The sequence below is a fragment of the Salmo salar genome, chromosome 09, assembly GCF_965601325.2.
Source record: "Salmo salar chromosome 09, fSalSal1, whole genome shotgun sequence".
NCBI lineage: Eukaryota > Metazoa > Chordata > Actinopteri > Salmoniformes > Salmonidae > Salmo > Salmo salar.
Genome location: NC_138299.1, coordinates 22,163,434 through 22,287,522, shown reverse-complemented (window position 1 = coordinate 22,287,522; position 124,089 = coordinate 22,163,434). Strand labels below are relative to the sequence as shown.

At 43.3% G+C, this 124,089-nt stretch overlaps 5 protein-coding genes across 8 annotated transcripts in view; 3 read left to right on the top strand and 2 right to left on the bottom strand.

Annotated features, from left to right (window-relative positions):
* Nucleotides 1-6,184: 6,184 nt before the first annotated feature.
* angel1 (angel homolog 1 (Drosophila)) lies at nt 6,185-13,939 on the top strand. Of its 2 annotated transcripts, none has more exons than XM_014210905.3 (10): nt 6,185-6,272; nt 8,110-9,054; nt 9,177-9,412; nt 9,525-9,594; nt 9,737-10,179; nt 10,313-10,463; nt 10,620-10,730; nt 10,868-10,898; nt 12,898-13,064; nt 13,183-13,939. In XM_014210905.3, the coding sequence occupies exons 2-10, from the start codon at nt 8,331-8,333 to the stop codon at nt 13,341-13,343; spliced, it is 2,094 nt and encodes a 697-aa protein (XP_014066380.1). In that variant the 5' UTR covers nt 6,185-6,272; nt 8,110-8,330; the 3' UTR covers nt 13,344-13,939. The 2 variants fall into 2 exon arrangements, with proteins under 2 accessions (XP_014066380.1, XP_014066378.1); XM_014210903.3 differs by lacking the exon at nt 6,185-6,272 and adding an exon at nt 6,297-7,615.
* Nucleotides 13,940-14,697: 758 nt separating this feature from the next.
* On the bottom strand, nt 14,698-26,307 carry LOC106611058 (tubulinyl-Tyr carboxypeptidase 1). The gene is made up of 7 exons (XM_014210908.3): nt 25,188-26,307; nt 22,615-22,703; nt 21,825-21,881; nt 21,110-21,184; nt 20,314-20,695; nt 18,614-18,723; nt 14,698-18,356 (listed from the first exon to the last, which is right to left on the bottom strand). Exons 1-7 carry the CDS (start codon nt 25,413-25,415, stop codon nt 18,284-18,286), a joined length of 1,014 nt encoding a protein of 337 aa, XP_014066383.1. The 5' UTR covers nt 25,416-26,307; the 3' UTR covers nt 14,698-18,283.
* A 380-nt stretch (nt 26,308-26,687) lies between these two features.
* On the bottom strand, nt 26,688-33,061 carry LOC106611060 (rRNA-processing protein FCF1 homolog). The gene is made up of 8 exons (XM_014210911.3): nt 32,940-33,061; nt 32,600-32,664; nt 32,220-32,291; nt 31,937-32,085; nt 31,777-31,849; nt 31,378-31,465; nt 27,618-27,712; nt 26,688-26,991 (listed from the first exon to the last, which is right to left on the bottom strand). The coding sequence occupies exons 1-8, from the start codon at nt 32,940-32,942 to the stop codon at nt 26,943-26,945; spliced, it is 594 nt and encodes a 197-aa protein (XP_014066386.1). The 5' UTR covers nt 32,943-33,061; the 3' UTR covers nt 26,688-26,942.
* On the top strand, nt 33,011-64,849 carry LOC106611059 (apoptosis-resistant E3 ubiquitin protein ligase 1). 2 transcript variants are annotated; one of them, XM_014210909.3, is made up of 22 exons: nt 33,012-33,085; nt 34,231-34,500; nt 35,036-35,204; nt 36,749-36,969; nt 50,769-50,840; nt 51,205-51,431; nt 51,771-52,008; nt 52,676-52,845; nt 52,965-53,145; nt 53,333-53,586; nt 53,703-53,780; nt 53,897-54,038; nt 57,091-57,212; nt 57,340-57,415; nt 57,521-57,630; nt 57,738-57,917; nt 59,232-59,357; nt 59,574-59,703; nt 59,810-59,868; nt 59,978-60,067; nt 60,202-60,377; nt 62,106-64,849. In XM_014210909.3, the coding sequence occupies exons 2-22, from the start codon at nt 34,353-34,355 to the stop codon at nt 62,206-62,208; spliced, it is 3,072 nt and encodes a 1,023-aa protein (XP_014066384.2). In that variant the 5' UTR covers nt 33,012-33,085; nt 34,231-34,352; the 3' UTR covers nt 62,209-64,849. The 2 variants fall into 2 exon arrangements, with proteins under 2 accessions (XP_014066385.2, XP_014066384.2); XM_014210910.3 differs by lacking the exon at nt 59,232-59,357 and having other exon boundaries at nt 33,011-33,085.
* Nucleotides 64,850-105,222: 40,373 nt separating this feature from the next.
* LOC106611061 (latent-transforming growth factor beta-binding protein 2) overlaps nt 105,223-124,089 on the top strand; it is a 158,404-nt gene continuing 139,537 nt past the window's right edge. Inside the window, exons 1-2 of one of the 2 annotated variants that reach the window (XM_082955662.1) lie at nt 105,223-106,236; nt 113,273-113,346. In XM_082955662.1, coding sequence (XP_082811788.1) covers nt 105,773-106,236; nt 113,273-113,346 — 538 coding nt within the window. In that variant the 5' untranslated portion in view covers nt 105,223-105,772. The remainder of the gene's footprint in view (nt 106,237-113,272; nt 113,347-124,089) is intronic. The other variant, XM_014210912.3, reaches the window with a different exon arrangement.

Below are 124,089 nucleotides of genomic sequence, written 5' to 3'. Positions count from 1 at the left end.
TCTGCTTCTCCTTCTTCTGACGGGACTCCATCTTATGCAGCTGGCATCCTCTGCTTCCTGGTGTCGGCAGACCCCTGAGGAGAGACTCCGAAGAACGTATTTAATATGATGTTTCACTAAAAGGACTTTCTTAGCGTTTGAAAAGGAAAAACATTGGCATGACACTACAAGCAATAATAAATAGATGTGTTTGCCCTACTTCAACACTTTGACCATAAACGTCTGCTCATTCGTTTTTTTTAGGGCAAACAGATGTGTGGACAGTTTATGACAAGTTTCTGTTCAGTTCTCAGGTTATTGCTGATGTATGGTGTTTTCTTTACACACTCATAGCGGTCTTCAAATATTGTTACTAGTTCACCCCACCCTGACACTGTGTACTGTATGAGAAAAGCCCACCTGTAATCAACCATCCCTGTCCTTTCACGATCCAGTCTCTGGAACTTTCCATGACAGATATACCAGGTGAATCCAGGTGAAAGCTATGATACCTTATTGATGTTACCTGTTAAATCCACTTCAATCAGTGTAGATGAAGGGGAGGAGACAGGTTAAAGAATGATTTTTAAACCTTGAGACAATTGAGACATGTTTTGTGTATGTGTGCAATTCAGAGGGTGAATGGGTAAGACAAAAGATTTAAGTACATTTGAACGGGGTATGGTAGTAGGTGACAGATGCACCAGTTTGAGTTTGTCAAGAACTGCAACACTGCTGTGTTTTTCACACTCAACTGTTTCCCATGTGCATTAAGAATGGTCCACCACCCAAAGGACATCCAGCCATCTTGACACAACTGTGGGAAGCATTGGAGTCAACATGGGCCAGCATCCCTGTGGAACGCTTTCGACACCTTGTAGAGTCCATGCCCCGACGAATTGAGGCTGTTCTGAATGCAAAAGGGGGTGCAACTCAATATTAGGAAGGTGTTCCTAATGTTCTGTACACTCAGTGTATGAGAATAACATTACAGAAACCACTCATATGAGTACATGCAAGTGAGGGTATTCCGGGGTATCTTGGAGCATTGGAAATGCATTAGCTCAACAGACCCTGCAAATGTCAGAGACTATGGGATGAGCAATTAGTTTGAGAGCTGCACAGCCTTCCTGAAGTCTGCCACAGGCACTTGCATTGTCCCATCTTTATCAGTGTTCCAAAAGCAGTCCCAAAGGTGCAGCTTTCGTTGATGCAGATAATCCTCCAAAGAAAAGAGTAGAGCGGAGATGTTTTTTCCTTGACATAATCCTCCCTATTTCACATCTTGCACTGGTTTGAAAAACATTGATAACTAGGTACCAGTGAGTCGAATTTGAAGTTTATTTTAAAAAAATGTTTAAATACTCTGTATTCAGTTATGATTTACAATCACTTGTAACTACTGCATGTGAATACACATATGACAAAAATTATTTGACCAGTCAGTGTACCTGGGTCAAGGCGTTTGGATGGTTTCTTAGCAATAAAGCCTCCGACACCTCCATACAGCACCTCTAGACTGGATTCTACTCACAAACACAAAGGACTCAGTTATAACTTTACCATGGTTTGGAGTGTTAACAGAGGGACCAAACTACTTCTAGTTTACATAAAGTAGAGAACAACAATGCTCACAGATATGTTGAACTCCTCCAGAGCAGTTCTGGGTGTGTTCTTGACCACAGTGACAAGAGTGAAATGGTCCTACCTAACATCTGGCCCAGATGCTCCCCACTTCTCCCACAGAACTGATTGTGGCTCAAGTCCAGCTGCTTTACTCTATCGTTGTTCTAAAGGGAGAGATATTGCAAGTAGCTAGCTACAGTGGGGGAAAAAAGTATTTGATCCCCTGCTGATTTTGTATGTTTTCCCACTGACAAAGAAAGGATCAGTCTATAATTTGAATGGTAGGTTTATTTGAACAGTGAGAGACAGAATAACAACAAAAATATCCAGAAAAACGATTGACAGAAATGTTTTAAATTGATTTGCATTTTAATGAGGGAAATAAGTATTTGACCCCCTCTCAATCAGAAAGATTTCTGGCTCCCAGGTGTCTTTTATACAGGTAACGAGCTGAGATTAGGAGCACACTCTTAAAGGGAGTGCTCCTAACCGCAGCTTGTCACCTATAAAAAAGACACCTGTCCACAGAAGCAATCAATCAATCAGATTCCAAACTCTCCACCATGGCCAAGACCAAAGAGCTCTCCAAGAATGTCAGGGGCAAGATTGTAGACCTACACAAGGCTGGAATGGGCTACAAGACCATCGCCAAGCAGCTTGGTGAGAAGGTGACAACAGTTGGTGCGATTATTCGCAAATGGAAGAAACACAAAAGAACTGTCAATATCCCTCAGCCTGGGACTCCATGCAAGATCTCACCTCGTGGAGTTGCAATGATCATGAGAACGTTGAAGAATCAGCCCAGAACTACACAGGAGGATCTTGTAAATGATCTCAAGGCAGCTGGGACCATAGTCACCAAGAAAACAATTGGTAACATACTACGCCATGAAGGACTGAAATCCTGCAGCGCCCGCAAGGTCCCCCTGCTCAAGAATACATATACATGCCCGTCTGAAGTTTGCCAATGAACATCTGAATGACTCAGAGGACAACTGGTGAAAGTGTTGTGGTCAGATGAGACCAAAATGGAGCTCTTTGACATCAACTCAACTCGCCGTGTTTGGAGGAGGAGGAATGCTGCCTATGACCCCAAGAACACCATCTCCACCGTCAAACATGGAGGTGGAAACATTATGCGTTGGGGTGTTTTTCTGCTAAAGGGACAGGACAACTTCACCGCATCAAAGGGACGATGGACGGGGCCATGTACCGTCAAATCTTGGGTGAGAACCCCCTTCCCTCAGCCAGGGCATTGAAAATGGGTTGTGGATGGGTATTCCAGCATGACAATGACCCAAAACACACGGCCAAGGCAACAAAGGAGTGGCTCAAGAAGAAGCACATTAAGGTCCTGGAGTGGCCTAGCCAGTCTCCAGACCTTAATCCCATAGAAAATCTGTGGAGGGAGCTGAAGGTTCGAGTTGCCAAACATCAGCCTTGAAACCTTAATGACTTGGAGAAGATCTGCAAAGAGGAGTGGGACAAAATCCCTCCTGAGATGTGTGCAAACCTGGTGGCCAACTACAAGAAACGTCTGACCTCTGTGATTGCCAACAAGGGTTTTGCCACCAAGTTCTAAGTCATGTTTTGCAGAGGGGTCAAATACTTATTTCCCTCATTAAAATGCTAATCATTTTATAACATTTTTGACATGCGTTTTTCTGTTGTTTTTTTGTTGTTATTCTGTTTCTCACTGTTCAAATAAACCTACTATTAAAATTATAGACTGATCATTTCTTTGTAAGTGGGCAAATGTACAAAATCAGCAGGGGATCAAATACTTTTTCCCCCCACTGTATAGACTCCAATGACAGTAATATCATCAATATGCATGCATTTTTTTATGTAATTTCTATTCACTTACTGCCAGGGCATCTGCAAAACTTTTAGCATCGTTCTCTACGAATCCATTCCCTGTTGTTGACATTTTTGAAAAAAGATTCACAAATAAAGTAGAGAAATATAATATATACTTAACAAAAATATAAACGCATCATAAGGGAAAGGGGGATACCTAGTCAGTTGTACAATTGAATGCATTCAACTGAAATGTGTCTTCCGCATTTAATACAACCCCTCTGAATCAGAGAGGTGCGGGGGGCTGCCTTAATCGACATCCCCACCCACTGGGGAACCAGGCCCAGCAAATCAGAATACGTTTTTTGCCACAAAAGGGCTTTATTACAGACATAAATACTCCTCAGTTTCATCAGCTGTTCGGGTGGTTGGTCTCAGATGATCCCACAGGTGATGAAGCCAGAAGTGGAGGTCCTGGGCTGGCGTGGTTACACATGGTCTGCGGTTGTGTGGCCGGTTGGACGTACTGACAAATTCTCTAAAACGACGTTGGTAAGGAAATTAACATTAAATTATCTGACAACAGCTCTAGTGGACATTCCTGCAGTCAGCATGCCAATTGCACGCTCCCTCAAAACTTGAAACATCTGTGGCATTGTGTTGTGTGACAAACCTGCACATTTTAGTGTGGCCTTTTGTTTCTTTCAGTGTATCTAATAAACAGAGTTTTTTGTTTTCATTTTCAAATCTGTGTGTAATACCTGAAAGTTTGATGGATTTGATGGAAATGTTGTCAAGCAACATTTTTGCTATGCACTTCAGCCTGTAAGCGATTGTTGGACAAATTCTACTAGACAAACAATGGGCATTTTAATACAGCACTTAATGTCAATTACTGCCTGGCCTACACGACTCAGATGCCCTCTTGTGGCAGATTGTGGGACATATAGCACATCATACTTATCCCACCTCTGAATTAACATGTTTAAGAGATGTTGATGCTACCAGATATATTCTTACAAAGAGCTCATACAAACTTACCAAATGGCGAATGGTGAAATTTGCCTTCAACATCGCAACAGGGCATTTGGCTCCCTCAGCCAGCAGGTAGTTGCCTGCCAGCTCCAGGTTGGTGATGTGAATGGTCCCTGTTCCCCCACAGAGGAGTCTGAGAACAGTAACCCAGCACTGGAGCTAACAACAGAGACATCTGAAGTACAGAATCCATCAGTCAAGGACAACAGACGATAGAGCGATAGTCTATGTCCTGTTGAAGTTGATAATGTGTCAATAGACATCCAGCAGACTTATCACCAGGGCAATGACCAGCGCCTCCCCCCAGGGGTCTCACGCCGTGGTGGTTGAGGCTCATGGTGGAGGTGCCCAGATTCCAGAGGAAGTAAGAGACAGGAACAACCCGGACCAGGTTGCAGGCCTGCAGGTACATCTCAGCAGTGGTCTTTTTCACCTCTAACGATGATAAGTGGTGTCACTATCAGACAACCATCAGGGTGAGATATGCATAAAACAAATCAACTTACAATACAAACAATAATACATTGTAATACCTACAGTGATCTGATGTTTTTTTATCCATACAATGTCAATAAAACAGCATACTCATCAACCTCCAGGTCTGTATCCCACTCATCATGCAGGTCTAGGTCTTCTGCAAGGGATGGACTGACATTATCTGCTTGGCAGACTCGAGAGATAGGATAGACATCTCCTGTGTTCAACTCTCACAAGATCCAGGTCCACCACATATACATGTTGAAATCATATTTGTTGAAATCATATTTTGCATTCCAGTATGTCTTTCATTGATACAGTACTTCCCACCATATGGTACTCTACATGAACAAAAGTATGTGGACACCTGCTTGTCGAACATCTAATTCCAACATCGTGGGCTCTAGCAGGGTAGAAATTTGATGAACTGACTTGTTGGATAGGTGGCATCCTATGACGGTGCCACGTTGAAAGTCACTGAGCTCTTCAGTTAGGCCATTCTAATGCCAATGCTTGTCTTTGGAGAGGAAGGCCCTAAAAATTGTCAAAGACTCCAGCCACCCTAGTCATAGACTATTCTCACTGCTACCGCACGGCAAGCGGTACCGGAGCGCCATGTCTAGGTCCAAGAGGCTTCTAAACAGCTTCTACCACCAAGCCATACGACTCCTGAACAGCTAATAAAATGGCTACCCAGACTATTTGCACCCCCCACTCTCTGTTATTATCTATGCATAGCCACTTTAATAACCCTACCTGCATGTACATAATTACCTCAACACTGGTGACCCCAGCACATTGACACATTGACTCTGTACTAGTACCCCCTGTATATAGCCCCGCTATTGTTATTTACTGCTGCTCTTTAATTATTTGTTTTTCTTATCTATTACTTTTTTTTGTTGGTATTTTCTTAAAACTGCATTGTTGGTTAAGGGCTTGTAAGTAAGCATTTCACTGTAAGGTCTACCTGTTGTATTCCGCGCATGTGACTAATAACATTTGATTTGATATGAGATTGCATGGCTGTGTTCTCGATTTTATACACCTGTCAGCAACGGGTGTGGTTGCAATAGCCGAATCCACTAACTTGAAGGCGTGTCCACATACTGTTGTATATATATAGTGTATTTCATGAAAAAAAATCACCAACAGGGGAAAAAAATTATAAAATATTCCTGGGTAGTACACCATTGAGTATTATAGATTTGGGTTGATTTTCACTGTCAATCCATAAAATTTCTGCATTCACAGTTCCAGACCATAATGTTTTACAAATGGACTCTTTTCCGGTGCACGACACACTGACGTCACGTACAGATGCGCGCGACTCTTGGCTGCTACGCCCTTTAAATGTACGTTTTTATCACTTCGACACCAAATAACTTTTTGGGGTTGTCATGCGCTTACAATAATGTTTCGATTCTTGCTTGAACAGTCGCTAAAATTATAGTTGGTTGTGATCTTTGCAAAATAACTATTTTGGGTGCAGCAGGTAGCTAGAATGCTAACGCTCATTGACATAGGGTGTAGCAAAAGCTAGCCAATGGGCCATTTTACTGGTTGAAGTTTAAGTGTTTTTGTAAGCATGATTGATTTGCGATGATGACACACATTCTATTAAGCAGGTCATTCATACGAGCCTTAAAGTCCAATTATAATCCAAAAGTAGTGTGAAATGCACTAATTAGCTGGCATTCCATAAGAACTCGCGTGTTTTGCCACCACCTCGTGCAGCACTGTTTACAAACGCATAAAAGGAGTCTATATTCCAACGTGCAGTTTTCTTGTTATCACTATAATGAAGTCTGCCACTGAGATGGTTGTAGTGTATGATTATTATTTTTTTTAAACAATTATACATACTTCATGTGAGCATAGCAGTGAGGGAATTCGATTAATCTGGCCCGGGTGAAAGTTGATTGCATTTGTTTTGAAATTGGGCTGCCTCTCGGGCATGAGGAACTGCGAACTCGGAGAAAAAACGATGTAAAAGTCGGAGTTCTACAAAGATTTTCCGACTTGGAATTCCGATTTGGATGACTATTCAAAACGATGTTCCCAGTCGGAACTTTTTTCGCCAAGTTCCCAGTTGTTAAAGGTTAAATACAAAATGAACGCATTTAAATCAGAAGTCGGAGATTTCCGAGTTCCTAGTTGTTTTGAATGGGGAAAATGCCCACGCTAAATCGTCTCAAAACAAAAGTGACATGTAATGAGTAGGATTCTTAGTTTTTTCAAAAGTGATTGCTTTTGATAAATCGCGTAATCTGCCTTCCAAATGAAAACGAGTTAGACAATTAAAACATATTTTATGGAAATAGACGTTTTGTTGAGAACATGACCGCGTGGCGCAGATTATTGTTCGATTTGAGAAGTGTGTTATGCGTTAACATTTAGACTACGTTACCCAGCAGGCTATGCGGGTGGGTGAAGAAAGCCTTGCAGGGCAAAACATGGAGTTTTCTAGTTGAAGTATATGTTCATTAAAAGTAGTTAAACCTACGCCCCGGTTTGTCATTATATAAGGAACATACATAACAAGAAGGGCACTCATCTCGTTCATATCACGGGCCATAGACCGGTGCCCCGCGGCTCGGCATGATCGGGTCCGCCCAATCATTGGAGCGGAGCATGATTGGGAGCCTGATATTTTACGGGCTTTACCCGTTAACACGGCTTATAAACTGCGTCACAGGTAAACCACATACAAACAAAAAACATTTGACACAGATTTTTTTTATTGCCTGTACATTTTCGCCGAACGTGATGGCTCGTTTTGGTGCCTAAAGTCGAATGGCCGAATTGCTAGCTCTAGCTAGCTAACTAACTACACACATCTCGTAGCACATATTTTGTTGGAGTCCAATTTTTAATCGATGGTTCACCTAAAGGCTAATCTGGTCTGCTTTAGCTACCGCATGCTATTTGAGTTTGAACATAATCTAAATAGCAAACACATGGCATTGACATTTTAGCTAGGCGCAATGGATTCTAAACGTACTGCGTGACGTCATATGAGTACCACGTGCATATGTTGTGTGTGTGCAGTGACTGACAGCTTTTTGTTTGATTTTATGAGGAGTAATGATATAATTGCTTAAAATATTTGTTTTATTATAGATGCATGCAGTAATAATAAGCTAGTGTTTGAACACATATGTAAGTTATGGCACCATTTCTTTTATACAGAACCCTTGAAAAAGGGTCCCTCTGTGTCCATTAATGGCAAGAAGGTGTGGGATGGTGAAGTCCCTTCCAAAAGATTTACTAAAACGCAGGCAGGCCTGCTGGATCTGTGGCTCAGTACAAGCAGCGGGCCCCCAAAGGCCAAGAAGGATCCCGGGAGAGTGACTGGGGAATGGTTGAAGGAGAACGGTGCACTAGAAAAGGAGAAGAGTAAAGAGGCAGAGATGAAGAAAAGCACTGTGAAAGAGGTGATGGGGTCTGAACCAGAGAAAGACAGGAAAGAGCCTGTATTAGTAACTCTGGAGGGTCGGCTGCTTGGTGGAGTGAAGGAAGATGAGCCAGAGGTGAGAGACGGCGTGGAGGAGGACGGGGTCAGAGAGGAAGGTCAAAAGCAGCAGGACCAGGAGCAGACTATCCTCTACTCAGAGAAGCTCATGAGGGATGATGGCGTGCAGGAGGCTCCCTGTTCCCCCACAGAGGAGTCTGAGAACAGTAACCCAGCGCTGGAGCTAACAACAGAGACATCTGAAGTACAGAATCCATCAGTCAAGGACAGCAGGACAACAGACGATAAAGTGATGGTCCATGTCCAGTTAGAACAGATAGTGGAAAAGATGAGCATGGGAGAGTCAGTAACCAAGGCCCAGATGCAAAAACCGAAGTGGGAGAGCCAGACTGCAGCTGGACTAGACTTGAGCTCTTTTGTAGACCCACATGCAAGCACTAGTGAAGTGCCTGCTGAGATATGGGATCCTGGGCTGGACCTGGTCTCCCTTCTCTGTGAGGCAGAGGCCCAGACACAGCCGTGGGAGAGTAGGGCTCAGCCCCCACCCAGGGGCTGGCATTTCCCCATCGGCCCTGGCCTGGAAGAGGTGTTGTTCTGCCCTTCCACAGCGTTCCCAAGCATGAGCTACTACCCACATTCACTGGAGAGAGAGACCTTCGAAGGTGAGCATTTTGCATGATATCTGTAACATTAAGTACAGGTTTTTGATTGTTTGTGAACCGACAATCACCATCAGAATTTCAGGGTTACCGTTTGCTTAGACATCTCTCTGCTTCCCCCTCAGTGGTGTGGAGAGTGTGGGAGGAACTCAGTGAGACCCACACAGCGCCAGAGCCTCCCCAGAGGACCCCCTCAGAGCCCCGGCCCCTGTTTGACTTCACTGTGATGTCTTACAACATCCTGGCCCAGGACCTGCTGGAGGCCAACCAGGAGCTGTACACACACTGCCCTCTAGGGGTGTTGAGCTGGGAGTACCGCTTCCCAAACCTCACACAGGAGTTCAAGAAATGGGAACCAGATGCGAGTCTGACCTTACCAACCTAATACAGTAACATCTATTGACACTGTATTGCTGAACCATTGTCATCGGAGTCTCTTTGTGAATTGAGCTGTATGTTTTTCCCATGTGTAGATCCTGTGTTTGCAAGAGGTCCAGGAGAACCATTTTACAGAGCAACTCCATCCTGTCCTTCGTGACATGGGTAGGTCCAAGTTCCTCAGCATCTGTTTATGGCACAATCAAGACCATTGCAAAATAATGCAAGTCAGCTACAGTTAGTAACAGACATGTAATAGCTGTTTGTATATAAATATTTGTAATTTTGTTGTGGTTCAATCCTCAAGGCTACACCTGTGTTTACAAGCGGCGCACCGGCACCAAGACTGACGGCTGTGTGGTTTGTTACCGCAGCAACCGTTTCTCCCAGGTGTCAGAGAGTCTGCTGGAGTTCTACAGGCCAGAGTGTGAGCTGCTGGACCGAGACAACGTGGGCATTGTCCTGCTGCTCCAGCCAATTATCACACAGGGGTCAGAAGTCACTGCCAAGGGCCCACCCCTCTGTGTGGCAACCACCCACCTCCTGTTCAACACCAGGAGGGGTGACGTGAAGCTGACCCAGCTTGCAATACTGCTGGCAGAGATCGACTACATCGTGAGGAACTGCAAGGTGAAGGGAGAGCACTGCAATGTTGTTCTATGTGGGGACTTCAATGCGCTTCCCAACATGCCACTGTACCAACTGATCACGACAAGACAGCTTTACTATCATGGTCTACCTGCCTGGATGGTGAGCACACTACTCCTATGGAAAATGACTTGTTGTTGTCAATTTTAAGCTACTTAATAATTCAATGGTGAGTTGGTGTTCAGTATGTTACCTTGGCCAATGGGTTCTGTGTTTTGTTTCCTATGTGTGGCAGATATCAGGTCAAGAGGACCTGTCCTACAACATCCATCATAGGAGGGTATTCGCTCCCCTTTGGCCAAGCACCGTGGGCATCGATGACAACTGCCAGTACACAACTGTAAATGACCCAAAGAGTCAAGTCACGTCAACCCAGAGTCCAGAACGTATGTGTCAGTCTTTCTGTTTGGACCATGTCAGGGTGGATTGTTGGTCAAGCTCCCATTATGACAATGGGTTGATTCATCTTCTCACTCAGTATCTCCATTTAAGTCTTGTGTGATGGTCTGACTGGCCACTCTATATTTGTTCTTCCTGTGTAGGGAACCTGCAGTACAACCATGGCTACCTGCGTCAGCTGCGTTTCTGTGAGGCTGCCTGTGTCCGGCCACAGGACCTGGAGCTCATCCCAGGGGTCACTGACAACACACCTGGTAACACACACACACTAAAACTAGACCCCAAAACACTTAATCTCAACTGTACCCACGGCAGGTGAGACCCCAGAGCACAGTTGTGTAGAGAACAGTTAATGACTCCTGTATGTTACTCTCTCACTTATTTCCAATAGATCCTGAGGACAAGCATCCTTATACAACAAGGTCAGATTTTATGTTCCTTTTCAAAGGGCCACATTTCATGTTAAATTTTGTTTTATATGTCATATACACCTGATGTACACAGTGCAATGAAATGCTGACCTGCAGGTTCACCTCTCCACAATGGGAAAGTAATTAAGTGAATAAAACCATACTAAAAGCTCAATTCATTTTACATTTCTTTTTTTTAATGTAATACAAGAAGGCGCTCAACGAATTGAATAGGATATTTACACGTGCCGAGGAATTGTGCAATGAATTGTGTGATAGACAGTTGAAGTTGGAAGTTTGCATACACCTTAGCCAAATACATTTAAACTTAGTTTTTCACAATTCCTGATATTTAATCCTACAAAAAATTCCCTGTCTTAGGTCAGTTAGGATCACCACTTTATTTTAAGAATGTGAAATGTCAGAATAGTAGTAGAGTGATTTATTTCAGCTTATTTCTTTCATCACATTCTTAGTGGGTCAGAAGTTTACATACACTCAATTAGTATTTGGTAGCATTGCCTTTTAAATTGTTTAACTTGGGTCAAACGTTTTGGGTAGCCTTCCACAAGCTTCCCACAATAAGTTGGGTGAATTTTGGCCCATTCCTCCTGACAGAGCAGGTGTAACTGAGTCAGGTTTGTAGGCCTCCTTGCACGCACACGCTTTTTCAGTTCTGCCCACATATTTTCTATGGGATTGAGGTCAGGGCTTTGTGATGGCCACTCCAGTACCTTGACTTTGTTGTCCTTAAGCCATTTTTCCACAATTTTGGAAGTATGCTTGGGGTCATTGTCCATTTGCGACCAAGCTTTAACTTCCTGACTGATGTCTTGAGATGTTGCTTCAATTTATCCACGTAATTTTCCTTCCTCGTGTAGCCATCTATTTTGTGAAGTGCACCAGGCCCTCCTGCAGCAAAGCACCCCCACAACATGATGCTGCGACTCCTGCGTTTCACGGTTGGGATGGTGTTCTTTGGCTTGCAAGCCTCCCCCTTTTTCCTCCAAACATAACGATGGTCATTATGGCCAAACAGTTCTATTTTTGTTTCATCAGACCAGAGGACATTTCTCCAAAAAGTACGATATTTGTCCCCATGTGCAGTTGCAACCCGTAGTCTGCCTTTTTTATGGTGGTTTTGGAGCAGTGGCTTCTTCCTTGCTGAGCGGCGTTTCAGGTTATGTTGATATAGGACTCATTTTACTGTGGATATAGATTATTTGTAGCTGTTTCCTCCAGCATCTTCACAAGGTCCTTTGCTGTTGTTCTGGGATTGATTTGCACTTTTCGCTCCAAAGTACGTCCATCTCTAGGAGACAGAACATGTCTCCATTCTGAGCAGTATGACGGGTGCCTGGTCCCATGGTGTTTATACTTGCGTACTATTGTTTGTACAGATGAACGTGGTACCTTCAGGCGTTTGGAAATTGTTCCCAAGGATGAACCGGACTTGTGGTCTACAATTATTTTTCTGATGTCTTGGCTGATTTCTTTTGCTTTTCCCATGATGTCAAGCAAAGAGGCACTGCGTTTGAAGGTAGGCCTTAAAATACATCCACAGGTACACCTCCAATTGACTCAAATTATGTCAATTAGCCTATCGGAAGCTTCTAAAGCCATGACATCATATTCTGGAATTTTCCAAGCAGTTTAAAAGCACAGTCAACTTAGTGTATTTAAACTTCTGACCCACTGGAATTGTGATACAGTGAATCATCTGTCTGTAAACAATTGTTGGAAAAATTACTTGTGTCATGCACAAAGTAGATGTCCTAACCGACTTGCCAAAACTATAGTTAACAAGAAATTTGTGGAGTGGTTGAAAAACGATTTTTAATTGACTCCAACTTAAGTGTATGTAAACGTCGGACTTCAACTGTAAATAGGAGTCCAGTAGCGGCAGGCTGTAACGCAACAAAATGGGGATAACGTCAAGGGGTGTGAATACTTCCTGAAGGCACTCTGAATACATGTTAAATGTAATAACATTGTCCATGTCCTTTCTCAGGTTCAGACAGACCATCTCCCATTACCTGAACCTGCGGTCAGCCTACGGCCACTTCATCCCTGGAACAGACCGTGCTGAGGTGACCACGCTGCACTCCGAGGTAGGAGCTACGGTCGACTACATCTTCTACTCTCCAAGGCGTGGCATTTCTGGTGCTGATCAGAAAGGTAAGGGGCATGTATCCAAAGGAAATATATATAAATAGCCGTTGATATTGTCCTCCAGTCTAGTAAGTGTATAGAGAAAGAAGAATTGAGAGATGGTGTACCAAAAACATTGTTTCAGGTGGAGGTCAACGGCAGAGCGAAGGTCTGAAGCTGCTTGGTCGGCTCTCCCTCCTACCAGAGGAGGACCTCTGGTCAATGAACGGTTTACCCAATGAAATGTTCCCCTCGGACCACCTCAGTCTCCTGGCCAAGTTCCAGCTGGACCTGAATCCTGTGTGATTTGGGCTGTCTATGGTCAATGAAGAATCAGGAGGACAGATTTCAAGCATTTAAAATTTTTTGTTCAAACCTTACATGATTTGCCCATGGCACAATTCCATGTTTAAAAGTGAATAATTGTACTTACTTGGTTCCTGGGGCTCACAGAGAGTTTTGAGTCCCATCTAATACTCTGCTTGTTTCCTACCTGAAGAAAAACTACTCAGCCCAATTTCCAGAGGAGATGGGATGTCATCTGAATGATTATTTTTGTTTACATGTATAGAGGGCTGGGGGAAAAAAGAACCAAAAAGGTTAGATTCAGTTGGAGTTTATTTGACAAATGCTCTTACTGTTAAGATATGAATACAAGAAGCTTTTAGATGTAAACGTTTTTTTAATGGGGATTATGTTTACTCAGTTTGTTCACAATCTGCTACACTGGTAAATTGGAACATTCGTCTTAAAACATTTACAAACTGTGAAATAATTGAATGTCAATGTTTTCTATTTATTTTGTTGTTTTTCCCCTTATCCTCTGGCTTTGGGCCTGTCAGTATTATTTGTTCAAATGGTAGAAATCTTGAATAAATCTAACAATAGCTTGGCAGTACTAATTAGGGTGATCTACATCATCTTTTGGTGTTAAGATTGTGACCTGAATGTTGTCAGTGCCACACTGAGATGGAAGATCTCTCGCTCCACTGAGGCACTCTGTCTGTCAAGGAGAAGATGGCTGAGGCATGAATCAATTATTCATTCAGATTGCAGGGAGGGAGTGTTCATGCATGCTAGGGCACTGTCGGGGCTTCTGTGTGTGTGTGTGTACACTGCAGTCTAGACCAGGGTTTCCCCAACTCAGTCCTACGACTCCCCCTGGTTGCACGTTTTTGCCCTAGAAATACATGGCTGATTCAAATAATCAAAACTTGAGTTGGTTATTTGAATCAGCTGTGTAGTGCTAGGGCAAAAACCAAAAGGTACACTGGGTGGGTGGGGGGGGGGGGGGTCCCAGGACTGAGTTGGGGAAACCCTGGTCTAGAGGAACAGCCAACACTAAGCAACCATGGCAGTCCTCTGTGCTCGTATGATGAAATGTCAGGTTAGCAGGGTTTCGTTAGTTAAGCCTTGTTAGCCGATTGCAGTGTTGTCAGGTAGACTATCCATTCAGCCAGGCTTCCATCAGACTTAATTGATTTGTGCAGCAGAATCCCTGGGTGTCAGTACACTGTAGACACAGCCAACACAGTACAATTGACTTGTACAACCCATGCTGGTTGCTATCACTGGCAGCTCTCCAAAAAGCATGTGATGAATGGGAAAAGAGGTAGGTTGATCATTCAAATGTTACACCATTTGTTTTCAACAAATCTGGTCAAATACAAGTTCCTTGTTTATTTCAGTTTCAAGTGTCACAAAGCCATACGGGTGATTTACGGTTACAATATTTCAGATGAAATGTATTAATACAGTGTCATCACATCTTTGCACTAAGGAACAAAAACAGACCACATTGCAATGAAAGAGGAAATATCAAAACCGCTGTGATTTTATGTCACAGATGTCTTGGAGCCCAAAATGGGCTAGGTTGAGTGTCTCACAGTGTACCAGCGGGCAACAGAGAATATACTGAAAATTCAAATGAGTATAGCTGCAACCAGATGTTGTTCATTGTCTTACTGTATGGTTCCTCAGTATGGGATTTGTATTAAGCTTTCTTTGAAGACAAAGGAGGAAATCTAAGTCACTCTTTAGTCCAGGATACACTGTGCCCAATTTGGACTCTTGGTTGGCATGTAGGTTGTCCTCCATGTCCTTAGCACCCAGTTTATTTATACTGTATCGGTCATTGATTTGAACTACATTTTGTCCACTTGCATTTTGTAGATCTCTAAATATAGCTGAAGCTTGCTAATAACCTCTCAGCCATGTCAATGAGTGAGAAATCCTAGCAACAACAGACACACGGAGGGAAGTGAGAGGAGTTGACTTTAAATCAATAGAAAGCCTTACAACATGATAAAAGGACAATTACAATCTTTTGGCACAAGACAACAGCCTCTGTGTTTATGGTATTGAAATGAAAGTGGACTGAAGGAATCCCAAACAAATTTCAATGTGGTCTGTGGCAATATTTAGAAATGTGGTGCGGACTCCAATTTCTCGAATGCTCGGTGATAATAAAAATTGAGGCTAGTATAAAATTACAGAAACTCTGGCCTAAATGCCATATAAAAATGCAGATGAGAATATTGTAAACAAATCTCTTTGCACCTTGAATACAACTGTTTAATATTTAAAGTAGCTAGACAACCACACTAAGGCTGTGTTAAAATAAGAACAAGGTTATTTATACTGTTAAAATAAGAACAAGGTTATTTATACTGAACAAAAACTAAATATATCAGTCCATGTCAATATAAAAAAAAGCAACTGCTGCCTTCAAAATGCCTATTTCCTCAAGAATAATGACAGCAACAACAACAAAAAATTGCCTGCAATGTAATCGTTCACAATTGGACTAAGTCATTTTGTGCATGTGAGGTTGTCTCATGAGTGACCACAACATTCTAAACTTCTGTTGACCACAGTGACCGCTTTCTCTTACTATCCTAAAACGAATCACACTTCTCATGCTTTGGAAGGTTTAAATAGACTACTGCACGCTGAATTACCCCATATTCAATCATGTGTAATCAATAGCAGAACATACAAATATGAGAGTAAGGTGTAGATCACTCAATTTACTGGCTATTTGGGATAGAGCAGATGGTACAGTATGTTTTGCTAGTGAAATTGAACTATTCATCCAGTAACACTTGTTTTCTTTATCACTGTCTATTAAAATGTTCATAAAAAGGCACAAGGTAAGTGGATTGCAAACTACACTACAAAAGCGGTTACTGTCCAGCAGAGCTAAAAGGTTAAATGTATTTACACACTTAAAGAACAACATGGAGACAGATTGCAATTCTTAATAACTGACAACATGGATCTCTTCTGTGATATGTCTAATTACTCATTTTTACACCTTACACAGCTTAAGCCAAACATGTAACATTGCATATTAACCCATCTTTAAAAACATGAGCCATACCTGTTTAGCCTTTGGGAATTCCTTAAATGCTGTCTGAACCAATCCTATTGTAGGATGGACTATAAAAGAACGATGTCACTACCAAGCTTCTGGCTTTACAAAAAGCCTGGTAGCAACCTAGAACCACAGAGTTGCTGAATGGCCCATGCCACGTTTTTGGAAAGAAGTTGCTGGGGACTTGACATCTATTACTCAACGAGATATTGTGAATAGGTCAGCCAGTTATGCCTGTTAATTTAAATAGAATTGTCTGTGTAAAACAGGGTGGCCAACTTTTATTTAGTTCATTTCCTCCAATTAAACACATTTTTGCCATGGGGTGTAGAGAAAATGTTGCAGGTTTAAAACAAGTTTGGGGCGGAGAAAAGATTTAGCAATTTTAGAACTAATTTCATACAATTCTACAAATTTTGTCCGGGGGATTTTTTTGTGTGCAGTTTTACAGCCAATGTCCTGCAATTCTACACATTTTGCCATAAGGTGGAGATAAATGTTTGCAGTTTTTAATATGTCAGAGTGACTAACAAAATCAATGGGGGGCCCCCAGTTGGTAATTCGATCAGGATTACTAGAAGTTTAGATAGCTGGCCGCTAGACTAATTTTCCAATCTAAAAATATTTTGCTAACATGGGTTCATTTAGTGACTGCCGTAAGAGAAAAACTGCTGATGCACAACCACATTTTGAAATTGCACCTTGTGTATTCTAGTATTATAACTCTCAAAAGTAAGTGGAGACCCCACTGAGAACAAAATAATAATATGTAGGCCTATGGAATTGATCCTACACAAGGGTTTGATATCCCCCGGTGTAAAACGAGTGTTTGATATCCCCAAAGCTGAGCATTGCGAGACCTTAGAATTATAGGCTTTGAACATACAGTACCAGTCAAAAGTTTGGACACACCTACTAATTTCTTTATTTTTGCTATTTTCTACATTGTTAAATAATAGTGAAGACATCAAAACTATGAAATAACACATGGAATCGTGTAGTGACCAAAAAAGTGTTAATCAAAATGTATTTTATGTTTGAGATTCTTCAAAGTAGCCACCCTTTGCCTTGATGACAGCTTTGCACACTCTTGGCATTCTCTCAACCAGCTTCATGAGGAATGCTTTTCCAACAGTCTTGAAGGAGTTCCCACATATGCTGAGCACTTGTTGGCTGCTTTTCCTTCACTCTGCGGTCCAACTCATCCCAAACCATCTCAATTGGGTCGAGGTTGGGTGATTGTGGAGGACAGGTTATCTGATGCAGCACTCCATCACTCTCCTTGGTCATTGTCTTGTTGAAAAACAAATGATAGTGCCACTCAGTGGAAACCAGATGGGATGGCGTATCGCTGCAGAATGCTGTGGTAGCCATGCTGGTTAAGCGTGCCTTGAATTCTAAATAAATCACTGACAGTGTCTCTAGCAAAGCACCATCACACCTCCTCCATGCTTCGCGGTGAGAACCACACATGCGGAGGTCATCCGTTCACCTACTCTGCGTCTCACAACAACACGGTGGTTGGATACTACATGATTCCATATGTGTTATTTCATAGTTTTGATGTCTTCACTATAATTCTACAATGTAGAAAATAATAAAAATAAAGAAAAACCCTTGAATGAGTAGGTGTCCAAACTTTTGACTGTACATTTAGTCAATAATCAGTTATTGACATGGCCATGCTCTGTACAGTATACCTCACGTTTGTTGAATGCAAAATACCCAAAATAAATTGCTTACAGAGTACAAACCTATTTGGAAAACTGAACATAAAAGCCCCATTCCCCAGAACGAACCTTTTATCAGACAGAACCCTACCATTCTAAGATCTTGTTTTGCAGGATGATTTTATGAAGTGAAATCCTCCTCACACTCGAATCTGATATCCATTCATGTCTGGAGGTTGCTTCGGATCAAGAACTTTCTTCTCTCCAGATGGACTGTAAACACCCAAAAAATATATATGATTTTTCATGACACAGATTAAAACTGAGAGATTACTGTTCAGAGATTCCTCTTGAACTAAGCCATCATAGGACATGTAGCCTCTGGTGCTTGTTCAGATCAGTGCAGGGCTATCTCCACTACAGCTAGCATCTTGTTTATTGACCTAATGAGTATTTACTGTGCTGTCAGAGAGACTATAGTGAGACTAAGCAGCTCCTGATATCTGACTATAGTGCACAATCAGCCTTACCGTCTCTCGATGCGGCTGTTCCTGCGCATGGGGCTGCCTGGGTTACGGAGGGGCGAGCCCATGTTACTCTTCCTGTCTTTGGTGGGTGAAGGGGGCGCAGCCTTCCCAATCTGAAAGACAATCACACAGTTCTGTTTACCTCACAGTAACAACAAGGGGCAACACAAACGAGAGGTACAAATGCTTTCAAGTTGAGTTCTGGTCATATCCACTGTGTAGACTAAGGAGAAGTGCAGTTCTCCAATTACTAAACGTTTATGTCTTTTAAAATTCAGCACACCATTTATGCAGAGTAGGGAGGAGGAAGGAAACTGTTCCAAACACATGCGCATAGATACGCACACACACACTCCGATCATCAGCTTTCAATTACTTAGAGTAGTACTAAGGTGAGCACCTCAATGAGAGGCCCTAATGTGCTAAAGGAGGCACAGTTTTGACGATGACGACGGTAAAATCGTCCCCATCTTTAATGTGATTGTGAGTACGGCCCATTGGGTCACTATAAAAGAGCAGCCATTGCTTGATTGAGGCAGCCATGCGTGACACACAACGGAGCAGAGAAATGCCATCACATTAGTTATTATTAATCACAGGCCCCTGCGTTAACGCTCCTTTCATTACTGTTTGGGATGATAGCCCATGAGAGGTCATCATTTGAGGATGATAGCTCCTGAATTGGCAGGTCAACTCCATATCATCATGCATGATGGGTCAAAAGGAGGTCAGAAACTCAGTGATTAAGGGCTTTCCATCTGCTCAGGATGGATTCACATTCAACGAGCCCCTTGTGCTTCCCCCTCACATAGATTCAGATCTAATGTAGCTTACATGCATCCCAATTTAATTTGACACTAATCTAAATTCAGTGCTGGTACAGTGATAGGCTGCAGACTAATTCAGTCCCAGTTGGATCCAGTGGTGTAAAGTACTTAAGTAAAAATACTTTGAAGTACTACTTAAGTAGTTTTTTTTATTTACAGTATATATCTGGACTTGACTATTTATATTTGACAACTTTTACTTCACTACATTCCTAAAGAAAATGATGTACTTTTTGCTCTATACATTTTCCCTGACACCCAAAAGTACTCGTTACATTTTGTATTTGTTTAGCAGGACAGGAAATTTGTCTAATTCACACACTTATCAAGAAAACATCCCTGGTCATCCCTACTGCCTCTGATCTGGTGGACTAAACACATGCTTTGTTTGTAAATTATGTGTTGGAGCGTGCCCCTGGCTATCAGTAAATTTAAAAAACAAGAAAATGGTGCCGTCTGGTTTGCATAATATAAGATATTTGAAATTATTTATACTTTTACTTCTGATACTTAAGTATATTTTAGCTGTTACATTAACTTTTGATACTTAAGTATATTTAAAACCAAATACTTTTAGACTTTTACTCTAGTAGTATTTTACTGGGTGACTTTTACTTGAGTCATTTTCTATAACGGTATCTTTACTTCTACTCAAGTATGACAGTTGGGTACTTTTTCCACCACTGGCTGGATCTAATGCAATCACTAGAATTCTCTAATAAGGAAGCTGACTTGTTTGGGTCATGGACATTTTCCATCTCAGTCCCCAGGATCCTTCCTGGATGTGTAAACATGTCCTGCTTTAGTGCTGTAGATCCCATCATATCCCATTCCTACACTCTTTAACAGATAATCTCTGTATCCCTGGTCCCGTACCTTCAGCCTCATGTCCCGGGTGTGTCTCTCCAGCTCTCTCCTCAGCTCCTCCTTGGTCAGTTTGTCCACGTCTATTATGGAGTGTTTCCAGTCTATCTGTTCCACACTGTGGGGGTCATGGGACACATACTGACCAATCTTCACCTTCCTCAAGGTGTGCCAGTAGCCCCTGTAGGCCCCCTCAAACTCCTGCACCAGGTCAGCAAGCGTGCGGAACTCCAGGGGTTTGAACATGAGGTCCTCCCGTCGGCTGATGCCCAGTGCTCCGAAGCGGCCACCGCTGTGCATCCCCAGCACGATGTGGCAAAACTGGTTCCCTGAGAACTGCGTCTTAAAGCTGAGGGGGAAGCGCTCCACACCTGGCATGCTGTTGCTGAGGTAACTGGGACAGGCAAGGTCAAGGAAATGGAAACCCCTATTATAACTTACCTGGTTGTATGCTCACACTGGAGTGCTCCTTTAATGGGTAACATAGACAACAGTTTTCAAGCTCCAATTATCTGTTTTTCAAACAAGAATACATTAGTCGCATACAGTAGTCTCAGACTGTAAGCACACAAGTCAGTTCTAATCTCATAATACTTGGATGCCCTGGTTGTGCCCATAAAGCTGTGTCTTATCTAAATCCCTGTTACCACACTGTTTGGGGCATCACTCTGGGTTATTTTTAGTTTCCCATAAACACTCAGTTGGAAAACAAGATGTGCAGGTAAAAACACGGGCATAAGAAACTCATTACAATTTCCACGTGCTGTCGGTGTGACCCATGACCTAAGCTAATTAAAGGAAAGGATACATTCCAAGGATCACTGCCTCCAGACACTTGATTGGTAGTGACTCCCGGGTCATCTCCTTGGCGATGTCCATCAACCTACACAGAATATGAGGGTTAGAATACACCCGAAGGCAAGGCAACAAAATAGTCTACACTAAAGGTAGCAATTCTAAACATGGATTCTAAATGGCCTGAAGGACATTTGCACATATTACAGGACATTTGTATGCATGCAAAGAGAAAATGATTACCTCCTTTAGGCGAAATTATTGATTACTAAAAAGATCTCGAAGCTTAGAAAACTGGCATTTTGAGAAACATTGAAATAAAATCGCCTGGTGCTAAATGTCACAAACTGAGTGGATGAGCAAGAAAAATGTACTAGAAGCTCCTGCCCGGGAAACAGATCCTACTAGGCTATGATAACAGTTCCTGTTCCCTCAGCCCTGGGGTGCAACAGACATACAGCTGATCCAGATTCCTTCAGCTTCTGTCATGATCAGCACAATTACAATGCAATTGGGAAACATCCTCAGCTGCTTCTTCTGTTTGCTGCCTCTCTGGCCTCTCTGCAGCTCCAGGAAAAGCTATTTCGCCAAACCCTGAGATTCTCTCTGGCAGACAACAGTCATGTCACTTACACTGTCTGACATTTACAAACACTTAGGATCATCAAAGAGCTAAGCTAAAACGAAACGTTAGGAAACAGAAATTGGATAGAAGAAACTGTGCTTACGCAGTAAGAGGCCTGCTCTTCTTGATTTCAAAAAACTGTGTTCCTGTGTGATTGTACCTGCAGGATATTGTTAAGTACATAGAATGCAGAGGGAGTGAAACATGGAACTGTTCAAACACAACTAAACGTATTCTCATCGGGAATAAAACCATGTTAAGTGCTTTCTGATATTCATAGTTCCTCGTTTGTGAATTATCGATGAGCTTCTTGAGCTGAGAGGTGCTAATGTTTATGCTTAAAATAGATTATAGCCTAAACATGGCCTACATTCTGAGATGTTGTGACATACATTGATATTGTCCTAAAAAGACAGAGTCAAACAAGTATGAAGTACATATGAACTATTTTTACTGGTCAGTCATCACCATAATACTTCTTCAGTACATCAACTGTGTGTGGCCCAGTTTCCAATAGCATGGAATCAGCTTGTGCCTATGTCTATAAATGATGTATGAAGCTTAAAGCAATACATAATACAGTGCATGGCTAACACATATTTCAGAAGAGCTATCTTGAATTCCAACCCAGAGCATAATGTGCTTGCATCATGCATGGAATTTAGAATTTTTACACATTCATGTTTGATCAACCTACTGCATATTTTGTTGACATATCTGGATATGTCCTAGACTGTTCAGCCCAACCTGTCAATCATAAAAACTGACCATAACCAACAACTGCACCTTGAGGTCAATGAATAGTCATAGCTTTATCTAGGCTACCTGGGCTATCATTGGTTCAGAGCTTGGCAATAGTGACAAGCAGTTCTACCATTCCAGGCAAAGGATACTGCAAGTCCCTGATGTATTTCTGTATGGCTTCCAGGCGCTGTGGGATACTGGTGGTTGGCTGGTATGTAGGCACACTCAGTGTTGGAATCTATGGGGGAGAGGCAGAGCACAACCAGAGGCGTTAGTATAACACAATCCCTATATTTACAGAGCTGGAGAATGTCCACTTGTTTAACCTAACAACCATGTTTTTTTACTTTTAACCCATGATCATTATCTTAATTGTTCCATATAGTGAGTCTATGGGTGGCAGGTAGCCTAACGGTTAAGTGCGTTGGGCCAGTAACTGAAAGGTTGCTGGTTCAAATCCCCAAGCCAACTAGGTGAAACATCTGTTGATGTGCCCTTGAGCAAGGCATGTAACCCTAATTGAGCCTGTAAGTCGTTCTGGATAGGAGTGTCGGGTAAAATGTCTGAAAATGCGTACATTAATTGAATATGTGATGGAATTCCTCATAAGCACAGAGGGAGCATTTATCCTCTTCTGGACCAAACAGCATTAGTAAATCTAGTGGCATGTTTATCTGCGTGGTCTGTAATGTTGTGTATTTTGACAGCTTTATCCACTTGGTTTTGGTCCGAAAATAATGTAATTTTGTATAATGAAATTCCTAACTGGAATGTGCAGTCGGAGACACACTTAGTATACTTAACGAAAACAAACAACCCATCATTGACAATAGTCAGTGGAGGTCTTCAAGCATAGAGTGCCTTCGGAAAGTATTCAGACCCCTTGACTTTTTCTACATTTTGTTACATTACAGGCTTATTCTAAAATGGATTAAATCGTTTTTTTTAATTGTCAATCTACACACAATACCCCATAATGACAAAGCAAAAACAGGTTTTTAGAATAAAAAACTGAAATATTACATCTACATAAGTATTCAGACCCTTTACTTAGTACTTTGTTAAAGCGATTACAGCCTCGCGTCTTCTTGGGTATGACGCTACAAGTTTGACACACCTGTACTTGGGGAGTTTCTCCCATTCTTCTTTGCAGATCCTCTCAAGCTCTGTCAGGTTGGATGGGGAGCGTAGATGCACATCTTTTGTCAGGTCTCTCCAGAGATGTTCGATTGGGTCCAAGTCCGGGCTCTGGCTGGGCCAGTCAAGGACATTCAGAGACTTGTCCCAATGCCATTCCAGCATTGTCTTGGCTGTGTGCTTAGGGTCATTGTCCTTTTGGAAGGTGAAACTTCACCCCAGTTTGAGGTCCTGAGCACTCTGGAGCAGTTTTTCATCAAGGATCTCTTTGTACTTTGCTCCATTCATCTTTCCCTCGATCCTGACTAGTCTCCCAGTCCCTGAAACACATCCCCATCAGCATGATGCTGCCACCACCATGCTTCACTGTAGGGATGGTGCCAGGTTTCCTCCAGATGTGATGCTTGGCATTCAGGCCAAGGAGTTCAATCTTGTTTCTCATGGTCTGAGAGTCCTTTAGGTGCCTTTTGGCAAAGTCCAAGCAGGCTGTTGTGTATTTTACTGAGGAGTGGCTTCCGTCTGGCCACACTACCATAAAGGCCTGATTGGTGGAGTGCTGCAGAGATGGTTGTCCTTCTGGAAGGTTCTCCCATCTCCACAGTGGAACTCTGTCAGAGTGACCATCGGGTTCTTGATCACCTCCCTGACACAATCCTGTCTCGGATCTTGACAGACAATTCCTTTGACCTCATGGCTTGGTTTTTGCTCTGACATGCACTGCCTTTCCAAATCATGTCCAATCAATTGAATTTACCACAGGTAGACTCCAATCAAGTTGTAGAAACATCTCAAGGATGATCAATGGAAACAGGATGCACCTGAGCTCAATTTTGTGTCTCATAGAAAAGGGTCTGAATATTGATGTAAATAAGGTATTTCGGTTTTTATTTTTAATACATTTTCTAAAATGTAAAAAAAAAAAGGCTTAGTCATTATGGGATATTGTGTGTAGCTTGATGAGGAAATGTTTTTATTTAATCAATTTTAGAATAAGGCTGTAATGTAACAAAATGTGGAAAAAGGGAAGGGGTCTGAATATTTTCCAAATGCACTGTATAATCAATTAACATTGCATTCATATGGTTAATTTACTGAATGTATTATATCCAGGTGAGGAAAAGGCATGGACAGCTCAACTGGATTCTGCATGCCTGTATGTTGCATGACAGAAAGGTGAGAAGTGCTCCTCCAGAATATGTAGCGTTTAAATGACTGGTGTACATTTAGAAGGGTCGTAACTGAATCCCTCAGTTACCATCATTCTGCATAATCAGCTATCTTCACTCTATTGTCAGTAAGTGTGAATTAGATAAAGTTCATGTAGCATAATATACTAAGCCCACGCTATTGGAAAATATATCCTCCTGAACAGTTTACTGTATGCTTATCTCAATCTTGAATGATGGTTTACTTTAAATAAATGTGACTGGTGTGCATATCACTGGAACAGTGTCTAGGCCTATACTTCTGGGGGGGGGGGGGGGGGGGGGGGGTATTGATAAAGACTGCGTATGAGTGCAGCCTGTAGAGTTCTCAACAGTCAGGCAGGGTGTCTAGCTAGGTCAGGACTTCACCTTCATCCTACCTTGGGCAGATCACTGGCTCCCCGGATGCGTTTCCCTATGGCCTCACCATTAGGGTGAATCCGGGCCACATGCCTCCACATCTGCTCCCAAGTCTCCTCATCCACCGGTAGGCCTCCCCTGTTCACAAAGAAGGGCACACCTCCATCCCGCAAGTCCTCTTCACCTTCATCCTCCTGCTCCTCATCTCTCTCATCCACCCCCACACACCCCACTGTGGTCCTCAGCATCCCGCCACACAACAGACCCCAGTCCTGGAACCTGGCTGGCACAAATGGCTTACAGCCTCGCCCTTTAACTGTCAATCTGATTGCAGTTTCTCAGCAAGTAACACTCCCACAGCAGGTGAGAAACATGAGCAATTCATGACACGCTGGATATGTAGGACTTTGCAAAACTGCAGGCTGTAGCCTATTAGTCTCCAAATTCAAATACTGTGCCTCTCATGAACAAAAGGGCACACCGATTTGAAAAGAATATGTTCCATATGTTGGTACAATTGTCCACTTAAGTTGTCAGATGAGTTCAACTTCAAAAACATTAACAAATGCTTCCAAAATCAGAGATTCAAGGGACTTTTTGCTACATCAATAGTCAAATCACTCTCTGATCAATATTGTTATTGGCACTTTAGAAAAATCACAATGACCTATAAGATGCAGATTAAGTCAAGTAAATCACTGAAATACTGAAACTACACAATAATTATCAAAACTAGAAAAGGCGTGAATTGGCAGCCAACATTAAACACATTATACTAGGCCTACAACATTGAGGATAAATTCAGCACCTTGGAAATAATGAATACACACAATGCCTACAACATAACGGGAAAAATAGCAGTCTTCCAACAGGGTAGGCCACAACAAACTACTGTATTACAAATCACTAATACCCGGCACCGTTATCCCAGAGCGGTGATTCCGTCTATATCCAAAACGCCGGGAAAGATTCGATTGGACATTTCCTCGACACTCTGCTTAGCCGTTGGCGCATTTCAGTCTAGTCCATTTGACATCATATTCTTCTTGTCAGTCCAAGTCATTGTCCAGTTTGAACGCCCATGGCTTCACAGTAGCGAGTGCTGATCTCATGCCTGCTACAATATTGCGCCGCTCAGACACTCCCAGAACCCAGCAGCTGCGCATGCTCTATCTGACGGATTACATCTTCCACGACATGCATTTCGTCTACTGTGGGTGGCGTCAGCCAAACTAAATTACTCCTCTATTACAAATGATGAGCGGAAAATACATTAGTCTATTGATAAATATACTGTGAACTGCAATGGCTTGCATTATACTTGATATCATGCCAGCACAGTGGGCAGCTATTATATAAACATTTAACAGCAAATAGATTGTATTGGCATCATTCTTGGATACTTTACATGCAGCAAAGCTCAAGGGCTTACTGTATAATAAATGCATTCTCCAAGTTATCAAAGCTCTAGGACTAAGGATAGCCTACATCTTCACACTATAGTAGAAAAACTGGAGACATTTTACTTCTTCAATTAATTTATTGCACTTTTATGGGACAGAAATTAGGTTTGGATTGGTAAGAAAAACACAGCAGGACTAAGCTTGCAAAAAATATTCTGTCATAACCTTTTTCACAAAAAAAACAAAAAAAACAGCATGAACTCAAGTTCAACTCCTTTGATAATATACAATAAGCAGGTAAACAAATCAAGTCCTCCTCGACAGAAGCCACAGTCCAACTGGAATTTAAATTCTATGTCCATCCATTGAATGTTAAAATCTTGGAGCACCATAATCATCAGGCATTCTTTCAATGTTGAACCTGTGAAGAAATATTGTTAGACATGGTTTAAAGATCATGGTATAAGGTATTTTATCTTGCTATACATTTTACTGCCATACACTGAGTATACAAAACATTAAGAACACCTGCTCTTTCCATGAACAGGTGAATCCAGGTGAACGCTGTGATCCCTTATTGGTCACTTGATACATCCAGTTCAAATCAGTGTAGATGAAGGGGAGGAGACAGGTTAAAGAAGGATTTTTAAGCCTTGAGACATGGATTGTGTGTGTGTGTGTCATTCAGAGGGTGAATGGGCAAGAAAATATTTAAGTGCCTTGGAACAGGGTATAGTAGTAGGTGCCAGGCGCACCGGTTTGTGTCAAAAACTGCAACGCTGCTGGGTTTTTCACACTCAACAGTTTCCTGTGTGTATCAAGAATGCTTCACCACCCAAAGGACATAAAGCCAATGCTTCCCACATCAAACATGGGCCAGCATCCCTGTGGAATGCTTTCGACACCTTGTAGAGTCCATGTCCCGACGAATTAAGGCTGTTCTGAGGGCAAAGGGCATTGGGGCTCAATATTAGAAAGGTGTTCCTAATGAGCCTTTACTGGTGTTCAATGAACCATTGAACACTAGTAATTGATGTTAATTCTGACCTATGGTTGGAGATGTACATGATGGGTACTCCTGGGATCTTTCTGATTCTTCTCTTCAGGTCTCTGTCCACAGTTGCCAGGATGTAGCACTTGTGCTGTGAAAGACACACAATTTAATTGATGCTCTTCTCTGGTATAAAACCAGTGTTCTAATAACTAGAGGGTTCACCTAATATACACAGAACAAAAATATAAAACGCAACATGGACCAATTTCATAGATTTTACTGAGTTACAGTTCATATATGGAAATCAGTCCATTGAAATAAATAAATTAGGCCCTAATCTATGGAATTCACATGACAGGGAATACACATATGCATCTGTTGGTCACAGATACCTTTAAAAAAAAAAAGGAGGGGCGTGGACAAGAAAATACAGTCAGTATCTGGTGTAACCACAATTTGCCTCATGCAAATCAGGCTGTTGATTGTGGCCTGTGGAATGTTGTCCCACTCCTCTTCAATGGCTGTGTGAAGTTGCTGGATATTGGCGGGAACTGTAACACGCTGTCGTACACGTCGATCCAAGCATCCCAAACGTGCTCAATGGGTGACATGTTTGGTGAGTATGCAGGACATTCAGTTTCCAGGAATTGTGTACAGATCCTCGCGACATGGGGCTGTGCATTATCATGCTGAAACATGTGGTGATGGCGGCGGATGAATGGCATGACAATGGGCCTCAGGATCTCGTCACAGTATCTTTGTGCATTAAAATTGCCATTGATAAAATGCAATTTTATGGGGCACTCTGTTCACAACATTGACATCAGCAAACCGCTCACCCACATGACGCCATACACTGTCTGCCATCTGCCCGGAACAGTTGAAACTGAAGTGGGTTACAACGCCGAACTGCAGTCAGGTCAAGACACTGGTGAGGACGACGAGCATGCAGATGAGCTTCCATGAGAAGTTCTGACAGTTTGTGCAGAAATACTTTGGTTGTGCAAAGCCAGTTTCATCAGCTGTCCGGATAGCTGGTCACTGACGATCCTGCAGGTGAAGAAGCTGGATATGGAGGTCCTGGGCTGGCGTGGTTACACGTGGTCTGTGGTTGTGAGGCCAGTTGGACGTACTGCCAAATTATCTAAACTGACATTGGAAGCAGCTTATGGTAGAGAAATGAATATTAAATTCTGGTAACAGCTCTGGTGGACACAGGATTTGAACAGACAGTGGCAAGTCAAATTCAAGGATTTAGTACTTTTTCAAGCACTAATATTTATTTTCAAGGACCATCCCCCTCTTCAAAGGGAGAGACACCAACCATTTCTAATCCCACCGTACCTTCTCCACTATGCAATCTGGCTTCCGAGCTGGTCATGGGTGCACCTCAGCCACGCTCAAGGTCCTAAATAATATCATAACCGCCATCGATAAAAGACAGTACTGTGCCGCCGTCTTCATCGACCTGGCCAAGGCTTTCGACTCTGTCAATCACCGCATTCTTATCGGCAGACTCAACAGCCTTGGTTCCTCAAATGACTGCCTCGCCTGGTTCACCAACTACTTCTCTGATAGAGTTCAGTGTGTCAAATCGGAGGGCCTGTTGTCCGGACCTCTGGCAGTCTCTATGGGGGTGCCACAGGCTTCAATTCTCGGGCCGACTCTTTTCTCTGTATATATCAACGATGTCGCTCTTTCTGCAGGTGATTCTCTGATCCACGTCTACGTAGACGTCACCATTCTGTATACATCTGGCCTTTCTTTGGACACTGTGTTAACAAACCTCCAAACGAGCTTAAACGCCATACAACACTCCTTCCGTGGCCTTGAACTGCTCTTAAATGCTAATAAAACTAAATGCATGCTCTTCAACCGATCGCTGCCCGCACGACTAGCATCACTACTCTGGATGGTTCTGACTTAGAACATGTGGACAACTTCAAAATACCTAGGTGTCTGGTTAGACTGTAAACTCTCCTTCCAGACTCACATTAAGCATCTCCAATCCAAAATTAAATTGGCTTCCTATTTCGCAACAAAGCCTCCTTCACTCATGCTGCCAAACATACCCTCGTAAAACTGACTATCCTACCGATCGTTGGCAATGTCATTTACAAAATAGCCTCCAACACTCTACTCAGCAAATTGGATTTAGTCTATCACAGTGCCATCCGTTTTGTCACCAAAGCCCAATATACTACCCACCACTGCGACCTGTATGCTCTCGTTGGCTGGCCCTCACTACATATTCGTCGTCAAACCCACTGGCTCCAGGTCATCTATAAGTCTTTGCTAGGTAAAGCACTGCCTTATCTCAGCTCACTGGTCACCATAGCAACACCCACCCATAGCACGCACTCCAGCAGGTATATTTCACTGGTCATCCCCAAAGCCAACACCTACTTTGGCCACCTTTCTTTCCAGTTCTCTGCTTCCAATGACTGGAATTTGCACACACTGTACATTTTTCTATTGTGTTATTGACTGTACGTTTGTTTATCCCACGTGTAACTCTGTGTTGTTGTTTTTGTCGCACTGCTTTGCTTTATCTTGGCCAGGTCGCAGTTGTAAATGAGAACTTGTTCTCAACTAGCCTACCTGGTTAAATAAAGGTGAAATACAAAAATAAAATACAATCAATTTGTAATAGTTCCTATTATGCAATTGTTTCTAGTCACCACCAGATGGCAGTATATCTCCATAACTTACTATACATCACAACCATAAACATAACTTGTCAGTACATGCATGAGTGGTAAGTCAGTACTGATGATGAATGATTTCCTTATATAAACTATTTCAATAAAATCTTTGAAATTGTTGCATTTATATTTTAGTTTACATGGCAATAATATTAAAATTGTCTTTATATTTCCCTAAATTTGAGGTCCCACAGGCTGTCCCAACACACGCCATGAAAGTGAATACTGAAAGTGTAAAAGGCCCTTAGTTGACTGCATTTTTGGATTCTATACCCATTTGAAGAGAAACAAGTTATTCATGTGTTTGATAACCAGGGGAACATAACAAGCATACATGAATCATTGCTCCCTGGTTAGGTCTGGCAAAACAAATATTTTGCCATGCAGGATTGAATCTACATTTGCCCGGCATTTTAGCTATCAATGTACCTTTGGAGGCGCCTAATCAGTCAGTTCTGTACCTGCCTAGCTGAGTGGCAGTGTGGGTGAAATGAGTGAGCTTGCCTGGAAACCAGAGAGCGAAACAAGAAAGAAAACTCAGTAGTCTGCCTGGGAATTAAATTTGCAAGACCAATACATTTTTCTAATATTTTTCAAATTTGATCCTTTTCTGTTCTCCTCTCATTTTAATTCAAGGACCAACTTCAAAAATGTCAGATTTAAGGTACTGCAGTACTTGAATTTGTGTGGCAAATTCAAGTACTTTAAGCACCTTGTGCAAACTCTGTGGACATTCATGCAGTCAGCATGCCAATTGTATGCTCCCTCAAAACATGAGACATCTGTGGCATTGTGTGACAAAACTACACATTTTAGAGTGGCCTTTTATTGTCCCCAGCACAAGCTGAATCTGTGTAATGATCATTCTGTTTAATCATCTTTTTAATAAGCCACACCTGTGAGGTGAATGGATTACCTTGGAAAAGAATTAAGGCTCACTAACAAGTATGTAAACAAATTTGTGCACACAATTTGAGAGAAATACGTTTTTTTTGCGCATATGGAACTTTTATTTCAGCTTATGAAACATGCGACCAACACTTTACATGTTGCGTTTATATTTTTGATCAGTATAATATAGTCAATTTAGTACATTAAACTACATTACCTGTGTTACCCTTTGAACTAAACAGTCATCAGCGTAAGTTCCTTTGTGGGTGCATGGCAGTCGTTCGAACCGAGGATCCTTGGCTATCCTACAGAAAAAGACAAATATTTATCTGTCAAATACTTCCCCTATGGAACATCGATAATAACCCTCTAAACCAGTGGAAGTTGCTGAGGGGAGGACAGCTCGTAATAATGGCTGGAACAGAGCAAATGGAATGGCATCAAACACATGGAAACTATGTGTTTTATGTTGTTGATACTGTTCCACCTATTCCGCTCCAGCCATTACCACGTCCTCCCCAATTAAGGTGCCACCAACCTCCTGTGCTCTGATCATGTGTTTATGTCTGAATGTCTAGATGTACCTGGGTGTTGGTCTTCACAACAGGTTAGTTACCTTAGAGCAACTCGATACTTCATCCCCAGTTTCTCTATCTCAGCCATTACACAGTCTGTGATGCACGGGATACCTTGATGATAATTTAAAAGATACAGTTATTGCCTAATAGGGTTACATTAATTGAGTTCCAGCTGAATAAACTTTTCCAGATACTCACATTTGGCGTACAGGCAGTCCATCATTGACTGAACTATGTCGAGTTTAGCCTTGATGGAGAAGTTGATGAAATTGGTGTCGACCAGGATGTGATAAGGGGGACCAAGCTGAGTGTTGTACTGGAAGAACAGGCATGATGGATATTTTGGCCTGCAGGTAGGAAAGGAATGTGTGAACACACAGTAAGAAGGTATCAACTTATAATCAATCATGTGTTCACAATATATTGGATATCAGTTAAGAACTATTGGTACATTTATATTTGTTTACTCAGATGTACTTACACGTCTTTTTCCTTTATTTCTGAAGGATCGTTCTTTTTTTTCACCTGTACTTTGGTGCGGTCTTTCTCTTTTCTAAAGAAAACAGTCATTACCATAGAAATTCAAACTGGAGAGATCATGATAAATAAGTTAGCTATGTCTTATTCAAAGTAAAGAAAGGCATGTGTGAACAATTAGTAAGCAAACTGGCTAGCTAGTTATTTCTGACAATCCATGCCAATTTGTTAGCTTGACAATTAGCATATACAACGTTGGCATGGTTTGTTAGTCAACTAACGTTAGCTCGCTAAATGGTGTGTGTTATGATCCTGTGCAGAAAGTACCATAGACATTCGTGTTTACCGGCGGTAGTAACTTAAGCTTGCTAGCTAGCAACTCACATTCTCTGATCTTTCAAACTTATCATTCTCTTCATTGAAGCAAACTTTTTAGTCTTCCGTTTCCCCTGAAATACACATATTGGAATAATACAGTCAGAATAAAAAAATAAATAACGTAAACTACTAGCTAGCTACGGTTAATCGAGAAATTCACGTTAGGTTAGCTCATGGTTAGCAAGTTAACGTTCGTTAGTTAGTAGGAGCAGAGCAACACAAAGCATACAAACTCCCATCAACAACTACTGAAACACATGTTCAATCATTAAAACAGCTAAATCAACAACCACTGTATACATTGTATCATGTCATTATAATATGATAAGTGAAAGTACGATTTTACCATGATTTGCTATCCAACAGCGGACTTGTGGTAGTATAGCCCTCGTGTAACTGTGTTTGTACGTCATCAACAATAGACGTTTGCTGCCTTGCACATTTTGACTTCCGATTGCTGCTGGCTAGCTAAATATGATAAATACACGCAAGGTATGATAAGTGTTATTGTTGAAATGAACGTTGTATTAGCTATGTAATGTATTTAAATTAAAAGTTGGCGTAGCTCTGCGTGAGGGGTAGATTATCACATTTGTTTTGAAACACTGAATTTGGCTTTGGAATACCATCATTGCTATTTTGCGTTGACATTGACGGTTAATGTCGCAAGCTGGCATAGGCTAGCTATCAGCAACTAACGCTAGCTAGCTATCATGCACTTGTTTTGAAGGAATTGATGATGCGACATGTTATTTGTGTATCTAACTAACGTGAACTAAAATCATGTTGTAGCTAGCTATATATTCATCCCTGACAGTTTTGTTAGTTTTGCATAGCCTAAGACATGTTAATCACGTTGCTAATGATGGTCGTTATTAGCTACGGCTCTCCATTCTACACATGCATGGAGTAGCGAGATAACAACATAACTAGCTGCTGTTCCGTTAATTGGTCGCATTACTTTGCCAACCTGCCAGGTAACGTTGGCAGGACAAGTTAACCCCAAGAGCCAGTATCAAGGCATATTGATTACTGAAGCTATGCAGTATCGCTAAACCTTTCACCATTCCAGATGTGTCATTTCTCGTCAGATCTTTAGCAAACAGCACTCTGTGATATGCTGTCAAAAAAACTCCTTATTGATACAGCCTAGTATCCTCGACCTATTTGTCATTCATAGGGGTCATATGTAAATCAATGCCGTTTCATTTCAACCTTGATGAAGGCTTTCAAAGCGGCGCTGATAACAAATAGGTATCTTGTGGGGATGTTGTTTTTGTAGATAGTCTGGCTACGGGTGTTGCCGCAATGCATTTAGTCAATGTTTTTATCACTATGGTCTTTGGTGGTCTTTAGTTCAGATTGAGATTCAAGTAATGAGACCTTTTAGGACCCTTGCCAGTTCATGCATATTTAAGTCATCTGGATTACATGTCGTATCCCATCACCCAACACTCCTCCAGTGTGACACATTAATATTCATACATGGCTTCTTGGCTATGCTGCTACTGATTAGTGACAGTGTCTGTGTAGCTAGATGAGCATGGTCACAAGTTTTTAATTGTCTCAGTCATTGTTTAGGTTAATTATTTTTGAACTGCCGGACTTATACCTGTCATGTTTTGTTGTTGCTCTAGGTCTTTCCAAGTGAAGAAGCTGGAGAATTAAGATCATTTGAGACTTTATCGTGCAATATTTTGGACCTGGCCCAGCCTTTGTGAGGAGCAGAGGAGTCTGAGTCCAGGCTGAAGATGGTCTGATGGACCGCCGCTTTTTGCTGACCTTCCTCTTCTGCTCAGTCTCGTGGATTTTCTTCTGGGAAGTGTGCTGGAAGAAAGGCAAAGAAAGTCAGATCGAAGAATGGATTCAAGGCCACAGTCTCTCCGAATACAAACACTTACTTGAAGGTCAGTTGAGAAAAGATACTCCACTCTTTGCGATGATCCAGTGTTTATGAATGACATGGAACATCTTCAGTGGCAGTTTGGCATCTCTGAACTATTGCTGATGGGAAGGAGGCTAATTTAATTGCAGCCAAACACAGTAATCTGATTTGATCTGTAGTTAATGCACCCCATCCCAGCTCTTTTACAACAAGGGGAATTTATTCTCTTTGAATTTTCTCATCCATTGGAGTTTGCACAAAAGTCTACCACAGTTCAAAGGGTGTTTTAACGAAGGTTAGGCCAATGGGTGAAATTCCTTCTCGACAGCTTATCTTCAGCCATTGGTGTAACTTTTTGTCGCGCCTGAGGTTGTTGTTTCAGGGATTTAGGGCCTTGTTGTTTGCAGGTAAGAGTATATTCTTGTGTTCGCCTCATTCTGGTAATGTTGAGGTGTATGTCTTTGTGACAAGGCTATAGACTAGAATAGATCCTCATACTGGCACGTCTACTCTGCTCTGGCTGATTTGTCTGCGTCTTTGTCTGTCTGTGTGTGTAGATGTGGAGACTCTGGAGGAGCTGAGCCTGAGTGTTCTGACTCGTCTGGAGGATGTGGTGAGAGAGAAGCGGCGCTGGAGGGACATTGCAGAGGCTCACATCCAGCTGCTGCGAGACTTTGCCTTCCAGGAGTGGCTTTGCTCTCAAAGCCTTGAGCACTACTATCATACGTAAGCATACCACCACCATGTTGTTAGCATAGTACTACCTACCTCTCACCTGTCATGGGCAGATTCAAACTCATCACATAAACACAACTAACATTACTACACAATTCTGCACTTACATCTTACAGAATTCATTCATTTCGTGAAACACTGAGAGGTATCTCTCTTTCTCTCTTTCACTGAGAGATAGGCTACATGGCTGAGAATAACAACCATAGAACAGATACTGCTTTGTGTCTGCTGTTTTGTCCACTTGGGAGCAGACTCCCCATTCATGGCTGGCTGCGCTTGGTGACATTGAGCTCAGGAGGCTGCAGTTTTTCAGAGGGTCACTGCAGTAATGAGTGCTCTTAAGGGGCTGTTACACATACGATATAGTAGTTGATGTTCTGCAATCCTACAGATGTGGGGGTACCTCTCAGTGGACTGAGTTGAACTGTAGTCAGACTGAGCCTATAGGCCTTTCTGTATAATAGTATAACCTTTACTTGTTTTATGTATTAATTAATAAATGAAGACAAATGTTTTCTTTTTTCAGTTGTATCACATTGATATATTTTATTGTGAGATACATAGGTTAGTCATACAGAGGGGATTGTAAACTTGACTTCCTCTTTGCAGATTGTTCAATACAGTATGAGCTCAGGTTTGTCTGAGCACTGGCATGCTTTACCTAAAGTAATGTATTGTAAACATGAGCAGCTGGGTTATAGTGGTTATTACACTGTGTTTATTGTGGCTACAGCAGCTGTCAGCCCTGGAAAGCGTTTGCTCCTTGAGTAGATTACACTATACCATTTAATACATGTGTCATAGGAATACTAATCCATTTTCATCATGACTCACAACATACCACACTATGACTATCTGACTTTCTAATGTTTATATAGCTCTTGAAGAGGCAATCTGCGATTGCTACATCCATTTCTGGACATGTAAATTCATGATTAATATGCATAGATTTTTGAAGAATATAACTTAGAAATCCCTCATGAGCATAGTAAAATGTTCTTACCCCATCAGAACCCAAAATATAATCTTGTTCTACTCCTTTGTTTCTAAACAAAGTAATTGTAAACAAACACTGTATTGCCTCAATATGGTTAACTGTAATTGTGATCTAATTTGATCTCCTTGCATCCATAGCTTTGTCTATGAATTTGACAGTGGTTACATTTCTCCAGCCCCATCCCTCAGCTATTTACCAAATCAGGGGCGGTTTGACCAATTTGTTGTTGTTTGAACTGCAGATTGCCCCTTTTTAAGGCTTAATGTAAATGTAACTTAGTAGATCATGTTACGTTTACTGTGGTGCAGTGCAGAACAAGGTGATAAACCAATATTTGCTTTACGTGCACGATAGAGTACACAGAAGCCTATTTAAGGCACTAGCTAACAGACCACAGCCCTGTTTAAAGCCAGGTTCTTCTTGTTCAGTCGCTCTGTGTGTTGTCCTGTGTGAGACTGTGGCCATGCTAGAGGTGAAATGAATACAATTGACAGTTTTTCTCTCTGTTTGACCATATTGCACTGTGGTGCAAATGAAGACTGAAGACCTTGGGTTGTATGACTCTGGATGATCTAGCCCAGTTTGACAGCCAGTTGCAGCTCTCTCTGGCTGCGTGGGGATACTACTACGAAGACTACATCAAGCTGTCCACGGGCGTCAAGGTTCTCCAGGCCTCTAGGGGGAGCCGCGACCAAGACTACGAGATCCAACTGGTGCACAACCTTGCTGAGAGGCGGCTGAATGAGAAGTGGTCTATCGGTGAGTGCCTGATCACTTTGTACACATTGTTTGGCAGGTGTTGGAAAGCTTCTGCCATGGATTGAGACTTAGAGTGACTTCAATAGCTGTCTGTAGAAGATACTGATGTATTGCAAGGACCTAGCGTTTCACTGTTTTATCAAGCAATAGCCACACAGATAAGCAGAACTAGGTAATATGTTGTAAAGGGGAAGTTGACTGTTATTGCATAGTCATGCTGAAACAATAAGTGCAATAACTGTTTAATGGATGTGTGTGTGTGTGTGTGGGAGTATGTGTGTGTATATGAATGGAAAGGTGACTTACATATACAGTACCAGTCAAAAGTTGGGACACACCTACTCATTCAAGGGTTTTTCTTTAGTTTTCTTATTTTCTACATTGTAGAATAATAGTGAAGACATCAAAACTATGAAATAACACACATGGAGAAGAAAATATATTTTAGATTCTTCAAAGTGACGCCTTTGCACAATCTTGGCATTCTCTCAACCAGCTTCATGTGGTAGTCACCTGGAATGCATTTACATTCATGATGATTAAATACTTGAACTTGAACACTTAGAGATTGAACACTTAGATTGTCAGCAGATGTGGTTTTCCTGCAAGAGTTACATTTCAAAAAAGGACTAATGTAATATTTAAAGAGGAGCTGGGTTGGAGAGGCCTATGCTGCCACCTAGGGCTGAGCGATATATCTAATTAATTAAAATGAATGTTTTTACCAGATATTCCAATCCCTGTATTCCAGAAATTTTTTGTTTGTTGTATTTTTTGTTTTTATGAGCGTTTATGTCCGCTTGTTCTCATGTTGTCTTTTTGGTCTCGTCTCGTTCGCTCCTTCTGTGCTGTGCACCTTCCCATTTACACCAGAGATCTGTATATAATGACGAGATGAAACTTCTCGCTTCGCCTCTTTCTCCAAAGCCCCTCATCCTACCACTCACAACAACTAAGATGGGAGATCACTTCTTCCTCTCTGACAAATGGTTTCAACTTGCTATTTGAGGTTTGGGCCAACGGAATCGGTCATATGGACACCGAAACACATTGAGACATTATTTTACTGTAATAGAGGAAAAGTGAGCCTTTCGAACCATACCCTGTTTATGTTTCAGCTCCTTACATTTCAAGCAGAGCAGACACTAATAAAACGGATGTACCAATGAACAATTATTCTGGAAAATGTATGCTCAGTTTGTTGCACTCGTTACGGTACCACATATCAGAGAGGTGCGGGGGTCTGCCTTAATCGACATCCATGTCTTCGGTGCCCGGGGAACAGTGGGTTAACTGCCTTGCTCAAGGACAGAACGACAGATTTTTACCTTGTCCGCTCGGGGATTCAGTCCAGCAACCTTTCGGTTACTGGCCCAACTCTCAAACAACTAGGCTACCGAAGCATGGAGGTGTGATGGTGTGGAGGTGCTTTGCTGGTGACACTGTCTGTGATTTATTTAGAATTCAAGACACTTAACCAGCATTGGGGGCCTCCCGAGTGGTGCAGTGGTCTAAGGCACTGCATCACAGTGCTAGCTGTGCCACTAGAGATTCTGGGTTCGAGTCCAGGCTCTGTCGCAGCTGGCCGCGACCGGGAGGCCCATGGGGTGGCGCACAATTGGCCCAGCGTCATCCGGGTTAGGGAGGGTTTGGCTGGCAGAGGTGTCCTTGTCTCATCGCGCACTAGCGACTCCTGTGGCGGGCCGGGCGCAGTGCACGCTGACACGGTCGCCAGGTGTACGGTGTTTCCTCTGACACATTGGTGCTGCTGGCTTCCGGGTTGGATGGGCATTGTGTCAAGAAGCAGTGCGGCTTGGTTGGGTTGTGTTTCGGAGGACGCATGGCTCTCTACCTTCGCCTCTCCTGAGTCCGTACAGGAGTTGCAGCGATGAGACAAGACTGTAATTGGATACCATGAAATTGGGGAGAAAAAAGGGGTGAAAAAAAAACCAATTAAAAAAAAAATACCAATTAAAAAAAAAAAACCCCAGCATGGCTACCACAGCATTCTGCAGCGATACGCCATCCCATCTGGTTTGTGCTTAGTGGGACTATCATTTTGTTTTTCAACAGGACAATGACCCAAAACACACCGCCAGGCTGTGTAAGGGCTATTTGACCAAGGAGAGTAATGGAGTGCTGCATCACATGCGCTGCCCTCCACAATCACCCGACCTCAACCCAATTGAGATATTTTAGCATGAATTGGACCACAGAGTGAAGGAAAAGCAGCCAACAAGTGCTCAGCATATGTGGGAACTCATTCAAGACTGTTGGAAAAGCATTCTAGGTGACTACCTCATGAAGCTGGTTGAGAGAATTTCAAGAGTGTGCAAAGCTGTCATCAAGGCAAAGGGTGGTTACTTTGAAGAATCTAAAATATATTTTGACTTGTTTAACATTTGCTTTGGTTACTACATGATTCCTTGTTCAAATATTTTTTTATTGAACACACAAGAATGGTGTATAGGTATTTTGTAGAAAAGACAAGTATGCAATTCTTATCTAAACATAAAAGAGTGTGCCGTGGCAAGCACATGCCACCCAAGGGTAGATTCCAATATTAAAATTGAGAGTGAGTTAAAATGTACAAATTCACAGCGCTGACTGGTCCAAGTAAGAGAGGAGAGACTGCCAGATTTGATCAAATGTTGATCATTTATTGTATTTGCCAATTCCCTGAGCCATAATTTGGTAGAGGGAGCTTCCTTCCTTTTCCAAAACAACAAGATACATTTTTGGGCTGAAATGAGACTGTAAGAGTTGAGTTGTTTTTGGGTTGGTTAATCTGTTTAGGGTTTCAGACACTCCCAGGATGATCAGAAGCGGCTCTGGGTCAATTGAAGTCTCCAGAACTTCAGACAGGATCCTAAAAATTCCACACCAGTAACCATACAAGTTAGAGCATAGGGCAAAGCAGTGGAGTAGTGTACCCTGCTCAGCATGACATTTATCACACATAGGGGATGTATCAAGAAATATCCTATGCAGCTTAGTTTTGGAATAGTGTAATCTGTGTAATACCTTGAATTGTATAAAACGATGTCTGGAGTTAATGGAGCAGGTGTGGATATACTCCAAGCGATCTTCCCAGTCTGCCAAAGATATGTCAGTCCCTAGCTCTTCCTCCCACTTTGTCTTAATGGCATCTGTAGAAGGTGTGGTAACAGATTGAAAAGCGTCATATAGATGAGATATCAGTTTGCGTGTGGTGGGGCATATTTTTATGCATCTGTCAAATATGGACGGTTTAGCATTCCCAAATGTCGGAAGATGTTTTCTAACGTAGTCTCTAATCTGTAGGTATCTGAAAAAGTTACTTCTGGGAAGATTATAGGTTTCCCTCAACAAATCAAAGGAGGCAAAGGTCCCTTCTATATGTACCGTGAGGGAAAAAAGTATTTGATCCCCTGCTGATGTTGTACGTTTGCCCACTGACAAAGAAGTGATCAGTCTATAATTTTAATGGTAGGTTTATTTGAACAGTGAGAGACAGAATAAAAAAAAAATCCTCACTCCCCTATGGTATTGCTCCCTAGTTCTCCCCATCGCTCAAAGGTGTTATCAAGGTTAGAGGGTGCAAAGGAGGGATTCCTGGCAACAGGGAGTAGGAATGATATTGGTCTAAGGTCAAAGTAGACTTTAATTTGCTTCCAGATTCGGACTGTGCAATGTATAATAGGATTGTTACTATAAAGTGACATCTTCAACTTGACAGCGCCAATATAGAAGGGCTGGCAATCCTCACGCTCCATACTAAGCCAACCAGATGACAGAAGTGCGTCATCCAGCAGAAACGTGACAGCATGGAGGTTAGCGGCCCAATAGTAAAATATAACATTTTGGAGAGAAAATCCTCCTTCCATCTTGGATTTACAGAAGTGTTTTTTTTTTTTTACAATTCCAGATGGATGGCTTGATAATTGAGTCCAGTTGTTTATGAAAGGACTTAGGTATGAATACTGCAATTTTCTGGAATAGGTAAAGCAGTTGTGGGACGAAGACCATTTTAATGGCATTAATTCTTCCGAGCAATGAAATTGGGAGAGTTCTCCAAAATTATATGTTTGCCTTGAGTTTTTGCATCAGAGGGGGGAAATTCTCTTTAAATAGTGAGGGGTATTGTTTGGTAACTACAATTCCTAGATGGGTACATTTTTCTGAAGATAACTTAAATGGAATCAGTACTAACCAAAAGGTGTTTTGCAACCTTATGGGCATTAATTCACTCTTGTTCCAATTTATTCTGTATCCCGAGAAGGTACCAAACAAATTAATCAAATCAAGAATAGCTGGAATACTAGTTTGGGGTTCTGTTACATGTCATCTGCATATGTCATCTGCATATAGTGAAATCTTATTTAGAGTATCTTTAGTATTATAGCCATGTATTGCTGCATGAGATCTGATTGCCTGAGCGAGAGGTTTAATGATTAGAGAAAAAAGCAGAGGCGACAGCGCACAACCTTGCCTTCTCACTCTATAAAGGTTAAATCGTGGCAATTGGTTAGTGAGTGATTGGTTAATGCGTATTCTCGCACAGGGGTTCCTATATAAAAGCTAGATCCACTTTGTGAACCCATCTCCAATATTACATTTCTGTAGGACCTTGAATAGTTAGGACCACTCAACTTGGTCAAAGGCATTTTCGGCGTCCAGAGATATAATGGCAAGGTCCACGTTGGGTAACCTCTGCGAATACATAATGTTGAAGAGGCGCCTGAGATTGAAGAATGAGTTTTTGTTAGGGATAAAGCCGGTCTGGTCCGACTGGACCAATTTGCCCACTAAAGTGCTAACCCTATTAGCAAGAGTTTTTACTCAAATGTTTTGGTCTGTATTAAGGAGAGCTATTGGTCTGTATGACCCCACCTCTTCCGGATCATTACCCTTTTTATGAATAACTGTAATAAACGCCTCATCCAAAGTAGGTGGGAGAGCTCCATCCTCATTGGCCTGAACCAACATTTTGTGCAGGTAGGGGGAGAGCATGTTGCTGAATGTTTTATAGAATTCACCAGGGAATCCATCTGGGCCTGGGGTCTTGCCACTCTTTAAAGATGTAATTGTTTCTTGAATTTCTCCAAGAGAGATTTCCTTATTCAGGAATTGGGAATCTTCCTGGTTTAGGGCAGGGAGATTACAGTCCTCCAAAACGTTTTTCATAATTAAGGGGTTAGGATCTGCTTTAGATGTATATAGAGTCTCGTAAAACTTACGGAATCTGTCATTGATGTTGAGGGAAGAGAGTAATTCCCCAGTTGCAAATTTAACTTTGTGAATCATTCGGTCACTCTTAGTTTTTCGAAGTTGTCTGGCAAGTAATTTATGTGGTTTGTCACCAAATTCAAAATATGCATGGCGGCATAGAGAAAAGATTTAGCAATTTTAACCTGAGAGAGACTGATGATATTCAAATTTTAAAGTGGTATTTTCTTTACTGTTTCTCCATAGATGGATGACTAGCATTCTCCCTATCCAGTAAATGAATTTGTCCCTCCAATTCTACTAATTTTTCTTCTCCAAGTCATTAAGGTTTCGAGGCTGACGTTTGGCAACTCGAACCCTCAGCTCCCTCCACAGATTTTCTATGGGATTAAGGTCTGGAGACTGGCTAGGCCACTCCAGGACCTTAATGTGCTTCTTCTTGAGCTACTCCTTTGTTGCCTTGGCCATGTGTTTTGGGTCATTGTCATGCTGGAATACCCATCCACGACCCATTTTCAATGCCCTGGCTGAGGGAAGGAGGTTCTCACCCAAGATTTGACAGTACATGGCCCCGTCAAATGATGCGGTGAAGTTGTCCTGGCCCCTTAGCAGAAAAACACCCCCAAAGCATAATGTTTCCACCTCCATGTTTGATGGTGGAGATGGTGTTCTTGGGGTCATAGGCAGCATTCCTCCTCCTCCAAACACGGCGAGTTGAGTTGATGCCAAAGAGCTCCATTTTGGTCTCATCTAACCACAACACTTTCACCAGTTGTCCTCTGAATCATTCAGATGTTCATTGGCAAACTTCAGACGGGCATGTATATGTATTCTTGAGCAGGGGGACCTTGCGGGCGCTGCAAGATTTCAGTCCTTCACGGCGTAGTGTGTTACCAATTGTTTTCTTGGTGACAATGGTCCCGGCTGCCTTGAGATCATTGACAAGATCCTCCCGTGTAGTTCTGGGCTGATTCCTCACCGTTCTCATGATCATTTCAACCCCACGAGGTGAGATCTTGCATGGAGCCCCAGGCCAAGGGATGTTGACAGTTCTTTTGTGTTTCTTCCATTTGCGAATAATCGCACCAAATGTTGTCACCTTCTCACCAAGCTGCTTGGCGATGGTCTTGTAGCCTATTCCAGCCTTGTGTAGGTCTACAATCTTGTCCCTGACATCCTTGGAGAGCTCTTTGGTCTTGGCCATGGTGGAGAGTTTGGAATCTGATTGATTGATTGCTTCTGTGGACAGGTGTCTTTTTTACAAGTAACAAGCTGCGGTTAGGAGCACTCCCTTTAAGAGTGTGCTCCTAATCTCAGCTCGTTACCTGTATAAAAGACACCTGGGAGTCAGAAATCTTTCTGATTGAGAGGGGGTCAAATACTTATTTCCCTCATTAAAATGCAAATCAATTTATAACATTTTTGACATGCGTTTTTCTGGATATTTTTGTTATTCTGTCTCTCACTGTTCAAATAAACCTACCATTAAAATGATAGATTGATCCTTTCTTTATCAGTGGGCAAACGTACAAAATCAGCAGGGGATCAAATACTTTTTTCCCTCACTGTATACACAAACACCACAGAAGGCTGGTGGGAACCTAATGGGGAGTGCGGCCCGCCGTAATGACAGAAGCAGAACGGCAGAGCGGCCCGCCGTAATGACAGAAGCAGAACGGCAGAGCGGCCGGCCGTAATGACAGAAGCAGAACGGCAGAGCGGCCCGCCGTAATGACAGAAGCAGAACGGCAGAGCGGCCGGCCGTAATGACAGAAGCAGAACGGCAGAGCGGCCGGCCGTAATGACAGAAGCAGAACGGCAGAGCGGCCCGCCGTAATGACAGAAGCAGAACGGCAGAGCGGCCGGCCGTAATGACAGAAGCAGAACGGCAGAGCGGCCGGCCGTAATGACAGAAGCAGAACGGCAGAGCGGCCCGCCGTAATGACAGAAGCAGAACGGCACAAGACACCAACATGATATCCAGGTGTCTAATGCCACCCCATCTGCCCCGACCCAACCATCACCACCAATAAATGGTATGATAATAAGAAAAATGTAGGAATCGTGTTATAATTGAGAAATAACGAAACAAAACAAAAATGGGGGAATATAAGTATATCCATCCGAAAGTGTCAATGATCAAACCTGACAAGCCACTCAAACAGGCATCCTCTAAACTTCAACGACAGGTCAGTCTTCCAGCCGGAATGAAAGTGAAATGAAAGCTCTAACCGCCCTCCATTGGCCGGCTCAGCGTCTTACATGTCCAGGAGCGACAATAAAACGGCAGCCCTTGTCGGCAGCCCTTGCTGAGACTGTTTAATAAGGTTTCATCCGCTATGACATAGTATGGATTTGAGTCCATGAGCACAACACACCCTAACACACAATGACAAGGCACTCTAACCCGTACGGGGGATTGGTACATATTCCCGGTTAAACTTCTCTGCATCCAAAACCGAGGAGAGATCTTCTCACCGGAAGGAGGGGTAATTCTGAGTCTGGCAGGGAAGAGCAAGGCTGGGCGAAGATGGAGTTTGTAGAGTTTGGTCATGACATCTCTGTGGCCAGCTTGATGCTTCGCCACATTGGGCGTGTAATCATCATAGACACGGAAGGGATGTCCTTTATGTAACAGGTTACCCCTCATTCCAGCCTCACGCAGGATAAGATTCTTGGTCTTGAAACTGTGACAACAGGTGATTACTGGGTGAGGACGTTGGCCCGGTCCAGGCACGGGGAAAAGAGATGATTACTGGGTGAGGACGTTGGCCCGGTCCAGGCACGGGGACAAGAGATGATTACTGGGTGAGGACGTTGGCCCGGTCCAGGCACGGGGACAAGAGATGATTACTGGGTGAGGACGTTGGCCCGGTCCAGGCACGGGGACAAGAGATGATTACTGGGTGAGGACGTTGGCCCGGTCCAGGCACGGGGACAAGAGATGATTACTGGGTGAGGACGTTGGCCCGGTCCAGGCACGGGGAAAAGAGATGATTACTGGGTGAGGACGTTGGCCCGGTCCAGGCACGGGGACAAGAGATGATTACTGGGTGAGGTCGTTGGCCCGGTCCAGGCACGGGGACAAGAGATGATTACTGGGTGAGGACGTTGGCCCGGTCCAGTCACGGGGACAAGAGATGATTACTGGGTGAGGACGTTGGCCCGGTCCAGGCACGGGGACAAGAGATGATTACTGGGTGAGGACGTTGGCCCGGTCCAGGCACGGGGACAAGAGATGATTACTGGGTGAGGACGTTGGCCAGGCACGGGGACAACAGGCGAAGAAGTCGGTGGGGCGAGAGCCAGCCTCCACCCCCTCTGACAGACCAACAACGTGAATGTTGTGACGTCTGGATCGGCCCTCTAGATCGACCACTTTCACAGAAAGCCTCTGCACACTGTCCTGCAAGGACGTGCATAGCTTCTCTAACTTGTCGATCCTATCAGCATTGAATTCAGAAGCCTTCTCAAGGTCCTGTCTTGTTGTTTGGTGGGGAGGAGGGCTCCGATGACGATTTATTGTCCTTTAGTCGCCTATTACTCGGCATGTTCACATAAAAAGTTACAATATTTTATTAGAAAGAGACTTAGTAGGTTAAGTTAGATTGTTTTGCAAAACAGTTGCGGGAGCCTCTCTCACACACAGCCGTTCACTCCAACATGCTAGCTCCGCCTCCCTTACTACATGATTCCATATGTGTTATTTCATAGTTTTGATGTCTTCACTATTATTCTACAATGTAAAAAAAAAAGAAAAACCCTTGAATGAGTAGGTGTGTCCAAACATTTGACTGGCATTGTATATATATGTTTTGGTCATTTAGCAGGCACTCTTACCCAGAGCGACTTACAGGAGCAATTAGGGTTCAGTGCCTTGGTCAAGGGATCAGGGATTCGAACCAGTGACCTTTCGGTTACTGGCCCAACACTCTTAACCACTAAGCTACCAACCGGTTAAAACTGGTGATGGATAGTGAATATGAATATGTGTAGGAGGGTGGGAGAGAATGGGTGTGTGGATGCATAGGGTATATGTTGGGCGGGAATGGATGAGTAAGTTGATGGGTGTAAGTGTGTCAGAGAGGTAGGGAGGGAGGGTGGGAAAGGATGGGAGGTTGGGACAAGCTTAGCTTGGGTGGGCAGGGATGGGAGGTTGGGACAAGCTTAGCTTGGGTGGGCAGGGATAGGAGGTTGGGACAAGCTTGGCTTGGGTGGGCAAGGATGGGAGGTTGGGACAAGCTTGGCTTGGGTGGGCAGGGATGGGAGGTTGGGACAAGCTTGGCATGGGTACACAAGGGTGGGAGGTTGGGACAAGCTTGGCTTGGGTGGACAAGGATGGGAGGTTGGGACAAGCTTGGCTTGGGTGGACAAGGATGGGAGGTTGGGACAAGCTTGGCTTGGGTGGACAAGGATGGGAGGTTGGGACAAGCTTGGCTTGGGGGTAGAAAGCAGGGAGGTGGAGAGGGATGGGTTTGGCTTGGGAGAGAGAGAAGTATTTAACTATACTACAACGTCATTTGATTTACTTTTTTGACTTTCAAACCTGCAGTAAAATGAGTAAGAGTTCTGGATCGATTAGGAGAGGATGTTGAATTTGTCATTAATTTGTCATGGTGGTTATTGGTGAGAGTGGAGAGGGGCTCTTTCTGGGGGGATTGGGATGGGGTGAATGGGAAGGCATTAGACACTTCTCTTAGGTGTGTGTGTCAGGCCTCCACTCATCTATGTACAATGACATAATCCTCAGACTGTTGGTACACTAGGAGAGGGGTTGGAGCTTTAAAGGCATAGCACCTCAAAGTATGTTTTCTGTTAAATGTCTGTTCAGCTTGCATGCTCACACGCTCTGTAGATGTAATGTATACAATAACTATGTATTCATACTATGACTCCCATTTCATGAAATGCCCACTGCCCTTATACGACTGCTAAAATGTTTTATCTGGTTAACTTTGATTGTATACAAGATCAACAAAATCCAACTTATTACATTTACTCCTGAGGTGCTGACCTGTTGCACCCTCTACAACCACTGTGATTATTATTATTTGACCCTGCTGGTCATATTTGAACGTCTTGGCCATGTTCTGTTATAATCTCCACCCGGCACAGCCAGAAGAGGACTGGCCACCCCTCATAGCCTGGTTCCTCTCTAGGTGTAAAACGAACAATGACTCAATAATCCATGCCTTCTGGGAATGCTATAAAGCCCAAAAGTTATTGGAGGAGTTAGAAAGTTGGCTGTCAGAATATTACAATGTAAATGTACTTTTAATCCGTCTGTCTGCGTATTTCAAGACATGGCATATGAGGGTGCCGTGAGATACCCGATGGGTTGGACGATACTTTTCTCATCAATCATCTTGACAAAACGTATACTTAACTGGAAATTAATCGTTAACACAATGGAAAGGTCAAATGCTTTATTATCTAAATGTGCGTAGGCGTCGGAGAGATACAAAATGGTGCGGTTTGAAGTCATGTGGCAGAGAGTAATACGAGTGCTGAAGATGGTGGTGTGAGCAGGTGGGTCTGGGCGGGGGTGATGTTGTGGATGTTTGTGTGCATCTGTTTGTGTGCGTCTGCTTGTTGTTGTTTGTACATGGATGTTTTGGATTTAATAAATCGTAATTATAAATCAAATCTTTCACCCCCCCAAAAAAGTGCAACCACATAATGTTAAGAAGGTAGCCTAGGCCTATGTTGTTACATTACAAGTCTCCAATGTACCATTTCCTATCCTAATTTACATACTGTAGTACACACACCGATTCTCATTGGCCTATACACTTTCAATTAGCAAATAGCTATGCTTCCTGTGATAGGTATCTTCTCTGATGCCAAGAATAGCCTAACTCCTATTCCTGGAAAATCTTGATTTGCCTTTGTTATGTGGTGCATCGGTGAATAAACACAGTGTCCACATTGGGGCTGTTCCCAACTAAAAAAAAAACTTGGTCAACCGAGAGTCGTCTGTTCTTTCGACCAATCGATTGAAATGTTTAAATGTGGGCCTCCCGAGTGGCGCAGCGGTCTAACAGACCCGGGTCACGATCCCAGGCTGTGGTACAGCTGGCCGTGACCGGGAGACACACAATTAGTCCAGCGTCGTCTGGGTTAGGGGAGGGTTTAGCCGGTCGGGATGTCCTTGTCCTATTGCACTCTAGTGACTCCTTGTGGCGGGCCGGGCACATGCATGCTGAATTCGGTCACCTGTTGGACGGTGTTTCCTCCGACACATTGGTGCAGCTGGCTTCCGGGTTAAGCAAGCAGTGTGTCAAGAAGCAGTGCAGCTTGGCAAGGTTGTGTTTCAGAGGACGGATGGCTCTCGACCTTCGCCTCTCCTGAGTCTGTACGGGAGTTGCAGCGATGGGACAAGATTGTAACTACCAATTGGATATTTTATTTTTTACCTTTATTTAACTAAGCAAGTCAGTTAAGAACAAATTCTTATATTCAATGACGGCCTAGGACAAGTGGGTTAACTGCCTTGTTCAGGGGCAGAATGACAGATTTTTACCTTGTCAGCTCGGGGATTCAATCTTGCAACCTTTCGGTTACTAGTCCAATGCTCTAACCACTAGGCTACCTGCCGCCCCACACGAAATTGAGGAGAAAAAAAGGGGTAAAAAGTACAAAATATTTTCATATGTAAATGTGTATTTTTCCATATATATATATATATATATATATAGACACACCCTATATTTGAATAAAATCAACTATATGTAAGCTACTGAGCTTGTCTGATGCGTTAAGCACTGCAATTAAAAATGAAGATGCACAAATTACTAAAGAGGGAGCCAGAGATCAATATAGCCTAACCAGAAGAAAACCTGTTCCCGACCCACCCCCTCCCGCTGCTGCTGGCCTTCACAGATTCTGCCATTACTCTCCTGAAGTTGCTGGTAATGGGCTACACCAGCGGTCAGCAACCTTTTCAATTTGGAGTGCCAAGTTATCGTACCGTTTCTCCTGATCTGCGTGCAAGTTATGATTTTCATAAGCACATTTTCATGGAACATTTCATTTATAATGTATTCATATCTCAATCAATGTTATGTGGTTAATCAAAATTCTATCTAAATTAAAATGATACAAATCTAAAAGTAACTTCTATTGCCATTGACAATATTTAAAAATAGCCGACATAAAGCCAACAAATTAAAAGGATTGCAGACTGCAAATAGAAAATATCCTGATTATAAATCATATTTGCTATGCATGGCCTTTCTGCAATGAACTTGAAACATTGTATGAACCATTAACTTGGTCTGGCCTGAAGCTCATGCTAGCAAACTTGCAACATTGTATAAAATATTCTGGGCCCTCAAGAGTTTCCCACGCTGGTGAGCTCAGACAGACACACAACTTTTGTCATTCTCAATGGATGTAAAAACAGACTTAATTTACTTGCGGTTTAAGGTGAAGACAACATTTATTTTGAGAAGCTCCACAGTGGTGGTGAGTTAAGACAATTCAAAATGCTATCAGATCCCCAAACGGGAACATTTATAGGCCTACATTTGCGCCCAGGCCAGGTAGCCTATTCCTACTTCTATGCGGAATCAGGTGCGTACTCAAGATTGACAGGAGCGCTCCAAACAAAAGACAATGAATAAATTGACAACTCGTAAATAGAATTAAATAAACCACAACTTTTTTTCTCACAAGTGTAGCTTAGGTTGTGTGCTCTGCAAACAACGTGTCCACTCCTACAATGATGGTTAGACTGTAATAGTGCTATATTGAGTGCATTAACAAAAATGACCGTAACCAAACAAACATTGTAATTAGTAGTACTGGTGATATTGGTGTGCCACCCACGCAGCCTCCGCAATGTATTAGTCCACTCAGGCAGGCGCGTATCAGGCAGGCGCGTATCAGACAGGCGCGTATCAGACAGGCGCGTATCAGGCAGGCGCGTATCAGACAGGCGCGTATCAGACAGGCGCGTATCAGGCAGGCGCGTATCAGGCAGGCGCGTATCAGACAGGCGCGTATCAGACAGGCGCGTATCAGACAGGCGCGTATCAGGCAGGCGTGTATCAGGCAGGCGTGTATCAGGCAGGCGTGTATCAGGCAGGCGCGTATCAGGCAGGCGTGTATCAGACAGGCGCGTATCAGGCAGGCGCGTATCAGGCAGGCGCGTATCAGACAGGCGCGTATCAGACAGGCGTCTCGTGTCATACATTCTTAAGCCACTGCTCGACTAAAAAAAATCTCTGTCGACCAACAGCCTATCGACCAAACAATCGTCCAGTGGACTTAATGGGGTCAGCCCTAGTCCACATACTGCAGTACTTGGCTAGTGCAGGACAACATGGACCTAATAGGTTTCCTGATGAATGTCCTGCATGCAGAGTCCAACCAGGGTGTGTTCTACGTTTTAAAGCTTTGTTATCTACAGATGAATCAGAAAACAAAAGTGAAATACAAGTCAATCCTCCAAGTTGATCTGTAAGTATGCCTCTCAGAATGAATGGTGTACACTAGAGCACGTCAGCTTTATATGAAATGTCTGTTGAAAGCTCCTTCTGCGGTGTAAGTCAAGTGAAGTATGCTGTCTGTCTTTGTTTCTCTTTCAGCGGGAGCTCTTATATTTGGCTGTACTGTGGCACTTTGCTTTCTGATAAGGGACCTCATGTTTTACGTGATTGGTGAGTGAGTTCTACTGGCCGTAGCTGTTTGAAGTAGGGGATGGGCGCCTGTCAGCCAGGCCTGGAGTCTAAACTAATTTGTAGTTAAGAATTATTAGGAAGAACTTTGAAGTTGTTGAAATACTAGTACATATTTGAACTTGTGATACTGTTTGTGTCCCAAGACATTCAGGCTTTACCCATACAATTACTGCTTATCTGCAGCTCATTAAATCAAATAGACCTGGAGGGCATTCTTTGAAGTAATATTTCCAGTATTGCATTGCAAATGGTCTCTCTACTAATGAGATCTGTATGAGCCATCCTCAGTGTGCTGTGCATTTAATCACATTTAGCTCTCTGACACAATGTCTCCCCCTGTCAGGTGGAATTACTGTTTCCATCATAGCGTTTGTCTTTACCATCAAGTTCCTATGTGAGCTCGCTGCACGGGTGGTTAGCTTCCTGCAGAATGATGACACTGGGAGGAGGGGCGACCGCAGCATCTACGACTATGTACGGGGGAACTACCTGGACCCGCGCTCCTGCAATGTGTCATGGGATTGGAAGGACCCACAGGAAGTGGGCCAAACTATGAGCTTCCGTGTTCAGGTAAGATCCTTACCTACCTAATGGCTTGAAATCTGAAGTCTACTTCAGTCATTTCTGGATTTTAAGAGTTTAGTTTCTCTTTGAAACTGTATGATTAAAGCACAACAACCTACATCAAGTATTAAAGAGTGTGGAGGAAGGATACATTTGGATGTAGTTTTTTTGGTTTCTGCAGATTTGAAATCAGTGATTCTGTTATTTGGCTTGTTTGTTGGGTTTCTATTGGGATCATAAAGCACACAATGAATAGACTGTTGGCAGGATGGTGTTCTGGCACAAGTTGTGGTGCTAGACTTCCTGCCATGGTTTCTCATGGTTTTCTCTGACTCTCTACCCCAGCTCTTCTATAAGAACGGCCAGCCCTTCCCTGCCCACCGGCCCGTGGGGTTAAGGGTCAACATCACCCACATAGAGCTGGCCCTAGACATCCCCGTCACCCAGGAGGTTCTGCAGGAGCCAGAGTCCAACGTGGTCAAAGTGACCTTCACTGTCCGAAAGGCCGGACGCTATGAGGTGGCCGTCAAACTGGGAGGACTCAACGTGGCCTACAGCCCCTACTACAAGATATTCCAGCCAGGTAAGGTCATGACCTTTTGGGCTGTGTAAGTAACCCATTTCAGGACTGTGCTATATTTGTAAGATTTAATACAAAGCATGGATGACATGGTGACGTTTAAGTAATTGATATTGATAATCATGTGCTTTTGCTCATAAAGAACATAACTTTGAAGTTGCCTAGTAGGAATGAATGAATGAATGAATGGCCACCCAGACCTGAAATGTTGATACCCCTTATTATAATGCCAATGTTACTTCCAATGTTCTTTCCATTGCTTGTCCTCATAGCACGATAATAAGGCTGTTAATAGTATTCTTCATCACAATCGTGTTTGTAGTTTGGCTTTGTTTACTAAATATAGCATGATGTGATGTTGATCATGACGTCAAGTTTATTTAAGACAAAATCAATATTTTTCGGAACATTTTATTTTCATCTGGTTGTTTATTACAATGTTTGGAATGATTTCATTTGTCATCATGCTCTACAGCTTAGATCAATCAGGCTTGGTACGTGTTGAAATGCTCCCTTAACATGGAAGCAACTTGAACCTTTGTGTAAATGAGAGTTGTTTTTCTCTGTCTCAGGGACATTGCATGTATTGTACTGGTAAACACTACATACTTTCATTTGAAACGTTCCTTCAATGCTCATCTGTTCCCCTTATTCTCTGTGTTCATTTCAGGGACAGTGGTCCCATCTAAAACGAAGATAGCCTACCACTTCTCCACGCTGGTCTTAGTATATGGCCAGCAGCATACCCTGCAGATTGAGCCCCGGGACGAATATGGCAACCCCACCAGTAACTCCACCTCACTCATAGACGAGGTTAACTACAGTGTCCACGTCCACTCGGTAAGACACTTGAGACCCAATATAACAATCCTCATATAACAGCCTGAAGTCAATTGTTTCTGGTTTTTAGACTGTGAAAGTGGAAAATGGAAATCCATTTTGTATCTGCCTCCTATCAGTTGGGCACAGTGGATGACGACAGCCTGGAGGAGTACTACAGTAAGTCAGTGACGTCCAACAAGCAGCTGTGCCAGGTACTGCTGAAGCTCACCCTTAGGAAGAAGGGCTGTTTCCGGGCACGCATCTCCTATAACGACCTGCCCATCAGCAACGGGGAGTTTGACATCATCGTTCTCAGTGGTGAGTAAGGGTCCTATTTTAGGGTATGATTACATAGGCCGAGGTGAAGGAAGTATTTCAGCAAGTCAGCCTATCATACTCAAAATTAGATAATGTACAGTGTATATGAAGACTTTTGTTCTTGGTGTAGTAAAATCTCTTACATCGCTCCTGTGTTTCAACTGCTACTCTTCCACCTCCCCCACAGAGAATGAGAAGAACTGTGTGGAGAAGAACGTGTCAACTCCAGGGATCAGCATCTACTTTGAGGCGTACCTCTACGGCACAGGGAACTACAGTAACTACAGTAACTCTTCGTGGCAGCTCCCAGCCTCGGCTCTGATGGCCCCTCAGAGTCGGCCCTCCATGGGGGACGAGGAGGACGAGCATGACTCCCCTGTAGAAGACCAGCCAGAGAAGGTCAAGAAACCCAAAAAGGTCTACTGCTACATATCCCCAAAGGTGGGTGAAGAGAGGATAGAAAGGGAAGGCCATTGTTCTAGAAATAGGACATGCTCTACAGTTGGGTGTGTTGCAGACTTGTCATTGACTGGAACATTTACTTTTCTGCTACACAGCAACTGTCCGTGAAGGAGTTTTACCTGAAAATTATTCCATGGCGCCTTTTTACCTTTCGAGTGTGTCCAGGGACAAAGGTAGGACAAGCAGAACTGCTCTGAAACACTGTATGATGTCCACATAATGCTTTCTGACCTTTTATCAGTCGATTTAATGAGCTGGTGTGTTCACCCTCCTCTTCTGTCCCTCCCAGTTCACATACTACGGCCCTGACCCCGTTCACAAGTACCTGACTCTAGTGGTGGATGATGGGATCCAGCCGCCAGTGGAGCTGAGCTGTAAAGACAGAAACATCATGGCTGCCACCTTCATCCGTTTCCTGCACAAGAATATCGGTTGGTTTCCTTTAGGACTATCCCCGACCCCAAACAATCTTGGTCAACCGAGAGTCGTCTGTTCTTTCAACCAATTGATTGGTCAACATTTTAAAACTTGCATTTACATATATAAACACATGCTATGTATTTTAATCAAATCAACTATATTCACTGAGCTTGTCCGATGCTTTAAGCTCACTGTTTGATTAAATAATTAAGACACCCTAATGACTAGAGGGAGTCCAACCGCACTTGATTTGATTGTGTTTAGAAAATGGCACTGTGTGACTAGCACCCTTTCTCTCTCTCCTCTCCACTACAGCGACCACCACAGAATATCAACAGTGTTAATGCCACTGTCCGTGTTGCTAAAGCTGCAACATAATTAGAGCCATTTTCATTCTCTATTCCCTCAACCCTTGCTCTCTTTACATGACACATGTATGCATCGCATGCACGTGACCAATAGGCCCTGACTTACAGTACAGTGCATTCGGAAAGTATTCAGACCCCTTGACTTTTTCCACATTTTGTTACGTTACAGCCTTATTCTAAAATGTATTATATTACTCTACACACAATACCCCGTATTGACAAATCAAAAACAGGTTTTTAGAAATAAAAAAGACTGAAATATTACATTTGCACAAGTATTCAGACCCTTTGTTGAAGCACCTTCGGCAGCGATTACAGCCTCAAGTCTTCTTGGGTATGATGCTACAAGCTTGGTACACCTGTATTTGAGGAGTTTCTCTCATTCTTCTCTGCAGATCCTCTCAAGCTCTGTCAGGTTGGATGGGGAGTGTTGCTGCACAGCTATTTTCAGGTCTCTCCAGAGATGTTTGATCGGATTTAAGTCTGAGCTTTGGCTGGATTACTCAAGGACATTCAGAGACTTGTCCCAAAACCACTTCTGCATTGTCTTGGCTGTGTCCTTAGGGTCGTTGTCCTGTTGGAAGGTGAACCTTCCCCAGTCTGAGGTCCTGAGCGCTCTGGAGCAGGTTTTCATCAAAGATCTCTCTGTACTTTGCTCCGTTCATCTTTTCCTCGATCCTGACTAGTCTCCCAGTCCTTGCGACTGACAAACATCTCCACAGCATGATGCTGCCACCACCATGCTTCACCGCAGGGATGGTGCCAGGTTTCCTCCAGACGTGACGCTTGGCATTCAGGCCAAGGAGTTGAATCTTGTTTGTCATGGTCTGAGAGTCCTTTAGGTGCCTTTTGGCAAACTAAGCGGAATGTCATGTGCCATATACAGAGGAGTGGCTTCCATCTGGCCACTCTACCATAAATGCCTGATTGGTGGAGTGCTGCAGAGATGGTTGTCGTTCTGGAAAGTTATCCCATCGCCACATAAAAATTCTGGAGCTCTGTCAGACTGACCATCAGGTTCTTGGTCAGCTCCCTGACCAAGGCCCTTCTCCCCTGATTGCTCAGTTTGGCCTGGTGGCCAGCTCTAGGAATAGTCTTGGTGGTTCTAAACTTCTTCCATTTAAGAATGATGGAGGCCACTGTGTTCTTGGGGACCTTCAATGCTCCAGAATTGTTTTTGGTACCCTTCCCCAGATCTGTGCCTCGACACAATCCTGTCTCGGGGCTCTTTCCAAATCATGTCCAATCAATTGAATTTACCACAGGTGGACTCCAATCAAGTTGTAGAAACATCTCAAGGATGATCAATGAAAACAGGATGCACCTGAGCTCAATTTTGAGTCTCATAGCAAAGGGTCTGAATTCTTATGTAAATGAGGTATTTCTGTTTTTTATTTTTTATACAATTACAAAAACTGTCTAAAAGCCTATTTTAGCTTTGTCATTATGAGGTTATTGTCTGTAGATCGATGAAGATTTTATTTATTTGATCAATTTTAGAATAAAGCTGTAATGTAACAAAATGGGGAAAAAGTCGCGGGTTCTAAATACTTTCCAAATGTACTGTATCATAATCACATCAATAAATTGGTGATGAACTCCGAACACCGTAACACGTAACAGACAAATGGATGCGGAGGACGTGACAAATAAACTCAAAACGGGGGAATGTTTACTGGTTGCTCAGGAGGTAACGGGGAAGTCAGATGTGTGGAATAGATTTGGTGGTATAAGGCTGCTATACTAAGCCTACTAATTATAATGACATTACTTATTATTATATTGACAATCAATAATAATAGTAATAACAATAAGAAGGGTTATTATAAATATTATTTTTCTGACAATTTGGAACAGTGTAAACAACCCTAAATAAATTATAAATAATACCAGAGAGCCTGTTCTAATGGGGAAAAAAGTCCAAAGCCTTTGTTACAGCATAGCAAAGATTAAAAACGCCCGAATTTGTGAAATTGTTTATCCAACATGTTGTGGTTGCATGAGGCTTGGTGATCACAGAATCAGCAGGCTATTAAACAAACACTCAAACTGGCAACAGAAGCAGGTTCTGTCTTATTTCTGTACATACATATGGGTGATTTATATAGCCAGGCACATTTAACAGTTAGGCTATTGATTATAGACTTAATTAAGTTGGTTTCCTTTCTCCTCACTTTTCTTAGGCAATTTTCTCATCTCCTAACTCCGCTGCTGCCTCAACCGCATTGTTCTCAACACCAATATGCTGGTTAACTTTGCTGGTCTAGGAAAAGGTGCCAATTCAACAGCGCACTGGTGTTTCAGAACTGCGACCGCTATCCAACACGGGAGAAAGCGCATTTGTTATAAATAATATAATTGTTATTAGTGTTGTGCCATTGTTCTTACATAATATAACCATATACAATTTCAATAGCACATGTCATCGAGTGATGGACTATGCCATCCCTACGGCCTCCATAATGGATTAGTCCGCTCAGACAGGTGCCAATCAGACAGGTGTCTACACCATTAACGTTTGTGTTTATTTTTTGCTGCTGCTCAACTAAAGAAAGGCTGTTGGTTGACCAAGATATCAACCAAACAATCGACCAGTTGACTAAATGGGGTCAGCCCTAGTTTCCTTCCTCTTCCAATTCAGTGTCCATGGGGAGTACATGGATAAGATCTGTATGTTTTTTTATGCCGTTGACAGGCGGCTCGGAGACGTTCCAGGACAAGGTGAGCTTCTTCCAGAGGGAGCTCAGACACATCCACTCCAAGAGACCTCGCACCAAGACCTGCCTGAAGATCACACGCCACTGCATCCTGGACTCGGTGAGTGAACCCACCGTGCAACTACTCTCCGAGCCGCAGTGAGATTAAGAACTGCTACAACAGACATATGATGACAATGAGTGGAAATTGAAAATTACAATGTTTTAAAATCTCTCTCTCTCCCCAGTCTCTGAAATCCACCCGCAACTTCTCCGTGTCGGACTGGAGTAAGAACTTTGAGGTGGTGTTCCAGGATGAGGAAGGTAAGATCAACACTCAACATACAACAGATGACAGTACAGTCAGCTGGTGTTGTTTGTGGTAAGGGCTGTTGAATGACTAAGTATGTGTGTTGTGTTGGCCCCTAGCTCTGGACTGGGGAGGGCCGCGAAGGGAGTGGTTTGAGCTCGTCTGTAAGACCCTGTTTGACACCACCAATCAGCTGTTCACTCGCTTCAGTGACGACAACCAGGGCCTGGTAAGACCTCCCTTCTCACCAGCACAACTAACACAATACGGCTAGGGTCAATATTCACTGACTTTGCCAATATGATAGTGAGGTAATGTGTCTGCCTGTCTTCCCAGGTCCACCCCAACGCAGAGCGGCCGGCCCACCTGCGTCTGAAGATGTATGAGTTTGCCGGCCGCGTGGTGGGGAAGTGCCTGTACGAGTCAGCCCTGGGCGGGGCCTACAAGCAGATGGTCCGCGCTCGCTTCACCCGCTCCTTCCTAGCCCAGATCATTGGACTCAGGATGAACTACAAGGTACCACCTCCACCCCAGTCCCACAGCCGCTCAGAGGAACTGCAGTTAGACCTCACTCCCAATGTTTACCTCTATGCTTCGGCTAGTTGGTATTAGGGCTGGGCGATATGACGATATATATCGTGTGACGATAGAAAAGCGTCTATCGTTTCATATTGTGCTCATTGTTTATTTCGTTGTCGCAAATCACACTCGTTACGACAATATCTTTCGCCAATTGGACGACGCTTTGTGTTCTTCCACACGTGCCGTGTGAAATGACATTTGCAACACAAACAAACATGGAGGAGAGTGAACGTGACACAGAGCACGGAGACACGGAGCTCGTACCTAAAAGAGGGGCTACTTCGGTCACATGGACGTGGTTTGGATATGAAAAATGTGACATGGACCAGAAAACCGTCCACTGCAAAATATGCTGCAGGCCGGTCCCAACAACAGGCTCAAACACCACTAACCTATTGTACCACCTACGCAAGAACAATGTGAAACAGTACGGAGAGAGTCTACAAATGAGACCCAAAGTCGAGTGCTCAAAACAAACCCCCGACTCAGACGTTGCAAGAGGCTTTTGCCCGCGGCACACCATATGGCAAAGAATCACGAAGATGGAAGGAGATAACAGCTACCGTGACAACTTACATCTGCAAAGACATGGCCCCAATTTACACGGTGGAGAAACGGGGTTTGGTGTGTTGGTGCTAACACTCGACCCAAGGTACCAAATTGGTATGTGACACGTATTAATGACAAAATAACATGCAAAGCAGGCAAGCCCCCAAAAATATATACATTTTAGGCCTATATTTATTTTGTTTGCAACTATAGTTGAAGTGTTTTCTATTTACCTTTTTAGATTTTATACATTCATATTTTATATTTTGTTTCATGCTTAATTGAAAATGTGCACAGGTTCTAAATAAAAGAAAATAATCAAATATGAGTAAGTACCTTTTTATTTGTTGAGTATAATTCAAAATGTAATAAGAAATAGGCCTTTACATGTGGTAATTTTATATAAACTAGTTATAAATTGAATTTACAGAAAATTATGTATATCGGGATATGAGATTTTGGCCATATCGCCCAGCCCTAGTTGGTATCAAACTGTAAGTGTTGCATTGTTCACCAGGCCATGAAAGGAGATGTGTTTGTTTCATAGCGTACCAGTTGTATGTTGTGGTGTTTATAGAACATGTTAAGATCTGAACCTGCCGCTCTAAGTGGATAAGTCATCCTTATTGTTTCGCCGAGATAGTGACGTGTTTATTTCAATTCCATTTTCCTGTGTTTTTATTTCATTTTCCACGGCAGTACTTTGAGACAGATGATCAGGAGTTCTACAAAATGAAAGTCTGTGTCATCCTAAACAATGATGTCAGTGAAATGGACCTGGTGTTTGCCGAAGAGAAGTACAGCAAGTCAGGACAGCTGGAGAAGGTGATGAGGCAATCATTCTATTTGACATGACTTCCCTTATCCACCAAGTCATCTCACAGAAAAAAAAGAAAGCAATAACTAAACAGAAGAAACCCATATGATTTCCTTGGCAGACTGCTTAGGACTAGAAGTGGAGTGTGTAAAAGTAGAGGTAGTGTGTAAGGTTCGGTATGTGTTGTCAGTCATGTCCTAAGCTCTGTTACTCTGTCACTGCAGGTGGTGGAGCTGATATCTGGAGGAGCTCAGATTGCTGTCAACAATGAGAACAAGATGCATTATCTGAACCTGCTGGCCCAGTACAGGCTCGCCAGTCAGGTGCGAGACGAGGTGGAGCACTTTCTCAAAGGTAAGGATACAAACGTACATATAGTATGGCGTCTTCACATTCACCTGTGCGTCTAATCTGGAATCTCTGTAAGGGCATAGGCAACAAACTGTTTTGTGAATTGCAGGTTTGAATGAACTTGTTCCAGAGAACCTTTTGGCCATATTTGATGAGAATGAGCTGGAGGTATGCTGCATAAAATCACATTCACACGTTCCAAGCGTACATCCCTTGTCATACATTCTAAATGTCACTCTTATGGCCCTGTAATGTCTAAATGTCTGTTTGTCCCCAGCTGTTGTTGTGTGGTACAGGGGACATCGATGTCCAGGACTTCAAGGCCCATGCTGTGGTCGTAGGAGGGTCTTGGCACTTCAGAGAGAAGGTGGGTGACATCGCCAGGTCTGACCCACAGTACACGGTGAAAGATACTGCTTTGCTACAGCATTGATGGAGATGTGTTAAATGTGCTCGTGTTGAGCACCATGCTGACTGTGTTGTGGTGTTGTGTTGTCCTAGGTGATGAAGTGGTTCTGGGCCGTGGTGTCCAGCTTCACCCAGGAGGAGTTGGCTCGCCTGCTGCAGTTCACCACCGGCTCCTCCCAGCTGCCCCCCGGGGGCTTCAGCACCCTCTGCCCCTCCTTCCAGATCATCGCTGCTCCCACACACAGCACCCTGCCCACCGCACACACCTGGTGAGTGGACGGGCATGCACGCACCCACAAACACACACACTCAGACGGACATTTACAGTATCTGCACATTCACACTCACATTCCTACTTGGTTCATATACACTGCTCAAAAAAATAAAGGGAACACTTAAACAACACAATGTAACTCCAAGTCAATCACACTTCTGTGAAATCAAACTGTCCTCTTAGGAAGCAACACTGATTGACAATAAATTTCACATGCTGTTGTGCAAATGGAATAGACAACAGGTGGAAATTATAGGCAATTAGCAAGACACCCCCAATAAAGGAGTGGTTCTGCAGGTGGTGACCACAGACCACTTCTCAGTTCCTATGCTTCCTGGCTGATGTTTTGGTCACTTTTGAATGCTGGCGGTGCTTTCACTCTAGTGGTAGCATGAGATGGAGTCTACAACCCACACAAGTGGCTCAGGTAGTGCAGCTCATCCAGGATGGCACATCAATGCGAGCTGTGGCAAGAAGGTTTGCTGTGTCTGTCAGCGTAGTGTCCAGAGCATGGAGGCGCTACCAGGAGACAGGCCAGTACATCAGGAGACGTGGAGGAGGCCGTAGGAGGGCAACAACCCAGCAGCAGGACCGCTACCTCCGCCTTTGTGCAAGGAGGAGCAGGAGGAGCACTGCCAGAGCCCTGCAAAATTACCTCCAGCAGGCCATAAATGTGCATGTGTCTGCTCAAACGGTCAGAATCAGACTCCATGAGGGTGGTATGAGGGCCCGACGTCCACAGGTGGGGGTTGTGCTTACAGCCCAACACTGTGCAGGACGTTTGCCATTTGCCAGAGAACACCAAGATTGGCAAATTCGCCACTGGCGCCCTGTGCTCTTCACAGATGAAAGCAGGTTCACACTGAGCACATGTGACAGACGTGACAGAGTCTGGAGACGCCGTGGAGAACGTTCTGCTGCCTGCAACATCCTCCAGCATGACCGGTTTGGCGGTGGGTCAGTCATGGTGTGGGGTGGCATTTCTTTGGGGGCCGCACAGCCCTCCATGTGCTCGCCAGAGGTAGCCTGACTGCCATTAGGTACCATATGCTGGTGCGGTTGGCCCTGGGTTCCTCCTAATGCAAGACAATGCTAGAACTCATGTGGCTGGAGTGTGTCAGCAGTTCCTGCAAGAGGAAGGCATTGATGCTATGGACTGGCCCGCCCGTTCCCCAGACCTGAATCCAATTGAGCACATCTGGGACATCATGTCTCGCTCCATCCACCAACGCCACGGTGCACCACAGACTGTCCAGGAGTTGGCGGATGCTTTAGTCCAGGTCTGGGAGGAGATCCCTCAGGAGACCATCTGCCACCTCATCAGGAGCATGCCCAGGCGTTGTAGGGAGGTCATACAGGCACGTGGAGGCCACACACACTACTGAGCCTCATTTTGACTTGTTTTAAGGACATTACATCAAAGTTGGATCAGCCTGTAGTGTGGTTTTCCACTTTAATTTTGAGTGTGACTCCAAATCCAGACCTCCATGGGTTGATAAATTGGATTTCCATTGATTATTTTTGTGTGATTTTGTTGTCAGCACATTAAACTATGTAAAGAAAAAAGTATTTAATAAGGTTATTTCATTCATTCAGATCTAGGATGTGTTATTTTAGTGTTCCCTTTATTTTTTTGTGCAGTATACATGTACTATGTAGTTGGTTTGAGTTCGCAACTGTCAATACGCAACTGTCAATTGACTGTGGGTTCTTTTCTCTCTAGTTTTAACCAGCTGTGCCTCCCCACCTATGACTCCTATGAGGAGCTGCACAAGATGCTGAAGCTCGCCATCAGTGAGGGCAGTGAGGGCTTCGGCATGCTCTGATTGGCCTTATCCCTGGTGCTCACCCCCAGACTCTGTTCACACTGTAGTCCTGCTCATACAGCAGGGGGGGGGGTACTGACAACACCTGCGCCAACCAGGCCCCTGTTACCCTCTCCATCAGCTTTGGACAATGGACAACTCTCCTCGACTCACACAGACTACCCATGATCCTCTTTCAGTGGTAGAGGGCATTACAGGAAGCCCACAGGATGTCCCAGAAAGCTCTGGGAAGTCCTCATATGTCTACTGGCACTATGTATATGCTGTACAACGCTTGCTTTTCTAATGAAGAAAGATGAACTGGTGTCAACAAGGCTTGGTAGTTTTCTTCTAGATGCAAGAGTTACTTAGTTTTATATGTTTGAGACAGAACGTAGCACTAGTTTATGAGCCTCGTGAGCTTGATGTTATTTTGCTTTTTGTAATTTTGTTTTGGGGAAAAAACGAGGAACATTTAAATGCAAATGCAGCCTATACAAAGTTTGGAGAAGCTGCGCAGTCCATAGCACTTTGGCCTTAACTGATCAGGGAAGGATATACACTATATACATATATATATATGACTCTTTTACTTCAATATGTGTACATACATGTAAATAGGTTTTCATGTTATGGCAACAGTTCAGATCTTTTCTTTTTTTTTTTTCAAAGAGAAGGGACAAGAGGTACTTGATATTTATATATTTGAGGTCACACTTTTTTGTTGTTGGGAGTTTCATATTTTACAGTTGAAGCCCAGCTGATTCATTTATGTTTTGCTATTAATTAAAGGGATACTTCAGGGTTGTGGCAATGAGGACCTTCCCCAGAGTCAGATGAACTTGTGGATAAAATGTTTATATCTCTGTGTCCAGTATGAAGGAAGTTAGAGGTAGTTTCACGATCCATTGCTAACTAGCGTTAGCGCAATGACTAGAAGTTGATAGGTGTGGCTCGTGAAACTACCTCTAACTTCCTTCAAGTAAATAAAGTGTTAGGGCCTCATTGCCAAAATCCCAAAGTATCCCTTTAACGTTTCACATCAGCAATTGACTTCACTGTACAAAGACATGGGGTTTCAAAGGAACAAACAAAGTATTTGCCCATGTCACTGTCTGTTTTATGGACTGACTTAGGGATTTGTGTTGTTTTCACCCATACTGTTGATGGCTTTTTGTTGACGAGGTTATTCGTCTTGATCCGTAACAGTTTTTTTTTTTTTTTTAAACCTGCCTTATTCAAACCCTTTGCCTCTGACTTTATCTGGAGAAGTGTATAGTTAAACGAAGCCTAGACTAGTAAAAGTATAACAACAGAGATATTACTATAACATGACTTTCTGTTGACTTTGCCGGGGAGATTTGAGATGTGAATATCAATTGGATGTTAACCTTGAGTTCCTGTCTCTTCAAATGTTATCTTGATATCTGTCATTTCTTGTGCTCTTGACTGGGTTTACCTCTGGATCTCCAATTTCATCTATGCATCCACTCGCTGTATGTGTGTCTGTGTCCGTCCGAGTGCTTGTGTGATTTTAGCTGCCTCCCTTCTGACTGTACTACCCATAGACTGCTGTCTTTGACCTGAGCAAGGATACTGAGACAGGATACACAAGGTGAATATTTCTTACCTGTGTTTTCAGTGTATTATTGACTTATTTCTACATATTTACGCAGTTTTCCAATGCTCATGTACGTATAATACTGTTAAGTCAAACCATGTGTCTACGGGAAGGTGTGAAATATTGGTTTATGTTCTGAACTGCGTGTATTCATCTTCTATGGTCGTTTAATCTCTGCAGCGAACATTTGTACATTTGACAATATGCAGTGTATTACAGTGGGCAGCTAACCACATGTACAGGCTATTTAGGAAAGCATCATGTAGAATGCAGCATAAAGCACAGTAGCCTAAAGCAGACACACACACACATTTTTAAGCAATACTATTGTATTCTTTGAAGTGTTAAAAGATCATATTCACTTGAATCATTAGCCTCACAACGCACCACAAATGCAAACCCCCATGGCAGGTTAAGTTGTTGTTGTTCAACCCTCTTCACATTTTATCAATGTGAATCAACCACTAAGAGATTTACCACTTAAACGTCACCTCACTCTTGTTGAACAGGATACACACTTCTCACAGTCTAACAGAATAATTCAACATTATTGGGATCTTCTTTAGGGGGCTGTTTGTGTTATTGGTGCTATCCTTATGGAGGCACAAGTCAAACTGTTGACAGAAGTAGAAATGCATTGTACTATAGGAGACAAGATCTGAAATATTCTTATACAAACCATGTGCATTTACAGAAGTGTAAATAGTTGAATACAGTTTAGATAAGGACATGATATGAAGATGTGTAAAGAAACGGCTGTTGTGATTTAAAGTTAGTTTCTATAATGTTTTACATTCATAAGCAGGTCCTGCTTTCAGTGTTCAAGGTTCCAGTTCGACTGATTTGGAAAGCTCAGTGGTTATTGGGGTTTGGTATTGGATTTTTATCTATGTAAATATTGTTAATTAGTTGCTTATGGCTTGGAGGGGAGATTTTTTTAGTGTAAAATAAAATGGCCAAACTGTTGGTCATCACTGATGAATGTCAGAGTTCCTGCTCTGCAGTCCCTTTTTGTTTAATGCGATTAAAAAGTTATTATTACACTGTGTCAATTTGTCTATGTTTTAAGGAGGCTGAGATTTGCTGGTCACTTTCAGGCATCTCGAGCTAGCCACCAGCAGTCTCATACTGTGGGTACCTCTCATGGGCGCAGGCCTCCTGGAAGACCACCTTAAACCTGTGTGGACAACATGTGCAGAAACACTGTTCTCAGAACAGGGGACCTTCCAGCTCTCATGAATAACGCAGAGCTATGGCATGACATCATCCTGCACATTGTGCCGCCATAAGCAAGTAAACAAGCGTTTACTCCATTATTGTACAGCTACATATCAATCAAGTATGCTCCTATTCAAATAATATTCACCTTCATTGCAAATACCATAGATAAATGAGGGGGGAAATGATGCTGAAACAGGAAAATCAGATTTGAACAATATTCTGGTGTAATTCAGTGATCAAAGTATTGTTAATGTTGCAAATGAAGTCCGGGACCTGGATGTGTCTGACCAGTCCAACATGGCCACCTGACTACTGACTCCAGACTTATAGGAGAACCCTGAGCCTGACCCTCTCTCTGATGGGGAGTGTGACCAATGCTGTCAGAAGGATCATGTAGAGCCAGGCTAAGTCCAGACCCCAGCTCTCTGACTGTTACAGTTCTTGACACACCTACTACCATACCCCGCTCAAAGACACTTAAATATTTTGTCTTGCCCATTCACCCTCTGTATGGCACACAGTCCATGTCTCACCTGGATTTACCTGGTCAGTCTATGTCAGGGATGGGCAACTGGCTCCACTTTTGTAGGCCTGCGGACCAATTTCACCCAAAAAATATATAGATATATTTGTATTTATTTTAGGAACTCAGTTGGAACTTCCTGTTGAGAGCCAGAATAATAGAATACATATTGTGCAATTTTGAAATTTGGTTGAGCATCAGCAGTCACTCAATTAGCCCATGTAAGCCCTTTTTTTTTAGATAGATGGCCCCTAGACTAATTCATCTATCTAAACTTGTAATAAGTATGGTTGAATTACCGACCGGGCTATGGATGTGGTTATGCAGCCCCACGAGCCTCTGCGGCCCCTCTTTAGTTCCGTTTTTTGTGGCCCCTATCAAAGTTGCCCATCCCTGGTCTATGTCATGGAAAGAGCAAAGTTTTGTACACTCTGTGTACATGACAGTGGTAATTGCAGCAGCATGGCTAGTGACTATAGCATGTGCCCTTTCACTGCAACACAGACACACCAGCCTTTCTTGCCACAGCACAAAACTAAAGATGATTCCCATAGACAGACAAGGTCTTGTCTACAGGCGCTAAAATGGGAAGGCCTCGTGTTGCATTAGCATTTCATTGAGATTACATGAAGAGCATAACCAGATGGTGCATGACTAGCACATGCTGGGAATATCTGGAGGCCTGCTCTTCACCTGGACTGGAGCCTTCAGTAGGCTACCAGACTCCTTTCACTTTCGTCCTACTATGATTTCAGGGTGGTCTATCATTTGTGGGACTTGCATGTTTTGTTTAATAGTGCACCATTGCCCTGCTGTGATAGGCTACAACTCTCAGGATTTCAGATGACTGTAATGTTCTTTCAGACACAAGTGGGCAGTATTTCTACATGTGAGGCAAAGCAGCAACAGTATGGAAACACTCCCTCCAGTCAGCAGACTTCACAGGTTACCGCTAAGAGAGTGAACGTTATTTATAATAAGGGTTACATGGAGAAAATCGGACCGTTCCCGAAATGAAAGTGGATGGCCCTCCCTTCAGCAAATATATTTGACCTAAACCCTCCCTAAACGCTTAAAAAAAAAACTAGTGACCCTCCCCTATAGCCAAAATAATTATTAAATCAAAATGGATAGCAGAGAACATGGATACTCTCACTTCTTGGACAGACCAGAACCTTAGATAAGCAGTTTTAGGAACTGTTCTGCGTCATATACTCATTACGTGGTAACGCATGAATTTTGATAGCGCACAGGGCTGCGGGCCAGAAGGTTGTGGGTTCGCAGACCACCGTGGACAAGAGTAGGGGTGGAAAGATTTCCTTCATAGTTTAATCATTACATTAATCTATCATCGTATTTGCAGGTCTGAGAAAAAAATGCTTTTTAATAAACATTTCATGCAATTCTACGAACTTTTACATATTAGCAGAATATTTTTGAATACCACACAAATGACCGAAATGACAGGCTAAGAATGGCCAGAGGATAGACCTATGTGTTCATCTCATCATATTTCTCCAATGTCAAATCAGTGTGTCTTGTTTGCAACGAAACTGTCTCTGCAAATAATTAAATCTGAGACGTCATTAGGAATCTGAGCATAGTACTTTCAAAAGTTAGGCCTGCCTTTCCACCCCAGACAGAGTAGGCCTAACGACGCGAGCGTTGCAAAATAAATTTAGAAATCATTGTTTTTTTAATTATTGCTCCCACACTGCTCGCATGCGTCAACGAGCGTCTGCGTTACCAAGGGCTAAAATAGAAGTCATTCCTATTTCTGAAGCAGATCGCGCTGCAAGTCCTGCCTCTCTCATCTCCTCATTGGTTTATAGAAGCAGGTTCCCACGTGCCATCTCCTCATTGGTTATACCCACGTGGGTGATTGAAAGACGAACTGTTTTGCCGGTCGTCGTGGTAATACTATGAAAGTTTAGATGCCAATCACCATATAAGTTCAAAGATGAAAAGCCTGGAAGGAGGAGAAATGACTAGAATTGATTCGGTTGACCATTTTATGTGTGGATTAATTGTCGGAGTAGAGGACCTTGTGCATTTCAGGTAAAATAACAACTCAATGTTTATATCCCAGGACAAATTAGCTAGCAATAGCGAGCTAGCTAAATAGGACAAATTAGCTAGCAAGTGCAAGCTAACTAGCTAAATTGCCATAAATGTTTAATGCTTTTTGACCAGTCCCCAAATTAATGTAATTGGTTCAGAGTTTGTTTTGACATTTTAACCTGCGTGTCGTGATCGCGTTTGGTGTAGGGGGACAAAATACATTTATGCACGATGGCGCACGCGTGCAACTGGTTTGGGTTTCGTGTAGATGCAGAAAATGTTAAGATTTAACTGCTGGCTACTCGTCTTCCGTGGCTTAACCCAACGAGAGAAGGTCAAAAGTGTTTCCCTAAAAGCTGTCTGGGTTCAAACATCTTCTATAGTGACAGAATAAGATTGCTTCCCAAGGAAAGCAAAGGCTATAGGTTGTAGCTCAGCCGCTGAATGTCAAATAAACGAAACCATGATATTCCCATATGCTTCGGAGTCACGTTTTTTCCCGGGTATTTTACAGCTTGTTTCTAGCATAAAACATTGCGGACCAAAGCGCCTTTATAGATCACTTCATATAATTGAATCCGTTTTATTTTCTTCAAAATCTTCAGCTAGGTGTTTTTTTTAAACGTTTTCTTTAATACAAGTTAAGCCTATGGAATACCCTCTCATACCCCCTCAATTCGAGTCTTGGTTTTAACTTAACATCACTTCACTGACACAGAGGTAGTCTATTTAAAGACTGCATGGTTGGTGGCGGAATTGACAGACACATCTATGGATATAGCAACCTAAAGCATACATTTTGTCTGTCAAACAGGTAGGCCTACTAATTATTTCTTAAATAGGAAGAAATAGGCTCCAACACAAAGCCCTATTGTTGTTAGTGAAGTCTAATTAAAATGAAGAAGGTTGAAATGACTACTCGATTTTGCCTACCTTCAGCACCATGCGCTGTCCCCTTCCGATTGATTGTGCCGTGGCTGCAGCTTCAAGTTTCACCACCACAATGTATATTACTAGAATCTGGCTTATTGTGAGTCAATAACTCTGATAAATACATAATGGGCAAGCAATATATTGTTTTCTATAAAATCAATTGTAGTCTTGGCAAAGTATTAACATTGACCTCCAGAACATAGGCTATCGGCTAGTACACCCACATTTTTTGGACTAGGTCTAATAAAATAAAAAAATTCGGAAGAAGCCTTTGACTCTCCTGAACTGCCACCATAGGCCTACACAGCACAGCATTGGTTAGGCAGCACACAAACCAGTTTGGGATCAGCAAGAGCAGAGCAGGCCGGGGCTCAGGGATGGAATATCCATTGCAGTGAGTAATGCAGTCTAGTTTTATTTACACCATCCCAGCAGCTATCTTAGAAATATAACTTTGCTCTGTGACTGTGCTTCTCTGAGCATGCACTTTGTAGCCTATAACCTATGGATCATTTCATTGAGATCACACTAAAAAGCTTATATGCCCACTTGATATTGCGCACGCAGAGGAGAATCAGAGATGAGGGGCGGCACACATCGATATATAGCCTAATAAGAAACTAATTCTAAAACACTGAGAAATATTAACATTTCATAAATTACAAATTACATGAACCTCCCCTGGACTAGATTTAAAAAAAGACTAAACCCTCCCCTTGACTGAAATTGAATAAGTATGACCCCCATTTTCCTCCAGATAGGCTAACCATTCTATAAATGTCGATCCATCCCTAACCCTAAAGTAGAGACAGATCCCACTAACAGTAAATGGTGATGAGGGGCTTTCCTCTCCTCAACTGACCACCATGCCTGTCCTGATATCTCCACTTATGCAGTGTGGGGGAGAGTCAAAGACAGTCCAATGATAATGTATCCAGATGTCTTGTTTATTTACCTAGTGAGTTCAAATGGTTTGGCGAACGACCCTGCTCACACCTCATTACATTTAAAAATAAAAACGCCTCATTCAATAGCACTGGTTTCCCGTCAGTTAAAGACTTAATGAAGTCAACCAATTGAGTGTTCAACTGTGCACTGGAATGTCATACTTGAGTGGAGAAAGTGGAGAATGAGAGAGGGGAAAGAAGACAACCTAGCTTCCCTCAGTCAAAACATACAGAAGTGATAACTGGTGACCAAAGAAGGGTTGAATGTAAACTTGTGGCTTTAATATGGCCGGTTACAATGACCATCACTTTGCAGATATCCAGTGCAGAGCCAAGCCTAGCATCTAATGGTTTTGTTGTTGGAATGGGGAGTACTCCAGACATGCAGAACTCCTGGCCCTCCACACTACATCCACATGCTCACAAGCTGCCTCCCACCATTGTTGTGTAAACCCTATCAAGGCCAAGGCATCTTGAAGCACTTGGAAACAAGAGTTCAGTCCCTCAGTCTTGGCATGCACCTGGCTATTTGCATAATGGTCCCTCTCAAATTCCCTGCAGGAATGCTCGATAAACAAGGACCACAAATCAAGATGGATGCCTCTGGCCCTCCACAGAGATATTGTACCATATTTGTTTGTTTGTTTGTTGATTTGTTAGTCCCCTCCCATGAGAAATTTAATATGGAGATAATTTATGTACACGATGAAGTCACAGAATCATCTTTATCAGTAGAAATCCTTTGGGACATCATCACTTTCCGACAATGTTCCCATTCTCAGGCAATGGCCTAAACCTAGCACTCGTGGGTGGTTAGCTCAAACCATTGGATTGCCTTGAATGTGTTGAGCTCCATTTCCTCTCCTGACTTAGACTTCCCCTCAGGAATAGAATGGTTATCTGTTATTCTGCTGGCCCATTTCAGGATAATTGTGCACAGACAGTACTGCGCCGTGTGGGACAAAGAACAGAAGTGTGGCCTGGCAGTTCTTAATGTCTGTAGAACATGACTGATGTTTCCTCCTGCTGGACAGCCTCAGGGCCCTCTGCTCCCCATTCCAACATTGGCTCCTGATTACCTGATTGGATGGCGCTGATTAACTGGCAACTCGATTGGCTGTAGGTATTTATCATCCGTGCTGATTGGGCTGACTGAGGGGCCAGTTTCAATCAGTGTTGAAGGACAGACATGCTCTCTCTCTCCCGGAGCAGTCTTGGCTAGACTTCTTCATGGGCTTCCATCCTCCTCTCCTTGAAGGCACCATGGAGGACTGACTTCATGTTACGTGCGATCGGTCCCTTAGGCCTGGGTCCAAAACCCTGGCAAACGTCAGCCGCACGGAGCATCCTCCTCAAAACGAGAACAAATGCGCTCTCCCTCAGCACATAACAGAGCACAGCGGCTGGCCAGTCACAACAGCTCTGACAAGGTGATGGATCGACTAAGTTACTTTAGTGGATATTTATCACCGTCGGTTCTGTCCCCTTCAGGACTTCCTGCTGCGCCAGGGCCAGCAGTGTGTGGTTTTATGACATGGTGACATTGTGGTGTTGTGGGGGATTGTAGGGGAAATGACGGTGACCCTGGGGGATGGGCGGCCGGGTGATGACAGCGCTCTGGCAGATCACTGGGGGTGGAATGTGTGCATGGGATGCTGCTGATTAAAGGATTTGTCTCCCTTTCTTTTTTCTCCTTTTCTCTCTTTCTCCCTCACTCTCTATATGTCTGTTACATATGACTTCCTATCTCTGGTTTGCACTGAGACCTGGAACTCATCCCCCTAGAACTCATTACCCATGTTGGGACGCTCTGAACGACTCCAATCTGAACGAGGCCCAGAGCAGAGACCATTCCTGCAGCTTCCCACTGTACAAGGGTGAGAGATCTCCATACCCGCAGCTTCACCACCACAACTTGCCTACATAGGATAGACTATGGGTGTTGCAAGTGGCTGTGAATGCTTTAAAATACAGAGATATCTGATACCAATCCATGGGAGGGGAAGTCACTAGTGTCTACAGAATGTGAGATATTTAGGGTGTTTGAATGTTAATGTTCTCACTGAAATATAGCCTACGTCTTCCTTAAAAAACAAAACAGCCAACGTGTTATGCGAGACCCGTTTTGAAAATGTACATAAACCCTATAGCTTACATAATGTAGGCTGTCAGACATGTACAGAATCTTTCATCCTCTTTCATTCAAAATCTAAAAAACTAGGAATGGACTTGGAAAGATGTTTGGAGGTAGATGGAGTGCTCCCCAGTCTGCTGCTGTCTGTGTTTATATATGGTGTTACAGTAAGCCACCTTGATTCATGGGGGTTAGTGGTCCTGCTGGGATGTGCAGCCGTATTATTTTCAGTTTGTCGGGAAACATTTACAGTCCTCATATTTCCTCTGCACTGCCTGGCTCTCTGAAGCCCAGTCCTCAATTGTTTGATGAACAACTCCCCCCCCCCCCCCCCCCCCCCCACCCTCCCCGTCTCTCTCTCCAGGGTCCCCCGCCACCGCCATATCAGGTATGAATCGGTTGTAAAGTGGAGTCCACGCCGTCTTTGGGAACAGGACTCATGTAAAAGTATGGAGAACAAACAACGCGGAACGGCACAGTGTTTTCTCCTGGTCCCATAAACATGGCCATGTCAAATTGTCCCATTTACTGCAAACGCATGTTAAAACACTTTATATACATCTTCACTCATGCAGGAGGACATGGTACTGTTTAGGCCGTCTCCTCCTGGTGTGTGTGAATGGCGGGGACCTTGCTGCGAAGCCATTGGAGGGGGAGGGCTCTGCTGAAGGTCAAGGTCAAAGTCAGTGTCATGAATTCAGTCTGAACAATGAAAGCCTTTCTGCCAGCCAGACCTTGGCGTATGTCAAGGCCCTCAAAGATGTGAACATACCCTCAACAGATCCTTCTGAAGGGCCCTTCAGAGGGATCTGTTGAGGGTATGTTCACATCTCTCAGGGCCTTGACATACGCCAAGGTCTGGCTGGCAGTGCCCAGGAATGGGTTTGGCACCAGCCCCCTTTCCAACCGCTGTGACTGACTGCAGGCTTACAGAATGATCCAGGCCACTCAGCCAGACCTGAACCCAGCTAGGTTCAAGAGAGCACTGCTACTCTTCAAAGAGCTTTGTTCAGACTCAACACAAATACTGTATGAGAGAGTGGATGTCTCCAGTCATGGATCTGCATGGAGAGAGTAGGCTACAGTGTATTTTATTTATTTATATGTATATATATGGTGCTATTGTAAATGTCCTGCTTCTGTTGCAGTTCCACTGGTGACACTCACACTGGGGTTAATTTATCATTTTTTTTTACTAGCCTCAGTAAATCCCCTGGAATGGGATACTGCTGTAACAGTAGATGACAATGAACATTGTCCTTACCAGGAACCTTGTTTTATGGAAATTCAAAGTAGTGTTGGTTTAAGTTAGATTTAGTGCAATCTGCAGTCATAAATTAGTGAGATATACATTCTCTGTCTCTTGTCACTGAGCCTGCTCTGCCTGGATTATTTCAACCGTTCCTCATGGAGAGGCTGAGCCTGGTTCTCCACTGTCGACACAGACAGACGACAGTGGTTGTGCTGTGGTCTGTGTGCGAGGCTCTCCATGTCAAGGAGAAGTGGCGTGGTGGTGGGAGCCTCGTTCAGAGAGCGGAGTGAGCAGTGTCTCTGTGAGAGTTGATATCACACAGTTTATCTAGTCTGTGGAGAATTGATTCGTATTGTTTGTTTGCCCGCTCTCCCCCCAACTAGAGGGACACGTATGACAACAACTGAACAACCACATCAATAGCAATGTCTGGCAACCACATGTATCACCATGTCTCATAAGCCCACTATCAGACCTCTTTGTGTGGGTCAGTCAGTAATGGTAATGATGTTTTGTTGCTAGAGCAATCACACACAACGTAGACAGGAGGGGAGTAGACTAAGATAAAAAGAGGACGGGTTTAAAAGGATCATCAACGACAGGACGTAGACATTTGCCAAATAAGGTAGCTGCTCAGGCTGGCATCTAGATTGGCCAGGACAGTGGTGCATGTAACTGGGCTGGCATGGTGCCACACTGAGCAGGGCTGAAGCTACGCAGGCGAAACTGACGGACCTGCCTTGCTGGGAGACCGAAGGGCTGGTTGGAGGATGGGTGGGGTGAGATGGAGGGGTCCCCAGAGGAACCAGGGGGAATACACCTGCTGAAAACTGCTGAGTGAGTTAAGTGTGTTCCTGTTTGTCTGGCCCTGGCGTGGGTAGCATCCTCTGCCAAGCCTTCTCAACAGCCTGCAGATCCATGGAACCACCTTGGTCGTGGGGTAACAGAGAACAGGGCGAGGCTCTGTTCAACACGACTGGAAGATTGACTGAATGCTATTAGGTACTACTGCCTCCATGCCCACCACCACTCAATCTAGATGAGGCTGGGATGTGTGGTAAGGCTGTCTGCACGCACAGGGTAGTTCAGAAATGTTTCAGCTTGACAGCTTATCTAATGTATTTTGAGGGTGCATGCAAGGTAAGGTAGCATGTGTATAATCTCATAATGGTCTGGACAGATGAGATGTAGTCATTGTTTATGTCTGTAAGTTGTTGTTCGTATGTATCAGGTCGTTTTTTGGAGTGTATAAAAAGGGGGATTTTTTTTTTTTTAAATCTCACTGCTTGGAAGTATTTATTTCACTAAAAAATGAACCTGTTCATGAATGTCCTTGATCCCCACTGTCCTCTCAGTGTTGAGCTAATTCCTGATTATTGTATGAGGGCAAAGGTCGATCATTTCCATGCTTCTCTCCATCTCTCAAAACATTATGACACTGTTGGCCCTTTAGTTATTACCAGGTGCTATCTGGATGTGAAGTAATACTCCCACCATCCTCTCTGCTTTCTGTGTTAGTGCTGTGGGTCAGTACAGGAGCCTCTTCCTGTTTGAAAGTGTCAGCCACCCAATAGGATAATGAGGATAACATCCAGTGCACTCTGGGGAGGACATTAAAGGCCAGATACATGGGAAGGGCCACAGCCATGGCAGACAGTGTTGACTTTGTTCGGGGTGGGAGCCATGAGAAGAGCTGGCTGTATATATTTTTTTAATGGATTGGACGAGAAGCCTCAGCAGCGGATGTCCTCTGAAAGTCGTAACACTGTTCGAACAGGAACATCAGGGAGAATTTTGTAAACATATGCCTTTTTAACAACTACCTTTACGCTTTCAGTTAGATGATCTGGGACTTTCACAGCTTCCTTCTTCTCTACCAAGAAACGTTTCTTGGACAGATTTCAGACATTTTAGTAAGCCATGGTAAAATGTGACAAGGTTGAGAGACGGCATTGTTATTAGCTTATGTATTAAAGCAGCTGTAATTTCAAACTTGCCTCAGACATTTTGACTGATTTGAACATTAGAATATCCATGAATCAGACATCAAAGATGAGAAACATCTGGAGATGACTTAACGTTATAATGTATTATTACTCTAATAATTACCAGTGAAAACATCAACGTCAGATGAATAGAATGAAATGGCATCATCTTGATGTCCAAAAGAGGAAGAAATGTTTTCTGGGAATCTCAGTATGCACTTCATATGAGTTCATGAATTGAAAATACACATATTTAGGGCCTCCCGAGTGGCGCAGTGGTCTAAGGCACTGCATCACAGTGCTTGAAAGATGATCTACAGACCTGGGTTCGATCCCAGGCTGTGTCACAACCGGCCGTGACCGGGAGTCCCATAGTGTTTGGCCGGGGGGGGTTACTTGGCTCATCGCGCTGTAGCAACTCCTTGTTGTGGGCCTGGCGCCTGCAGGCTGACTTCAGTTTGTTTCCTCTGACACACATTGGTATGACTGGCTTCCGGGTTAAGCGGGCGGGTGTTGTTTCGGAGGACACATGACTCAACCTTCACCTCTCCCGAGCCCGTTGGAGTTGCAGTGATGAGACAAGATCGTAATTGAATATCATGAAATTTGGGAGAAAAAAAGAGGGTAAAATACAACAAAAATATATACATATATTCTTGATGGACAAGAGGAGAGTCTGACAGGCTCCTGATTTGTTTGCTTCCTTTGGACAGGGCTGTAGTTCAGGAAGGCCCGTTGGTGTTCTTTCTCCAGGATGCAGAGACCCAGAACCTGATCGGATGGGTGTTGATTTGCAGGGCATTGTGGGGTGGCAGGTGGAAAGGAAATAGTAACAGCTGCTGGAGGCCTTAACTGAGAGGACAGTAGGTGAGTTATGATTCATGATTTGTAGCAGGGATGGATTGAGTTTACTGTAAATTCTTTCTCTCCCTCTCTCACACACACACACACAGTGTTTATGTAATCCAGTCCAGCCTCCCCATACACTATATGAATCAAGTCTGAAATCTGATTCATGCAGGATGGAGCCATTCTGACGTCGCTGACATCACAGTCTTGACCCCTTTCTCTCTCTGTCTCTGCTTTTTCCCAGTGTCACTCTTTACAGGGCCAATTAGCAGCGATAATTCATTAAAGTCATGGAAGCCCCATTACCTTTTGAAGAATCCCATTCCAGACTGCTGCTGTCACAGAGGGGGCTGTCAACCTCAGCCTGGCTCTCAGCATCAGGTCAGCCAGCCAGTCAGCCCAGCCAGACAGCCCAGCCTGGAGGGAGATTCAAAATGTCAGATATGCTACACTGTGCATGCACACCATGGTTTGGACATTTTATTTTCCATCTGATTAGTCAATCTTTGATCTGTGTGTTGAGTCTTAAGAGAACTCTGGCAAGACTAAGCTTTCTGCGGCGTAAACATTATATCAGAGCAGCCCTTGACCATAAAGGCTTCTTCAATGAGGTTTGGCATGGAAATGAACTTGAACGAATACATTTATGACATAATGCCATTCGTTTAGCCATAACTTTAATCCAAGTTAGGATATGAGCATGACCAGTTAGCTATTTCTAGACTGCAACACTCATGTGACAGAGTTTTGGAAGTGACCGTGATGATTCATGTCCTTATTTCAATGAAACTGGCTTCTGTGTGTTGCATATTATATATTTGGTCTACATATTTGGATATAATATGATCTTATGATATAAAAAGCATACTGTACATTCCAAATTACTTACCTGTACAGCACTTATTGCAGTTCTCATTTTCAGAATTAGCTTGTACAGTATACTCCATACTTCTTTCATCCCTTCGCTCAAGACCAAAGATGTCATAACAATGTACTTAAAAAAGTGACCTAATGCAGTATTTTTGAGATTTTGCACCTTTGCCTAAGCTATTTGAGTATTCTATATTTAGTTAGGTCTTGGACAGTCCACATAACAGGTTGATTCCAGATGTGGTCCTGCATGCCTTTCTGAATAATACTTTGTAAAGATTTCCAAGTTAAAAGATACATTTTATCTGACAACATCTATCATCATTAAACATGATGCAACGATCTGATAAGCACATCAGTCTCCAAGCAGCAACCATGGAGTCATTCCTCTCCTCTCCTCAGTAGACTGCTGCACAGATGGTTGGACCCCTTATCAAGGGATCACAGCCAGAAATGATTCAGCTTCTCGTCACACAGTCACAGACTATCCATAAGAGGAATGAAAACACAAATGTGGCTGAAGGAAACAGCAGGATGAACACAAACATGGCCACTACTACAGCCCTTAGTGTAATCCAACCCTTATGGAAAGCACTGGTTTCTCTGCCAACTCTCCTCTGCTGTCTGTTTCATGAGTGAGGAAATTCTGTCTTGTTAGAATGTGCATAGTCATGGTGCCAAACGCCACAGAGTCTGTGTTTATTTTCAAAGGGAGCCGGAGAATGCTCTGGATACATCCATGGTAAACAGGGCTGTATATTAGTGCCACAGGCCAGTCCTTGTCCTAATTTGTGAATACTGGCTGTCTTTCATCAGCTCACTCAAAACACTATATTTTGTGAAACAATTGACTGCCTTATGGTCTACTTCCAAAGATACACACTTCATTTAAACACACTCTTTTCTGAATGAAACGTATGATTCCCAACAGCCATAGGGCAGCTAAAGAGCATTACCTCTACACCTTCCAGACAGTAAATGACAAGTTGTAACCTATATTTGTACAGTACGTCACCCTGTTTATGTAACTCTTCTCATTTGCAAAAGGAAGCATAGGTACATTATCTGAGGATCTATATAAAATATTATGTGAGAAAAATGTATGCAAAACGATGGAACGTTATAAAATGCTTGTTTAATTACTCAGAGTTTACCTGCTTTCTGCCCACATTCCAGGAGCCAGCACAGTTAAGTACCAAATGCTGAAAGATAATCGTGAAATATTATCTTGTTCGTTCACAGGTCCTGATATTTGTGGTGTCTGTCATCAGGTGCCTTTCTCCTCAGCTGTCACCCTGCCCTTTATAATTCAATTCTCAATAGAACAATGTCCTGCATGGGCCAAGTCTGGAAAGGACAGTAAAAGGACTGAAACTGGGTGACTCACTTTTACAGGAGAGGGTTTTGAGATCACGACGATATGAAGGAAACATGATTAATATCAGAAAGATTCCTACATGAGCTGGCTGGTCTAGAGGTAATGCCGCAGCCTCCTGCACACGTCTACAGTGTCAGAAGAAATACAAATCTGGCCTACTACCCTTTAATCCGGCCTACTTCCCTTTAACTCAACCTCTCTCTTATCTTTCCCCATCGTCTTCCTCTCTTACTATCCGTCCACCATCATTGCAAACAGTATAACGCATGGCACTTACGACCATAGCTACTCCTCTAGTACAGTTCTATGACACTCCTGTTTCTGGCATGTCTCTGCGTTTGCCCCCTCACCATGGGTTTTAGAGTGTGTGTATTTTCAAGTTGAATCTAAATGGTGAGATATGCAAAGTATTCCTGAGGAGTGATGATTATGGTGCACATCTGGTGTAAATGTGTGAGTGAACAAATCAAATGTTATTGGTCACATACACATGGTTAGCAGATGTCAATGCGAGTGTTGGCGAAATGATGTGCTGTGCTTCTAGTTCCGACAGTGCAGTAATATCTGACAAGTAATCTAGCAAATTCACAACGACTACCTTATACATACAATGTAAGGGGATGGAATAAGAATATGTATATATACTGCTCAAAAAAATAAAGGGAACACTTAACAAACACATCCTAGATCTGAATGAAAGAAATAATCTTATTAAATACTTTTTTCTTTACATAGTTGAATGTGCTGACAACAAAATCACACAAAAATAATCAATGGAAATCCAATTTATCAACCCATGGAGGTCTGGATTTGGAGTCACACTCACCACAGGCTGATCCAACTTTGATGTAATGTCCTTAAAACAAGTCAAAATGAGGCTCAGTAGTGTGTGTGGCCTCCACGTGCCTGTATGACCTCCCTACAACGCCTGGGCATGCTCCTGATGAGGTGGCGGATGGTCTACTGAGGGATCTCCTCCCAGACCTGGACTAAAGCATCCGCCAACTCCTGGACAGTCTGTGGTGCAACGTGGCGTTGGTGGCTGGAGCGAGACATGATGTCCCAGATGTGCTCAATTGGATTCAGGTCTGGGGAACGGGCGGGCCAGTCCATAGCATCAATGCCTTCCTCTTGCAGGAACTGCTGACACACTCCAGCCACATGAGATCTAGCATTGTCTTGGATTAGGAGGAACCCAGGGCCAACTGCACCAGCATATGGTCTCACAAGGGGTCTGAGGATCTCATCTCGGTACTTAATGGCAGTCAGGCTACCTCTGGCGAGCACATGGAGGGCTGTGCGGCCCCCCAAAGAAATGCCACCCCACACCATGACTGACCCACCGCCAAACCGGTCATGCTGGAGGATGTTGCAGGCCGCAGAACGTTCTCCACGGCGTCTCCAGACTCTGTCACGTCTGTCACGTGCTCAGTGTGAACCTGCTTTCATCTGTGAAGAGCACAGGGCGCCAGTGGCGAATTTGCCAATCTTGGTGTTCTCTGGCAAATGCCAAACGTCCTGCACGGTGTTGGGCTGTAAGCACAACCCCCACCTGTGGACGTTGGGCCCTCATACCACCCTCATAGAGTCTGTTTCTGACCGTTTGAGCAGACACATGCACATTTGTGGCCTGCTGGAGGTCATTTTGCAGGGCTCTGGCAGTGCTTCTCCTGCTCCTCCTTGCACAAAGGCGGAGGTAGCGGTCCTGCTGCTGGGTTGTTGCCCTCCTACGGCCTCCTCCACGTCTCCTGATGTACTGGCCTGTCTCCTGGTAGCGCCTCCATGCTCTGGACACTACGCTGACAGACACAGCAAACCTTTTTGCCACAGCTCGCATTGATGTGCCATCCTGGATGAGCTGCACTACCTGAGCCACTTGTGTGGGTTGTAGACTCCGTCTCATGCTACCACTAGAGTGAAAGCACCGCCAGCATTCAAAAGTGACCAAAACATCAGCCAGGAAGCATAGGAACTGAGAAGTGGTCTGTGGTCCCCAACTGTAGAACCACTCCTTTATTGGGGGTGTCTTGCTAATTGCCTATAATTTCCACCTGTTGTCTATTCCATTTGCACAACAGCATGTGAAATTTATTGTCAATCAGTGTTGCTTCCTAAGAGGACAGTTTGATTTCACAGAAGTGTGATTGACTTGGAGTTACATTGTGTTGTTTAAGTGTTCCCTTTATTTTTTTGAGCAGTGTATAAATATATGGATGCGCAATGGCCGTGCAGCATAGGCAAGATGCAATAGATGGTATAAAATACAGTATATACATATGAGATGAGTAATGTAGGATATGTAAACACTATTAAAGTGGCATTATTTAAAGTGACTAGTGATACCTTTATTAAATCAATTTATTAAAGTCGCCAATGATTTGAGTCTGTATGTTGGAGCAGCTTCCCTATGTTAGTGATGGCTGCTTAAAAGTCTGATGGCCTTGAGATAGAAGATGTTTTTCAGTCTTTGATGCACCGGTACTGACCTCGCCTTCTGGATGATAGCGGGGTGAACAGGCAGTGGCTCGGGTGGCTGTTGTCCTTGATGATCTTTTTGGCCTCCCTGTTACATCGGGTGCTGTAGGTGTCCTGGAGGGCAGGTAGTTTGCCCCCGGTGATGCGTGGTGCAGACCACACTACCCTCTGGAGAGCTTTGCGGTTGAGGGCGGTGCAGTTGCCTTACCAGGCGGTGATACAGCCCGACTGGATGTTCTCGATTGTGCATTTGTAAACGTTTGTGAGCGTTTTGGGTGACAAGCCAAATTTCTTCAGCCTCCTGATGTTGAAGAGGCGCTGTTGCACCTTCTTCACCATGCTGTCTGTGTGGGTGGACCATTTCAGTTTGTCTGTGATGTGTACGCCGAGGAACTTAAAACTTTCCACCTTCTCCACTACTGTCCCCTCGATGTGGATAGGGGTGTGCTCCCTTTACTGTTTCCTGAAGTCCACGATCATCTCCTTTGTTTTGTTGACATTGAGTGAGAGGTTATTTTCCTGACACCACACTCCGAGGGCCCTCACCTCCTCCCTGTTGTTGTTGGTAATCAAGCCTACCTCTGTAGTGTTGTCTGCAACTTGATGATTGAGTTGGAGGCGTGCATGGCCACACAGTCATAGGTGAACAGGGAGTACAGGAGAGGGCTGAGAACGCACCCTTGTGGGGCCCCAGTGTTGAGGATCAGTGGAGATGTTGTTTCCTACCTTCAACACTTGGGGGCGGCCTGTCAGAACGTCCAATTCCAGTTGCACAGGGAGGGGTCAAGACCCAGGGTCTCAAGCTTAATGATGAGTTTGGAGGGTATGGTGTTGAATGCTGAGCTGTAGTCAATGAACAGCATTCTTTGTTTCTTTTTTTGAAATCTTTTTTTTCTTTAATTATATATATTTTTACCCCTTTTTTCTCCCCAATTTTGTGGTATCCAATTGGTAGTAGTTACAGTCTTGTCTCATCGCTGCAACTCCCGTACGGACTCGGGAGAGGCAAAGGTCGAGAGCCATGCGTCGTCCGAAACACAACCCAACCTAGCCACACTGCTTCTTGACACAACGCACATCCAACCCGGAAGCCAGCCGCACCAATGTGTCGGAGGAAACACCGTACACCTGGCGACCTGGTCAGCGTGCACTGCGCCCGGCCCGCCACAGGAGTCGCTAGTGCGCGATGAGACAAGGATATCCCTGCCGGCCAAGCCTTCCCTAACCCGGACGACGCTGTGCGTCGCCCCATGGACCTCCCGGTCGCGGCCGGCTGCGACAGAGCCTGGGCTCGCACCCAGAGTCTCTGGTGGCACATGAACAGCATTCTTACATAGGTATTCCTCTTGTCCAGATGGGATAGGGCAGTGTGCAGTGTGATGGCGATTGCATCGTCTGTGTACGTATTGGTGCGGTAAGCAAATTGAAGCGGGTCTAGGGTATCAGGTAGGGTGCAGGTGGTATGATCCTTGACTAGTCTCTCAAAGCACTTCATGATGACAGAAGTGAGTGCTATGGGGCAATAGTTTCTTGGGAACAAGAACAATGGTGGCCATCTTGAAGCATGTGGGGACAGCAGACTGGGATAGGGATTGATTTGAATATGTCCGTAAACACACCAGCCAGCTGGTCTGCGCATTCTCTGAGGACGTGACTAGGGATGCCGTCTGGGCCTGCAGCCTTGCGAGGGTTAACATGTTTAAATGTTTTACTCACGTCGGCCACGGAGAAGGAGAGCCCACAGGCTTTGGTAGCGGGCCGTGTCGGTGGCACTGTATTGTCCTCAAAGCGCGCAAAGAAGTTGTTTAATTTGTCTGGGTGCAAGACCTTGATGTCGGCGACGGGGCTGGTCTTCTTTTTGTAATCCGTGATTGACTGTAGACCCTGCCACATATGTCTTGTGTTTGAGCCGCTGAATTCCGACTCCACTTTGTCTCTATACTGACGCTTTGCTTGTTTGATTGCCTTGCGGAGGGAATAACTACACTATTTGTATTCGGACATGTTTCCAGTCGCCTTGCCATGATTAAATGCGGTGTTTTGCCCAAATGCTGCCATCATTCCACAGTTTCTGGTTAGGGAAGATATTAATAGTCACAGTGTGTCACGGGTGTCATAGGGTAGAGACCAAGACGTAGCGGGGAAATGTACACTCATCTTCTTTTTATTGGTGAAGAAGGAAAACACAAAATACATATACAAAACAAAACACAAACGAACTGGACAGTCTCGTCAGGCAAACAGCTAAACAAGAACAATCTCCCACAAAAAACACATGAAAAACAAACTCCTAATTATAGGACCCTCAATCAGAGGCAACAATAACCAGCTGCCTCCAATTGAAGGTCCAACCCCAATAAACTAAACATAGAAATACAAAAGACTAGATAGAACATAGAACAAACTAACAAACCCCGGACTAATAAATCAAATACCCCTCTACCGAAACACATACACAAAACACACCCTGAACCACATAAATCAAACACCCCCTGCCACGTCCTGACCAAACTACAATAACAAATAACCCCTAAACTGGTCAGGACGTGACACAGTGGGTACAACATCTCCAATGCACTTCCTAATAAACTCACTCACCGAGTCAGCGTATACGTTGACGTTATTGTCTGAGACTACCCAGAACATATCCCAGTCCACGTAATCTCATGCTATTCATGTAGAATAGCATGAGATTAGCTATAAAACTGCACATTTTTCTCTATACCCCATGGCAATTGTAGAGTTCCTGGAAATTAGCTTTAAAAATGCTAAATTATCTCAGCCTCATGGCAAAATGTGTAGAATTGTAGAAAGTTAGCAGTTTTGGGGCCTTGCTCAGACCTCGCTGGCGGCCCCTGTGAAACTGTGGTACGCCACTGGTAAGGGGGCAGACTGATAACCCACTGATGTGTCCATGATCCCACCACCCCCTCGCCCCTGCCTTCATCAATTCATAAGGAAGGCCCTTACCATCTCATGACTACTGGGTCAACCCATACATTTAAGACAATGGACATTGACAAAGTATCCGGAAAAACTACAGATCATTCTTTGTTAAGGGTGACTGTTTGAGACGAAGAGATGTTTGGCTGCAGGTCATTCAAGATATCTGGAGTCATAAGGGAGAATATAGTGACTGAGTGCACAAAAGAAAATCACCTTTCCTGGCACTTGGGCTGTGTAGCAGCATGTCTGTCTGCGGGCTTATTAAAACTTGGCTCCTTAATGACCGTTCGCCCTTGAAGCCCGCTGGGTGCTCAGCAGCGCTCAGGAGCCGAGACCATGCAGCACAAAGCCTCTCTTCCTGCTCTCTCCTGACTACTCAACTCTATGTAGCCCCCATAGGCTGCATGGGGGAATTATGATACAAATATCTTGATATCAAGTTCTCCTAATATAAACACAGTGCAGTACAGTAAACACACGGTGGTTGTTTCGTCAACATGTTATGCAGATATGTGCTTGTTGAGAAGGCATAGTTATTGATAGGAGGGGGTGTATGTTTCCTATGTTTCCTTTTCTTTGCATGGTAAACAGCAGAGATGTGGACTCAAGTGACATGACTTAGACTCGAGTCAGACTCGAGTCACAAATATGATGACTTGCAACTCGACTTTGACTTTAACACCAATGACTCGTGACTTGACTTGGACTTGAGCCTTATGACTCGACCTGACTTGATACCCTCCCCAATCCCAAATATTAAAAATGATGCTATTAAAAAAGTGTGCAGCGCATCAACTCTTCATTTAACGGATTACAGTTTGAATCGGACAGCAGCCAATCAAATTGTGCCAGCTTGAGAAAAAGTTGTGCGTGGCAGAGCAGAGGAACGTCGGCGAGTGAATTCAGATGGAGCCCTTGGAAAGATGATACCCACAATTATTATTTTCAGATATAAAGACGACGCTGTATCAACAAAAAACGGATTGCAACTTGCAAAACATGCGGGAAGAAAATTACAGACAGAGGCGCAACAATTTCCAACTTTGTTCGACATTTGAAGCTGCACAAAGAACGGTAAGTCGTGGCTAATATAGCCGACAGCTATATATTTTTTACTTTACTGGTGTATCATGTAGGCTGACGTAACATTAAATCAATGAGTCTCACTTCTGAGTTGTCTTGGCTGTGTGCTTAGGGTTGTTGTCCTGTTGGAAAGTGAACCTTCGCCCCAGTCTGAGGTCCTGAGTGCTCTGGAGCAGGTTTTCATCAAGGATCTCTCTGTACTTTGCTCCGTTCATCTTTGCCTCGATCCTGACTAGTCTCCCAGTCCCTGTCACTGAAAAACATCCCCACAGCATGATGCTGCCACCACTATGCTTCACCGTAGGGATGGTGCCAGGTTTCCTCCTGACGTGACACTTGGTATTCAGGAGTTCAATCTTGGTTTCATCAGACCAGAGAATCTTGTTTCTCATGGTTTAAGAGTTTTTAGGTGCCTTTTGGCAAATTCCAAGCGGGCTGTCATGTGCCTTTTACTAAGGAGTGGCTTCCGACTGGCCACTCTACCATAAAGGCCTAATTGGTGGAGTGCTGCAGAGATGGTTGTCCTTCTGGAAGGTTCTCCCATCTCCACAGAGGAACTCTGGAGCTCTGTCAGAGTGACCATCGGGTTCTTGGTCACCTCCCTGACCAAGGCCTTTCTCTCCCGATTGCTCAGTTTGGCCAGGTGGCCAGCTCTAGGAAGTCTTGGTGGTTCCAAACTTCTTCCGTTTAAGAATGATGGAGGCCACTGTGTTAATGGGGACCTTCAATACTGCAGACATTTTGTGGTACCCTTCCCCAGATCTGTGCCTCGACAAAATCCTGTCTCGGAGCTCTATGGACAATTCCTTCAATGCGATGTCTTGGTTTTTGCTCTGACATGCACTGTCAACTCTTGGACCTTATATAGACAGGTGTGTGCTTTTCCAAATCATGTCCAATCAATTGAATTTACCACAGGTGGACTCCAATCAAGTTGTAGAAACATCTCAAGGATGGTCAATGGAAACAGGATGCACCTGAGCTCAATTTCGTGTCTCATAGCAAGGGATCTGAATACTTATGTAAATAAGGTATTTCTGTTTTTGTTTTTTAATAAATTTGATAGAAATTCCAAAAACCTGTTTTCGCTTTGTCATTATGGGGTATTGTGTGTAGATTGCTGAGGAAATTGTTTTATTTAATCCATTTTAGAATAAGGCTGTAACGTAACAAAAGGTGGAAAAAGTCAAGGGGTTAGGGAGCAAATTAATCATAGTGGGCAGTACAAGCAAGGAGGAGGGGAGAGCCAACCAAGAGCTAGCGAGAGCCTATTGACGCGTTCTACCAAGTATTTGCATATTTCCGTTAGGGAATGCCTACTCTATGAAGTGCACGTGTGCAATAACTCAATTCTCCCTTGCACTCATTCTAAACAATTCAATTTTCCTCCTTCTAAACAATTACATTTTCCTCCTTCTAAACATGGCCATTTTCTTAAAACTTTGGCAAAGGGTAAAGTCGACAAAACTTAGTCCATATCATCGCGTTTGTAACAGATCTAGTTCTGGAAACAGAAAACTGTGTTGATATCAAATGTTTAACCGATGAGAAAAATATCAGAATGTCGACCAAATTCCATCTCCCTCCATCTTCCCCCACTGCCGGCCACTGGGCTTCCTCTCACCACCATATTTAGTAGTGAGTAGAAACGCCAACCGGATGCTTCACATTTATACATCCGGTGAAATATCTGACTCATTGTTCCATCTGTGGCATTACCCTTCTGGAGTCTAATGATTAGTTATGGTTAGTAGCTATGTTTCCATCCAATTTGCAACAAATTTTCATTCAAATATTCAAAAATCTGCATAAAGAAAATATGCTCATTTTCCCACAAGTGGTGTTTCCACCAAACAGACTTGTTGCAAGATAAAAATCAGTGCGTGATGCCATAGTGCACACAAAAAATAAATACAATAATGATTTAAGGAACTCAGTTTGGCTTTAAACTTACTTGGGGCTCCCGAGTGGTGCAGTGGTCTAAGGCACTGCATCTCAGTGCAAGAGATGTCACTACAGACCCTTGTTCGATTCCAGGCTGTATCACAACTGGCTGTGATTGGGAGTCCCATAGGGCAGCGCACAATTGCCCCAGCGTCGTCCGGGTTTGGCTGTGGTAGGCCGTCATTGTAAATAAAAATGTGTTCTTATCTGACTTGCCTAGTTAAATAAAGGTTAAATGTAAAAAATAAAATATACTCTTGAAAGTTGTAAAAATAGAATGCACAAGGTGCAACTTTGAAATTGGGTAGTGCATCATCAGTTCCTCTTGTCATGTTAGTTTTAGAGAGATATTTATAACGTGTCAGAAATGTCCAGATCAACTAGCCATGTCAGCTAATGTTTTTTGATGTAGGTTTTTTAGCCCATAGATATTATGTTTTAGTATTTCAAATATCAAAATGTGTAGAATAGCAGGAAATAAGCTTTAAATCTGCAAAATTCTCTCCACAAACAAGAGAGGTGTGAACAGTTTGTGTCATGAACAGTGCTTGTGCCCATAGAAGTAGACGTGTCGCGTGCGCACTCACGCAGGGGGGGTGCGGGATTTTCACCAATGCTGGAAGGGGGGCCCCGAGTGGAAAAGTTTAGGAACCCCTGGCCTAATAAACTGCATGCTTTCCCGAGTTGTAGTGGGAGGACTATACACCATATCATCGCATGGCTCCAAGTTTACTTAGATATGATGGTTATTATATCAATATTTGCGCATCATTTCTCGCATAATTAATTTTATCGACACAAAGAGTCCACCATGTCAATTGAACAAATGATCTGTCTGCATTTATAGAATTGTACCAAACGTCCTGTTTCTATCACAGCTGTCGTACTGTTGATCTGTTATTTGTGGTGTTATCCATTTTTACCGTAAGCAAGCTCTGAGGGCGAATCCTAACTTTCACTTAAGTCAATTCACTTCATCATGCATTGATGTCAATGGAAGACTAAGTGAAAATGTGTCTTAAGTTAGGTTTCACCCTGTGAACAGAGCTCAAGTATACCTAGTCAGCAGCTTGTGCTGAATAGGCCTAAGTAGGCTATGTAAAGGTGTAATGGTCTGAATAATAACACATTTATCATGCTTAATGGGAACCTATTAAGGTCAAATTGACCTCGGGGGGGGGGGGGGGGGGGTAAATCTGATCATAACCTTCTGGCGCGTAAACCTCATTGTTAATTGGGTTAAATGAAGAGGCTTATACTTGGTTGAGATTCACCAATGGGCACTGAAGAAAGCACATGATGAACCTCCACTCAAGCAAAAGTCCTTTCCAGGACAAATAATAAAATAACATTGTGGAAGTGGTTGATAAACCCATTTAGAACAAAACTTATATCAAATTGGTATTGATAATAAGTTACAAAATGTAAATATCAACCATAGTAATTTTAAATGAATTACGTCTTGAAAACATGGCTTCCAGTAAGTGTATCCTAAAATACTAAGTTAATTTCCTGCCTCTGCTTGTAAGAGAGGTACTTGTCATCAATGAGTCAACCACCAAACACAGCGAATGCCTCATCTATTTTCCAGAAGCAAACACTTTTACGTTCATTACTCAACTGACTCAATGCCTAGTAGTATCAAAACAATTGACATTTTGACTTGTTTGGTAAATCCTTTCCCGCATTTGCTGCATTTCCCCTGTCCTACCCAGCACTCCGAGAAAATAGCTGTGAACAACCAACAGACTATGATTGATTACTAAACACATGTTTCAGCCTCAGTAGATCACAATTACTGTCAGGGCAGAACTGTAAACTGTAATTTGTGTTTGTGCGTTATTACTTCTACAGCAGCATGGGTGTTTGTTTTAGGGGCTAAATAATTTCTGCGGGTCATGTAAATAATCTAGAGGCTTGCATCCTTCCATAAACATGATGTAGGCTGACACAGTGTTGTAAATATGTTAAAAAATGTTTAAAAATGTTGACCTCTACATTTACTCCTTCAACAACGTGCTGAAATGTGAGTAACCTTCTGGAGATGATCAAGAAATGAAGTGAATCCAATATTATTCTCCCCACAGAGATGGTATTAAAAGGCATTTTACTGCTCTTGATTCAAGTATAAAATCTGAACAAAATGAAAGGGAAGTAGTCAATGTTTCTTCAACTGCAGTGGAAGCTTTAGGTCATGTTATTTTACAACAAACTGCATGGCAGTGAATTCAAATTGAATCTAAGCTTTGTGTCTTTTTAAAACATTAGGTGATTGTTTACACCTTCTGTGAAATAAACCTGGATGGTAGATAAAAGGAAATACATTAGAATTACAGTATGTGCTGGCATCAGTGCTGCAACTTCTGAATTCACCTTTCCCCCATTTATTTTACAGTAAAACATCCCCCTTCTAATGGACTCCCAGATATGCGTTATTCATGCCATTGGTTATGAAGTTACAGTAAGGGTTTATGAAATTGTGTTGAATAGAGACATCAGTTGCCATTAGTCGTGGCTGCATTGTTGGGATTGATAAGTGTGTTGTGTTTAGCGCTGAGTTAAATGGATACTTCGGGATTTTGGCAATGAGGCTCTTAATCTACTTCCCCAGAGTTTGTTGAAGCATGCTAGTAGACACTCATAGACTTCCAGTCATTGTGCTAACGCCAGTTAGCAATGGGTCGAAAAACTACCTCTAACTTCCTTCATACTGGACACAGAGACATAAAAATGTTACCCACAAGTTCATCTGACTCTGGGGTAGATCGAGTTCCTCGTTGCCAAAATCCCAAAGTATCCCTTTTTTGAGGGAGTTATTACAATGCAGCAGATACTAATTTCTATCCTCCCGGGTAGTAAAGCTGCTAATGTGGAAAATGCTTGACCCTGATTTTCCATGCTCTGCTGGTGGAGACGCCATGGAACAACGTGATTCGAAAAGACCGTCTTTCACCCCCTCAGAGCAAATGGCAGCATCAGAGAGCAAAAGGACAGTCCTACGTGGAAGCAGGGGCCCAGTGGAGGCCAAGCAGTGGACCCAATCCAAATAGCACAGTTGACCAGGTCACAGGAGAGGCCGTGGAGAGGACTCCCATGGGGCTGTGCCACAGGGTATGTAAGAGTACTGTGCACTGGGTGAAGGGAGGGGGGGAAAGGGAGGGAGGGGGTCCCATTGGGGAAAGGGGTTCACAGGCCCATCCACCACATCCCGTAACCCCCCACACCCCTTCTCCTCCCTCGAACATGGGCTCTGGTAAAAGCACATCAAAACATGACTGTCACTAAGTATTTGGAGTCCACCCCCCCCCCCCCCCCTCCTTATTTACTAGTTAAATAGTTTCTCTATAGATTTATGCTGTGACTGATTTTATGTGAGTATGAGAGAGTCTCAGGCTAAGTCAGACTAATGAATGGAAGGCCTCTCAAATTTGGAAAATGTATACTTGCTGGAAAGTTATGGCAGCAGGGTCTTGCTTGGCTTAATTGGCCGCCAGTGTGATCCGCCCTTTGAATTGGGTCCAGTGGCATTTATGATGAAGGGCCATGACATCATGCAGAGCATTGTTCATAAGGGACGCTTCTAAATCAAATGTCTAGAGACGTGACGACTGCCTGCCCTCCCTACCATATGCAACAGGGACAAGCTGAGGTGGTGATTTAAGAAACCATTCACAATTAATGTGTGAGAGGAGTTTGGATCAATGTTTCCATTCTAGCCAGGCAGGAAATAAACAGATGTTTTAAGGGCCCACCTGGGTTGCCATGGACAAAATAACTCTGATGTGATAAATCTAAGACATAGGTCATAATAAAATGGTAAGGACTAGATGGTATACTTCTACGAACAGAGTTGACTTTTCGTAGCAGGTTTGTAGAACTTTTCAGCAGGTTAGGATAATTAACGTAGCAGGTTAGGAGAATTAGGTTAAGTTTAGGAAAATTGTTAGGGTCAGTTAAAATGCTCAAATTCTCACCGAAACAACTCAAAAATGACGATTTTTACTATTTGTGTGTCACTTCCAACCAAAGTTGTATACCACCTAGCCACAACCAGGCTTATAAAACTATGAAACAATCATCCTCATGGTGATCTATGTCCGAGGTTGTAAACTCAGTTCTACTGCCCTTGATCCAAGTCCCCTGGTCCAAAACACACTTCACCTCAGTATCTGAACCAAAACCAGACGAATGAGGGTATGGAGCGAGGCAATTAAATCTCAAGCACCTTATCATTGTGATTTATGCTAATGAGAGGCAGCTGCCCTGATCACATTCCAAATTGCAGAAGTCGTTATGTTTGGTAAACGAGCGTCTCAGAGAGTTGGCCCGACGGAGCTAGATGGGACCGGCGGGAGACCCTGTTTACGTTCAGCCCTCTGCATTCCAGTTCACAGATGAGTTCAATCTCTGCAGGGAAGGCAGCAGGCGGGCCCGACCTTCCCATGGGCTACCCAGGCAGACCTCTCAGGAGGGAGAGTGAGAGATGAGTCTATGAGGGAAGCCTGGCTTGTTGAAACACTGGCACCATGGGTGTCTCTGTGTCAGGGTCTGACTTCAGAGGAAGGGCCCCTGTCCACTATAGACACAGTTTATTACACGGGCCGAAGACACACAAACAGCGTCGCTTAGCCCCTGCCGGGTGACCCCAAACATCAGGAACAAGACAAGGAAGCCTCTGAGCACTACGCATAAAACACATAGCCCCCCTCAAGTCAGGCAGAAACCTTACTGATCAGCCTGGACCATGGACGGTCAGCAGGGTCACTGATGCATACGTACGTATACCTAACAAACACGACTCATAAAAAATGGAAAATTAAGTTTGGGAGGAATTTAGTCATTTAGTTTTTCTGCAGAAAGGCTCCTGACTTCAGGCCATATGTCATTTGCTGCAGTTGGCCCCTGGATCCCTATTACACTACCAGCAGTCATCCACATCACACACTTTGCTGTGGGAGTAACATGTGCATTATTTACTGGCGGTGCCTTTGCCAAGAAGATGTTAAGAGCAAGCACTTGTCCAGTGATGAAGCTTTGGGAGAGTCAAAAGTGTGATTTGTCTTAAGAGGTTGTAGATTTGAGGGAGCTCTACTCTGAAGTTCTTAATCTGATCCTAATAACTATTTCCTGATTTTAAAATGGTCCATGAATTACATCATCCCTGTGTGGCTAGTGCATGAAGTCTTTGTAAATCTTAAACTACTCACACCCGCTAATGAATGAAACGATCATTCAGCTGTAAATAATGCAGTGTGCATGTCATGCCAGTAATGGGTGACATATTTGAAACACATTGCCAACGGTTCTGAGGTCTGTGTAACTTTGAAGTGTTACTGGACTCCCACTCTCATTTGAACAAAGTTTAGATATTTTTCCACTTCTTCTCCAGCAATCCAGGAAGTGAACAATGAATCTGTGGTGAGCCTTTATGAGGCTTTTAGACACACGCACACATGTACTTTTGTTACACACACAGCGATTAGAGCATTGGGCCAGTATACGAAAGGTCGCTAGTTCGAATTCCCAAGCCGACAAGGTGAAAAATCTGTCAATGTGCCCTTGAGCAAGGCACTTAACCCTAATTGCTCCAGGGTCGCCATTTATAATGGCTGACCCTGGCCGTGACCCCACTCTCCGAGGGTGTATCAGGGGGAGTTGGGATATGAAATAAACAAACATTTCCAATTCACACCTGCGTATAATACACACTTGTACATGTGTGAACTAAGACAAATATAAGCACCTACCAAATTAATATTATTAAGTCTATTTTCTGTGTAGTGCTCTCTCAAGCCAGTACTCCTAATTCCACATTAAAAAAAATGAAAAAGCAAAGTATGAGTATCATGAAAGAAGAAGTGGAAGTGGCTGTCTTAAATAACGCCCATGTGACCTAGTTCCATTACCCTCAGCTGACAGCACCTCATTCATTCAGTATAAGCTGGGAGGACTCCTTAGCCTAAGCACTTTACTGTTATTCTGCTCTATCTTCCACGGTTTCCTCTTAGTCAGGAGATGCCTGTTTTATGTAAAAAAAAATGTATCTGTAGTGAAACACGATGGAGGTTTAAATGATATCCGTTCCAAGGAGAAGATGCCATGTTCAATGAAATAAACTACATTAATAGAACGCATATGCAATTTAGGCTGTGACAAAATGTTATTCTGCCAAAACGAGTCCCATTTCTCTTTAGCTTATAAGATTTGTATTCCCTCCTTTTTTTCCCAGGTCTTGACTGCTGCCCAGCCTGAACAATATGTGCATTATGTTCGCAGTTGGACAGAGAAAAGGGAGCTGAGGACATTGGTACAAATGGCAAAAAGTAGCTAAGAGATTGACATTCTTCATGGTCGCCTCCATCAAGGGCACTCACAGAGGACGATTCAAATGGAACACTTAAAATTCCGGAGCCATGGCTTAGAATGTACTGTTGATACTTGGTTAGAATGAGGGCCCTACATTCTGAGCGTAATGATACTGTTTGGTTTTCTAATGGGTACACTTGAACTCTGACCCCAAGGCAGCACTCTTATGGTGACGGACCATTCAATCATTGTGCCTTCGACCAAATTAACGCAAATGTGTGTCTCCTGGGACAGTTCCACTGACGGGCAAATCCTCAGTTTTTTGTTTCCCGGATAGAATTGATTAGAAGGTGTCAAACCCATAGAATATGACGACTCAATGGTCCCACAATGCTGTCTCATGGTGACACACAGCCTCAATGGCCTCTCAATTCACAGCACAGAGTGATCATTCAATGAAGGGATTAGTGAGGCCCAAAGCAAAGGCACAGAGACAGACATACACTCTCTCTCTCTCTCTCTCTCTCTCTCTCTCTCTCTCTCGCACACACACGCATGCACACGAAGTAAACATGCACAGGTTATGTAATATATGTAAATCAATTTGTATGAATATTTCTATAAAACGTTAACAGGTATGTACCTATATTTAAGCATGAAGGCACGAGGGGGTGTGGTATATGGCCAATATAACACAGCTAAGGGCTGTTCTTATACACAATGCATCGTGGAGTGCCTGGACACAGCCGTTTGCCGTGGTATATTGGCCATATACCACAAACCCAAGAGGTGCCTTATTGCTATTATAAACTGGTTATATACGTAATTAGAGCAGTAAAAATACATATTTTGTCATACCCGTGGTATAAGGTCTGATATACCACGGCTGTCAGCCAATCAGCATTCATGGCTCTAACCACCCATACAAAACACTAAATAGTGCACTGTTTGGAATTGTAATTTCTGTTCTTAGTAACTGTACTGTTTGTTCACAGAACAGCTATAATTTGTTTTCTATTTGAAAATTGATAGGAGTGGCTTGGTTGTCACGCTGGAGTTTTGAGGTCTCTTTGTTTAAAAGCTTTGGTCGCAGCCAGAGAGATCCTCCTGGTATTCATTCCTGAGTCACTCCAGATGCTGTAAATTGTGTCAAATTGGGCCAGACTAAGGCGAGCTTTCATAACGTTGATAGCTACTCCAAAGATCCCCTAAACACACGCAACATGTGGGCTGTAAATAGCGTGGAGAGATCGAGAGAATCCCTTCTAGAACAACACATTCCTACAGAGCAGCAGAAAGTAGCAGAGAAGCACCTTACTAACTGCCCCTCTGAACTCATATCAACTCTCCAATACACAACTCTACCACCAATCTCAGGTCACATGCATGTACAGTAGGCTATGTTATAGACCTAGCCATACACGTATCACCAGTGCTTTATCAGATGATGGTGATCAATTAACCAGGAGTGTTTCAGGCATAGACAATATAACATGTTCTATATCTTTGATTTCAGAAGCAACCTTCGGGGGCCTCCCAGACAATAGAGCCCAGGGGCAGGTCAACCCCCCTGATGCCCAGGGCAACACACTAGGGGATCGGAATGAGCACCATCAAGACAACCCCAGAGTCATAAGACAACTGCAGCTTCCCTTCTAATTAGATTTCCCATTGGCAAGAGGAGGAGGAGCAGCGCTAATCAACTCCAGTACATCTCCACTACACAGCCTTGGTCAGCCCTGCTCTCTACTCCTCACACACCGGACATGTTTGGGTTGGAAATCATCACGCAGGCTGGATTCTGGAGGGGAGCGGCTAAGCAGAGCGAGGGCGAGTGTGGTGGGTCCAATGCTCTTCTCTCTCAGCTGTTATTCATAGGAAGCAGGGGCGGACCGGGACCAGAAATCGTCCCTGGCATTTCTAACACACCGGCACATTTTTTCTCTTGAGGCCCCCATTATTAGACAGATAATGGTCAAAACAACAAGTTAGACCCACTGGGCTAAAAATGAACAAGCCCATCTGGCATTTGTGCAAAATGATCATTATCTGTCTGATAAACTGGGCCTCGGGAAACATTTTGCCTGTGTGGGGGCCTCGAGGGAAAAGATCGGCCAGTGTGTTAGAAATGCCAGAGACGATTTCTGGTCCCAGTCTGCCCATGAGAGGAAGGACAGCTGGCTTGCTACTCCCAACACACTTAAACTCCACAGTGAAGTTATGATGATTTCCCTGCATGTGATAACCTCTGTTCATTAATTCCCATGAAACTTGGCCAAAGAAAGAGAAGCTTACTTCCCTTATGGGTGGGATAGAAAATGAACGGACAAACCATGCATGCTGACCACACTAGCCAACTCCTGTTGACATTTTTGGAAGGTGTGTGTAACGGTAATGGTGTTGGCGTGGTGGAGACAGGAGATGGGAGACATACTGTAGACCTATTTAAGTGTTAGTGATGTGCAGGTTGCTAACCCGCAGGCCCCGCGGTTACTGTGGGTGGGTGGCAGGCAGGTTGAATAAAGAAAAAACTATGCATAAAAAAATCCATAAAAGTATACTTCTTGTGCAATTCATACTGTCTGTAAAGGTGCTATATTTATCAGCATTATAAAAGCTGATTAGTATTTCAACTAAATAAAATACGCATCCAAGCCGAACTGAAATCTTATCAGAAACATGTTGGGTAGTTTTCAAAGATTTTAATTTCCTTAAAACCGGTCCAACTGATGTCATTCAGAAAGTTAGCAGGAAAAATCTTTCCAGTTGCATTTTCTACCCGGTTCCTAGATGTTTTTGCTTTGGAGGTGCAGTTACGAGCGTTGGGCCAGTAACTGGGTTCGAATCCCAGAGTCGACTAGGTGAAAAATCTGTTGATGTGCCCTTGAGCAAGGAACTTAACCCTAATTGTTCCTGTAAGTTGCTCTGGATAAGAGAGTCTGCTAAATGACTTAAATGTTACATTTAAATGCGGCGGAACAGAAGCAGAGATGAAAGAGAAACTTTACCGATGCCAACTAGATTGAAGCATTGATTCTATTGATTTATGACATTATTTTGGTGAGCAAGGGTTTGTTTAGTATTCTAGGGCAACAAGTAGTGACAAATAGAAGCGGCATGTAGGCCTATGTTTCTGCTTATAATTTCAACAATTTTGGAAGGCTATTTGTTAGTCAACTTGTCAACAAATAGGCCTATCTAAAAAGGCCTAAAAAAATCACTCCGCCATCTCTGACTGTACAGCGCCTCAGATTTTCAGTATAGCGCCGGACAGGATGACTGACGTTTTACGGGCTCCTAACCAACTGTGCTATTTTGTTTGTTTTTTTGCATTGTTTGTAACTTATTTTGTACATAAAGTTGCTGCTACTGTCTCTTATGACTGAAAAGAGCTTCTGGACATCAGAACAGAGATTACTCACCTTTTTTTTATGATTCCGACGCTAAGGATACACTCCTTTCCGGAGAACAGGTCCAAATCCCCGTCATTCGTTTGAAGAAAAGGCGGAGATACCGAGGGAGAAGGTTGGGATGCCTTGTTAGGATTCGTAGGCGAGTGAGTAAATCGCCATTACCATCGATTCTATTGGCCAACCTGCAATCACTGGAAAACAAACTTGATGATCTACGGTCGAGACTATCCTACCAACGGGACATTTAAAACTGTAATATCTTATGTTTCACCGAGTCGTGGCTGAACGACGACACGGTGTCACACACTGATCTGTTTCACCTGTCTTTGTGATTGTCTCCACCCCCTCCAAGTGTCGCCCATCTTCCCCATTATCCCCTGTGTATTTATACCTGTGTTCTCTGTTGGTCTGTTGCCAGTTCGTCTTGTTTGTCAAGTCAACCAGCGTTTTTGTGTCTCAGCTCCTGCTTTTCCCAGTCTCTCTTTTTCTCGCCCTCCTGGTTTTGAGCCTTGCCTTTCCTGACTCTGAGCCTGCCTGCCTGCCTGACCACTCTGCCTGCTCCTGACCTGAGCCTGCCTGCCGACCTGTATCTATGCCCCACCTCTGGATTATTGACCTCTGCCTACCCTGACCCTGAGCCTGCCTGCCGTCCGGTACCGTTGCCCCACCTCTGGTTTTCTGACCCCTGCCTGCCTTGACCTGTATTTTGCCTGCCCCTGTTGGATTATTAAACCAGTGTTAATTCGATGTTGTCTGCATCTGGGTTTTACCTTCATACCTGATATACGGATAATATAGAGCTGGCTGTTTTTTCTGTGTATCGCCAGGACAGTGTTAGGGGTGTGTACGGGAGGCGAAGCCAGGTGCAAGAGAGCAGAGTGTAGTAAACAGGCGCACTTTAATTCCGATCCAAAAATGACAGCACATAAAAACAATAACGTGCCAAAAACACGAAACATAGCAAAAGTATAGCGCCTGACAATATCCACAATTACACACAAAGACATGGAGGGGAACAGAGGACTAAATACATGCAGTGATTATGGAATGAAAACCAGGTATGTAATGGAACAAGACAAAACCAATGGACATATGAGAAATGGAGCGGCAATGGCTAGAAAGCCGGTGACGTCGATCGCCAAATGCCGCCCAAACAAGGAGAGGAGCCGACTTCGGTGGAAGTCGTGACAGACAGAGTAGCTACAGTTGAAGTCGGAAGTTTACATACACCTTAGCCAACTACATTTCAACTCAGTTTTCACAATTCCTGACCTTTAATCCTAGTAAGAATTCCCTGTCTTAGGTCAGTTAGGATCACCACTTTATTTTAAGAATGTGAAATGTCAGAATAATAATAATATATATAAGAATAATAAAGACAATAATTTATTTCAGCTTTTATTTATTTCATCACATTCCCAGTGGGTCAGAAGTTTACATACACTCAATTAGTATTTGGAAGCGTTGCCTTTAAATTGTTTAACTTCGGTCAAATGTTTCGGGTAGCTTTCCACAAGCCTTCCACAATAAGTTGGTTGAATTTTGGCCCATTCCTCCTGACAGAGCTGGTGTAACTGAGTCAGGTTTGTAGGCCTCCTTGCTCACACATGCTTTTTCAGTTCTGCCCACAAATCTTCTATAGGATTGAGGTCAAGGCTTTGTGATGGAAATTCCAATACCTTGACTTTGGAAGTATGCTTGGGGTCATTGTCCATTTACGACCAAGCTTTAACTTCCTGATGTCTTGAGATGTTGCTTCAATATATCCACATAATATTCCATCCTCATGATGCCATCTATTTTGTGAAGTGCACCAGTCCCTCCTGCAGCAAAGCACCCCCACAACATCATGCTGCCACCCCCGTGCTTCACGGTTGGGATGGTGTTCTTCGGCTTGCAAGCCTCCCCCTTTTTCCCCCAAACATAACGATGGTCATTATAGCCAAACAGTTTTATTTTTGTTTCATCAAACCAGAGGACATTTCTCCAAAAGGTACGATCTTTGTCCCCATGTGCAGTTGCAAACCGTAGTCTGGCTTTTTTATGGCGGTTTTGGAGCAGTGTCTTCTTCCTCGCTGAGCAGCCTTTCAGGTTATGTTGATATAGGACTTGTTTTACTGTGGATATAGATACTTTTGTACCTATTTCCTCCATCATCTTCACAAGGTCCTTTGCTGTTGTTCTGGGATTGATTTGCACTTTTCGCACCAATGTACGTTCATCTCTAGGCGACAGAACACGTCTCCTTCCTGAGCGGTATGGCGGCTGCGTGGTCCCATAGTGTTTATACTTGCGTACTATTGTTTGTACAGATGAACGTGGTACCTTCAGGCGTTTGGAAATTGCTCTCAAGGATGAACCAGATATGTGGTCTCCAATTGTTTTTCTGAGGTCTTGGCTGATTTATTTACATTTTCTGATGATGTCAAGCAAAGAGGCACTGAGTTTGAAGGTAGGGCTTGAAATACATCCACAGGTACACCTCCAATTGATTCAAATGTTGTCAATTAGCCTATCAGAAGCTTCTAAAGCATGACATAATTTTCTGGAATTTTCCAAGCTGTTTAAAAGCACAGTCAACTTAGTGTATGTAAACTTCTGACCCACTGGAATTGTGATACAGTGAATTATAAGTGAAATAATCTGTCCGTTAACAATTGTTGGAAAAATTACTTGTGTCATGCACAAAGTAGATGTCCTAACCGACTTGCAAAAACTCTAATGTTAACAAGAAATGTGTGGAGTGGTTGAAAAACGATTTTTAATGACGCCAACCTAAGTGTATGTAAACTTCCGACTTCAACTGTATATACCAGGCCGTGTCAGAGGAAGGCCCAAAAAATTGTCAGACTCCAGCCACCCAAATCATGCACTGTTCTCTCTGCTACCACACGGCCAGTGGTACCGGAGCGCCAAGTCTAGGTCCAAAAGGCTCCTTTAACAGCTTCTACCCCCAAGCTATAAGAATGCTGAACAATTAATGAAATGGCCACCCGGACTATTTACATTGACCCCCCCTTTGTTTTTACACTGCTATGCTACTCGCTGTTTATCGTCTATGCATAGTCACTTTACCCCTACCTACATGTACAAATTACCTCGACTAACCTGTAACCTCGCCCATTGACTCGGTACCAGTGCCCCCTGTATATAGCCTCCACATTGACTCGGTACCGGTGCCCCCTGTATATAGCTTCCACATTGACTCGGTACCGGTGCCCCCTGTATATAGCCTCCACATTGACTCAGTACCGGTGCCCCCTGTATATAGCCTCCACATTGACTCGGTACCGGTGCCCCCTGTATATAACCTCCACATTGACTCGGTACCGGTGCCCCCTGTATATAACCTCCACATTGACTCGGTACCGGTGCCCCCTGTATATAACCTCCACATTGACTCGGTACCGGTGCCCCCTGTATATAACCTCATTATTGTTCTACTGTGTTCATTTTTAAATCACGCTGTAAAGCTAAACTTCTGCAATGCATATTGAATAAAGCCCTTAAGGCTTGTTCACACTGCAGGCCTTAATGCTCAAATCAGTTTTGTTTTTCAAATCCGTTTTGGAGTACTGACTGTCGTAACAGTTAAGTTACAAGTGACCAAATCGGATTTGTGTGTTCAGACAATCAATTGCTGACAATCAGACGCTAGATGTCATTGTAAAGATGGGTGAGTGCACAGTGGTGTAGGCTGATTGGTGGTGGTGCTCCTGCTTCCTATCAAGGCTAAGGTGACAACAATGCCTGCCATGGACGTTTCCCAGTTGCTTTGAATGTTCAAAATCATAGTGTAAGAAGGATATGTGGGACGCCGTCCCACCTCAACAACAGCCAGTGAAATTGCAGGGCGCCAAATTCAAAACAACAGAAATCTCATAATGTCACGTTCGTTGGAATGATCGGACCAAGGCGCAGAGTGAGTAGCGTTCCACATAATTTATTAATAGTGAAACTTAACAAAAACAATAAACGAACAATGAACCGTGACTACAGAGGTGCTACATACACTTACTCAAAATACAATATCCCATAACTCACAGGTGGAAAACATGAAACTTAAGTATGATCCCCAATTAGAGACAACGATTACCAGCTGCCTCTAATTGGGAATCATATACAATCACCAACATAGAAAAACAAACCTAGAACCTCACATAAAAATAATAAACTAGACTAACCCCCCATTCACGCCCTGAACTACTCTACCATAGAAAATAAAAGCTTTCTATGGTCAGGACGTGACAGTACCCCCCAAAGGTGCGGACTCCGACCACAAAACCTGAAACAAAAAGGGAGGGTTGGGGGGGTGTCTAGTATTGGTGGCGGCTCTGGTGCAGGACGAAGAACCCTCTCATCCTGCGGATCCGCCAGCTTTGGTGGCGGCTTTGGTGGCGGCTCTGGTGCGGGCCGAAGAACCCGCTCATCCTGCGGGTCCAGCCATGGACCCAGGCTGAACACTGTGCCTGGACTGGGCACCAACGCAGAAGAAGACTCTGGCTTTGGAGCTGGACTGGACGCCGTGCTTAGACTGAGCATAGGCGCAGGGGAAGGCTCCGGCCATGGAGCGGGACTGGACGCTGTGCCTGGACTGGGCACCAACACAGAAGAAGACTCTGGCCTTGGAGCTGGAGGTCCCGAACCGTTGACCGTCTCAGGAGGTTCCGGACCGTGGACTGTCTCTGGAGGTCCCGAACCGTTGACCGTCTCAGGAGGTTCCGGACCGTGGGCCGTCTCAGGAGGTTCCGGACCGTGGACCGTCTCAGGAGGTTCAGCCGACCTTCAGCCGACCTTGCACAGAACGCACCGGGCTGTGGGTGCGCACTGGAGACACTGTGTGTATCACCGCAAAACATGGTGCCTGACTGGTCACACGCTCCCTACCGTGAGTACGGGGAGTTGGCACAGGACGTACTCGGCTGTGAAGGCGTACTGGAGACCTGGTGCGTATAGCCGGCATCAATTGTACCGGAACTTTATTAACGCACTTCTCAGGACGAGTACGAGGAGCTGACTCAGGTGGCCTCGGACGGCTAACACGCTCCTCAGGGCAAATGCCGTGCATACTACGCCAAACCAACAGCTCTCTCTCATCACTCTCCTCAACTTTCGCCACCCATTCCTCGCTCAATCTGTCCCAATATTCCTCCTCGGTCTCTGACTCACTCCTCGGCTCCGCCGACCACTCCATGTGCCCCCCCCCCAATTTTTTTTTTTCTTCAGGCTGTCTCTCAGGCTTCCGTCGTGGTTGCGAACCCCGGAGTCGTCGTTGATCCTCCTTCGCTCCTTGCGTCTGCTGTGACTACTGCCAAGGAAGGATCTGCTGTCCTTCCATTATTTCCTCCCAGGTCCAACTTATTTTCCCCTGATCTCCTCCAAAGACCAGGATGCCATTTCCTCCCAGACACGCTGCTTGGTCCTGGTTTGATGGGACATTCTGTCACGTTCGTTGGAATGACTGGACCAAGGCGCAGCGTGAGTAGCGTTCCAAATAATTTATTAATAGTGAAACTTAACAAAAACAATAAACAATAAACGAACAATGAACCGTGACTACAGAGGTGCTACATACACTTACTCAAAATACAATATCCCATAACCCACAGGTGGAAAACATACTACTTAAGTATGATCCCCAATTAGAGACAATGATTACCAGCTGCCTCTAATTGGGAATCATACACAATCACCAACATAGAAAAACAAACCTAGAACCCCACATAGAAATAATAAACTAGACTAACCCCCCAGTCACGCCCTGACCTACTCTACCATAGAAAATAAAAGCTTTCTAAGTCAGGACGTGATACATAATTAAAATTCCTCAAACATACAAGTATTGTACACCATTTTAAAGATAAACTTCTTGTTAATCCAGCCACAGTGTCTGATTTCAAAAAGACTTTATGGCGAAAGCATACCATACGATTATGTTAGGTCAGCGCCTAGTCACAAACAAAACATACAGCCATTTTCCAGCCAAAGAGAGGAGTCACAAAAAGCAGAAATAGAGATAAAATGAATCACTAACCTTTGATGATCTTCATCAGATGGCACTCATAGGACTTCATGTTACACAATACATGTATGTCTTGTTTGATAAAGTTCATATTTATATCCAAAAATCTCAGTTTACATTGGCCCGTTATGTTCAGTAATGTTTTGCCTACAAAACATCCGGTGATTTTGCAGAGCCACATTAATTTCCAGAAATACTCATCATAAACTTTGATGAAAGATACAAGTGTTAGGCATAGGATTATCGATAAACTTCTCCTTAATGCAACCGCTGTGTCAGATTTCAAAAAAGCTTTACGGTGAAAGCACACCATGCGATAATCTGAGTACAGCGCTCAGCCACCAAAACAAGCCATACAGATACTTGCCATGTTGTGGAGTCAACAAAAGTCAGAAATAGTGTTATAAATATTCACTTAACTTTGATGATCTTCATCGGAATGCACTCCCAGGAATCCCAGTTCCACAATAAATGTTTGTTTTGTTCGATAAAGTTCATCTTTATGTCCAAATACCTCCTTTTTGTTTGCGCGTTTAGTCCAGTAATCCAAATGCACAAAGCGCGCTCACAAAGTCCAGACGAAAAGTCAAAAAAGTTCCACTGTAGTTCGTAGAAACATGTCAAACGATGTATATAATCAATTTTTAGGATGTTATTATCATAAATCTTCAACAATATTCCAACCGGACAATTCCTTTGTCATTAGAAAGGAAAGGGAACGGTCTCTCCTATCATTGCTATGCAGACGACACACAATTAATCTTCTCCTTTCCCCCTTCTGATAACCAGGTGGCGAATCGCATCTCTGCATGTCTGGCAGACATATCAGTGTGGATGACGGATCACCACCTCAAGCTGAACCTCGGCAAGACGGAGCTGCTCTTCCTCCCGGGGAAGGACTGCCCGTTCCATGATCTCGCCATCACGGTTGACAACTCCATTGTGTCCTCCTCCCAGAGTGCTAAGAACCTTGGCGTGACCCTGGACAACACCCTGTCGTTCTCTACTAACATCAAGGCGGTGACCCGATCCTGTCGGTTCATGCTCTACAACATTCGCAGAGTACGACCCTGCCTTACACAGGAAGCGGCGCAGGTCCTAATCCAGGCACTTGTCATCTCCCGTCTGGATTACTGCAACTCGCTGTTGGCTGGGCTCCCTGCCTGTGCCATTAAACCCCTACAACTCATCCAGAACGCCGCAGCCCGTCTGGTGTTCAACCTTCCCAAGTTCTCTCACGTCACCCCGCTCCTCCGCACACTCCACTGGCTTCCAGTTGAAGCTCGCATCCGCTACAAGACCATGGTGCTTGCCTACGGAGCTGTGAGGGGAACGGCACCTCCGTACCTTCAGGCTCTGATCAGGCCCTACACCCAAACAAGGGCACTGCGTTCATTCACCTCTGGCCTGCTCGCCTCCCTACCTCTGAGGAAGCACAGTTCCCGCTCAGCCCAGTCAAAACTGTTCGCTGCTCTGGCACCCCAATGGTGGAACAAGCTCCCTCACGACGCCAGGACAGCGGAGTCAATCACCACCTTCCGGAGACACCTGAAACCCCACCTCTTTAAGGAATACCTAGGATAGGATAAAGTAATCCTTCTAACCCCCCCCCCCCCTTAAAAGATTTAGATGCACTATTGTAAAGTGGATATGTTCCATTGGATATCATAAGATGAATCCACCGATTTGTAAGTCGCTCTGGATAAGAGCGTCTGCTAAATGACTTAAATGTAAATGTAGCTCGTGCTCACGGCCGCGCGCGATCAACAACTCAAGGCTTACCAGCTCTTATTCGCTCCCCTTTCACAGTAGAAGCCTGAAACAACGTTCTAAAGAATTTTGACATCTAGTGGAAGCCTTAGGAAGTGCAATCTGACCCAATTTACACTGTATATTGGATAGGCAATCACTTGAAAAACTACAAACCTCAGATTTCCCACTTCCTGGTTGGATTTTTCTCAGGTTTTTGCCTGCCATATGAGTTCTGTTATACTCACAGACATTATTTTAACAGTTTTGGAAACTTTAGAGTGTTTTCTATCCAAATCTAATACTAATACTAATTATATACATATTCTAGACTCTGGGCCTGAGTAGCAGGCAGTTTACTCTGGACACCTTTTTCATCCAAGCCACTCAATACTGCCCCCCGTTCCCAAAGAAATTAAAGCCTCAAAGGATAAAATGATCCAACTTTCACAATGAGTTCATTTTTATCTAGCTACAGCAGTCAACTAGCTAGCAAGGTAGCTGTTGAGCTTTCTAGCACATTCACTAATTCACCAATCAGCAAGCTAATTAGCTACCATGTCATATTCATGTCAAACTGTCAACAGAGTAGCTAGCAAGCAACAAAATATGCCAAATAACAGTCTAAAAACCACTTGAGGGTAATTAAATAAGACTTTACCATTCCGACACAAGTCGCATGGCCAGGAATCAGATTTGTATCTGACTTCAAATCAAGGTGGTTTGAAATGTGGCTTAAATATCAGATTCCATGTGCTTTTTGGCTTTTCAGACTGCAGAACAGATTTGAATCGTATATGCAAAAACATTGGATTTGAGTAACTTCAAACTGCCAATGTGAACAAGGCTGAAGTGTATCATTGTGGGTTGAATGGGATGAGGCTGCCAACTCTCTTTGGGTTGTTTAAGATCTTATGGGAGAAAGGAAATGTGTTGTTTCCAGGCAGTCCAGGGAAACTGATGATGCAGCATGGAAGAGAGGGGAAGATGAATGGGATTTGTTATATAACTTCTATAGTTTTCCAAGAACTCAAATGTAGCTTTAACTGTGTGTGCACTTCCCATATCCCCCATGTTATGTGACACAAATATCATATTGTTATGTCAATGTTCAATTACGAGCCTACTAATTACTCAATCACGTTTATCAATGTGCTATATTATATGACAAGTTGACCTAACCTAGCATACTCAATCTAACATTTCCTTGATTTGCATTTTTAATACTATCCTGCGGTATCCACATTGTGCGCTACATGTGGGTTTATGCAACCGCAGCAAAGAGGAGATCAGGGTTAGTTTATGTGTATTATCTCGTACTGTAGCTTGGCGGCTTGGACTGAGGGGGGCTGAGCGTAGGCATCAATAAGACCACTAAGGGGGAGTTTTCTACTTGTAAAATGCATGAAAAGCCTCCAAAAATTCCCGGTGACTTCAGATCCAAGGAGGTGGTCATATCCATCGGAGCACCATTCATACTCTAGAACTTTCACTTCGAGTAGGACTGCGGCTTCAGACAAAATCCCATTGTTGCCTGCGCGCGCTCTTAACATGAACTCACAGATGGATTAAAACGTATCTGACATAAACCTGTTTTTGTAAGTAACCTATAGGTAAGCTTTACATTTTCAATTTTCGTAGAATATGCGAAAGTTGTGAATTGGTTTAAGATATTGAATCCATCCTGCGTAATGCTTACCTGGACATTATGAAGAGACATCAAAGCATTTTGCATGCTTGGGAAAAGATACAGTATTGCTGAAACTTTCTGTTCGCCTCCATTCAACCACTCGATATTGCTTGTGGCTATCGACACGACTGAATCTTGAGTGACCAGCCTACACCCAGCAGCAATTACATTTTTGACACAAATATGGACCGTTTATGGATTGCAGTTTTAGTGGTTCTAACCATTGCACTAGTACGAATGTGTGACTGCCAGAAGGACTCAACAGGTGGTAGACAGGAGATGTGGGAGCAGCTCCGGGAGCTAGCGAGGAGCCAAGGTCACTCCGCAGTGGGAGCTAAGGACGCTGTCCCCGCCATACCATCCAGAGAAAGCTCGCTCAGTTTCTCTCATAATGTCTCGCACTCCGGTCGCGGGGCTCCGGTGAGCTCCTCATCTCAACGAGATAACAGGCACGCGACGGCAATTAAACCAGTTCCAGCTCCCAGTACGGAAGCTTCCCTCCGGGCGGATGATGCCACCGTCCCACGAGATGCTGCGCGTAGGGCCGCGACACAGCTCGGCACCCATCACTCATCACAGCAAAGACCCCGAAACAGTTCCAGACAGAGCAACAAACCCAGCTCAACGCATACCAGGCGCCTTGCAGGGTAAGACACAGCGCTTGTTTTCAGTTGAAAAAATATGTAATGGCCGCAGGAGTACATTTGAGTTTGTCTACAAATTAAACATGTATTTTTATTTTTTACATACATCTTGCTGTTTCTCCTCCCGGGGTTGTGAGGTTACATTATTTATTATCATCTTTGATGTTAGTGATTTATGTTGTTGCTATTGTGTCGTGTCATGAATGAACAATAGTCTACTACAGTGAAACATTTGCTTAGTTGATACACTTGCTATTTGTCTGCTACACAATAATGATTGTATTATAGGGTGAATGACTTTCAACAGTAGCCTATGCAGTTGTGTGCCCTCTATCTGCCACAGATGTTTTGTTGCTCTTATTTTCCCCTATATCTCACACAGGCTGGAAAGCATTGGCTATATTGCTATAATGTCTAATGAATGAATGAAAGAATTCCATCCCATGGCTCCAGTGTGTCTGAAGTGAAAGTCGGACCTCCTCTATTCAGTCTGACACGGGATTCCTCAGTGACATTTCTCTGAATGGAATGATAATTTGTCATGTGGGGTCATGGCAGGATTTGAACTATATTGGTAGAGGTTAAAGCCTTTATTCATATCAGAACAGTGAACACAACATGTTTCTCTGGACTGGGAAGTTGTTCATTAACGACAAGTGTTAAACCACATTTTTGTCACCAGTTTATGCAGAGCAGTTTATTGAAAGAGCACTTCCAGAGCTATCATTACATCTTAAGAAAACTTTGAAAGCAGTACAGTTACCATGTCCTCAGACTACTCCTAGTAGTGTGTGTGTTCTAGTTTTGTGAATCCACATGCTGTCCATGGCCATGTAGTGGTTCTACAAAAGCCCTGTCCTACATTTGCAAATTCACTTAGTGATTAGAAACACCTGTTTTCCTTGAGGCTTTTTCTCAGAGCTGCAAATACCTGGAGTTCTTTCTCTTTACTCAAAACAGAAACATCAGTTGTTTCCATTAAAAGCGGATTATTTTTAGTAAATGAACCCTCATGCAGCCAACCCTGTTTGTTCCATAGGACGACGCATTGTACACATGCATGGCACACAAACCTATGGGAATCAGGTTATTTATATGGACAGTTTCTAAAGGGACACTTTATGAACCGTATGAGGATCCCTTCTAATTGGAGAAACACATGTTGGGGGATGAAAGGTGTACCCACAAACCTTACTCTGCTGAATGAGGTGAAGAATGCCTAGCAGACTCTGTGTAACGTCTGACAGTTAGGGTTAGGAGGAGGTGAGTAGGGAAAGATCTGAGATGATAGTCTGAGTGCCCTGATTTCAACCACCGTTCTCCTTTTGATATCTTGCACTGGTAGGCTTTGTCGCTTGGTTCCAGAAAAGCAAACCTAATATAATGGTTCCCATAGCCTTTCACAGGGAGATTTGGAGATACTAGTGTATCAGTGTGTTCAGCACCAATGTCTTTATTACTGTAACTGAGTTGCTGTAGAAAGCAGTTCATGTAGCGCTCCCACACACAATGGGCTAGATTCCATCAAACTTGTACGGTAACCAGAAACATCTTACTTCTTGTGCATTAAGAATGCACATTTGGATTCATGTACTCAACAAGCCTATGTTACAAAACAATGTGAATAAAAATATAATCCAACCCATGTGGATTTAAACATGCTTTCTCACTGCACAGAAAGAGTGTTATTTAATTTTTTTTTCTCCAGGAACCTAGTTACTAGTTTGATTGAATAGGGCATGTGCGCCGATCTAATTAGCATAATAACAAATCCCCATGAAAATCCCCAGTCTGTTTAAGATTGATATCTGTTTTTTGTATGGGCTGCGTCTCAATCCACGGCATCCGCCTATGTCGCCTTCCGCATCTTTACATTTTTTTAACTAGGCAAGTCAGTTAAGAACAAATTCTTATTTACAACGACAGCCTACTGTGGAACAGTGGATTCAGCCTTGTTCAGGGGCAGAATGACAGATTTCTACCTTGTCAGCTCGGAGATTTGATCCAGCAACCTTTTGGTTACTGGCCCAACGCTCTAACCACTTGGCTACCTGCCGCCCCATCTATGGTGGAAAGTGTCATAGCTACAGCACTGTTTGTCAGAAAATCGGTCTTCACACGAAATTCGTCTATAGAAAGATGAGAATCTCACAAACAAAATGGTGTTTTCCGTTTTGTTCTACGACCCCATGTCACAGGTGTCGTAGGGATTGGACCAAAACGCAGCGGGAACGTGTAAACTCATCTTCTTATTTTATTAAAGAAGGAAAACAAAAGAAACACGTATACAAAAACAACAAACGACACTAAACAGTCCCGTCAGGTGCACAAACACAAAACAGGAAACAACTACCCACAAATCCCATAGAAAAAACACCCCTCTTAAATAGGACCTTCAATTAGAAGCAACAAGGAGCAGCTGCTTCCAATTGAAGGTCAACCCAATAAACACCACATAGCAATAGACATACTAGAACTAACATAGAAATAGACTAACAAGAACATAGCCCAACAAACCCCGAAACGCTCTAAACAAACACCCCCTGCCACGCACCGACCAAACTACAATAACAAACAACCTCTTTTACTGGTCAGGACGTGACACCCCACAACATTACATTACATTTAAGTCATTTAGCACTTATGATATCCAGTGGAACAACCACTTTACAATAGTGCATCTAAATCTTTTAAGGGGGGGGGGGGGGGGGGGGGGGGTTAGAAGGATTACTTTATCCTATCCTAGGTATTCCTTAAAGAGGTGGGGTTTCAGGTGTCTCCGGAAGGTGGTGATTGACTCCGCTGTCCTGGCGTCGTGAGGGAGCTTGTTCCACCATTGGGGTGCCAGAGCAGCGAACAGTTTTGACTGGGCTGAGCGGGAACTGTGCTTCCTCAGAGGTAGGGGGGCCAGCAGGCCAGAGGTGGATGAACGCAGTGCCCTTGTTTGGGTGTAGGGCCTGATCAGAGCCTGAAGGTATGGAGGTGCCGTTCCCTTCACAGCTCCGTAGGCAATCACCATGGTCTTGTAGCGGATGCGAGCTTCAACTGGAAGCCAGTGGACAGAGCGGAGGAGCGGGGTGACGTGAGAGAACTTGGGAAGGTTGAACACCAGACGGGCTGCGGCGTTCTGGATGAGTTGTAGGGGTTTAATGGCACAGGCAGGGAGCCCAGCCAACAGCGAGTTGCAGTAATCCAGACGGGAGATGACAAGTGCCTGGATTAGGACCTGCGCCGCTTCCTGTGTGAGGCAGGGTCGTACTCTGCGAATGTTGTAGAGCATGAACCTACAGGATCGGGTCACCGCCTTGATGTTAGTGGAGAACGACAGGGTGTTGTCCAGGATCACGCCAAGGTTCTTAGCACTCTGGGAGGAGGACACAAGGGAGTTGTCAACCGTGATGGCGAGATCATGGAACGGGCAGTCCTTCCCCGGGAGGAAGAGCAGCTCCGTCTTGCCGAGGTTCAGCTTGAGGTGGTGATCCGTCATCCACACTGATATGTCTGACAGACATGCAGAGATGTGATTCGCCGTCTGGTTATCAGAAGGGGGAAAGGAGAACATTAATTGTGTGTCGTCTGCATAGCAATGATAGGAGAGACCATGTGAGGATATGACAGAGCCAAGTGACTTGGTGTATAGCGAGAATAGGAGAGGGCCTAGAACAGAGCCCTGGGGGACACCAGTGGTGAGAGCGCATGGTGCGGAGACAGATTCTCGCCACGACACCTGGTAGGAGCGACCTGTCAGGTAGGACGCAATCCAAGCGTGGGCCGCGCCAGAGATGCCCAACTCGGAGAGGGTGGAGAGGAGGATCTGATGGTTCACAGTATCAAAGGCAGCAGATAGGTCTAGAAGGATGAGAGCAGAGGAGAGAGAGTTAGCTTTAGCAGTGCGAAAGTCATGGGACTCGTCTGAAGGTTACCCGGTATCGTTTACATTTTTTAATGAAAGTAGTTTTGTGCCAACTAAAAAAAGGAGTTAAAAATGTGTAAAAATCCTAAGCTTTCTTATATCTCCTAGATATAGAAAAGACACGTCAAAACCTTATTCCTTATTATACATTTTTTGACTGTCTGTTTTTCCATTTATGAATGTGTTATTCATTGCTTTTCTATGGGCTATAGCAGTGAAGGCCAAATACAATATTTGATCAAATCATTTGTTAAACTTTTTTTATATACCTACAGGAGTCCTACAATTCAAAATCAAATGGCTAAATGATCCATGGTATGACCATCTTAAAACAATTCAATATGTTAGCTTAGTAGAACCCTCCCCTCCAAAGGCTTAGACTTGTAGGGGTTAAAGGTTCAATGCAGCTGTTTTTATCTCAATATCAAATCCTTTCTGTGTAACAATTAAGTACCTTACTGTGATTGTTTCAATTAAAATTGTCAAAAATAAGCAAAATAGTTTATTAGCAAAAAGCAATTTCTCAAACAAGAATTTTGATGGGACTGTCTGGGAGTGGTCTGAGTGAGGGACCTAATTGGAGGAGCCTAATGGGAGGGATATGTAACCTGAACACGAGTTGTTATTGGCAGATAGGTTTGAAACTCTTCTTTGTCATTGGTCTATTAACTTATACCGCCTAGTGATGTTGCCAGGCAGGCCAAAACTCCATCCCGCCAAAATATGCTGCAATTCCAGGTGTTTCTATTCAAATAGCTCAAACACATAAAAGGGCATTATCATAATTTTCACAATTTCACAGTATTATTTAAACCTTATAGAGTGGAAATACCTGCCCCTTTATGGGATCGTAACAGTAAAAGTTCCATAAATCTTCAGAGGCATTAATTAACCTTGTGTAATTCATGATTTTTCACCTCTTTCTCTTTCGTTAGCTTGAAATGAATTATCTGCTTGTCGTTAGAGAGCGTGTGCTTGCATGACACATTTCCTCTCGGAATTCCCACTGTCTCCTTACTCACTCCCTGGTTTCTGGTTAACCCTCTGGGATAGGGAGTTCCATACGGTGTACCTGTCATGTCCTCCCGAGCTCAGTCTGCCAGGAAGACCCGTGACTGCTCCAACTTGCTCGGAAAATTGCTCAACCTGGCTGCATAAAATGGGTCATTATGAGTGCAAATATGACATCATTGATATTTATAGAGCTTTTATTAATGTTTTTGTTATGTAGAACTTGAATACTTTTACCATGTTACTGTACTCGTCATGATGCTATCAGGAATGATCCCTATAGGCATCAACATCCCCACAGACCTGCTGGTCTATTTTGTATGGTTCATATTCATCATTTATGGGTGATATTATTGTTTTCTAAGTCACTGCTGTGTAGTTAAAATATGGTGAATCAGCTGTTTGCAATTGTAAAGGTAATTGATTAACTACCTAGCAACTACTTTGCTCTTGTCTGATTGGTCAGATGTTTGTTAGTTGTCAGAAGAGATCAGGAAGTAGTTGAGTTGATGCATGGTTGTGAATATGGTCAGTTTGCCTTAGCGTTTCACAGCTACGGCAAAGCGACGCAACAACCAATGGTTGCGTGGCACGTCATCGACTGTGTCATCGACTGACAAATTGCTATAGCATATGATGTGGTTAACTGATTCTTAAAATACCTATTCAGGCATTGTATGATCTGTCAGGCATCAGCAACGTCTAACAATAGGAACACGCCCTAAATCTGCAACAGAGTCATTGGTCTCCATCCGATGTTTTTCTACATAGAGAGTAATCCATCCTTCTAAAGAACTCTCAAACCACACAAAAAAAACCTGGATGTAATCATTAGTCTTAACCCTTTTGCAACGGAAACAAGAGTTTCTATTAGACAAATTCTGGTATGTCCCTCCCCATTTCATTCCGTTTACTTCCGTTTGGATCTGGTTCCTAGTGAATACACCCCAGTTGTCTGACCAGGTGGTGTTGACAGAAGGCAAACAGTACTACTGTCACCCTGTGTTTACCCTTTAACAGTTTACTAGTCATCTCCTGACCCAGAACAGATATCGTACTATATCTGCATAAGCCATACATACATTCACTCAACTCATTGCCATTAATATCTTGTGGAAAGAAGATGGGAAGTCAATTTATGCCAGAACTCTTGTTTGTGGTTTGAATTTGCCCTGGAGTTGCTCTTGTGGTGTGGTGCCTTTTCATGCATCTCGCTGTAAAAATTGGCCAGCGCTGTTCTTGTGGAGTAAAATATGTAAAGAATCTAGTTATTACAGTTTGAAACTTGTCATCTTTCATTTTCCTGGAGATTTATGTGAGCAAAGGGTGCTTTTCATGTGTTTCTCCTGTTCCCTCCCAGGCTCAGATAACCACTAGCCTGTTTGTTTTCCCTCTGGACTCCATGCAGCACAGAGAGAGGGGTGTGTGGCTTTACACTCACAGATAGAGTTTCATGCTTTGCCTGCAAATGTTATTGAATAAAATGCAATTATTTCTGAGTCTCTAAGGTGCTCCTTCAATAGGCCAACCACATTAAGGGATATGAGACTATAATGGGGTCAGAATTAAATCTCAGATAGAAATGTTAAGGTTTGAGACCATGAACACTCAAAACATTATTCCCCTTATGAATTGTGGGGTACTGTACTTTCTACATGCCAGTCCATTTAAGCATTACGTACAAATCAAATGTAGGTGAGAGAGAGAGAGAGAGAGAGAGAGAGAGAGAGAGAGAGAGATGAAAACAGCAGGTGCGGGACAAGGTAGCACGTCTGTCTGGTAAACAGGTCAGGGTTCCATAGCCGCAGGCAGAACAGTTGAAACTGGAGCGGCAGCACAACAAGGTGGACTGGAGACAGCTAGGAGTCATCAGGCCAGGTAGTCCTAAGGCATGGTCCTAGGGTTCAGGTCCTCCGAGAGAGATGGGAGAATTAGAGCGAGCATACTTAAGTTCACATAGGCCACCAAATAAGACAGAAGAATTTCACCAGATAGGACAGACTGACCCTAGCCCCCTGGCACATAGACTATTGCAGCATAGATACTGGAGGCTGAGTATTACATATCCCTGTACAGTATTACATATTCCATTTCTCTCCCTCTCTTTCTCTGCAGGCCTAATGTATGTGGAGGTCACCAGTGCTGCTCTGGATGGGCTGTGGCTTCTGGGACCAACCGCTGCATAAAGCGTAAGTATTCATCTTTGACCATATGCCTTAGGTAAACAATGATCAATGATAATCTCTATCCTTTGGCATCACTGTCTCTTAACCGTCCTTCTCAATAGTTTAAGCCTATTGTGCTACCCTATAGAAGGGGTTGGCAACTTTGGCCCCCTAAAGTTTTAAATCAAAAATATATATATAATTTTAGTTTTTGTTAAAAAAAATGACTGTGAAATTTAAGAAATCTGTTCCCAAATATTTACACAAATAAAAAAATAGACATGATCGTGTCTCAATGAAATCATGATATGAAATGATTGCTTTCGAAATTTAAACAATCTCTTTTTGGCCTTAGGTGTGGTCAATTTGACCATTCGGTCCTACAAAAACCATCCCGCGGCTGAATCTTGTTGCCTACCCCTGTCCTATAGGAAGTGTTCTGGTGTGTCATTATTACCTCCATGGTCATGTTATTAATGTGGATTTGCATGCTCTTTCATGTAAAATCTTAACATGGAAATTACCTGTGCTTAGCATTTGGCTCGCTCTGTTTGACACTAGCCCTTAATAATGGGTGTAACTGCACTTTTTTTATTTGACCACAGCAATATTGGATATCTTAACTGCCATATAATTAAAAACTCAATGGCAGATACTGGAGGTGAGGGAATAATTGGGCACTTTTTAAAACGCAATTTTTGCAGAATTTTAACAGCTTACAAGTGTTACCATACTTTTCATTGTAACATTCTTGACATTTGGCAAGTTTTTTCTGCCTTTTTACTGTTCTGTGGGTTGTAAAGTGTTCTGTATGTTTTCTAGTGGGGGGCAGGAGCCTTAAATAATCTCTCCTTTTAAGAGAGAATTGTGACATACTAACCACCCAGCTAGCACATTTTGTTCCTTCAAAGTTTTGGGAACATACGTTTTTGGTTTCCCATTGGTTCTGGGAACGAAGCCATACGTTTCCTGACCAGTTAAACTAAAAGCTATTTAAACGTGCTGAGAACAGAAGTGAAAATTATGCCTGTCTGGGAATGTTTATTTATCGGTTGAAGAGAGGTTCTGATAATGTTTTACTCTAGTTCCTTGAAAGTTTTCCTGGGAGGGTTTATTAATGCACTGTGAATGGAAATTATATGTTATTTTGAGTTTTTTTGATAACTTCCTTAAAACTTTCACTGAACGTTTCAATAAGACTTTTAATAACACTACTAGCTTATTTTTTTACATAAAAAAACAAACTCCAAGCACAGATAGGACACATGCTAATTAATTTCCTAATCATGTGAACACATTTATTTTTTGTGACAAGGCGTCAGTGTGATTCGTATATCTATAATCTTCTGTTCTCTATCTATGGAATTAGTCCACTGCGCCACCAGGATGGAGCTAGCATGCCATGTTTTTTTACACATACAAAGCTGTTATTTTAAATCTATTCAAACAGACCTCATTTCAAGCGCTCATAAACTAGAGCTGATTTCCGTGGCCCCGTGGAAATGTAATTAGCATAATTATATCTGTCTTAAATCTGTCAATTTAAGCCAGAGATATGTTTTTTTTTCATTAGATACATCTCAATCCATCACTTCCGCCGATATCACACTTCGTGTCTGCGGTGAAAGGGGACAGAGTTTGAGCGGTGTTTGTCAGACCATGAGATATCCCGAAAATCGGTCTTCTCACAAAATAGTCTGTAGCATCCGAACGGTTTAGTTTACAAACTATTATGACCCTCTATGAAAATATGAGACTCTCAGGAACACGATGGTGTTCTCCGTTTTGCTCTACGAGCGTCTTGGGACTCGTCGGAAGACGGCACAACCGATTTGCCGACTTCTGTCTGTAGCGTCCGAACAGTTTGGAATACACACTAAAAAATGAGACTCTCACGAACATGTACATGTCAGTTGTTTTGCTCTAGGATGCCCACAGGCCTCACAAGACTCGTCTGAAGGTCCCCAGGTCCCCAGGTCCCAGTTTAAAAAAATTATGGAAGTACAGTGCCTTGCGAAAGTATTCGGCCCCCTTGAACTTTTCAACCTTTTGCCACATTTCAGGCTTCAGACATAAAGATATAAAACTGTAATTTTTTGTGAAGAATCAACAACAAGTGGGACACAATCATGAAGTGGAACGAAATTTATTGGATATTTCAAACTTTTTTAACAAATAAAAAACTGAAAAATTGGGCGTGAAAAATTATTCAGCCCCCTTAAGTTAATACTTTGTAGCGCCACCTTTTGCTGCGATTACAGCTGTAAGTCGCTTGGGGTATGTCTCTATCAGTTTTGCACATCGAGAGACTGAAATTTTTGCCCATTCCTCCTTGCAAAACAGCTCGAGCTCAGTGAGGTTGGATGGAGAGCGTTTGTGAACAGCAGTTTTCAGTTCTTTCCACAGATTCTCGACTGGATTCAGGTCTGGACTTTGACTTGGCCATTCTAACACCTGGATATGTTTATTTGTGAACCATTCCATTGTAGATTTTGCTTTATGTTTTGGATCATTGTCTTGTTGGAAGACAAATCTCCGTCCCAGTCTCAGGTATTTTGCAGACTCCATCAGGTTTTCTTCCAGAATGGTCCTGTATTTGGCTCCATCCATCTTCCCATCAATTTTAACCATCTTCCCTGCCCCTGCTGAAACCATGATGCTGCCACCACCATGTTTGACAGTGGGGATGGTGTATTCAGGGTGATGAGCTGTGTTGCTTTTACGCCAAACATAACGTTTTGCATTGTTGCCAAAAAGTTCGATTTTGGTTTCATCTGACCAGAGCACCTTCTTCCACATGTTTGGTGTGTCTCCCAGGTGGCTAGTGGCAAACTTTAAACAACACTTTTTATGGATATCTTTAAGAAATGGCTTTCTTCTTGCCACTCTTCCATAAAGGCCAGATTTGTGCAGTATACGACTGATTGTTGTCCTATGGACAGAGTCTCCCACCTCAGCTGTAGATCTCTGCAGTTCATCCAGAGTGATCATGGGCCTCTTGGCTGCATCTCTGATCAGTCTTCTCCTTGTATGAGCTGAAAGTTTAGAGGGACGGCCGGGTCTTCGTAGTTTTGCAGTGGTCTGATACTCCTTCCATTTCAATATTATCGCTTGCACAGTGCTCCTTGGGATGTTTAAAGCTTGGGAAATCTTTTTGTATCCAAATCCGGCTTTAAACTTCTCCACAACAGTATCTCGGACCTGCCTGGTGTGTTCCTTGTTCTTCATGATGCTCTCTGTGCTTTAAACGGACCTCTGAGACTATCACAGAGCAGGTGCATTTATACGGAGACTTGATTACACACAGGTGGATTCTATTTATCATCATTAGTCATTTAGGTCAACATTGGATCATTCAGAGATCCTCACTGAACTTCTGGAGAGAGTTTGCTGCACTGAAAGTAAAGGGGCTGAATAATTTTGCACGGCCAATTTTTCAGTTTTTTATTTGTTCAAAAAGTTTGAAATGTCCAATAAATTTCATTCCACTTCATAATTGGGTCCCACTTGTTGTTGATTCTTCACAAAAAATTACAGTTTTCTATCTTTATGTTTGAAGCCTGAAATGTGGCAAATGGTCGAAAAGTTCAAGGGTGCCGAATACTTTCGCAAAGCACTGTATGTATGGAGACTGTTTAGTATAAAAAATAAGGCGTTAAATACATGTAAAAATATATATATATTTATAAACTAAGCAAGAAAAGAAACGTCCCTTTTTCAGGACCCTTTTCTTTCAAAGATAATTCATAAATATCCGAATAACTTCACAGATCTTCATTGTATAGGGTTTAAACACTGTTTCCCATGCTTGTTCAATGAACCATAAATAATTAATGAACATGCACCTGTGGAACAGTCGTTAAGACACTAACAGCTTACAGACGGTAGGTAATTAAGGTCACAGTTATGAAAACTAAGGACACTAAAGAGGCCTTTCTACTGACTCTGAAAAATACCAATAGAAAGATGCCCAGGGTCCCTGCTCATCTGCATGAACCTGCCTTAGGCATGCTGCAAGGAGGCATGAGGACTGCAGATGTGGCCAGGGCAATAAATTGCAATGTCCGTACTGTGAGATGCCTAAGACAGTGCTACAGGGAGACAGGACGGACAGCTGATCGTCCTCGCAGTGGCAGACCACGTGTAACAACACCTGCACAGGATCGGTACATCCGAACATCACACATGCGGGACAGGTACAGGATGGCAACAACAACTGCCCGAGTTACACCAGGAATGCACTATCCCTCCATCAGTGCTCAGACTGTCCGCAATAGGCTGAAAGAGGCTGGACTGAGGACTTGTAGGCCTGTTGTAAGGCAGGTCCTCACCAGACATCACCGGCAACAACGTCACCTATGGGCAAAAACCCACCGTCGCTGGACCAGACAGGACTGGCAAAAAGTGCTCTTCACTGACAAGTCGCAGTTTTGTCTCACCAGAGGTGATGGTCGGATTCGCGTTTATCGTCGAAGAAATGAGCGTTACACTGGGACCTGTTGAATCGGAGGGTGAGGGCTTGGGCCATTCCCCCCAGAAATGTCCGGGAACTTGCAGGTGCCTTGGTGGAAGAGTGGGGTAACATCTCACAGCAACAACTTGCAAATCTGGTGCAGTCCATGAGGAGGAGATGCGCTGCAGTACTTAATGCAGCTGGTGGCCACACCAGATACTGTTACTTTTGTTAACTGTTACTTCTGTTAATTTTGACCCCCCCCCCTTTGTTCAGGGACACATTATTCAATTTCTGTTAGACACATGTCTGTGGAACTTGTTCAGTTTGTCTCAGCTGTTGAATCTTATGTTCATACAAATATTTACACATGATAATTAAGTTTGCTGAAAATAAATGCAGTGTCAGTGAGAGGACGTTTCTTTTTTTGCTGAGTTTATAAACTGAACTTTTTATATCTCTCAGATATAGGACAGACACTTCAGAACAAACGTCCTTTAGATTTTTTGAGGGGGGACTATCTGTTCCATGTAGTGAATCTGTTATTCAATGCATTTGTATGGGCTAATAGCAGTAAGGCCAAATTAAAATTGTCATACATTTTATGTATATATTTTTTTATACTTCAATTCAAAATCAAATAGCTAAATGATCCTTGGTATGACCTTAAAAAAGGTCAGTCATAGCTTAGTAGAACCCCCCCCCTTCCCGGCTTAGACAGGGCTTAGACTGTAAAGGGTTAAGATCAGGTGTGGCCAATTAGTGGGCGCGGCCAACACACCTTGGGCGCGTTCAGCGGGATTGAACGTTTTGGAACATTCAGATAGAAATAGTCTATGTAGATCAAAAATACCTCTCTGATACGTAGAATAAGGAATCACATCGGCTCTATTCATGGCATTTCTATCTGCAACGTTCAGGAATGTTTGCCAACTGAACATGACCCTGAACACACTTACAAGAGGATAGGGAGAGGTTTGTTGATGTTGAGAACAAAATATATGTTTTTAATAACATTCTTAGAACATTCTCTGAATGTTACTAAAGTTTTCTTGTGCTTTTTATGGAAAGTTTTCTTAATGTTCTGAGATCCTAATGTATGTTTTTAAGTAAATTCTTAAAATGTTCTCTGAATGTTACTAAACTTTTTTTGTGGTTTTTATGGAAAGTTTTTATAACGTTTGAGAACATTACTTTAAATAAAACTATGATGAAACCTGTAGGAAATGTTGTCTTCACACAGAAGAACTTTACTTCTAAACGTTCTTGGAACAATTTGAGAACATGACTTTAAGTGTTAGCTCGGCAGCTCCTGGTTACAAATATTATCAAAGCTTTTCTACAGCCTATCAAAACATTTTGAGAATGTTTCTCCTTTTATTTTTGTCTGTCATCATGTTGCCGACTGAAATAACAGGTTATAGGAGAAGCTGTTTTAGAAAGAGTTATCTTTACATTTTACAAGCACAGAATGTGAAACCCACACTCACAACCTGCATTTCTGGGCTAAAACAGTTCCCACAGCAACTAGACAGCAGCACACAAACACACACTCACAAAGTGTCGCACGATACAAAAGCTGTAGTTGTTTGCCCATCAATAAATAAAGTCACCTCCTCATTAGCTCATTAGCCAGCCTCCTAATTGCTATCGCTGGTTCTGCCTCCTTTTTTTCAAGTCCCAGCTAAAGGCACACTTACAGAGGTGTTAATTACTTAGGATGAAGCAGGAGTTACCCAAATCAGATGGGTACATTTTTTTCACCTGCCAGAAAGTAACATGTCCCTTCTAAACCAGTCATATTAAACACAGTAGACCATCTAAGAAGGCAAGGTCTCCATCCCACCACCATCTGGTCTCTGTTAGGAGTTTGGCCCTCACCCAGGTGTGGCTGGAGGGTAGGGTACCATCAGCTGTGTAGTGAACTCCACATCACGACCCCAGGCCGGGCCCTGGCCTGGTGCCAAAACAAGCCCCCCAGCCAGCCTGCCCTGGGAGCTCCCTTCTGGAGACCTCCACCGTGGTGGTGGAAACCCCCCACTAACTCAGACGATCACATTCTCTGAGTGTGTTACTGCAGACCCTAACAGGGTATAACTAGTGGGGGGCGGCTGCATGAGAAAACATGTTCACAGTGGGGGAAAGAAAAGGAACAAACCTGTCAAATGGGCAATATGTAAAAACATATCCTCACTGAGCCATGTCTAGGAAATTATATGTGACGGAATTGAAGTAATGTCTAATATTAAAACTGTCGGTCGTAAGTTTCAACCGGGAGAGGGGATTTGGTGTCTTGAGTTATGGTTTCTCAACAACACGTCCTTGTTGAATCAGGTTGATCTCACAGCAAATATATGGCAGGAATTGGTTTGACAGTTGTCCAGTGAGAATGCCTACAAGGATTTTTAAATGCTATGTTTATGGAAATGTCTGGGTCTTTGTGTGTCTGGTCTGGTGTGGAATCAAGATATGGTTTTAAGAGTTCTTGCCCAGCTAGCACATTTGGTTCCTTAGAAGTTGTGGGAAAGTACATTTTTGGTTTCCCATTGGTTCTGGGAACGAAGCCATAAGTGAAACTTTTTCAAACGTTCTGAGAACGGAAGTGAAAATTTTGCCGGTACTGGGAACATTCATTTTTAGTTTGCAGGGAGGTTTTGAGAACGTTTTACTCTGGTTTCTTGAATGTTGTCCTGGGAGGATTTATTAACGCTCTGAGAACGGAAATTATAGGCTATTTGGAGGTTTTATAATAACTTACTTAAAACTTTCACTAAATGTTACAATAAGACTTTTAATAACACTTCAATCTCATTTTGGGTAAACTTTTTTGAACTCCAAGCACAGATAGGACACATGTAAATGAATTTCCTTAGGCATTAATCATGCAAACACATTTATTTTTTATTGTGACATGGCATGAGTGAGATTTAAACCTAGAATCTTCTTTTCTCTACCCATGGAATTGGATGGAGCTAGCATGCCATGTTTTTTATGCATACAAAGCTGTTCATTTTAGTCTATTCAAACAGACCCCATTTCAAAGGAAACAAGCACTCATTGAGATCACACACCTGAAAACACTTAACTTTCTCTATCCTTTATCTTGTTTTGTTGATGCTGAGAATGCAATGTACAGTGCATTCGGAAAGTATTCAGACCCCTTGACTTTTTCCACATTTTGTTACGTTAGTCTTATTCTAAAATGGATGAAATTGTTTTTTTCCCCTCATCAATCTGCACACAATACTTCATAATGACAAAGCAAAAACCGTTTTTTAGACATTTTTGCTAAGTAAAAAATAAATGAAATATCACATTTACATAGGTATTCAGATCCTTTAATCAGTACTTTGGCACCTTTGGTAGTGATTACAGCCTCAAATCTTCTTGGGTATGACGCTACAAGCGTGGCACACCTATATTTGGTGAGTTTCCCCCATTCTTCTCTGCAGATCCTCTCAAGCTCTGTAAGGTTGGATGGGGAGCGTCACTGCACAGCTTTTTCAGGTCTCTCCAGAGATGTTAGATTGGATTTAAGCCCGGGCTCTGGCTAGGCCACTCTAGGACATTGAGGCTTGTCCCGAAGCCACTCCTGCGAAGCCACTCCTGTGTTGTCTTGGCTGTGTGCTTGGGGTTGTTATCCTGTTGGAAGGTGAACCAGCACTCTGGTGCATGTTTTCATCAAGGATCACTCTGTACTTTGCGCCGTTCATCTTTCCCTCGATCCTGACTAGTCTCCCAGTCCCTGCCACTGAAAACATCCCCACAGCATGATGCTGCCACCACCATGCTTCACAGTAGGGATGGCTTCTTCCAGACGTGACGCTTGGCATTCAGGCCAAACGGTTCAATCTTGGTTTCATCAGACCAGAGAATCTTGTGTAGGCTGTCATGTGCCTTTTACTGAGGAGTGACTTCCATCTGGCCACTCTACCATAAATGCCTGACTGGTGGAATGCTGCAGAGATGGTTGTCCTTCTGGAAGGTTCTCCCATCTCCACAGAGGAGCTCTGGAGCTCTGTCAGTGACCATTGGGTTCTTGGTCACCTCCCTGACCGAGGCCCTTCTCCCTAGATTGCTCAGTTTGGCCGAGTGTCCAGCTCTAGGAAGAGTCTTGGTGGTTCCAAACTTCTTCCATTTAAGAATGATGGAGGCTACTGTGTTTTTGGGGACCTTCAATGCTGCAGAAATTGTTTCGTACCCTTCCCCAGATCTGTGCCTTGACACAATCCTGTCTCGGAGCTCTAAGGACAATTCCTTCAACCTCGGCTTGTTTTTTTTCTCTGACATGCACTGTCAACTGTGGGACCTTATATAGACAGGTGTGTGCCTTTCCAAATCATGTCCAATCAATTGAATTTACCACTGGTGGACTCTAATCAAGTTGTAGAAACATCTCAAGGATGATCAATGGAAACAGGATGCACCTGAGCTCAATTTCGAGTCTCATAGCAAAGGGTCTAAATACTTATGTAAATAAGGTATTTCTGTTTTTTATTTTTAATACATTTGCCAACTTTTCAAAAAACTTGTTTTCACTTTGTCGTTATGAGGTATTGTGTGTAGATTAATAATGAAAAAAAAGTAATCCAAGGCTGTAACGTAACAAAATGTGAAAAAAGTCAAGGGGCTTGACTACTTTCCAAATGCACTGTACTGTATATGCTTTTAAATAACATTCTTAGGTTCTCTGAACATTTCTAAAGTTTTATTGTTTTCTTGTGATTTTTTTATAGAAAGTTTTCTTAACGTTCTGAGAACAATTTGAGAACATGACGTTAAATATAACCATGAAGAAACCAGTAGGAAACATTATACTGAAGTGCTGAAATTCCCACAGAAGAACGTTGTTTCTTAACATTCTCTGAAATATTTGAAAACATTCCCAATGTCAAACCTGTTGGAGAACGTTCCTAGAACATTACCAAAATTGAAATTAAATGTAACCATGTTTGAACTTTTAGGAAATGTTCTGTTAAATTAATGAATGACTAAGAATTTTTTTTTTTTTTTTTTTACTAAGTTCCTTAAATGAGGATGTTCCAAAGTTTCTTAAATGTGCTGAGAATGTTCCAATGCCAAGTAACTATCATGCACCATTCACAGAAAGTTGTGGGAAGGTTGTATACAAAATAACCATAGGACAACTATGGTCTCACCAAGCTCTGAGAAGCATTTGGTTCTCAGAACGTTATGTGCTATCTGGGTGTCCTGTTGTGGGTTTGGCCCAAGATTTGCTCTTGGCTCAGATTCTGCCTTGTTGTTGTAGAAGATGGATGGTAAACACAGTTGTTTTTTCTGTTTTGTGTTGTTTAGTAAGTAACATCGGTCTAAAAGAGTTTGCTGTTATGTAATAGAATACTGAGCAATAATTTGTAATTATTTTAGCTTGAAAGTCACCTTAGTAAATGTTCTTTGAAGTATCATAATTAAAAATAATACATTGTTGAGAAAATGTCTTATGTTATTGTTATGTATATCAATTCTGATCAGGCTTTTAAGTTCGTGTTTGTCAGTGTTGTCTGATCCAACCTCTGGTTTTATTGCTGGTTGTCATAAGACACATAGTTCTGGGGTTATTTCTGCTTAGGTTGGCCAAAGCCATAAAGTGAAGCCAGGTGTAACTGTGGCCAATGGCTATAGAAGATTCCCAGTTTACCTTCATATTTATTTACAAGCAGCATTTAGCATAACTATGCCCCACGGATCCAAAAGGGTGCATCTGGTTTGGGGGTCATCTCTTTAGTAAATTTGCCAGATTCACATCTGTTGACCAAAAAAGCCCCAGTCCCAGAGATCAAGAGCAACGGAAGGCCAGACAGACAGACAGACAGACAGACAGGCAGGCAGGCAGGCAGGCAGGCAGGCAGGCAGGCAGGCAGGCAGGCAGGCAGGCAGGCAGGCAGGCAGGCAGGCAGGCAGGCAGGCTGCATGTGGACATGTCTGCACAACCTGCTGCTGTCAAGACACACACACACTTCTAAATGCACTTTTCATCTTCCAATGTGTTTTACTGTAAAGCCCCCCCTCACTCATCCACACATTTATTCCATGATAAAAAAAAAACCTGCGGATTCCTCCTTTTGCCTGAACCAGGTTTAGAAATGAGAATTAAATGAACTTATACATGTACGGTGTTTTCAAAAGTATTCATACCCCTTTACTTATTCCACATGTTGTTGTGTTACAGCCTGAATTCAAAATTGATGAAATATATTTTTCTCACCTTTCTACACATAATATCCCATAATGACAAAGTGAAAACATGTTTTGAAAATTAAATACAGAAATCTAATTTACATACAGTACCAGTC

Bases quoted from the DNA above. Each gene is read 5' to 3' on its own strand.
- LOC106611059 (XM_014210909.3), top strand. From the start codon at position 34,353: ATGGACCGCCGCTTTTTGCTGACCTTCCTCTTCTGCTCAGTCTCGTGG. The intron at 50,841-51,204 runs GTGAGTGAGTTC...TCCCCCTGTCAG, and splicing joins CCTCATGTTTTACGTGATTG to GTGGAATTACTGTTTCCATC. The intron at 59,704-59,809 runs GTAAGGATACAA...TGTGAATTGCAG, and splicing joins GGTGGAGCACTTTCTCAAAG to GTTTGAATGAACTTGTTCCA.
- LOC106611060 (XM_014210911.3), bottom strand. The intron at 32,292-32,599 runs GTGAGTTGCTAG...TGTTTTCTTTAG, and splicing joins AGTTTGAAAGATCAGAGAAT to AAAAGAGAAAGACCGCACCA. The intron at 32,086-32,219 runs GTAAGTACATCT...TCCTACCTGCAG, and splicing joins GAAATAAAGGAAAAAGACGT to GCCAAAATATCCATCATGCC.
- LOC106611058 (XM_014210908.3), bottom strand. From the start codon at position 25,415: ATGCTGAGGACCACAGTGGGGTGTGTGGGGGTGGATGAGAGAGATGAG. The intron at 22,704-25,187 runs GTAGGATGAAGG...TCTCCCCCATAG, and splicing joins GAGCCAGTGATCTGCCCAAG to ATTCCAACACTGAGTGTGCC. The intron at 21,882-22,614 runs GTATCCTTTGCC...AATATCCTGCAG, and splicing joins AAATACATCAGGGACTTGCA to GTACAATCACACAGGAACAC.
- angel1 (XM_014210903.3), top strand. From the start codon at position 7,519: ATGATCGGGTCCGCCCAATCATTGGAGCGGAGCATGATTGGGAGCCTG. The intron at 9,055-9,176 runs GTGAGCATTTTG...CTTCCCCCTCAG, and splicing joins GGAGAGAGAGACCTTCGAAG to TGGTGTGGAGAGTGTGGGAG. The intron at 10,464-10,619 runs GTATGTGTCAGT...CTTCCTGTGTAG, and splicing joins GTCAACCCAGAGTCCAGAAC to GGAACCTGCAGTACAACCAT.